This window comes from Antennarius striatus, chromosome 6 (genome assembly GCF_040054535.1).
Source record: "Antennarius striatus isolate MH-2024 chromosome 6, ASM4005453v1, whole genome shotgun sequence".
NCBI lineage: Eukaryota > Metazoa > Chordata > Actinopteri > Lophiiformes > Antennariidae > Antennarius > Antennarius striatus.
In genome coordinates this window covers 20,202,403-20,344,108 of record NC_090781.1, presented here as the reverse complement: position 1 = coordinate 20,344,108, position 141,706 = coordinate 20,202,403, and the positions used below count along the sequence as shown (strand labels likewise).

Genomic DNA, 141,706 nt, shown 5'->3' with positions numbered 1-141,706 from the left:
TGACCCGCAGGTCATGAAAAAAAAAAAAAATTATTGACCCGCCGGTCAATGGAAAAAAAAAATTACTTGACCCGCGGGTCAACAAAAAATAAAAATTATATTGACCCACCAATAACCACAAAAATGACTTTATTTCACCCCCCTTTCAACCAAAAGCACTTTTATTTGACCCGCGGGTCAACAAAAAATAAAAATTTTATTGAAATTCCAATAACAACAAAAATGACTTTATTTGACCCCCCTTTCAACCAAAAGCACTTTTATTTGACCCGCAGGTCATGAAAAAAAAATAAAAAATTAGTGACCCGCCGGTCAATGGAAAAAAAAATTTCTTGACCCGCGGGTCAACAAAAAATAAAAGTTTTATCGACCCACCAATAACCACAGAAATGACTTTATTTGACACCCCTTTAAACCAAAAGCACTTTTATTTGACCCGCAGGCCATGAAAAATAAAAAAAAATTAGTGACCCTTCGGTCAATGGACCTGCAGGTCAAATAAAAGTGCTTTTGGTTTAAAGGCTGGTCACATAAAGTCTTTTTTGTGGTTATTGGTGGGTCAATATAATTTTTAACTTTTGTTGACCCGCGGGTCAAGACATTTTTTTTTCCATTGACCGGCGGGTCAATAATTTTTTTTTAAATTTCATGAAGTGCGGGTCAAATAAAAGTACTGTTGGTTGTCAGGCTGGTCAAATAAAGACATTTTTGTGGTTATTGGTGGGTCAATATAATTTTTATTTTTTGTTGACCTGCGGGTCAAGTAATTTTTTTTTTCATTGACCGGTGGGTCAATAATTTTTTTTTTTTTTTCATGACCTGCGGGTCAAATAAAAGTACTTTTGGTTGTCAGGCTGGTCAAATAAAGTCATTTTTGTGGTTATTGGTGGGTCAATATAATTTTTATTTTTTGTTGACCCGCGGTTCAAGTAATTTTTTTTTCCATTGACCGGCGGGTCAATAATTTTTTTTTTTTTTCATGATCTGCAGTTCAAATAAAAGTGCTTTTGGCTGAAGGGGGGTGAAATATATTAATTTTTGTGGTTATTGGAAGGTCAATATAATTTTTCATTTTTGTTGATCCCCGGGTCAAGAAATCTTTTTTTTCCATTGACCGACGGGTCAGTAATTTTTTTTTTTTTTTTTCATGACCTGCGGGTCAAATAAAAGTGCTTTTGGTTTAAAGGGGGATGAAATAAAGTCATTTTTGTGGTTATTGGTGGATCAATATATTTTTAAATTTTTGTTGACCCTCGGGTCAAGACATTTTTTTTTCCATTGACCGGCGGGTCAATAATTTTTTTTTTTTTTTCATGACTTGCGGGTCAAATAAAAGTGCTTTTGGTTTAAAGGGGGGTCAAATAAAGTCATTTTTGTGGTTATTATTGGGTCAATATAATTTTTTAATTTTTGTTGACCCGCGGGTCAAGTAATTTTTTTTCCCATTGACCGGCGGGTCAATAATTTTTTTTTATATTTCATGAAGTGCGGGTCAAATAAAAGTACTTTTGGTTGTCAGGCTGGTCAAATAAAGTCATTTTTGTGGTTATTATTGGGTCAATATAACTTTTATTTTTTGTTGACCCGCGGGTCAAGTGATTTTTTTTTCCATTGACCGGCGGGTCAATAATTTTTTTTTTTTTTTCATGACCTGCGGGTCAAATCAAAATGCTTTTGGTTGAAAGGGGGTTGAAATAAAGTCATTTATATGGTTATTGGAAGGTCAACATAATATTTCATTTTTGTTGACCCGCGGGTCAAGTAATTTTCTTTTTCCATTGACCGGCGGGTCAATAATTTTTTTTTTTTTTTCATGACCTGCGGGTCAATTAAAAGTGCTTTTGTTTTAAAGGGGGGTCAAATAAAGTCATTTTTGTGGTTATTGCTGGGTCAATATAATTTTTAATTTTTGTTGACCCGCGCGTCAAGTAATTTTTTTTTCCCATTGACCGGCGGGTCAATAATTTTTTTTTATTTTTCATGACCTGCGGGTCAAATAAAAGTGCTTTTGGTTTAAAGGGGGGTCAAATAAAATCATTTTTGTGGTTATTGGTGGGTCAATATAATTTTTAATTTTTGTTGACCCGCGGGTCAAGTAATTTTTTTTTCCATTGACCGGCGGGTCAATAATTTATTTATTTTTTTCATGACCTGCGGGTCAAATAAAAGTGCTTTTGGTTGAAAGGGGGGTGAAATGAAGTCATTTTTGTGGTTATTGGAGGGTCAACATAATTTTTCATTTTTGTGTACCCGCGGGTCAAAAAATTTTCTTTTTCCATTGACCGGCGGGTCAATAATATTTTTTTATATTTCATGAAGTGCGGGTCAAAGAAAAGTACTTTTGGTTGTCAGGCTGGTCAAATAAAGTCATTTTTGTGGTTATTGGTGGGTCAATATAATTTTTATTTTTTGTTGACCCGCGGGTCAAGTAATTTTCTTTTTCCATGGACCGGCGGGTCAATAATTTTCTTTTTTTTCATGACCTGCGGGTCAAATCAAAGTGCTTTTGGTTGAAAGGGGGTTGAAATAAAGTCATTTATGTGGTTATTGGAAGGTCAACATAATATTTCATTTTTGTTTAATTTTCTTTTTCCATTGACCGGCGGGTCAATAATTTTTTTTTTTTTTCATGACCTGCAGGACAATTAAAAGTGCTTTTGGTTTAAAGGGGGGTCAAATAAAGTCATTTTTGTGGTTATTGGTGTGTCAATATAATTTTTATTTTTTGTTGACCCGCGGGTCAAGACATTGTTTTTTTCATTGACGGGCGGGTGAATAATTTTTTTTTTTTTCATGACCTGCAGGTCAAATAAAAGTGCTTTTGGTTGAAAGGGGGGTCAAATAAAGTCATTTTTGTGGTTATTGGAAGGTCAACATAACTTTTCATTTTTGTTGACCCGCGGGTCAAGTAATTTTTTTTTCCATTGACCGGCGGGTCAATAATTTTAAATTTTTTTTCATGATCTGCAGGTCAAATAAAAGTGCTTTTGGCTGAAAGGGGGGTGAAATAAATTCATTTTTGTGGTTATTGGAAGGTCAACATAATTTTTCATTTTTGTTGACCCGCGGGTCAAGTAATTTTCTTTTTCCATTGACCGGCGGGTCAATAATTTTTTATTTTTTTTTCATGACCTGCGGGTCAATTAAAAGTGCTTTTGGTTGAAAGGGGGGTGAAATAAAGTCATTTTTGTGGTTATTGGAAGGTCAACATAATATTTCATTTTTGTTGACCCGCGGGTCAAGTAATTTTCTTTTTCCATTGACCGGCGGGTCAATAATTTTTTTTTTTTTTTCATGACCTGCGGGTCAATTAAAAGTGCTTTTGTTTTAAAGGGGGGTCAAATAAAGTCATTTTTGTGGTTATTGGTGGGTCAATATAATTTTTAATTTTTGTTGACCCGCGCGTCAAGTAATTTTTTTTTCCCATTGACCGGCGGGTCAATAATTTTTTTTTATTTTTCATGACCTGCGGGTCAAATAAAAGTGCTTTTGGTTTAAAGGGGGGTCAAATAAAATCATTTTTGTGGTTATTGGAAGGTCAACATAATTTTTCATTTTTGTTGACCCGCGCGTCAAGTAATTTTTTTTTCCATTGACCGGCGGGTCAATAATTTTTTTTTATATTTCATGAAGTGCGGGTCAAAGAAAAGTACTTTTGGTTGTCAGGCTGGTCAAATAAAGTCATTTTTGTGGTTATTGGTGGGTCAATATAATTTTTATTTTTTGTTGACCCGCGGGTCAAGTAATTTTCTTTTTCCATGGACCGGCGGGTCAATAATTTTTTTTTTTTTCATGACCTGCGGGTCAAATCAAAGTGCTTTTGGTTGAAAGGGGGTTGAAATAAAGTCATTTATGTGGTTATTGGAAGGTCAACATAATATTTCATTTTTGTTTAATTTTCTTTTTCCATTGACCGGCGGGTCAATAATTTTATTTTTTTTTTCATGACCTGCAGGACAATTAAAAGTGCTTTTGGTTTAAAGGGGGGTCAAATAAAGTCATTTTTGTGGTTATTGGTGTGTCAATATAATTTTTATTTTTTGTTGACCCGCGGGTCAAGACATTGTTTTTTTCATTGACGGGCGGGTGAATAATTTTTTTTTTTTTCATGACCTGCAGGTCAAATAAAAGTGCTTTTGGTTGAAAGGGGGGTCAAATAAAGTCATTTTTGTGGTTATTGGAAGGTCAACATAACTTTTCATTTTTGTTGACCCCCGGGTCAAGTAATTTTTTTTTCCATTGACCGGCGGGTCAATAATTTTAAATTTTTTTTCATGATCTGCAGGTCAAATAAAAGTGCTTTTGGCTGAAAGGGGGGTGAAATAAATTCATTTTTGTGGTTATTGGTGGGTCAAAATCATTTTTATTTTTTGTTGACCCGCGGGTCAAGACATTGTTTTTTTCATTGACGAGCGGGTGAATAATTTTTTTTTTTTTCATGACCTGCAGGTCAAATAAAAGTGCTTTTGGTTGAAAGGGGGGTCAAATAAAGTCATTTTTGTGGTTATTGGAAAGTCAACATAACTTTTCATTTTTGTTGACCCGCGGGTCAAGAAATATTCTTTTTCCATTGACCGGCGGGTCAATAATTTTTTTTAATTTTTCATGACCTGTGGGTCAAATAAAAGTGCTTTTGGTTAAAAGGGGGGTCAAATAAAGTCATTTTTCTGGTCTTTGGTGGGTCAATATAATTTTTAATTTTTGTTGACCCGCAGGTCAAGTAATTTTTTTTCCATTGACCGGCGGGTCAATAATTTTTTTTTATATTTCATGAAGTGCTGGTCAAAGAAAAGTACTTTTGGTTGTCAGGCAGGTCAAATAAAGTCATTTTTGTGGTTATTGGTGGGTCAATATAATTTTTATTTTTTGTTGACCCGCGGGTCAAGTAATTTTCTTTTTCCATGGACCGGCGGGTCAATAATTTTTTTTTTTTTTCATGACCTGCGGGTCAAATCAAAGTGCTTTTGGTTGAAAGGGGGTTGAAATAAAGTCATTTATGTGGTTATTGGAAGGTCAACATAATATTTCATTTTTGTTTAATTTTCTTTTTCCATTGACCGGCGGGTCAATAATTTTTTTTTTTTTTTCATGACCTGCGGGTCAATTAAAAGTGCTTTTGGTTTAAAGGGGGGTCAAATAAAGTCATTTTTGTGGTTATTGGAGGGTCAACATAATTTTTCATTTTTGTGTACCCGCGGGTAAAGTAATTTTCTTTTTCCATTGACCGGCGGGTCAATAATTTTTTCTTATTTTTCATGACCTGCGGGTCAATTAAAAGTGCTTTTGGTTGAAAGGGGGGTGAAATAAAGGAATTTTTGTGGTTATTGGTGGGTCAATATAATTTTTAATTTTTTTTGAGCCGCGGGTCAAGAAATTTTTTTTTCCATTGACCGGCGGGTCAATAATTTTTTTTTTTTTTTCATGACCTGCGGGTCAAATAAAAGTGCTTTTGGTTGAAAGGGGGGTGAAATAAAAGTCATTTTTGTGGTTATTGGAAGGTCAACATAATTTTTCATTTTTGTTGATCCCCGGGTCAAGAAATCTTTTTTTTCCATTGACCGACGGGTCAGTAATTTTTTTTTTTTTTTCATGACCTGCGGGTCAAATAAAAGTGCTTTTGGTTGAAAGGGGGATGAAATAAAGTCATTTTTGTGGTTATTGGTGGATCAATATAATTTTTAATTTTTGTTGACCCTCGGGTCAAGACATTTTTTTTTCCATTGACCGGCGGGTCAATAATTTTTTTTTTTTTTTCATGACTTACGGGTCAAATAAAAGTGCTTTTGGTTTAAAGGGGGGTGAAATAAAGTCATTTTTGTGGTTATTGGTGGATCAATATAATTTTTAATTTTTTGTTGACCCGCGGGTCAAGACATTTTTTTTTTCCATTGACCGGCGGGTCAAATAAAAGTGGTTTTGGTTGAAAGGGGGGTGAAATAAAATCATTTTTGTGGTTATTGGAAGGTCAATAAAAGTTTTACTTTTTGTTGACCCGCGGGTCAAGTAATCTTTTTTATCCATTGACCGGCGGGTCAATAATTATTTTTTTTATTTTTCATGACCTGCGGGTCAAATAAAAGTGCTTTTGGTTTAAAGGGGGGTCAAATAAAGTCATTTTTCTGGTTATTGGTGGGTCAATACAATTTTTAATTTTTGTTGACCCGCGGGTCAAGAAATTTTCTTTTTCCATTGACCGGCGGGTCAATAATTTTTTTTTATATTTCATGACCTGCGGGTCAAACAAAAGTACTGTTGGTTGTCGGGCAGGTCAAATAAAGTCATTTTTGTGGTTATTGGTGGGTCAATATAATTTTTAATTTTTGTTGACCCGCGGGTCAAGACATTTTTTTTTCCATTGACCGGCGGGTCAATATATATATTTTTTTTTCATGACCTGCGGGTCAAATAAAAGTGCTTTTGGTTGAAAGGGGGGTCAAATAAAGTCATTTTTGTGGTTATTGGAAGGTCAATATAATTTTTATTTTTAATTGACCCGCGGGTCAAGTAATTTTTTTTCCATTGACGGGCGGGTGAATAATTTTCTTTTTTTTTCATGACCTGCAGGTCAAATAAAAGTGCTTTTGGTTTAAAGGGGGGTCAAATAAAGTCATTTTAGTGGTTATTGGTGGGTCAATATAATTTTAAATTTTTGTTGACCCGCGGGTCAAGACATTTTTTTTTCCATTGACCGGCGGGTCAATAATTTTTTTTTTTTTTTTCATGACCTGCGGGTCAAATAAAAGTACTGTTGGTTGTAAGGCTGGTCAAATAAAGTCATTTTTGTGGTTATTGGTGGATCAATATAATTTTTATTTTTAATTGACCCGCGGGTCAAGTAATTTTCTTTTTCCATTGACGGGTGGGTGAATAATTTTCTTTTTTTTTCATGACCTGCAGGTGAAATAAAAGTGCTTTTGGTTTAAAGGGGGGTCAAATAAAGTCATTTTTGTGGTTATTGGTGGATCAATATAATTTTTATTTTTTGTTGACCCGCGGGTCAAGACATTTTTTTTTCCATTGACCGGCGGGTCAATATATATATATTTTTTTCATGACCTGCGGGTCACATAAAAGTGCTTTTGGTTTAAAGGGGGGTCAAATAAAGTCATTTTTCTGGTTATTGGTGGGTCAATATAATTTTTAATTTTTTTTGACCCGCGGGTCAAGAAATCTTTTTTTTCCATTTACCGGCGGGTCAGTAATTTTTTTTTTTTTTTTCATGACGTGCGAGTCAAATAAAAGTGCTTTTGGTTGAAAGGGGGGTGAAATAAAGTCATTTTTGTGGTTATTGGAAGGTCAATAAAATTTTTTACTTTTTGTTGACCCGCGGATCAAGTAATTTTTTTTTTCCATTGACCGGCGGGTCAATAATTTTTTTTAATATTTCAATACCTGCGGGTCAAATAAAAGTACTGTTGGTTGAAAGGGGGGTGAAATAAAGTCATTTTTGTGGTTATTGGTGGATCAATATAATTTTTATTTTTTCTTGACCCGCGGGTCAAGACATTTTTTTTTCCATTGACCGGCGGGTCAATAATTTTTTTTTTTTTTTAATGACCTGCGGGTCAAATAAAAGTGCTTTTGGTTGAAATGGGGGTGAAATAAAGTCATTTTTGTGGTTATTGGAAGGTCAATAAAATTTTTACTTTTATTTGACCCGCGGATCAAGTAATTTTTTTTTTCCATTGACCGGCGGGTCAATAATTTTTTTTATATTTCATGACCTGCGGGTCAAACAAAAGTGCTTTTGGTTTAAAGGGGGGTCAAATAAAGTCATTTTTGTGGTTATTGGTGGGTCAATATAATTTTTTAATTTTTGTCGACCCGCGGGTCAAGAAATCTTTTTTATCCATTGACCGGCGGGTCAGTAATTTTTTTATTTTTTTTTCATGACCTGCGGGTCAAATAAAAGTGCTTTTGGTTGAAAGGGGGGTCAAACAAAGTGATTTTTGTGGTTGTTGGAAGGTCAATATAATTTTTATTTTTTGTTGACCCGCTGGTCAAGACATTTTTTTTTTCCATTGACCGGCGGGTCAATAATTATTTTTTTTATTTTTCATGACCTGCGGGTCAAATAAAAGTGCTTTTGGTTTAAAGGGGGGTCAAATAAAGTCATTTTTGTGGTTATTGGTGCGTCAATATAATTTTAAATTTTTGTTGATCCGCGGGTCAAGAAATTTTCTTTTTCCATTGACCGGCGGGTCAATAATTCATTTATTTTTTTCATGACCTGCGGGTCAAATAAAGTGCTTTTGGTTGAAAGGGGGGTCAAATAAAGTCATTTTTGTGGTTATTGGAAGGTCAATATAATTTTTATTTTTAATTGACCCGCGGGTCAAGTAATTTTTTTTCCATTGACGGGCGGGTGAATAATTTTCTTTTTTTTTTAATGACCTGCAGGTCAAATAAAAGTGCTTTTGGTTTAAAGGGGGGTCAAATAAAGTCATTTTAGTGGTTATTGGTGGGTCAATATAATTTTAAATTTTTGTTGACCCGCGGGTCAAGACATTTTTTTTTCCATTGACCGGCGGGTCAATAATTTATTTATTTTTTTTCATGACCTGCGGGTCAAATAAAAGTACTGTTGGTTGTAAGGCTGGTCAAATAAAGTCATTTTTGTGGTTATTGGTGGATCAATATAATTTTTATTTTTAATTGACCCGCGGGTCAAGTAATTTTTTTTTCCATTGACGGGTGGGTGAATAATTTTCTTTTTTTTTCATGACCTGCAGGTGAAATAGAAGTGCTTTTGGTTTAAAGGGGGGTCAAATAAAGTCATTTTTGTGGTTATTGGTGGATCAATATAATTTTTATTTTTTGTTGACCCGCGGGTCAAGACATTTTTTTTTCCATTGACCGGCGGGTCAATATATATATTTTTTTTTCATGACCTGCGGGTCACATAAAAGTGCTTTTGGTTTAAAGGGGGGTCAAATAAAGTCATTTTTCTGGTTATTGGTGGGTCAATATAATTTTTAATTTTTTTTGACCCGCGGGTCAAGAAATCTTTTTTTCCCATTTACCGGCGGGTCAGTAATTTTTTTTTTTTTTTTCATGACGTGCGGGTCAAATAAAAGTGCTTTTGGTTGAAAGGGGGGTCAAACAAAGTCATTTTTGTGGTTGTTGGAAGGTCAATATAATTTTTATTTTTTGTTGACCCGCTGGTCAAGACATTTTTTTTTTCCATTGACCGGCGGGTCAATAATTAATTTTTATTTTTCATGACCTGCGGGTCAAATAAAAGTGCTTTTGGTTTAAAGGGGGGTCAAATAAAGTCATTTTTGTGGTTATTGGTGCGTCAATATAATTTTAAATTTTTGTTGATCCGCGGGTCAAGAAATTTTCTTTTTCCATTGACCGGCGGGTCAATAATTCATTTATTTTTTTCATGACCTGCGGGTCAAATAAAGTGCTTTTGGTTGAAAGGGGGGTCAAATAAAGTCATTTTTGTGGTTATTGGAAGGTCAATATAATTTTTATTTTTAATTGACCCGCGGGTCAAGTAATTTTTTTTCCATTGACGGGCGGGTGAATAATTTTCTTTTTTTTTTAATGACCTGCAGGTCAAATAAAAGTGCTTTTGGTTTAAAGGGGGGTCAAATAAAGTCATTTTAGTGGTTATTGGTGGGTCAATATAATTTTAAATTTTTGTTGACCCGCGGGTCAAGACATTTTTTTTTCCATTGACCGGCGGGTCAATAATTTATTTTTTTTTTTTCATGACCTGCGGGTCAAATAAAAGTACTGTTGGTTGTAAGGCTGGTCAAATAAAGTCATTTTTGTGGTTATTGGTGGATCAATATAATTTTTATTTTTAATTGACCCGCGGGTCAAGTAATTTTTTTTTCCATTGACGGGTGGGTGAATAATTTTCTTTTTTTTTCATGACCTGCGGGTCAAATAAAAGTGCTTTTGGTTTTAAGGGGGGTCAAATAAAGTCATTTTTGTGGTTATTGGTGGGTCAATATAATTTTAAATTTTTGTCGACCCGCGGGTCAAGAAATTTTCTTTTTCCATTGACCGGCGGGTCAATAATTTATTTATTTTTTTCATGACGTGCAGGTCAAATAAAAGTGCTTTTGGTTGAAAGGGGGGTGAAATAAAGTCATTTTTGTGGTTATTGGAAGGTCAATAAAAGTCTTACTTTTTGTTGACCCGCGGGTCAAGTAATCTTTTTTATCCATTGACCGGCGGGTCAATAATTATTTTTTTTATTTTTCATGACCTGCGGGTCAAATAAAAATGCTTTTGGTTGAAAGGGGGGTCAAATAAAGTCATTTTTCTGGTTATTGGTGGGTCAATATAATTTTTTAATTTTTGTCGACCCGCGGGTCAAGAAATCTTTTTTATCCATTGACCGGCGGGTCAGTAATTTTTTTATTTTTTTTTCATGACCTGCGGGTCAAATAAAAGTGCTTTTGGTTGAAAGGGGGGTCAAACAAAGTGATTTTTGTGGTTGTTGGAAGGTCAATATAATTTTTATTTTTTGTTGACCCGCTGGTCAAGACATTTTTTTTTTCCATTGACCGGCGGGTCAATAATTATTTTTTTTATTTTTCATGACCTGCGGGTCAAATAAAAGTGCTTTTGGTTTAAAGGGGGGTCAAATAAAGTCATTTTTGTGGTTATTGGTGCGTCAATATAATTTTAAATTTTTGTTGATCCGCGGGTCAAGAAATTTTCTTTTTCCATTGACCGGCGGGTCAATAATTCATTTATTTTTTTCATGACCTGCGGGTCAAATAAAGTGCTTTTGGTTGAAAGGGGGGTCAAATAAAGTCATTTTTGTGGTTATTGGAAGGTCAATATAATTTTTATTTTTAATTGACCCGCGGGTCAAGTAATTTTTTTTCCATTGACGGGCGGGTGAATAATTTTCTTTTTTTTTTAATGACCTGCAGGTCAAATAAAAGTGCTTTTGGTTTAAAGGGGGGTCAAATAAAGTCATTTTAGTGGTTATTGGTGGGTCAATATAATTTTAAATTTTTGTTGACCCGCGGGTCAAGACATTTTTTTTTCCATTGACCGGCGGGTCAATAATTTATTTATTTTTTTTCATGACCTGCGGGTCAAATAAAAGTACTGTTGGTTGTAAGGCTGGTCAAATAAAGTCATTTTTGTGGTTATTGGTGGATCAATATAATTTTTATTTTTAATTGACCCGCGGGTCAAGTAATTTTTTTTTCCATTGACGGGTGGGTGAATAATTTTCTTTTTTTTTCATGACCTGCAGGTGAAATAGAAGTGCTTTTGGTTTAAAGGGGGGTCAAATAAAGTCATTTTTGTGGTTATTGGTGGATCAATATAATTTTTATTTTTTGTTGACCCGCGGGTCAAGACATTTTTTTTTCCATTGACCGGCGGGTCAATATATATATTTTTTTTTCATGACCTGCGGGTCACATAAAAGTGCTTTTGGTTTAAAGGGGGGTCAAATAAAGTCATTTTTCTGGTTATTGGTGGGTCAATATAATTTTTAATTTTTTTTGACCCGCGGGTCAAGAAATCTTTTTTTCCCATTTACCGGCGGGTCAGTAATTTTTTTTTTTTTTTTCATGACGTGCGGGTCAAATAAAAGTGCTTTTGGTTGAAAGGGGGGTCAAACAAAGTCATTTTTGTGGTTGTTGGAAGGTCAATATAATTTTTATTTTTTGTTGACCCGCTGGTCAAGACATTTTTTTTTTCCATTGACCGGCGGGTCAATAATTAATTTTTATTTTTCATGACCTGCGGGTCAAATAAAAGTGCTTTTGGTTTAAAGGGGTGTCAAATAAAGTCATTTTTGTGGTTATTGGTGCGTCAATATAATTTTAAATTTTTGTTGATCCGCGGGTCAAGAAATTTTCTTTTTCCATTGACCGGCGGGTCAATAATTCATTTATTTTTTTCATGACCTGCGGGTCAAATAAAGTGCTTTTGGTTGAAAGGGGGGTCAAATAAAGTCATTTTTGTGGTTATTGGAAGGTCAATATAATTTTTATTTTTAATTGACCCGCGGGTCAAGTAATTTTTTTTCCATTGACGGGCGGGTGAATAATTTTCTTTTTTTTTTAATGACCTGCAGGTCAAATAAAAGTGCTTTTGGTTTAAAGGGGGGTCAAATAAAGTCATTTTAGTGGTTATTGGTGGGTCAATATAATTTTAAATTTTTGTTGACCCGCGGGTCAAGACATTTTTTTTTCCATTGACCGGCGGGTCAATAATTTATTTTTTTTTTTTCATGACCTGCGGGTCAAATAAAAGTACTGTTGGTTGTAAGGCTGGTCAAATAAAGTCATTTTTGTGGTTATTGGTGGATCAATATAATTTTTATTTTTAATTGACCCGCGGGTCAAGTAATTTTTTTTTCCATTGACGGGTGGGTGAATAATTTTCTTTTTTTTTCATGACCTGCGGGTCAAATAAAAGTGCTTTTGGTTTTAAGGGGGGTCAAATAAAGTCATTTTTGTGGTTATTGGTGGGTCAATATAATTTTAAATTTTTGTCGACCCGCGGGTCAAGAAATTTTCTTTTTCCATTGACCGGCGGGTCAATAATTTATTTATTTTTTTCATGACGTGCAGGTCAAATAAAAGTGCTTTTGGTTGAAAGGGGGGTGAAATAAAGTCATTTTTGTGGTTATTGGAAGGTCAATAAAAGTCTTACTTTTTGTTGACCCGCGGGTCAAGTAATCTTTTTTATCCATTGACCGGCGGGTCAATAATTATTTTTTTTATTTTTCATGACCTGCGGGTCAAATAAAAATGCTTTTGGTTGAAAGGGGGGTCAAATAAAGTCATTTTTCTGGTTATTGGTGGATCAATATTATTTTTATTTTTTCTTGACCCGCGGGTCAAGACATTTTTTTTTCCATTGACCGGCGGGTCAATAATTATTTTTTTTTTTTTTAATGACCTGCGGGTCAAATAAAAGTGCTTTTGGTTGAAATGGGGGTGAAATAAAGTCATTTTTGTGGTTATTGGAAGGTCAATAAAATTTTTACTTTTATTTGACCCGCGGGTCAAGTAATTTTCTTTTTCCATTGACCGGCGGGTCAATAATTTTTTTTTATATTTCATGACCTGCGGGTCAAATAAAAGTACTGTTGGTTGTCGGGCAGGTCAAATAAAGTCATTTTTGTGGTTATTGGTGGGTCGATATAATTTTTATTTTTTGTTGACCCGCGGGTCAAGACATTTTTTTTTCCATTGACCGGCGGGTCAATAATTTTTTTTTATTTTTCATGACCTGCGGGTCAAATAAAAGTGCTTTTGGTTTAAAGGGGGGTCAAATAAAGTCATTTTTGTGGTTATTGGTGCGTCAATATAATTTTAAATTTTTGTTGATCCGCGGGTCAAGAAATTTTCTTTTTCCATTGACCGGCGGGTCAATAATTCATTTATTTTTTTCATGACCTGCGGGTCAAATAAAGTGCTTTTGGTTGAAAGGGGGGTCAAATAAAGTCATTTTTGTGGTTATTGGAAGGTCAATATAATTTTTATTTTTAATTGACCCGCGGGTCAAGTAATTTTTTTTCCATTGACGGGCGGGTGAATAATTTCCTTTTTTTTTCATGACCTGCAGGTCAAATAAAAGTGCTTTTGGTTTAAAGGGGGGTCAAATAAAGTCATTTTAGTGGTTATTGGTGGGTCAATATAATTTTAAATTTTTGTTGACCCGCGGGTCAAGACATTTTTTTTTCCATTGACCGGCGGGTCAATAATTTTTTTTTTTTTTTTCATGACCTGCGGGTCAAATAAAAGTACTGTTGGTTGTAAGGCTGGTCAAATAAAGTCATTTTTGTGGTTATTGGTGGATCAATATAATTTTTATTTTTAATTGACCCGCGGGTCAAGTAATTTTTTTTTCCATTGACGGGTGGGTGAATAATTTTCTTTTTTTTTCATGACCTGCAGGTGAAATAAAAGTGCTTTTGGTTTAAAGGGGGGTCAAATAAAGTCATTTTTGTGGTTATTGGTGGATCAATATAATTTTTATTTTTTGTTGACCCGCGGGTCAAGACATTTTTTTTTCCATTGACCGGCGGGTCAATATATATATATTTTTTTCATGACCTGCGGGTCACATAAAAGTGCTTTTGGTTTAAAGGGGGGTCAAATAAAGTCATTTTTCTGGTTATTGGTGGGTCAATATAATTTTTAATTTTTTTTGACCCGCGGGTCAAGAAATCTTTTTTTTCCATTTACCGGCGGGTCAGTAATTATTATTTTTTTTTTCATGACGTACGGGTCAAATAAAAGTGCTTTTGGTTGAAAGGGGGGTGAAATAAAGTCATTTTTGTGGTTATTGGAAGGTCAATAAAATTTTTTACTTTTTGTTGACCCGCGGATCAAGTAATTTTTTTTTTCCATTGACCGGCGGGTCAATAATTTTTTTAAATATTTCAATACCTGCGGGTCAAATAAAAGTACTGTTGGTTGAAAGGGGGGTGAAATAAAGTCATTTTTGTGGTTATTGGTGGATCAATATAATTTTTATTTTTTCTTGACCCGCGGGTCAAGACATTTTTTTTTCCATTGACCGGCGGGTCAATAATTTTTTTTTTTTTTTTAATGACCTGCGGGTCAAATAAAAGTGCTTTTGGTTGAAATGGGGGTGAAATAAAGTCATTTTTGTGGTTATTGGAAGGTCAATAAAATTTTTACTTTTATTTGACCCGCGGATCAAGTAATTTTTTTTTTCCATTGACCGGCGGGTCAATAATTTTTTTTATATTTCATGACCTGCGGGTCAAACAAAAGTGCTTTTGGTTTAAAGGGGGGTCAAATAAAGTCATTTTTGTGGTTATTGGTGGGTCAATATAATTTTTTAATTTTTGTCGACCCGCGGGTCAAGAAATCTTTTTTATCCATTGACCGGCGGGTCAGTAATTTTTTTATTTTTTTTTCATGACCTGCGGGTCAAATAAAAGTGCTTTTGGTTGAAAGGGGGGTCAAACAAAGTCATTTTTGTGGTTGTTGGAAGGTCAATATAATTTTTATTTTTTGTTGACCCGCTGGTCAAGACATTTTTTTTTTCCATTGACCGGCGGGTCAATAATTTTTTTTTATTTTTCATGACCTGCGGGTCAAATAAAAGTGCTTTTGGTTTAAAGGGGGGTCAAATAAAGTCATTTTTGTGGTTATTGGTGGGTCAATATAATTTTTTATTTTTTTTGACCCGCGGGTCAAGTAATTTTTTTTTCCATTGACCGGTGGGTCAATATATATATATTTTTTTCATGACCTGCGGGTCAAATAAAAGTGCTTTTGGTTTAAAGGGGGGTCAAATAAAGTCATTTTTCTGGTTATTGGTGGGTCAATACAATTTTTAATTTTTGTTGACCCGCGGGTCAAGTAATTTTTTTTACCATTGACCGGCGGGTCAATATATATATATTTTTTTCATGACGTGCGGGTCAAATAAAAGTGCTTTTGGTTGAAAGGGGGGTGAAATAAAGTCATTTTTGTGGTTATTGGAAGGTCAACAAAATTTTTTACTTTTTGTTGACCCGCGGATCAAGTAATTTTTTTTTTCCATTGACCGGCGGGTCAATAATTTTTTTTAATATTTCATGACCTGCGGGTCAAATAAAAGTACTGTTGGTTGAAAGGGGGGTGAAATAAAGTCATTTTTGTGGTCATGGTGGATCAATATAATTTTTATTTTTTCTTGACCCGCGGGTCAAGACATTTTTTTTTCCATTGACCGGCGGGTCAATAATTTTTTTTTTTTTTTAATGACCTGCGGGTCAAATAAAAGTGCTTTTGGTTTAAAGGGGGGTCAAATAAAGTCATTTTTGTGGTTATTCGTGGGTAAATATAATTTTAAATTTTTTTTGACCCGCGGGTCAAGAAATCTTTTTTTTCTATTGACCGGCGGGTCAGTAATTTTTTTTTTTTTTTCATGACGTGCGGGTCAAATAAAAGTGCTTTTGGTTGAAATGGGGGTGAAATAAAGTCATTTTTGTGGTTATTGGAAGGTCAATAAAATTTTTACTTTTATTTGACCCGCGGATCAAGTAATTTTTTTTTTCCATTGACCGGCGGGTCAATAATTTTTTTTTATATTTCATGACCTGCGGGTCAAATAAAAGTGCTTTTGGTTTAAAGGGGGGTCAAATAAAGTCATTTCTGTGGTTATTGGTGGGTCAATATAATTTTTTAATTTTTGTCGACCCGCGGGTCAAGAAATCTTTTTTATCCATTGACCGGCGGGTCAATAATTATTATTTTTTTTTAATGACCTGCGGGTCAAATAAAAGTGCTTTTGGTTGAAAGGGGGGTCAAACAAAGTCATTTTTGTGGTTGTTGGAAGGTCAATATAATTTTTATTTTTTGTTGACCCGCTGGTCAAGACATTTTTTTTTTCCATTGACCGGCGGGTCAATAATTATTTTTTTTATTTTTCATGACCTGCGGGTCAAATAAAAGTGCTTTTGGTTTAAAGGGGGGTCAAATAAAGTCATTTTTGTGGTTATTGGTGCGTCAATATAATTTTAAATTTTTGTTGATCCGCGGGTCAAGAAATTTTCTTTTTCCATTGACCGGCGGGTCAATAATTTATTTATTTTTTTCATGACCTGCGGGTCAAATAAAGTGCTTTTGGTTGAAAGGGGGGTGAAATAAAGTCATTTTTGTGGTTATTGGAAGGTCAATAAAATTTTTACTTTTTGTTGACCCGCGGGTCAAGTAATTTTATTTTTCCATTGACCGGCGGGTCAATAATTTTTTTTTATATTTCTTGATCTGCGGGTCAAATAAAAGTACTGTTGGTTGTCAGGCAGGTCAAATAAAGTCATTTTTGTGGTTATTGGTGGGTCAATATAATTTTTAATTTTTGTTGACCCGCGGGTCAAGTAATCTTTTTTATCCATTGACCGGCGGGTCAATAATTTTTCAAATAAAATTATTGCTTTGGCCTTTCGGCAGGTTGTAAAAATTTCTCCTTATTTTTTGTTGACCCGCAGGTCAATAAAAATGTTTTTTTTATTGACTGGCTGATCAATAATTTTTCTTATATTTATTGACCAGTGGATCACATAAGGGTATTTTTGGTTGACCGGCGGGTCAAATAAAGTTATTTCTTTAAGTTTTCGGCAGGTTTGTAAAAATTTCTTTTTTTTTTGTTGACCCGCGGGTCAAAAAAAACATTTTTTCATTGACTGGCTGATGAATAATTTTTTTTATTTTTGTTGACTGGCGGGTCAATAAAAGGTATTTTTGGTTGACCGGCGGGTGAAATATAATGATAGTTTTGGTTTTCGCCAGGTTGTAATAATTTTTTTATGTTTATTGACCGGCGGATCACATAAGGATATTTTTGGTTGACAGGCGGGTCAAATAAAATTATTGCTTTGGCTTTTCGGCAGGTTGTAAAAATTTCTCCTTTTTTTTTGTTGACCCGCGGGTCAATAAAAATGTTTTTTTTATTGACTGGCTGATCAATAATTTTTCTTATATTTATTGACCAGCGGATCACAAGGGTATTTTTGGTTGACCGGCGGGTCAAATAAAGTTATTGCTTTAAGTTTTCGGCAGGTTTGCAAAAATTTGTTTTTGTTTTGTTGACCCGCGGGTCAATAAAAAAATTTTTTTAATTGGCTGGCTGATGAATAATTTTTTTTAGTTTTGTTGATTGGCGGGTCAATAAAAGATATTTTTGGTTGACCGGCGGGTCAAATGTAATGATACTTTTGGTTTTCGCCAGGTTGTAATAATTTTTCTTATATTTATTGACCGGCGGATCACATAAGGGTATTTTTGGTTGATCGGCGGGTCAAATAAAATTATTGCTTTGGCTTTTCGGCAGGTTGTAAAAATTTCTCCTTTTTTTTTGTTGACCCACGGGTCAATAAAAATTTTTTTTTTATTGACTGGCTGATCAATAATTTTTCTTATATTTATTGACCGGCGGATCACATAAGGGTATTTTTGGTTGACCGGCGGGTCAATAAAATTATTTTTTTAACTTTTCGGCAGGGTGTAAAGATTTCTTTTTTTTTTTGTTGACCCGCGGGTCAATAAAAAATTTTTTTTCATCAACTGGGTGAAGAATAATTTTTTTTATTTTTGTTGACTGGCGGGTCAATAAAAGGTATTTTTGGTTGACCGGCAGGTGAAATATAATGATATTTTTGGTTTTTGCCAGGTTGTAATAATTTCTTTTATGTTTATTGACCGGCGGATCACATAAGGATATTTTTGGTTGACCGGCGGGTCAAATAAAATGATTGCCTTGGCTTTTCGGCGGGTTGTAAAAATTTCTCCTTTTTTTTTGTTGACCCGCGGGTCAATAAAAATGTTTTTTTTATTGACTGGCTGATCAATAATTTTTCTTATATTTATTGACCAGCGGATCACAAGGGTATTTTTGGTTGACCGGCGGGTCAAATAAAGTTATTGCTTTAAGTTTTCGGCAGGTTTGTAAAAATTTCTTTTTGTTTTGTTGACCCGCGGGTCAATAAAAAAATTTTTTTAATTGGCTGGCTGATGAATAATTTTTTTTATTTTTGTTGATTGGCGGGTCAATAAAACGTATTTTTGGTTGACCGGCGGGTCAAATGTAATGATGCTTTTGGTTTTCGCCAGGTTGTAATAATTTTTCTTATATTTATTGACCGGCGGATCACATAAGGGTATTTTTGGTTGATCGGCGGGTCAAATAAAATTATTGCTTTGGCTTATTTTCGTTGACTGGCTGATGAATAATTTTTTTTTTCGTTGACTGGCTGATGAATGATTTTTTTTATTTTTGTGGACCGGCGGGTCAAGTAAAAGTATTTGTCAGGTTACCAGCAGGTGAATAAAAATGTTTTTTTTTTTTTTTTTTACCAGCGGGTCAATAAATTTTTTTTTTTCGTTGATCGGCGGTTCAATGATTTTTTTTATGTTTGTTGACCGGCGGGTCAAGTAAAAGTGTTTTTGGTTCACCGGCGGGTCAAATTAAAATTTTTTTTTGGTTACCGGCAGGTCAATAAAATTTTTTTTTTTTTGTTGACTGGCGGGTCATTGAAATTTTTTTTGTTCACCTTTTGGGTCAATGAAATATTTTTTATTTTTTTTAATATATATATACTGGTTTGATCCCCGAAAGGAAATTAAGAACGCACACTCTAGCTAATGATTCAAACGCATGCATACATATATATTTGTGAGTACAGGCCCCTGTATAACACACACACACAAGGGGGCCTGTAGGCATGGAGGGGAGGTAGAGTGGCAGGCAGCTCCTTCTTGATGCGCCTGAAATGAGCAATTTTGTAAAGGGGACGGCCCTTACTCAAGGGTGCTTCGGCAGTGCTCCGTGTGTTCACGTCTCTCATCCATCGCTCCACAACACACGCAGCTTAACTTTAAAGGCTCTGTTTACACCGATGTCCAGCAGTTGAAGTTCTTTCGTTAATCCTCCAGGATGATCTCAAGCTCTGAATTCAGTCGCTTGACGTGGTTTTTGACAGAAGCGGTGGTGTGGGCATGCATAGAGTCACAGATCAAGAGAGATGGCGAAGCGTGAAAAATGCCCCCTGGTCTCTTTACGTGAACCGGAACAACCGGAACTGATAGCCTGGAGTTTACATGTTGCGTCGTAAGCGTGTGTCTTCGCTGACGTCATTGTCGGGGTTCTTTAGCCAAACAAATGTGGTTAACATCATACCTGCGGTACAGTACCGGTATATCCCCTATACCGGTACCTACCGGAGGTGTGCCGGACGCAGCCTCGCGTCATGTTCTCTAATTGGTCCATCGCTGCTGGCGTACGTAGTGACGTAACACGTCCGATGTTGGCGGACAATGGTCGATCTGGTGGATCGCTGACAAAAGTCACACAAAAGCATTTTTACAGATTTTGGAACTCAGTGTACACATAAGACGCTTAATGTTAAAAGGCGCGGTGTTGATTTTTGAGAAATTTTAAGGCTTTTAATCGCGTCTTATTGTGCGCAAAATACGGCACCTACATATTCATATTAAAAGGAACGTTATTAACCGGTTCAGGAACTTTATTTTTTTGTTTTAACCGGCTCAGGAACGTCAGTTTATGGGTGGAACGGAAAACCAGAAACGTTATAATTCTGTTTCTGTTTGGAACGAACCGATCGGCAAAAAATTCCGGTTCAAAGCTCTAGTCGCATCCATCTCTGCTGTCAGTCACCCTGCTTTTGACTAGTGGCGCAGGTACGAAGTGACGTCACTGCAGCCTACGGGTCCCTCAATGGGCCAAATTTAAACTTCTTGCGTATTGACTTGCCACTAACGATTAATTGCATTGATTTTTATAGCGCGTTAATTTGCAACCTAATTAATCTAATTAACGCGTTAAACTGACAGCCCTAAAACTTGACTGATGAAGAAAGAAACATACGAACAAATAGCCAACTGTCAAGCATGTTTATCAATGCGTCTTCGAGATGGAGCTGTTATATGTCAGAAAATAGCCGTCAAACTCCGTCCATTCTGTGTGTACATGTAAAGATGGGTCACACACACTGACGTCACAGCGGTTTTCGTCTCAGGTTAGATAATTTCCCCTGGCCTGGTAGCTGCAAGTAAAGGCTGTTCAGAATTTCTGTCAATCATAATTTACAAGGAGCGCTATTAACCGATTCAGGAACTATATTTTTTTGTTCTAACCGGTTCAGGAACGTCAATTCATGGGTGGAAAGTGAAACTGGAAACACTATAATACTGTTTCTGTTCGGAATGAACCGATTGGTAAAAAATTCTGGTTCAAAGCACAAGATAATAACACAAGATATTTGGCTCCTAAGCTGTTTGACCCATACATTTGACCAAAGTCAAAATATCATTAGCTGTATCTGGAATGGAATGTTTGTTTTTATCAGGATTAAGCTATTAATAATAAAAAAAAGTCTCAATAAAAAAAATGTCTATCAGTTAATGGGATAAGTGTGTAGACAGAGCCTTGGATCTAAAACCATAAATCCACATTTAACCTTTATTGCTGAAATAAAATAAAGTGCCACTTCGGCTGGCTTGAAAACTCAATTTCAATGCCACAAGCAATACATAACTGCGCTAATGTGTCTCCACATTAAAAAAATAAGTAGGCTGTTCTGCATTTTCCACAACATTAAATCAAGCATTAAAACTCATGTAAAAAAAAATTGGTAACTCAAAATTGTCAAAATACTGTAGGTTAAAAGTTGGACAGACCACATTTTTGAAATTTGTCTCCATTACTTAAAAACAACAGCAGACACAGTTTATTTAAGGGGAATTTATTGGGCCTTCCTTATGGCACGGTGCACATCGACATGTATTCTCCATGGTCTATTCCCACCCTTGGTTGAGTCACCTCAAGCTTAAAGTTTAATCAGACAGCAGGTATCAAGAAGCACATTGGACGTGATGTTTAAAAATGGCATTTGCAGAATATGGTCAGTATGTGTGTAGTCCTTTACATCAATAGTAAATTAAAATAATAAAAACACAAGTTCACTGCTGGTCTATGTTATGTAAACCAGAAGAGATAAAGTAGTCAAAAAGGTTTGATGGCAAAAGTAACATGTTAAAGATTGTGCCCAAATTATAGCAACTATACAGTATATGGCTCACTACTGTATCATTCTGTGCTTTAGAGAATTTCCCAACAGGCCATCATGGCAAAACAAATGACTTTTGAATGACTTGTTAAGGAAAGCTGAGCTACAGTCATAACACACATCTTGACAGCTGAGAGGACACATGATTATTCAGGTAAGGAAGCAAACCATTCACCAGCTGTTACAGTACGGAGCACAGACATTCAAAAGAGACATTAACCCATTTTTCTAAAGTAAAATAAAGGGTTTTCCATTCACAGTTGGATTCTCCCCACATTCTAGGGTGACAAAACACCACAAGTGCAAATGCATGTACTGTAATTTCCGGACTATTGAGTGCACCTGTCTATAAGCCACAGGTGTCAAGGTGTTGTAACATGCGATATCGACACAGACAGACTTTTAAACATGTTAATTAAGGCTTTTTTTCCTAACAAAGCATGTAACACTGCAGTAAAACATTGCTACCATGTCCAATGTCTCAATATCAATTCATTGATGCATGCAGCTGTCTTGCCACTGGACAGCCAGATCAATTGCCCTTAAAAGGTGCATCATATGGCTTCCATTGGATGTCTTCCATCATAAGGAGCGTGTGTGAGGCACAAAATATCTGTTCAAAACACAATCAAACTAAGGTATCATTATCTCTTCCTTATGTGTCTCGCATTTGTGTTAAAAAAGTAGCAACTTATAGTCCGGAGAATACGGTATATTACTTTCAGAAAAGTGCTTTACCCAAGAACAAATGACAGGCCACATGAGAGATACCTTTTATGGAAATGATATGACATCAACCAAAAACATACAAAAAACCAACAGCTTTTAAAAACAATAATTTCTAATTCCTTTGACTTGGAAATTGGAACACCTTGCATTACATGAATAGCAATATTTTAGATACAGAGACCATCAAATTCTCCATCCCACACATATCCCTTCAGTACATTCAACTTATTTCTTGCAAGTTTATGTATACATCTTCTTTTTCTAAAGATGTTTTTTTTAAAAAGTTGCTTATTTTTACAGTCAGAGCAAATTGTTCTCAATATGGGGACTTTGGTAAACAACGTATTGCTCAGGCATTTGTATGTACAGCATATTCAAATTTCTTTACACTTATTACAGCAAAATTATATTGACACAACTCAATACCTTATGGGAGCCATACATTTATTTATTATGCAGGGCCTACAGCACCTTCATCACATGTAGAAACTGCATATGTAACAAAAGCTGCCAGCTGGACACTTCTATTCTTCAATTCCAATTCAAAGTGACATACATGATCTGTATTGCACGCAACCACGAGTGTCCTCTGTTCCGCTGAGTATAATGCATACTGTAGTTTTACTGTCATCTGTCAGCAACAGTATTAAATTTTTTGCTGCACAAAGGTTTCAAGCTTTATGATAATCCGTGCGGTACATTCCATAACTCTCATTGCCACCTCAGATGTATATCTGTCATTGGGAATCTGTGGGAAAGGAAGAAGATCAGGATAGCGAGTTCTCAGGCTATCTACGCCATATCCTTCCAAGATCTGAACATCGCTGGCGAGGCCTGCTAATTGGGAGTGGTACTCCTCAACTTTTTGTGCAAGAGCAGTAGGTTTCACATCTTTGTCTGACTTTCCTCTAACTGAGTAGTCGGCAGCTATTAGTGCCAGCTTGGTGGCCAGGTAGCATTTGAAACAAACCCATTCATTTGCATTTTTATGAAGATCATTCCGAGCAGCAGAATAGTTTGCTCTTGCTTGTCTCAGCCATCTACGGGCTTCTACGGGATTTCCAACCGTCTTGAAAGTTGGAGGTACAAAGAATCGGTGAGAGTGTGATGAACCACCGTAACTTGTGTTATGTTCCCTGAAATGTTGCCTCTCTGACTTGTGATTGGTTGCTTCTTGGTTCCATGAAGAATAAAACCGTTGATATGAGAACTTCTCAGACTGGAATCGGGACGATGATGTGGAGTAAGATCTCCTTGAAGCTCTATCTGTATTTTGCTGGTCAGCAATAGATTGTTTCTCCATCCTGCTGATTTCTTTCTGTAAGTGCTTGAAGACTTCTGTGGCAATGTCTAGATTCTCTGCATTTTTGTCTGGATGCCATTTGAGATACAATCTGCGAATTATCTTCTTTCTCTCTACCTCCGAAAGCTTCCACGCTTGTTCGATGACTAAGGTCACTTCTTTTAGAATTTCAGGCAATGCATTAAGCTTGATCTTTTTAGGAGAATGTTTCTGAGTGGGGGGTCTGAGGTTTTCTTTCCTGGCAAACAGAGGAGGGATCATTTGTAGACCAGAGGAATGAGTGTTTGGACTCGTGGGCGTTGACGGAGCATTGGTGTCTCGAACATGAGAACTTTCATCTTGTCTTGAGAATTTGTACAAGTCAAGGGAACTGACTATTTTGTATTCACTGTAACCAATATCAATCTGGAAACATTTTCCAAGGAAATTTGTGTTTTCCTCTTCTTCTCTTCCTACTTCCTGAACAATGATAGCATATGTATAGGTAGGTTGATAGGACCCATACATATCTCCACCCTCCGAGTCTACAAGGTAACCCACATACTCCCCTGGATAAAATACATTCATTGGATCCATCAGGAGTGTGTGGTGTATCTCAGCTGGAATGGGGGTTCCAGGAAGGGGTAGTTCAAGTTTTGAAGGCTCAGTAGAGTCATACTTGACCCCAAGGTTGTCAAGTTTCTCTGTGATTCTGTAGATGTCATTACAGCCCAACATTGCAATTAGATAAGATGTGTCAGAAATCAAATTGTCTGTTGCAGACTTTAATGTCATTGCCAGTGCTAAGAGAAAATTAATGTCTTTGCTATCTGAATGCTGGATGTAGAGGTGAATCACAGCTGTCCCATACCTCTTGAGGAAGGCAAGCGTTTCACTGCGGCTGTTTGGGATTGGACTACATCCTTTAACTCTTAATGTAGTCTGGAGTTTCTCAAAACATGACACTTTCAGTCCTTCACAAAGTGCTTTGCAAAGACGTATTGCTTTTTCCTCATTCACAAGGTAAGCGTTGTCATTCTCATGCTTCATTATCCTGATCAGTCCAGTGATAAACTGCTCTGATGATAGCAACAGCTGAAGGCGACCTTGGAGAGAACAAAGAGCGCCAAACTGGCACATTTTTGGTGAATCCTCATCAAGTTGCTCTTCAAGAATACTACTCAATAGTCTTGGCCTTAGTTTCTGTGGAAGTAACATGATCAGTTTTGTGTGGAATGTGTAATCTTTGCCCAGATAACACTGACTCAGCTCAACAAGCATCTGAACTCCAACGTTACCTTGAATTCTGCTCTTGTAATGTGGAGCATCATCAAACACCAAGCCACTAGATTTTGCTAACCTGCCATCATGACTTGGCAGATAAAATATTAAATCTCTGAGGCTCTCGAGATCTTTGCGAATCTCCACCGGGTCGTTATGGAGAGCCTTGAACAGTCCTGAAACAACCCTTTTCACAGTTCTCATTTCATTTGGGTCAAGCTGCTTGCCTTCTGAAATTCTATAAATTCGCCAAAGTACTTCAATATACTGTTTGGTTGACACAACGTCTTCTGTACCAAGAAGTTTGAACAATTGATGGAAAGTACCAAGTTCTAAAGGTAATTTGTACAAGTAGGGTTTAAAGTCAGATTCATTGTCCAGATTGATGACAACCTCTTCTGGTTTCAGCAATTTCCAGCCATCATCAACCATGACAAATGCCACTCCACGCAGTTGGAAACGGAAATCTCTTTTATCTGCATTGAGGAACTCATATGTTGACCTTAAAACCTTGTTCCTGGTCTTTACCATGTCATCATCAGGAGCAGATATGTTGCAGATGTTCTTGCAGTTGCTTATGACTTTCTCCAGTGGTGGGTCTAAGTTGACACCTAACATGCTCAGCACATGGTCAAGTTGTTCCTGTCCAGACAATGTGCTACCCTCCTGGTCTGTTATGCTTGACGGTGTAGCTTTCTCAGGCAGAATTGGACAAGATGTCCAAAGCAAGTGAATGATATCTGTTTGCTTAAATTTTGGATTCACTTGAGAACCACTGAATCGAATCAGAGGTAGTGTTCCACTCATCTCTTGATACTGTGAATGAAGCTTGATGAGTTCTTTGGGCGCTCTCTCAGGACACAGGAATGTTATCATTGAGAGCTCCTTGAGAAAGGTACCCTGGAACAAGTCCACTCGCTCTTTGAAGACGTGATTCAAGAGAACATCGACAATGATTTGTACTTTTTCTTTGGTCCAGCTTTCTGTTTGGGATTTGATACTGACCTCTTTTGCAAACTGTAGAACTTGCTGCTGTGACACTTCATGCCTGAGACCAATATTTCTCAGAAAGGCTATCCAAGAGGTGTGTGACAATGTTCCATTCTTAGGCTTTGACACTTGCTCAACTTTCCTGAAAAAGTCCCTTGGTATAAATGACTTTGCATTTAGCATAACTTCAAACACTTTCTCTGTCTCATCATAGAAAAACTTGGTTGGCCTGAGCCTGTTTGAGTAGTCAAAGATGAACAAGAGATCTTCCAATTTCTCATAGAGCTGATCCTTCATCTGGCATGAGTCTTCTATTGACAAAAGCCTCTCCTTCAAGTAAACAATATGTTCAATTTTGGCAGTATAGGAAAGACTTTCAAACTTCGGCAGAATATGATGAAGGTAGATTTCTACATCATCAATAGGCATGCAGCCAAGGACTGTGTACAGCTCTTTCAGCTGTGGATTGTCAACAAGATAGGCAAAGGAGGTTGTGTGAGCCCATCTGTCAATGTCAGCAGTAGGAATACTTTTTGCAAGGACATAGTTCTCCCCACTGTTTGCAATGCTTATGTATCTCCCACTAACCGACTTAAAGCATGGAAGAACTTTTAAGCTCTGTGTATCCTGCTGAGAGAGGTTAACAAGGTTGCAGTTGAAATACAGCAAAAGAGCCTCACAGTCTTTGTCAGTCAGGTTTGCTACTTTAAATGCAGATGTCTGTATCATGTATTGTATAGCTTTCAGAACACTTGATGGACTTTCAATGTTTGCTGTGTGTTGTGCCAGAAAAGGCACGATGGGATTCTCTTTGAGACAGATTTTGTTCACGGCAAGCTGAATGCATCCTGCTTTCATCAGGATGGGAAACACTTTGTCATTTTGGCCATGTGGAAATATAATTATGCTCATCAAACTCAGAGGTACGAGCAAATCATGATCAGGAAGAACCATCTTTTCTCTGGCCATGAATTTGACTCCTGGTAGCAACGCCCAATCTTTCAAGATGTCCAGCACTGTGTCAAAACTAGGTTTCATGTGAACTTGATCCTCCTTAACAGCAATATTCTCACTGATGAAGCTCCATACATTCTTCAGCCAAGATTCACTTGCAAAGGTGTCTCTCCACTTTACAGGTATCCTTGTTCGACACTCTTTGGGGAGAACGGATCCCAGAAGGTCACCAAAGCAGCTTATGTCAAAGTTCTTTGCAATTCCTTCCTTGAAAAGGATACTGCTGTACCTCATGTACATTGTATTCATGAACATTTCCTTCCTTGATGAGATTAGCTCATGGTGCGATGTAAGGAACTTTTGTCTTTTGGAATCAAACACTTGCAGCATATTGTCCATTGTTATCAATAAAGGCAAGCCCTCAATTCTAATTTCATCCACTTCTATATCTTTGAAACAGTAGTCAACTAAAAGCTTCACATTGTGAAGTAGCTTGTAGTTTGACTGTTGGACACGGCAGGGGAGTTTCCCAACATGGCAAGACGTGTCCGGTGATGAGAAAGTGTGAAGAAAGTTGCGGACATCCTTTGGTGTGACATAACTGACTGGTATTCCTGCATTTTCCAAGCATAAGTAGAGATTTGCTGTCTCATCACAGCTGTGAATCAGGTTGAACCCAATATCCAGAAGCAAAGTTTTCAACCTGTAGATATTTTCAGCCACAGATTTCCTTGAGGTGATGTTGTACTCTGTGTTTTTCAAGTGCTGAAGCTCATCTTGTAGCAGATTATCAAAAAAGGCTCTGCCTTTGTTTGCTGTAGATGTATTCACCCATAAAATGTAAATGACAGAGTGGATTTCAGAGTTTTCATTGTGCACTGCTCTGACTACAGGAAGCAGGCGTTTCAGGTCAGCATGGATACAACTGTACACTGCTTTAACCAGGCAGTACCAATCTGGTTGTATGTCAATTCTGTTGACTGGGAAGAAGAACAAATATTTACGCAGTGTATCTTTAACAGCATGAAGTGGTGGTCCTTGTAAAACAGTCAAGGTGGGGTCAGGACCTGGGAAATATCTACGCTTCAGTTGAATCAGCAGCTCTACACAAGCAGGAGCTATCAGCGATGTCATCAAATTGTAATTCCAGTCACTCCTCACCCCAACCCCATTGTCATCTCTCCATAAATTTCTTCGAGCAGAGTCTAGGGCAAAATGTCCATTAACATGAAACGGCAAGCCTGTCTCAAGTGAAAGGGGTAAAAAGCAGAAGGCTCTGTGGGGCTTTTTATAGTTGTGGCTTACACATGCAGCTACCCCTCCACGTGGAAAGAGAGTTATGTCTTCATTTTTGTGAGCTGACACTACACTTTTTGAGACATTTTCAATGTTGGGGAAGCCTGATCGGTTGCAAATCATCCATGTGGTTAAATTTCCTTCAGTGTCTTCTATGTCCATTGAGTATGTTATCTGTTGGACTGGGATAGCAGTGAGCTGCTTTTTTTTGATCACACTATCAATGACCGAGGCATGAAACTGCTTGCGTTTTAGCCGATCACCATCTGTCAATTTGGCTGTCACAGAATAAAGCACTTTAAGTTCTCCAGATGCATGATCGATTTCACAGATTGAAATTTTCTCCATGTGGTTAAGGAACATTAGAAGTTCTGCTCCGTCAGTTTTGAGTTTCTCCAGCAGGTTGTGCACCATTCTATTCGATGCAGGGACTGAACTGATCTCTGATGTCTTTGCCATCTCCTTAGAGCGAATGGGAAATCTGAACATAGTGCTGCGTTCTAATTTAAAATGAACTCCTAAGTAAAGGTTTAGAACATCTGAAAACTGAGATCTGAAATCAGAATCTAAGTCTCTAAACATTCTCCCAGGGCTCATAGATGTAGCCCCTGGTGCATACTGTGCATGTGGATCAAAGATGCACAGAATATCATTGTTTGAGATGAACGATGGACAGTCAGTGATGTGATAGACGGAGTTAAATCCGATGCCATACTGCCCAGTTTTGCCTGGATTGGCCTCTTTTGTTCCTCTTCCAAGATTCTGTATGCCTCTGACATCATCCTCTGTAAAAGGCTGGTTGTTGTATACACAGAGGGCAGGGCCTTGAATTGGTATCCATTTATCATCAAATATTCTATCTGTGGGGTGTATCCTTGAGTCATACACAAAGGAAATTTCAGTGGCCTTGGCATCATCCGCATTTTGAAGCAACTCTTTGAGCATTTCTTTTTCTGATGGATAAGCATTGAGAATACTTTTTATCCTACTTGTGAGTTTTTCTTTCTGTCCAAACTCACTCCCAAGTGGTGTGAAGCAAACATTAGAGGCGTACCTTTCCAAAGCTTTGTGACGTTTTGGGACTGCTCCTAATTTCACAGCAACTTCTCTTGGAATATCCCCATGACAGTATTTAACAGAAGAGTCTCTGACTTTGATCCAAGGACAGTCGTTGTAGCACAATGATTTTGATGGCTGCAATGTTAGATTGGAGTCAGGTAACAGAATCCCACTGTAACTCACTTGGCAGGATTCTTGATTCTTGTCTCGTATTAAACCCCATATTCCTTCACTAATAACTCTGCGACACAACTGAAAGTTTTCCTCGGTGAGTGCCCTTCGCCCACAGTCTTGCTTCACTGTTTCAAGAATTGCTGAAAAATCTTCTACAGAGAAGCTGTGTTCTACTCCAACATTTTCAAACAGCTCACGACAGCTGTTTCTGTATTTGTTAGGCAGCTGATAGAGATGTGGAGTAGCATCAAAATTCAGATGGAAAGCAATTTTTGCGGGATTGACATAGGTGTTCTCCACCAGAATGGAATTGAAAGCTTTCAATTCCTCAGTTATTTGTCTTTTCGCATTTTCATCCTGCAGCATTTCCTCGTGAAGGAATTTGTAACAAGCATTTGTTATGTTTTCTTGGTACAGTGTGACTCCATCAAATGATTGAGACAGTTTTTTGAGTTGACTGATGACCAGTTCAAATGAGGGCTTTCTTATAAGACCAAGGCAGTCTTTCACCGCCAGTGACATTGAACCACAGCCTTTAAAAGATGGAGAGTTCTCATTCAGAATTGGTTTCATAAGACACACTGTGTCCTGATATTCAGTTGTGAAGAGTTCTCTTGCTGAGAACATTGTTGTCGGGGAAAAGTTGTTCCCATGCCATGGTAATGAGAAACCAGCAGGTCTTGTCAGGAATGGAAGGAATTTAATATCCTGCAGCTTTTGTAATAGCTCGGCTGGTCCTGGATCTGTCATCTTCAGTTTTTCATCGATAAGATTGAGTAGTATGCTGCTACGAAAACATGCAGCAGTGTGATCATTTACATTTAGATGAATAACTGATTGAACACGTTCAATCAGATCTTCCCATGACAGATCATCTTTAACCATGCCTAGTTGCACAAGCTTAACTAAGCACACAGGGTTTAGGTAGTCCTTAGAAGTCCCTTCGGGAAATCTCCCATCAACAGTGTTGTAGAGTTTAGCAACCCTTCCTTCCGGGTGAATGAGTCTGGAAGGTAAAACCAGTTCCTTATGTGGACCAGAGCATGGAATACAAGGGGTAACCCTCAGGATTGCAGCAAAATCTTCAAGTCTCTCATTCAAGACATAATGTATTAGAGGATCTCGAAGCTCTTTGTCAATTTCCTGGATGTGAGGGAAAAAGACGTCTGAAAAGAATTGCTTTTCTGTAAGAGTGTTCTCCATCAAATTCCCTTTACACCCAGCGTCATCAAATCCCTCCTTCACCCAGTCAGGTAGTTCAACGGCACAAAGATCTTCTGACCCACTCTTTCTGAGGTATTTCAAAAATATCTTGAAGGCAGCAGGACCAATGTCAGGCCTACAAAGCAAGGCATCATCAAGGAATCTGACACGATTGATTGACACCCATGTTTTGCCATCTGAGAAAACCTTTGAGTGGTCACTGTCACCTCCTTTGGCTATTTCTTGGTAGACACCCTGACTGATGAGCGCAAAGTCATCATGCACCTGACTTGGATCGGGCCATGCCGCGTAATAGTTGTAGTCAAGCAGTTCTCCACTTTCAGCCATTGAACGCAGCATTGTGAGTGCTGCTAAATAGCCCTGAACGATGACATGTCTCATGAAAACAGAATTCCACTGTCCTTTGGTGTCAGTCTTCCAGATCTCCTTCCGGTTGGATGTCACAGCAAAGCAACCATTAATATGGACTGGTAGGCCTGTTTTGATCCTGAGAGGTAAGTAACAGAAAACCTCTCCGATTGGTGTGGCATTCATCTTCACTGTCCATTTGTGATTCTCTTCCTCTGAGAGCAGAACAGCCACTCCTCCGCAAGGCACTAATCCAAGTCTTTTTCCGCTGTCACTCAGGGAAAACTTAAGTGCTTCACTTACATCCATACATGAGCAAATAAGCCAATTTGTGACCTCAACTGCCTTTTGGGGAATCTCATCTGTGAGTCTTCTTGTCTGAACACCTTTAGCAGCCATCTCAAAGTACTGGTTAGGATCTTCCTCTGAACCTCTGAACAGTGGTGAGTGGAGATCGACAATCCGTTTGAACACATTGTGAAATTCCTCCACCATAATTCGTATGATGCACCCAGACTTTGGAACATCAGCAGGTACTTTGTTACTACTTGCCACTTTCTTCATTTGCTTTGCAGCGGATTTCAAGATACTCAGTGGTCCATATGAGGCTTTGGATGACCACACACTTTTGTTGATGGTGACGACATCTTGCGCTCCAGCTGGATTTGGCTCCTCATATTTCAAATATTTTAAGACCATACTTCCAACATGCTGAGTAAACAGAATGAATCGATGGCCACATATGCTGAATTCATCAACGAGTGAATAGATGTCTGTGGTGTTGTAGTAAAGACTACTGATTTCACTTTGTGACGCTTCTTGCTCAGTTCTGAATGGAAGTCTGAACAGTGTACCGTTGTATTTATACGGGGAGTCCTGAGCTAGAGGAAGCTGACAATTAAACACATTAATGAAAGGTTTGAACTGGTTGGGAAACTTTCTCAGTCTTTTTTGTTGTTTGCTCCAATTGATTTTGATCCCTGGATTAGATCTGTCTCTGATGTGCTTGCTGATGTGATTGATGTTTGGATCAAACATGATCATGAACTCTCTGCTCATTATGATGGGAATGTCAGTGATGTGATAAACTGAGTTGAAGCCCAAGCCAAACTTTCCAACTTTGTCTGCTTCACATCTTTTCATTGAGCCACCTAATCTTGTTATGTTCAGAAAGTCTGTGTCTGAGAATACAGAGTTGTTGTACGACCACAAGGAGGGACCATGACAAGCGATCATTCCAGGGTCAAGGAGATTCTCTCGAATATCAGTGTTTTTTCTCATGTCAATGAGGAAACTGCACTCTATAGCACTTGCATCATCAGCATTCTGCAGGAGCTCTTTAAAAATGTCTGCAACAGATGGATATTCCTCCAAGATGTTCTTTATTCGCACTGTTAGAGGTTCTCGCTGGCCTGATTGTTCAAAACCAAGATTCTCTGGGTTTATCAACCTTGTACTCAAACATGGCACCTTCAGCCACTCCGCGGTTTTCATGGGTATGTCATCATGTATTAGTATAATGGGCTCTGATGCATCCTCAAGTAAGTCATTCAAATCATCAACCTTGATGTCACAGTAGGTGCATTCATGAATGGGCTTCATTGCTAATTTGGTGGGGTCCTTGTAGCAAAGAATAGGCACATAAATCTTGGTATCAACAGGTATCTGACTGTTGTACAGCCATCTCAGTATGTTAATCAAAAGTAGGATATCGTGTTTAGCATCCTCTTTAGTAATCTCTTCTTCACATCGTTGTCGGATGGTGTTGATGACTTCAAACACGTGGCTTGGGACAACCTCTTCTACTGCACCACAAAACTTGAAAAGCTTGTGAAATTTCCTAATTGTTTTTGGTAGAGAGTACAGGTAAGGCTGCAGGTCAAGATCAGGCAGGGGCTTTAGGACAGTCTGGCCAGGTGATGAGAATGTCTTGCCTGTCCACACCCAATCAAAAGGCAGTGATTTCATTGCTTCTCTAGCATCCTCAAGATGAACCTGCATGAAACCATAAATCTCAAATAAGATCTGCTGGAATTGATACCAATCCTCCGTGGTGAATGCCTGAGATTTATGCCAGTCGTTTACCGCTTTCAGGTGTTGTAATACTTGATCCACCTGTGGTGCAACAGCTAGTTTCAGTGCTTTCTTCATTCCTGCTGATGTGTGTTCAACCAATGCTACTGCAGATCCTACAAGCACTGCATGGGATATATCACACATGTCAGAAAAAGAGCTAATATTGACAGTATCCCCAACCCAAGCAAGAGATTTGGGGTAGGTTGGAGGTCTTTCTTTGCAGACGGGCACCCATTTGATTTTGAGCAATGATGTTTGAGCATCAGTTGATTTTACCAGCTTGGTTTGTCTGTTTAGTATTTGCAGAAGTGTTTTCGCCTTTCTGATAATGAACTCCCACTCAGGGTCCTTGTTGTTTTGCAACTCCTCTATTTTCTTTGCCACGTTGAGTGCATCCTTTTCAGTGAGCTGTACTTCATTTCTTAGTCCCAGCTGTCTGAGTGAATGAAGAATGTCAGGGGAAGATGTGAAAGTACTAGTGGGAAACTTGGTTTTCTCTTCCTTGTAGAAGAGATTCTGTAAAATCTCAAGCTCAGGATCAAAAAGATCAGAGGCTTTCACTGACTTTCCGCAAGGCAGCTGAATAAATTTAAGAGCAGAAAGCCACCCAATTACAGATGAGTTTTCATTTTTTAGAAATGCCAAATGTTTAAGTGCCCAAAACATGATTTGGGTTGTCTCATCTGTAGTGTAGAACCCTCTCTCAATATCCTGAATAATGATCTTCAAACATTCGGTAGTTTTCACTTGCTGTACTTTTAGAATCTTGATGAGGCGGATTGATTCTTCATCACAGCAGCCCACAAGATTTACAGATAATTTCACATCTGGTGGATACTTGGCTCTATGATGCAAAGCTCTAGCGCCTCTTAGTGATGTGAATGCTGAAACACCATCAGAGCAGGTCCCCACTTTCTCAAAAATGGAAAGCTCTAGCAGGGTATGCTTTTCTCTCTCTGTAGTATCAGACAGTCCAGCAAGAAAGTTTCTGAGCGTGATCTTCTCTTGTACCGAGAAAGAAGAGACTAGGCTGGACAGCCGTTGTGTTGGCAGTCTATCCATGATGTGCAGAAGCACCGCAGGAGAAATTGGGTGGATGTAATTCTTGAGCAGAGGGTGCCGCAAACATGAATCCATGTTTTTCATTACTACGCCTCCGATTTTTTCAATTATTTCAAGAAGGTTCTCAGAAAGCAGTGCTTCTTCTTTTTCCACAAGTACTATGGGGGATGGAGTTTTGAGACGCAGAAGGTTGACCATTTCCATGTTTTCCGCAAGTGGTACAAGAGGGATCAAAGGCATGTCTTCAAATGTATTTAGGTCATCAGCAAAATTTATGTAGAGATGTTTCCAAATCATCTTCATCCAAGGAACTGTAGGATGCTTTAACTCTCTATTTCCGGGTTCCCACTGAACAACGAAGTCTCTAGCTGGCCAGGCTGTTGTTAAGATATCCTTGATGAGCCGAGCTGATCTCTCAGGGTTCAGCAATTGGAGCTGAGTACAGGGTCTTCCTGTTGAAATAAATATCATAATAAAGGAAAGGGAGATTACATTATTTTTATAGAGCTCGCAACATGCTAATGATCAAACTTTGCTGTAAACAAATTTTCTTTACTTATTGAGATATGACAAAACACAAATTCTTGTTCAGAAGAGATGCAACACTAAGTTGAAAGTATAACACGCTACTAACATGTCTCCTTTTTTGGAAATCTGATGAAACATTGCTACTATTGCAGAAACTGTCAGTATTATTTTAGCAATCTAATCGTAACAATGTTAGATTCCCAAACAATTCTACATCTTTACTCAGTAATTCTCAGCTGATGGTGTATCCATCCACCAACTAGTGGTGATGTCCCGAAGCAGGGCTCATTTCTCAGATTTTGCTTGTATGTCGAACAAAACATGGACAGTGCGATGGGTTGTATCTCAAATAACTCGTATATCTAGTGACTCTAACCTCAAGGTACAACTGTACTTTGAATGTTAATGCTGAAAAAACATGACTTACAAATAATTAGTAAATGGACAATCAACATTTAGGATTTGCAACTATATATCAGCACAAGTAAGCACTGCAAAGGTAAACCATGCACAAACACTAGCAAAAAACATATTCTGTACACAGACACATACACACACACACACACACACACACACACACACACACACACACACACACACACACACACACACATTCTTGACACACTGAGTTAGGAAAACCATTTTTGAAAAAGATTAATAACTTCACACTCCATGTCATAAAGTTCATCATGAAATTCTGGAGAAAATCTCGACAAAATAAGCTGCTGATCAGTGAATCTGTTTCACTTAAAACTAAATCTGGGAGGTGCTTCTCCTGCAGTTTTCTGTCTTCAGCTACCACAGTCCTACTTACTGTCATGCATTTACTTACATTAAAGGCAATCAATATGTAACACACACTGAAATACCTACCAGAGTATCCCCACAGAAATTGTTGCACTGCAATTCAAGTGAAACATTTTTAGAGTTCTAATACCTAGAGGCACATCAGATTTTTAAATATTTGACGGATCAAATTTTACCCGCAGTAGCTGAACTGAGAGGAGGAGACTGGTTTAGAATAACACCGCAGTAATATGCTAACATCACCCACGGGGCCGAGGTCAGAACGAACAACAGAGTTAAGTGTTAAGAAATGTAATATTCTCTGAATCAATGGTTTGTCTATTACTCAGCATGTCTTCTGCAAAATTGACGTCACCCAGGGCCTGATCTTGACGATCACGTGGAACGTGCAGCACAAAACTACTCTTCTGTAAATCAATCTTTTTTCCTTTTACGCCCTTCGAAAGTATCAAAAAGCAGCACCACATTTAATGACCTGTTGGATTTGCAAGACAGTAAGGTGATCTAGTATTATTAACAACATGGCTGAACCACAGAATTCAGAAATGGACATTTTGTACTTGTCTAGGAATCATTATTTTCATGGGGCATGGTTCTCAAAAATCTGTGTATCTAAGCAAATACTTTTAGGGACAGTTTGTTCAAAATATTTTATAGAATAAAAATGTTCTGGTCTGTGCTTAGGATGAAAAGTATTTAAAAATAGATGTATTTTTTGTCAAAGTGATTACATGCATAATTTATGTGTTACATTACCTCTGCTTTTGGCTGCTTTTGTCAGACCATCCATTACTGAAGGTTTAATATTCTCCAGAACGAACCGACCCTCAAGCCCCGGGTACAGACACCTTAGGAAAAAGCAAAATGAAAAATGTTGAAGAGTTTGACAAAAATCCAATTCTACATGCACATGTGTTTTGATGCTGAATAATATCTATATGTAATTCTTGACAAACACATTGATCACGACATTTGACTCCATAAAACAAGATACATTAAGGACCACATTTATGTTCATGAAAATACTGCCAAATTAGCAAAATAACTTTTGCACAATGAGCATTTTATATTTACATGAAATTATGGTGTGATTATTCATAGGCAGACGTAATTATAGAAGAAGTGTCATCTTGGTGTGATGGAAATACACTTTTACAATTCATCTGTACCTGGGGTATTCATCAGATGCAATGTAAATGGCGTCTTTTTCATTGACAGAGGATGAAAATGCAGCAAATGTCTCATCTTGCAGTGGCAGGAGTTCTAGTCCAATCAGGTCGCTGTAATTGGCGTCACTGAGCACAAACTCTAACAGCAGCAGTTTCTCTCGTGAGGGACCTTTGTGTTTGTACTTCCTGATCACCTGCCGCAGCAAAGATGGAGTAACCTTCCTCATTTCCATGCCCTCTGTTGCATAGGTGGTCAACGCAAAGTCAATGGCGACAGGTACCTTTGCCACCTGCATCTCTGAGCTTTGGAGGTAGTTGATCACAGTCTCTGCAGTGTCTTTTTCTATGTCCAGCTCTGAGAAAACAGCCTGGTCCACATGGACCCAGCTCTCACTGAGGGCATAGATTATTTGCTGCTGCAGCAAGCCATGAAACAGTGGCTGAAGAATGGGTTTCCAGTGGGACTTGACCTGCTTATGGTCTGGCCAGGCCCGATAGGTATCTGTAGGGGACAGTGGAAAGTCTTGGTCCTTTTTTGTCTGTACCCTTTTTATAGCATCAGAGATAAGTGTAAAGTAAGCCCTCGGGATGACAGTGATTATAAGCAGCTCATTCCACAAGGCAGCTGGATCCCGCCACTGGTCCACTTCCCGCCATTTGATACTCCGACGATTGTCAGTGAGTCCAAAGAAGCCGCTGACATGAACCGGAAGCCCTGTCTCACTTTCCTCCCCAGGAGGAAGGGGAAGGAAGCAGAAAGCTCGTCCTGAGAAACCAGATGTGGCGCCATCATCTTCTGTGTTGGTCAGAGTGAGAGGCAAAGCAATGCCAATCATCGGCATGAACTTCAAATCATCTGCAAGGGAGTCCAACTCAGCACTCATTCCCCTCCCCCCTACTCCATTACAAATCAGCCAGGTCATCCTCTGAGACTCTTTAGCTGTTTCATCCAGAGTCTCTATGTTGACCTGGTAGGTGACACATGTGACAATGGAACTGGGTACACCATTACTGTAGTTGTCTATAGCTTGACCCAGTGTCTTCAGTGAATTCGGTCTTTCCAACTTATCAGCATTTTCTGTTGCTGTCACCTGGAATAACATACGTTCTGTTCCATCAGACTCACGGACATGCAAAGAGATCTTCTGGACACTCTTGAGGAAGAGAAGCACCGTATCTGCATCTGCCTTGAAAGATTCAAAGAGCTCCAGGACCTTTTCTTTGTTGTAAATGTTGCTACTGAGCTGGGAGGGTGTCAGCCTCAATGGGAAACGGAATAACGTTCCAGGAAAGTTACCGTCCTTCATGGTTTTTTCAGAGCTACCAAAAATTCCAATGTAGGGAGCAAACTGGTCGGTCATTTCTGTGATCTCCTTAATGTCTGTCTTCAAATTCCAACATTGTCCAGACTCATGTACTCCAAAGAGGGTCTGGTGGGGGTCCAGCATGGCAATCTGGTCTCCACTGAATATACTGGGAACATCTAACCATTGAGAAGAGAAAGCATACAAAAATTATGACTGTTGTCATTTGGTGATACAAAATACACAACCTTTCCCATTATCTTCTTTTTAAATGTGCTATTTTCCTGCATTTTATGCGTTTCATATCTGTATGAAGTAAATATCTTCCTGTTTTTCACTGCTTTTATACTAAACAATACATTTTAAAATGTCATACTTTCCTTTTTTGAAAATTGGAACGGGTGTTTTTTAAGAGCAAACAAATGTTGAAGTAATAATATTCCAAGATTTCTAATGACTGATTCTCCATGTGGCAATTCTTCATAGTGCAAATGAATATTCAATATAGTCATCAGCATTTTAGGACACCCCCCCACCTGTAACGTGGTACACAGAATTGAAGCCAATCCCAAATCGTCCAACTTTCAAAGGATCCTCTCTCTTCCTGCTTCTCGCAATTTCCTGAATTCCATTCCAGTCCTCCACAGTGAACACAGCATCATTGTAGACATAGAGAGCCGTACCTGGAATACGGTGAGTTAAAATAACAGCAGCACCAACTAGTTGAAAAACATAGATCCTCACAGACACGAGAAGCTGAACTATTATCCTCCAATGGAAATGTAGCATCTGTTTGCTAAGCTATCCTGGGATACTTTTATTTCTGTAACTGCTCACCCTGATGCTGAGCCATGTCAGGGGACCACAGCGACTCCACTCCATACTCCGTTTCATCGTACATGAACTTGACCTCCGAAGCTCCAGCATCCTCAGCATTTTGAATCAATTCCTTCAAAATATAACAAATGCATTCTTTTACAAAAGGACGTGGATTATCTTGGGTTTGAGAAATATAACTTCGACAATGACAAAAAAAAAGGCCAAGCTTCTTTTTTTTTGCAAGTTTAACAAATATTCAACCCCGATCCCATGACATCTGTGTTACTGATTATAGTCTTTGCCTGGGAGACATCTCAACAATAGTTTCTTGTTAATGCAGCAACAGATAGAGGGGGAATTGTACTCAGAATAAAAACCATGAAATCTGTGTCCAAGGACAGGGATGTCCTGGCTATCGGGGGGGAAAAAACAATTTGTGGTTTTTTTTTCTATTCTCTTTCCTTTTTGAGGGACAGATATCAAGCGAATATTCACAAGGTGGTGATGCAAGATGCATTTAATATCAACGATGAATGTCAACTGACAATATGGGTTCACTTTTACCTTCAGAATCTGTCCACCCTCAGGATACCTTCTCAGAATGTCTTTCAAAAATTCAACGAGGGGTGGTGTCGTCTGTCCAAACCTCCCTGTGAAAGCCACGCTGAATAATGAGCACAACTGGAGGAACTGTAACTGTCATTTTCCAGCAATGCAGTGGTTTCAATCCTACCTCCTCCTTTAAGGCCTCTGCCCTCCAGAGTTACGGACACCTCTGAGCTTCCATCGGCTACCAAGGTCCTCATCAGCTCGCCATCATCAAGCTAAGAGGGGTTGATTGTGCAGACAAAGCATAACTTGATATACGACCAAATTGTATAAGGAGGTGACATTAATTTGAAGGATCAGTCAGTTTTATTGAGAAAATAGTCTTGCAGAAATGTGCAAAAAAAAATCTTCAACAAATTATATCTCAACAAAAACAAATTTTGTTAGAAAATTCTTCAGTTATTGATGCCGTTTACGATGGACTGTAACTGTGTGGCAGAAGATGTTATTATGAAAGATTATGAATAATAAAAAACCATTGTCATAAACTGGATTTTATTACCCAGTGCATCCATAATGCTGCATTTAATACATGTACAACCGACTATAAATTTTATGACACCTATTAACATACTTCTAGTTCCTCCCATCAAGATTAATGCATCGTCAGTCCCTCACATCAGCAACTGCTAAATCTTTTGGGATGTTTTATTGCACCCATTATTATGGCATCTTTTCCTAGGGCACCTTTCAAAATTGATGTAGCAGGGAACAGGAGCTGATTCCAGTTCTGACTCTGCTGCCTTGCTGTTCGAGGCTTTTCAAGGTGACTGCAGCGGGTCGGCTGCACTCAGCAGTCTTTGTATATCATTGTGTTGCCTCACATACTGAGCTAAACCCTCAGCTTAAATGTTTTCCCCATTTGGCTTCAGAACTGAAAGCATCTATAAACAGATATTTACAAAAAAACTTTTCAATTAGCATCCAAAAAGTTAAACCTGCCTTTCACATTTTTCTACAGTGCCTAAAAACACTCTTGGTTCAGTACGGTGCCTCCTCCATCAGACTGAAATGTAGATTTACTACTGGAATATTGTTCAATTCAAGCAGGTATTTTTGCTCCTGTTATTTAAATCTGTTGTCTGAATTGTAGGCTTGACCTTGTGCATGCATCTGCTATCAGTTTGTGGGTGTTGGCTGCAGCTGATTTCTATGTATGAGCTCATGAAGCACTGCCAAGAGCTGACCATCACCTGGTGCTTTCCATCAGCTGAGCAAGAGACTGGGGTAAACTCCAGTCATGTTTAAACCTACACAGCTATCACCAATAACCACATAGAAACTGATAGATAAACCTGGGTTTTAAATAGACAGTTAAAGAGACAGATCGAAGTGGAATGATACTACTTCCACTGTTGTGCACGGCAACATTTTTGTGACTGAAAATAATTTCGGAAAGTCTATTTATGATGAAACTAGGCTGCACTCATGAGAGTGCATAGCTCCTCCAATGTCACTGTCATTAAAACCTGAACCATTGAAAGGTTAGAGGGATGAATGAACAAATCAGTCTTAAAAATGAGTGTCACACACAGGCAATAAATGAATATATAAAGATCTTTCATCTGCTATTGGCCAGATAATTAATATACACTACTGGTCAAAAGTTTAAGAACAGCCACATTTCCAGTTTTGTATTGAAGATCAAGTCCATTGAACAACTTGAAATTGTACAACACACTTTGGTATCATACCTTTTTGAGCATTACTTAAACAGTATTGTACTGCAGAAAGTACAGTATTTTCTGCACTATAAGGTGCACTGGATTATAAGGCGCACCTTTAATGAGTTGTGTATTTTAGAATTTATTTAATATTTAAGGTGCACCGGATTATAAGGCGCACTGTGTGTTTATGAGAAAATTATAGGCTTCTATGTGCGCCTCATAGTGTGGAAAATACTGTAGTGTGTTACCATAAAAATGGCAAAGAAATGGCAATTAATGATAGAAGAGAGACAGACTATCATAACACTTAATAATGAGGGTCTTTCCTAAAGATAAATAGCCAAGTAAGTCAAGGTGTCAGTAAGCACAGTGTCCTTCACCATCAAAAGGAACTCAGAAAGTGGGTGAATGCTGACAGGAAGAGGTCTGGCAGACCCACAGCCACAACAAAATCAGAAGTTTCTGAGAGTCAACAGCTTGCATGACAGGTTGCTCACAGGACAACAGCTTCAAGCACAGCTCAATAGTGATCGTGGTGAGCAAGTCTCAGTTTCAACTGTGAAGAGAAGACTTGCAGGTTTGATGGGTCGAGTTGCAGGAAGAAGGTCATTCCTGAGACTACAGAAAAAGAAAAAGAGGCTTGCCTGGGCCATGAACCACCGCTAGTAGACTGCTGAAAACTGAACAAAGTTTTTATGGGCTGATGAATCTAAATTTTACATCTTCAGTTTATCCTTGGATGTGCCTAGTTGGTCAGGGGTTCATCCTACAGCAAGATAATAACCCAAAACATTAGTCCAAGCTATACCAGAACTACCTTAAGAAAAAACAAGTGGGTATTCTTGAGAACATGGGGTGTCCAACTCTGTCTCCAGATTTAAACCCCATCGAGCTGATTTGCGGACAGAAGAACTGGACAGAAGAAGGAAAGCAAAACAACTTCCACTACAAGTGCTACACATTTATGGGAACTTCTGCAAACAGAGTTGGGAAGAACGTTCTGAAGAATATTTGATGTACATTGTACAAAGAATTTCACAAGTGTGTTCATTTGTTATCTCTGCCAAAGGTGGCAAATTTGATGAGTTGAAATTTTAAAATTGATTCCATTGTTTCTTTTTTAAGTGAAATTGTTTGTTTGATGCTTTAATTTCAGAGTACAATGAGACGTTAAACTGGATCATTTCCAATGAAATTCTGGAAAAATTGGGATGTTCTAAAACTTATGACTGGTTGTGTGCTTTGTTTTAACAATATAGATGTGACATCCTGACACCTGGGGAAACATAAAATTGCGTATTTTGCAGCTCTGCAGCAAACTGGAAAACATACCTCTTTCCCATTGTGGGTCAGTCGTTGCTCTTTGACAGGCAGGCTAGTCTCCTCGTACAGCAGCTGTTTGACATCTTGGACGGTCATGAAGTGAGAGATCTGATACGACCTTAAGCCAATGTACTCGTGACGAACTGTCACCCATGGCAACCTAAAAATTACATGTGCAAATTTAGTTTGAGGTTAAAGTTAACACTTTAACTGTGCGGGAGTAGGGTTATTGTAAAACGGTCATCATGGAAAAATTCCTTATAAGTCTGGATTTCCCAGTTCTCAAAATAAGATTGTTTTTTCATCACTTTTGGTGTAGCTCTGGGTGAAGGTTGGAATCCAGGGATATTGATCGTGCACATGGATTTGATTTCATGTAAAACAACATTTAGGCTTTGATTTGGAAGTACAATGTCTGCTGACTCCTTGCAAAGATCATTATAAGAGTGAATCACAAGGCGTCCATCCAGTCTTGCTTACAGCCATTATTGATCACAGTTTAGGTAAGGAAGAAACATGAGAATGGACACCTCAGCAGGTCCATCTGCTTCTGGTCCATTAGGGTCATTTAGACATGTTTGAGGTTCGACATTTTGGGATCAGTGTGCAAGATTGATTGATATCATCCTGAAGAGAGATGCTTTGTTTTGCATCATACCTGTCATTTTGCCCACCCCCGATTCAATTTCTGCTCAGGGCCCCTGCTCAGGCTTGAATCAGTTCTGTGATTCGCTGGAGCTACAGTGGGTGTGGCGGCCAGGAGGGGAACGTGGAAAAGCCCTGCAGCCCATTCTAAAGGGTGATTGGTTAATACATTGTTAATACAGTATTGAGAAACACACGCACTGCCAGGTGTTATTCCTGTGATGTGTTTGCTCCTCAGCCAATGAGCAAGCTGAAGCTGCGGTGGGTCCCAGGAGGGATCTATCAATATTAAGATCAATACTGTATTGGGCATTGATCTTACCACGGGTCCGGACAGCTGGTCATCTCGTTGTTGCTTTGTGTCCCAGCACATCCACATTCATCGGACTATCTTCCGCACTGAGCGCAGGGATACTCCACCCGGAGAACAGCTGTCGCAAGACGAGAAAACCGTTACATGGTTTTAAAAAAACAACAACACACCAGGCTGTTCTGCGTAACTGGGTGATAAACATTTATCAAACCATGCTTGGTGATTCCATGACACACAATAAATGGATATGTTATTGTGACTGTCGCTAAGAGGTTTTCTTTCAATCGTGTCTCGCCGGTGCCGGGTGATTTGTTCAGCCTCTTTGGGATGGTTATCTCGCTATACAAACAACTCACTTGATTTCCAGCGCACACCACTAACGGTCCCCCGATACATTTCTCTGCAGGATGTATTCCTGGAAATAATAACAACAACAATACTTATTTCCCTCCACCAACAAACACCGACTCCTTCAAAGGCGATGTTCTAATAATAAAAAATTACACCGCGCGGGTGCAAACCTCCGCAGACGGAGCGAGATGATTCCCTCCCATTCACTTCCGCATCGTCTTAAATTTCGTCAACTCCACTTGGCGGCCTCGATTACCTTTTAATTTTAGATCGAGGGACATCTGCGGAGTGCCATTAAAAACAAACTATATATATTTTCATCTACATGTCTTATTTTAATTTAATATGTCTCTGCTAAGTCTACAACACGGAAACAGACCGGTGAGGCGCAATGTTTCATTTGCGCATGCGTGTTATCGTACTTTCGCTCTTCTAATTCGCGTTGATTCTTTTGAGTATTAAAAAGCGCATCGTTGTCAAGTTTGCTAACTAGGTTTTAGTTGTGTTTAGTTAGTGTTATCGACTATGTGGTGTTTGTTTCTCAGTTGAGTCGTATGCTCTACAGAGACTACTTAGAATCCAAGAGCTTTCACTCTCGGGTATATTCTCCATTTAGCCCAGGGTTAGAGAAATAACTAACTGAACGGTTCTCATGTTATTCATCCTCTGTTTTCGTTATGTTTACTTTGTTTTAGTCGGATATATATATATATATATATATATATATATATATATATATATATATATATATATATATATAATTTATATAATTTATATATATATATTTATATATATATAAATAAAATCCCTTGATCGTATACAGCTGTGTTAATCGATTTTATGTCAGCTTGAGGTCAGAGTGTAACGCACACTGGCCTGTGGTTGATATTTAACATGTAGAAAGCATTCATATTTATACATGTATAGTAATACTAGAATTAAATAGAGTCGATTTTCCAGCTGCTTGATCCACATCCATTCCTTATGGCCTTATGTCTAACTTATTCAGGTTGACCTCCATTCTGCTCTGGCATATTACGATAATTTTTTCTTTTCTTTAATTTTTTATTTGCAAGGATTACAAAGTGATTAAGCCACATAAAAGGGTGAGTGTATGATGCAAATTCGGATTTCAAATTTAATTGGTGAAAATGATATAACAGGCAGACAAATTTGACTTTGTAGAATAAAAGTGAAATTTAAGTATTTATAAGGTTTGTTTAAACTGAATATCAATTTCTCATTCTCAGGATAAAGATATTGCATATTAATTCCGTAAAAGGATTACTTTTGTAAATTGTTCACACGGCGCTTTTATTTTGAGTTTTTTATGTTAATTTTTTAAATTTGTCATCTATTCATTGATCAGACTGCTTGTCGTGATGCCAAAATTTCTTTCATGGTAATTAGCTTTGTGCTGACTCCAAGCTGTTAAGTGTGATCGCAGTGATATAAAATATAAGCTGCTCTCACTAGTGACTTCTGGCAGCTACATTACATTGATTAGCTTGAACGACGTTATGCCACTGAATTCTGGGATTTGAAGTCAGAATTCAATCAGCAGCAGCTAAAGTGCGCACATCAACTCCTAGGCCTTAATTGGAGGCTTCATCTTCATAAAGCTCATTAGTTATAATTGTTCTCTTTAAGTATGATTTATATTACAGTGTAAAATTAATTCCGTTTAACTTGGTCATTAATATGAGATGCTAATACTGTGTAAACTGATTTATTCGGCGTGGCATGTTGGTTTTTTTTCTTGATCGAAACCGGCTGTATTACGTCGTAAAATGATATCATCATTGCTTCAAAGTCAAAGACTCCCAGCGCCTTAAATTACACTCAAACTCAGTCTGAAGAACATGGTCGTTTGCATAAAATAATTTACGACCCCATTAGATCTTCATGACTCAGAAGGCAGTAAAATCGGAAACAAATACATTCCCAACTTACCAGAACACAAGTTACATCTTCATGCCGCATTGACGAGTGGGATACTGAAGTCAGGAAAACTGCAGCCTCAGTGCAGCATCTCCGTCCCGTCCTCTGCACTGCAGCTGGACATGAACTCCGTTTCCCTTAATATGATGGCACAGATAGAAAGGAGGGCAGTTTGGACGCTTCGGACGTGGATGTTTGGGTGGAAAGGCCTTAAAATGACAAATGTAAGTCACGAACAGCTCCAGCTGGATGCTGCAGGGATGTACTCAGGTCTATTAAAGAGACAGTGACGGATAAATCTGGGATGAACGTTATCCAGTTACTGTCTCTTTAAGAGTTCAGAAGTCCGCTACCACAAGCCAGTGTAGGATGGGTGAATAGAATAGAATACAATACAATACAATACAATACAATACAATACAATACAATACAATACAATACAATACAATACAATACAATACAATACAATATTACGGTAGATCTCCGTGTAAAACAGCTTGCTTGTTGACCACCCATCCTCAGGGATGGGTCGAAAGCAGAACAACATTTCCCCTCTTGGTATCAGTACACAAATGAGTAAAAAAAAACAAGCAGACCAGGGCTGAACTTTCTGCAGGAACAGAGATCAGAAAATGAACAATTATAGGAATTTGTCAATAGATGGAGCCAAAAGCAAACCTTACATCTCTTTATGGACGCTGTCATGACATGTTCAGTATTAGCGTTGTAATGGTGTGCAATCCATTTGTGACCTCAGCAAAGAGGAAATAAAAATAATCAGAGAGATTATTTTTATTGTGAATGATACAAAGTTAAAATACTGTTCCATGAACAGGAACAATACCCACGCACATCATGAAAGTGTCACAACATAGACCAGCTGTATGTAAGGATAATAACAGATGTGTTAGTGTTAGATCCTGTAATAACATTAGTTATTAGGATTCCTCAATAGGCAAGTATTAAAAGCTAATTGCGTTTTAAAAGTAAACAGTGATTTCCTGGAATTCATATGCAACATGTCCAGACATGTACAGTAATTGGCCACATTTACTGCAGTGCTGAACTCTTGTCCTGTGTGTCTTTGCCTTGGTTCACACACACACACACACACACACACACACACACACACACACACACACACACACACACACACACACACACACACACACACACAAACGCACGCACGCACGCACGCACGCACACACACACACACACACACACACAAACACACAAGAGAGCGCGCACACAATTTTTTTTTTAGCTAGAGGTGGATATGATCGTGCCTTTGCAGAATCAAACTTGACAAATTATATATATATAAGAAACCTCTGGGCAAAAGGAAATGTTAAGCTTTAGACCAAATCAATTAGATTAAGATTAAAGATTAAATCTACTTTATTGTCCACACGAGGGGAAATTATCTTTACACTCTCTTCACTCTTTTTGCATGTGGTTACAGTCTTTTTGTTAGTCATGCATACACACAGTTTTTGAATACAGGCCCCTGAACACAACACACTGGGGGCCTGTAGGCATGCTATTAGTAACACATCACAAACAGTGGGGGGAGGCAGAGTGACGGGTTGCGCACAGGGGGTCGCGCCCCAAACGAGCAGCTTGTGGGGGGGACGACGCCTTGCTCAAGGGCGCCTCGGCAGTGACCAATAGGGATGTTGGATTTTTCACCATACTGTAATACCTTTCCCCTAAAAGTGGGTTACATTACATCCAAAATTCAAACTCATTACCACACTGATGATGCCCACAAGCAGATCAAGTCAGCTGAAGTTCAGCCAATACAAGAGCAGCACCATGAGGTCATGATGGCACATGGAGATGAAAACTCTCCCAATTAACTTCATGTAAACAGCCTCTAAATATAGTTCAGATCACAATCCAGTTTAGATTTATAGTGAAAGACACTCCGAGCTTCAACAGTCAAAGGAAGAATAATGCAGTACTGAAAAAATAAAATAAAATAGAAGTTTTACACTAAAAACAAAACATATTAGCACAAAAATATAATTAATTTACTTGAATATTTATGTCTGTGTGACATAAAAATAATGTATCGGCTGACCAGCTGATTCAAAAAGCAGTTAATAGCAATTAGCAGAAAGCTTGGAAACGAGAAAAAAAAACTAATTTGAAGATGAAAATTTGGAGAATCGCAGAATGAAGTCATAGTAGTATGAGACTAAAGCAACTCATTACGAGAAAAGAAAAAAATATGAGAATATTTGTAAAAAAAAATACATTAAGGAAAGAAGAATGAGAATTTATAAATATTGTGACTTTTAATCGTAATAAATGCAACTTTGTTCGTGTGGCAGTTTCTGTTCATAAAATTACAACTTCATTTTCGAGTTTTTTCTAATAAAACCAGATTCTTCTTTTAAAAAATTTCTTGTACACATTACAACTTTATTCTTGCAGCATATTTCCCTCATATTTTTTTTCCACTCATGTTTTAAGACATTAAAATATAAGTGTGGCCCTGGCCCTTGGTGTCGACCTGCGGCGTCCGCCGGCCTGTGTGGTCGCTCTGCGTTTGGACGGGGCTTTGATGTCGTGTGGACTGATCACAGATCAGATGTACGCGCTTCAGATCCATAAACCACCCCCACCTCTCCCTCCCTCCCTCCCTCCCTCCCTCCCTCTCTCTCCCCCTTTGATGTGAGCGCGTCCCGCTCCACTCCGCGGCCGCTCTGTGTTCAGCTGGGCTCCGGTGCTGACATGGTGAACGGACCGGTGCCGGGATCACTCCGCCACACCTCACCCCGGTCTGCCGTCGACTTTTAACGGACAACATTTCACAGCAAAGACTCCTTCAAGGAGGTGAGAGGGACTTTTTTTTTATTATCATTATTACATTTGCACAACTCGCGTTCACGGAACGAACCTTTGGTTAATGACGGAGTATAAAACCAAACCTCTAGTCTTTAAATGTCAATTACAAGTAACGTCATAAAATGACCGGGTCGTCACGCGCTGGTCTCGTTTTACGCGGATCCCGGTGCGGATCTGAGTCATTATAGAGAGGTGCGTCGGTTACGGGTGATTACATCTGAGACGTGTTTATGGGATGGTTTTATCTTCTACCTTCATGCAAAGGTATGAAAGACATTCCCTCGGCTTCAATCCGCACCTGGTTCTTTATAATCGTTCCCAAACTATACTTTAATTGTGTTTATTTTAGAGATTTAAAATGAACCATTTATTTCCTGCAGCTTCAGGATTGTTAATTCAGATTTGACAGAATACGACATGTTTTTGTATGTTCGTTATGATAAATCTTCCATCTTTACAGTATGTCTTTCACTTCAGGCCAAATCAAAAGTTTTTTCTTTATGGTAAATTGTGCATTATAGAGGAAATAACAGAATTAAACACAATCTTATATTTTTGCCCTACTTTTCTGTTTAAGGCTGCAGGCTGATCAAAATGGTCTGGATGCTTCAGAACACCATCTCACTTCTGTTAGTAGGGCAGGTTTTACATTCATCTCTGGTAAGTGCTTCAGATATTCCATTTTTAATACAGCCAGAATGAGAGCTTGTTCTGTTTGCCTTATAAACCGTTTGTATTAACTTGTTAGTTGAAATGGTTTAAACATTTATAAAGTTAGAGAGAAGAGCGTTTCTTTCTCTCGTGCTTAATCCTACCCTGTTTTATTTGAGTGTGAACGTTTGTTTTGTTGATGTAGAAAGTACATGTTGGACATAAAACCTTAGCCTGAGGTCCATTTATGAGTTTTTTTTCCAAAGCTTTTAATTGGTGTTTCAAAATAAAACCCCACACAACTTGTGAGGGGAGCTGACTGCAGAGCTCACAAACACACATGAACTTGAACTGCAACTCATGACGGTCATTTTAACCGTTACACAAAGTCCTGTCATGAACACATCGGCTATCTGGTCTTGATGAACCTCCGATTGTTATTTTTGACTCGCGGTTTTCCCACAAGACTCATTAAAGTTTCATCTCATGAAGAAGAGTCCAAGTCGGAGGAGGGGGAGTCAATCCCCATAAACTATTATAGATATCTGCTTTCCATGTGGTGATGAAATGCAGGAATCTCTAACATTCACCAAATGACCGTCCCGTTTCAGATTCCTGTGCGGGGTGAGGAGGAGACCCGGGAATGCCGAGAACAGGAGTACAAGGACCAGTTTGGGAACTGTAAGCCCTGCAAGCAGTGCGATGCAGGACAGGAGCTATCAAAGGTTGGAACAACAGACCATCAGATTTATTTTCACAAAACAACTTGTGGTACTCGTGGAGCTGTGTGCACTTGCAGTAATTTCATTCCACAGAAAGTAAAACGGCTGAGCGACGTATCTGTTTAGCGGGGAACCAACATTATTTATTACTTCCTCTCTTTCATGCAAAGAACAGCCAAGCCGCTATTAGCTTTTGTAGAACACCGACCTGTCTTTAATCAGTCACACCCCTACTTTTGACCTTCTGCAGCTGAATGGCTTCCATTGTTTTTCCCCATTGCACCCTGTCCAACATATTGTCCCCGCCGTTTGAAGCAAGCCATGCCTAAGCTTGCTGCTCTCTCGACTGGGAGCGTTGCTTTTTTCCACCGCTGTAGCCACAGGTTTTTGTGTGCTTTGTACAGACAGGCCTCTGTAGTGTCAGCAAAGGATTTCCTCTCTGGCAGGAGTGTATGCAAGTGTAGACAGTGATGTAAATATTAAATATCAAACATATGAAGAAGCTCAGTTCTGTGATTGATTCATAGTAAATAATCCTACATCTCAAAGCTGATAAATTACAGCCAGTTTTAATGTAGTCTTAGAAGTCCTCTAAAATATCACAGCGAAACGATTAGATCGTTCTGTCTCTGCGGGTTACTTTTGATTTTTTAATAAAGTACAGTAAAGAAAAAGGTGGAAATTTGTTATTTTTTGCCTTAACTGAAATTGATACCTTTGTTTGATCAAGCAGTTTGCGGTAGCAATGAGAGGAAAAAATGTCTTTTAACAGGGAGAAACCTTTGAGCAGGACCTGATTCTAGATGGGCAGACCTCTGCCTTGACCCTTTATTGAATGCACGTCCTTACAAACGGCATGCTTTACTTCCAAATGTCTTTAATGTCAACACTGAAACATACACAAGCGTTTCGTTAACAACAAAAAGGCGACGGTGGTGGATAGTGTGAGATAGAACCGAGAAAACAAGAAGCAATCGGCGGTAGCAGCATCCTCGGCAATGGTCTCAGAAGTAGCACGTATTTAACTTTTTATCCTCTTCATCGTGTCTGATGACGTTTGATGTCTGCAGACAACAAATGTTTTTATCTGTATGCATCCTCAACCTCCAGCACTACTGATCCCAAAGAGAGCAATGTAAGGCGACAATAACAACAACAGCCACGATAATAGAAGCCAAAGAAAGAGATATGATCTGTTATACTTGTTATACCTGTTATTTCTATTGTCAGAAAGCCCGAGAAAAGAAGGTAGGGCTAGAAGTTTTGGAGATTTTCACCCTTGTTACTTCAGTTTCAGTTTATTGTATTGGTTTTACATCATTAAAATTAACATCCACCTTTAGTAAACGCTGGTGAACTGACTTAAAGTGGGTTAATACTTCACTTCGACTCTGAATGCTGGTTAAAAAAAAAAGAAAAGAAACCCTCTTCACCCTTGACATCTGTTGCACACATGCATTTAAGCCCAGTTGCCTTTAATCCTAGTGCACACAGACATGCACTCTGTGGTTGGTGATACGCTTCAGTAGTCCTCGTGTTCCTCTGCCAGCCCAACAGGCATGAATGCTACCAGCCACCCTGGGGTCCTGGTTAATAATTGGCTGCCTCATTCTTTCTCTGAAGGTAGCGGGACGTCGGCTCGCAGTCGAATCCGAAAGGCTGCGCTGGGAGAAAGTTTCCCAGAGACACAACTCCTGATCTGAGCTTTGTGTAACCGAGACAATCTGTCCATGTCTCTGAAAGGCAGGACTGGCTGCTTGGGGAGGGTAGCAGACTTTTGGAGTCACTCTGTGCAGCTGCCATAGAGATCTTAGAGGAATGTGCCCCGGTTTGCTCTGGAAGTTTGCCGCTGGAAGCCTCTCTGAGGCGGCTGACAAACATCAATTAGCCTATTCGCACTAAATGTAGCTAAAAGAACCACCCACACAGAAGGAATGTCCATTAAAACCAGATATTCTCTTCAGACTTAATTCCAGGTTTCATTCATATTAAATCTCCATTGCTGCATTGACCACCGAGGGGTGAATTGCTTTTGTTTTTTTTGTTTTTTTGAGGCATGCTGGGAAAACCGCCAGTAGCCAAAAGGCAGGAGTCGCTTTGATGTTTCGACATCTCGTAGCGTGGAAGAGGTTAATGTTTCAGTCAGACGCATGCCGGGGTGAACGGCGAAGAGATGCGAAGGGATGCGAGACGTGCACAAGCGGCGAGAGTCGCCGTGGTCGCAGGCATTGTTTTCAGCATCGTTTCATTACCAGATCATCTGACTGCCCACCCCCACCCCCACCCCCACCACCCCTCCTGTGATTCCCTCCTAATCTCAGAAATATCTCTGTGTCTGAACACGCTGCACGTCCCAGCCAGCTCCCCCCTCAAACTGCTGTTATGCTTGGCAGTCTCAGACTAGATCGGGAGATGCGATATGGAAATGGGATGTAGAGCATGTGTTTGTTTTTTTTTTAACGTGGATTCACTTTAAAATACACTCTGGAAGAACTGGCACTGTCATTTTTCGAAACTACATCCGCTGTACTTTATTGAGCCCGTATGGATGGGAAGTAAACGCAACATCTAAGATCTCTTCTACCTGCAGAAGAACTTCAAATAAACTGTTAGTGTCTTGTTTTTTGTTTTTTTTTTGTCATGACATCAAATCAAGCAGTGCTACAGTGTCCACCTAAAGTTTATGATGACGATGACATCATCGTTGCGGAGGGATTACATCACATGCTGAGTTGGAAACATCAGCTTGTATCTGTGGCTCTGTGGTCCGGAGGAGCGATGTTTCTCATTAGTATGCAAATCATCCTCTCTCCTCCACGCCCCTTGAGCCTCTACTTGCGTTCTGCCTCCAGTGTCACAGGTTCCAGCTGACGTTGTTCCTTCTTTCAGCTGCTTAACCAGCTCTGTGCGGGTCGAGTTTCAGCTCCTTTGAGCTCTGTTAGCGGGGATAAAGGAACAAAGAGATCCCTTCTTGATGATCCGTGCAGCTCTGATCAGAGGGGAAGACGCTGGCTGCATCCTCCACGTGTCCCGGGACCCCTGACCCGCTCGTGTCTACGTGGCATCGGCTCCCGGCCTGCGATAAGGGGCCCCGTAGGTACAGCATCACTGGGTCTACAAGGGGCACCTCGTCGCTGGGTCCCTCTTAGTTCATGTGGAAGTGGGTCACAGAACCCACCACCCCCACCCCATGAGGTACCCTACCATGACTGGGCCTGCAGTTCTTTCTTTTTAGGGAGAGATTTGGGTTTTCCTGCCTCCTCTGGCGCGGTGGATCTTCATTCCCTCCAGATAGTCGGAGGCCAAGCCCTCGTCGTTATTCTGCCTTTCCCCTCTTTATCACTCATCACCCCCCCCGCCCCCCAACTCTGTTTCTCACTCTTTCTGTCTGTCTTCCCTTCCCTCCCTCTTTCCCACCCCATCTCCACTGTTCCCCGCTCTGCCCCCGTTGAAGGCCTTATATGGAGAGTTCATAACAACAGCTGCAGCGGTCCAGCCTTCGCCGGTCCGCCCCGGCCCAAAGGTTCAATGTCAGGCTCGCATGTGTTTGGCTGGACGGGCTGAAATCCTCATCTTACGCCCCGACTCTGTGGTGCCATCATACGATCACATCCTTGTCCCTAACCTCCCTTTTTCTGTCTCGCCAGCCTGCTTCCCCAAACCCAACCCCCTCCCCACTCATGTGCCCACATTCCAACAGGACTGCATGCCCGGGCAGTGAAATGGGACACGGGCGAGGAGAGAAGAGAGGAGAGACGGCCTGTTTGAAGCCGGCCTTCGCTTTAATGATATACGAGCACCCCCCCCCCATCTACCGTCCTGGCTTTGGATGGTGGTGTGGCAACACCGGACAACAGGAGGGCAGCTGAGAGATCTATGTATGATGTCATCCCGACGGACTCGGTTTTCTCAGTGTGGATGATGATACGGTGCGCCCGCGTTCCTCGTGGTTAATGCGTTCCAGGAACCATACGCAATTAACAAATTTACGGTAATTTAAACATTTATGAACCCTCCCCATACTGGTATTAAACCACCTTCTATTTGTATTACCTTTTCCCACACTCTTATAGACTGTTTAAAACAGTTTTGTGTCTCACGGAAGTCTGAGACTCATGGAACATAGTGCACTTGCCGTCATCCAATAGAATGTGCGTAGGGAATCACATGACTGCCTACCAAAAATTCGCAATGAGGTGAAGTCGCGAGCGTTGATGTGCAAATGCGCTGCAAAACCACCCGACAAAATCGATCTTGGGGAAGTGACAAAGAGACGATTAGGAAACAGACATACGGCTAACATTGGCCAAAGGATTTAAATAACCAGGATCGTGATTACAATAAATTATTTGAAGTGGAGATCAGATTCTTCTCATCAGAATCTTTCAGTCCGGTCCCTCGGAGACGCCTAATTGCTGTTTCCACGTTTGCCAGAAGTACAGACAACTTGAATGAGATTCATATTTCATCCTCAGTGTGAGGAAACCGTGCAGACGTCTTCTATTTCACGCTCTCCTGAAATAAATTTTCATGAGTTAGATCCGTTCGGTTCAGGTGGACAAATCCTCTAAATATGCCTCAGCATTAGATCAGTCACAGAAGTAGGAAGCTGTGCTTTTTCGTGGACTTTTCCATTGTTGGACACAAAGAGCATTCATCTTATTTTCTCGACATACCTCTTGGTAATCCTTGCCCCCTTCCTGAAGCGTTTCCTTTGCTTGCTTGGCCTCTCAATCAACAGGACACTCAGTGAGTCGGCTTGGAGAGACAAAGATGCAGCAATAAACTTGCAATAATACAACAGTGGGTGTCCCTCAGGGTCTTTGTTATTCAAATGCCTTGCCTTTTTGGGTCTTGCAGCGGAAGGCTGCTCATTCATACACAGAGAGTCAGGGAGATTATTGCCAGTGTAAGATGGACTCTCAAAAGAGGCGAGTCATTGTTCTCCTCTGATCCCATGAGCCAAGATCATTCTTTAATTCCAGACCCCCGTAGTCCACATTCAAGCCCTCTTTTCACCAGCTGCACATCTCCGCGAAATCACCAACCCCACCTCTTACCCGGTGTATTTTTCCTGTTAATCCCCCCAGGAATGTGGCTTTGGTTATGGAGAGAATGCCCGGTGTGTGCCCTGCCGGACCAGTCGCTTCAAAGAGGACCGGAGTCTGCAGAAGTGCAAGCCCTGCCTGGACTGTGGGCTCATCAACCGCTTCCAAAAGGGCAACTGCTCCACCACCAGCAACGCGGTGTGTGGCGACTGTCTGCCGGGGTGAGAGCTCGTCACAATCCTTCATTAATTCACAGTAACACCTTTAATATGTGAGTTTGTGCAGATTTTATGACGCGTGAAAACATGCAAACTGTGTGTGTCTTCGACAGGTATTACAGGAAGACGAAATTAAGCGGTTTCCAAGATATGGAGTGCATACCCTGCGGGGACCCTCCACCTCCTTATGAGCCTCACTGTAAGCATCTCTCATGCCTTTTGCCTCTTCTTCTTGGCCAGACATCAGTGAGGCATTCTGCTAAACGTTCCTTGAGTGAAGGTTATTCATCCCTGCCCACAATAGATGATGCTTTAAGATGAAACAATGGGGATACAAGAGTCAAAGCAAACATCACTAGCTGTAGCACACTATTGAACTCATAGCCAAATCTCACTGGAACCAAAAACTGGGGCTGCAACACCACAAAAAAGCTACACACTCAACATGCCAGCACAAGATCCGTGGAGTAACCAGAACCACAGCCTGTAGAAGGGTGGAGCGAGCTGGAGTTCATTCACTAAAGCTCCAGCAGCTTTGCTATACGTACAAAATAAATGCTTGGATTTACAAGAAAAGCCGAAATGGATACTGCTAACATAATAATGGATTTGGCCACGCTGGATTTTATTAGCTCAGAGCATGTCAATCATTTCCCAGCACTCAATATGGATTAAATGAACAAACTTCTACGAACAAAACTCCCATTGATTTTTCTAAACAAAGCGTTTTCAGGAAAAGAAAAAAGAAAAAAAAAACCCCGACGTGGAGCGGAGCAAACAGGGCAGAGCGTGCAGCGGTTCAACCTTTAATACACATCTATTATGCAAAAAGTGCATTCAAATATGTTCCCCCAAGCAGGGCTCGCGTTTCAGCGCAACACCGATCCCATTAATTTCCGTCTTCCGGCTTTTATAAGTTGTTAAGTACAACCTTATGATTTCAGGTTTTCCTCATGCAACCGAAAGGCGAGTGAATTTATACCTTCGGTAATTGAGTGTGACTTCCTGATGGCAGAGGAGGCTGCAGCTGTTTCAGAGGATTTTTTTTTTTTGGCAGCTCCAGCCAGAGTTAAGCATCACTGAAATTAAGACAAAAATTTCTTTCCTCGCAATCTCAAACGAAAGGAATCGTGTTTTGTTTGCTTTTTTTATCTGCCGCCGCAAATGAGCACAGAATTCAGGATGTAGAGATGTTTAATTTGTGCAGTATGACTTAAAAACTATTTTCTTCCTAAAATGTCGTCCGTGTCCGAAGTACTGAAGCAATTTCTTTGCTGTTTAGGGATTATTTATGCAGTTACAATTTGGATTCATGCTCATTCTGGGGGTCGATTTCGTTTCTCAAGCAGATCTCAAAGAGCTTTTAAAGTTTTCTCTCAAACATGTCAACAAACAACGACAACCAAGTATTATAAGCTGGTGCCTCTTTTTTTAATCCAGAACTTTAATCATCTGTGTTTTGTTTCTTAACTTCCATGGATACAAGTTGGACTCAAATGCGCTCTGGATGTGGAATTTGTCTCTTACTCTTACGAATATAAATATATGTTACTGTCAGTGAAACCAACGCCGGTCTGGGTCTGACCCGCCTCCGTCTGTCTGCTGGTTTGTCCGTCCGTCCAAACAGCTTTCCGTTTTGATACCAGAGGAGGCCTGAGAAACAAAATGTCCATTGTGTCTGACAGCATAGCTGGTAGTTTGCTTCCACAGGGACTCTCAGCAGAGCATTTCCAAATGTTTGAAAGTCCTGCTCCGTCTCTCTAGTGTTATCTGGAGGAGGGTGGTGAAAACTTAAAAGGCAGATCATTCTAATGGGCCACACTGGCCCGGGGCAACGGCGCAGCTGTGCAGGGGAGGCAGTCACCGTCTGGCCTGGACTGTAAATCTTAAAACACCCCTCCTTTCTCCTCCTCCTTTCCTCCGCTCCGGTGGCTTATTTTCAGGCCAAGTAAAAAAACGAGATGGTTTTTTTTTATGGATTCCTTCAGCCTCTTTAATGTGTTTCATCTGCTGGAGTTTTTCACCGTCACGGCCGACCTCATCGTAACAGACACACTTTCATGCACTCACACAAGTGGAAAGGCCGGTCCAGTTATCTTACGGATGTTCTGTTCTTGATAAGTAAATTTTTTTAAACATCATTTTGCTGAATTAAAGCAAGACAGTCCAAGTGCGTTCTCTCCTATGAAGAAAACTCTCTGACCGGCAAACCACAGGAAACAGACGCCTCCCCATAATTCAAACCAGATCCTTTCAACGCTCCAAGGCTCGTTCACAAAATAACACTCAGTCGCCACAACACGGAATCTAAGGTTTATCCTCACCGGCTTCTTAGTCAGGGTATGGTGTAATTATTAAACCAGGAGTTTACAGTAAAGGTGTTTGGTGTTGCCACATGACAGGAGGTGATGATTAGGGGATGTCGGATGTTGTAAATCATGCCATTTCATTTCATTTTTCAAAGATTTAATTTGGTGTCTGTTGCACTTCCTTAAACTCTAGTGGTTGTTGTTCAAAAACGGGTCACAAAAAGATGTTTTTGTGACGAAAATATTTGCACTTCCAGAAGCTTTTCTAGAGCAGGAAACTCAATTGATGACAAAATGTAAAGGAATCATCTTTGAACGATTAGCAACATCTTAAAAATCTCTCCTCTGAAATTTTTCTTGCACCACACCATCTTTTAAGACTTTAAACGTCTCTCAATTAGTTTATCAGATATCGGTTTGCAGAGCGGGATCTTTATACGTCCCTTATTGTCAGAAGAAAAAAGTCATTCTTGGGTTAAATAATACCAACTTGTCTTCATACCAACAACACTAAAGGAACCTGGTGAGCTGTAAAGTGTTTCTTTTATTTCAAGTATGTAGCTTTCCATTAAGTCAACAGGAGTCTGTGAAAGGCAGTGGTTTATGGTGCGGTTTGTGTGGAGATAATATCAGCAGGTGAGGTCTCTTCAATGGGCCAGTGTTCCTCTGTTTGCTGCAGCTGCTGGGCCTCTGATAACAGGCTGTCTTTGTGCGGCGGGGGGGGGGGTGATGCTCACCTCGGATGAGTCCAATCTGACTTTGACAATGAAGGCCAAATACATGACGGTCAGATACAGATCTGTGGATTGCCAAAGCAGTGAAGAGCATGTGAAGATAATTATGGTGATTCCTGTAACGCCATCTCACAAACAGACAACCGGATCGCTTACTGTTGCTCACGCAGAACAAAAATGTGACTTTATTCAGTCATTTAGACAAAAATGGAGACATGATAGTGAATAGAAACGGCAGCAGATCACCAGTTTTTAGATGCTGGGTGATTGAAAATAACAAAGAGGCAACATTTTTTGCAAAGAACTGTTTCTTTGCACTTTGAAAAAGCTCGATTTTCACAAGAAAATATATTTTTTTAAAAGAACTCTGCCAACATGTATCTGCAATAGATGGGTATAAAGATGTAATATGCATTCCGGGGCAGTAGTTAGCAGTCTAAGCTTTTAAAACCACCACAGAATAAGATCAGTGTCGGTGCAGCATAAATTTAACCTTAGCACAAAACAAAAACTGGAGAATTTGACATGGTTCAAGCCTCACCCGTGTATAATCAAAATGTGGCATCATTTTCAAAAAAAGTTACGTTTTGCTTTTTAATGAAGTTAAAAAAATTCCTTCAGAAGAGATTTTTTAAAAAATCGTTTATCTCCTATCAGCCTGAATTTTTTAAAAAAAAGCCCAAAGTAATGTTTACATTGCATAACAAAGAGCTCCTGGAAGTGAAAAGACCAAACCGGTACTCCTTATGATTAATGCTCTGAAAGGCAAACAGCAGCGCTAACTGAAAAAGATTTTCTCAAATAAAAAGACTTTCATTGTATTTAATATATTCATCAACAATCCCGCGTCGCACTGGCGTATTTAATATTTGCTTTGCAATAACCCCACACCCTTTCTGTTGTACCTTCATTGATCGGGAAAATTCTATTTGACTACTGATAATGATCAGAGGCAGCCATGTTCAGCTACATGTGTGTAGCCCCGCAGAGAAATACCAGTCGGTCTGAGGAGCCGAGCGTGCTACCGTTTCTCCCGCCTCCTTCTGACATCAGGTCAGGTGCTGACGTTCAACCCCGTTTCTCCACTTCTGAGGGGAACGCTGCGTCTTTGCGTGACGATCAAAGCGCCACACGGCAGGTGTAGCGTGTTCATAATGATCTTCAACGTCAACCTGCAGTCAGAAAAAACAGTCGGTGGTTATCTGTGCATCGCCAGAGGAGGGTTTTAAGGTGGAATTACACATCACCTCTTGGACACTTTAATTAGATGCACCGGTGGGTTCTCCTTCACGCTGACAGATGTCTCCTCAACTGGAATGCGAAGGATTCCTTTGATTAGTTGTTTTTTCTCCTCCTTTATTCTCCAGCTTCTCAGGGATCACCCTTTGATGGAGACCAAAAGCAGAGCTAAATGTCAGCACTTTAAATGTAATTGTCCAAAACGGTGGAAATAAATTTTAAATCTGGTGCTTTAACAAACCTGAACCTCATTTTATGGTTCATAAAAGTCTTTTAAGAAGCTTGAGTAATGCGGGCGTGGACGGACTTCTGTTCCGATGCACAACGACTCCAACGACGCTCCAGACGTCTGTCCGACACGTTTTCCTCCCCCAGTCTCCTACAAACTCCGATCCCACCTGTTTTATAAAAGTCTGACCAACATGTCTGCCTCCTTTTGTCAGGTCTTTGTGACTAATGCATGAGGGAGCCTGGGGGGAGGAGGGGGGTTGAACAGTCTGTAAATCATCTTCTGTGAGGAGCGAGACGGAGGCTGATGGAGAGAATCCACCACAGGCTGTTTCTCTTTGAACTCCTCTGCTTGTTTCATTACGCTTGAGCAGAGTCAAGGTGAAAAGGAATAAGTTATGCTGGCTTCTGATTGGCTGAGGGGTGTTGGGTAGCGTAAACTACCTGACCCTCGTCACGCATTGTCCTTTTCTTTGCTGTTATTCATGAGATACAAAGACGTAGGGGGAACAAAGGTGAAGTCATGCAGGTGAAGAACGGTCAGAATTTTAAACCTCCCTCCTGATTGGCTGCAGGTAGTGGGCGTGTGAACCTGGTGCCGCTGCCGTCGGTGGTGACCAGCCCGCGGGACATGGCCCTGGCCGCCGTCATCTGTAGCGCCCTGGCTACGGTGCTGCTAGCCCTGCTGGTCCTGTGTGTCATCTACTGCAAGAGGCAGCTGCTGGAGAAGAAGCCCAGCGGTGAGTCAGGTGAATCTTCCTCCTCCTCTTCCTCCTCTCCACACCCGTGCTTTGTCCTTCCAGCAAGTTCTATGGAAATCCATCCACTAGTTTTTGCACAATCCTGCACAGGTGACAAGAGCAACTCCCCGTGAGAAGGTGAAGGAAAAGCTTTGTTTGGACAAGCTATCCCAAATGTCTTTACTTGCCCGTGTGCAGCGTTTAACTTTTTTTTTCTGATTTCGAGGCTGCAAGACTGAACTTTTAAATCATCGTCACTGTGCAAGAGTTAAATAAGGTCAAACGCAAATCGCTTAAATAAGCAGTAGTCTCATTTGAACGCGCATCGTGTTTGATTACCCTCAGATTAAAAGCGTAGGTAGAGTTGGTCTGTCGGTTGTGATCTCACACCTCAGGACTAATTAAACCTTTGTGTCACATATTTGTGGCGGCTTGATTATCGAGCAGCATTCTTGAGGACAAACGGTTTTTGAGTGTGAGAAAATGTCCCGAGGTGACAAACGATTGACGTCACGTATCCTAGGAAGATCGTCTTCAACGAAGAGATTGGCAGACGTCCCCAGTTGGGTTCTTTTCCTCCAACCTCATTCACTTAGTGAAGGAGTGGCGTCGGGGCCTTAAAAGGGTCCGGTAGGTTTCTGCTACAGGGGCTGACGGGTCGCTGATCGTCTCGTTTGTGCTCCTCAGCCGCCTCCCTCAGGTCCGCTGACTGTCCCTTCAGTGGAGCGGAGCTGTCTTGTCTGGACCCCCGCTGGCTTCATGACTTCCCCCAGAGGCCTTGCTGCCAGTGCCACCTGGGCCCCGGACACACCTGTGGTAGGTCCTGCTGCACACATACCTAAGATCGAAGTGGGTGGGGGGGGGGCACATTTACAGTTGTGTAAAGTTGCTTTGTTGTTTGTAACCCTCAGGTCCGGTTCATCTGATCCCGTCGCTGTGCTGCGATGAGAGCTGCAGTTTAGGTCATAGCCATGACAACAGCCCCTTCCAGTCCCAGATGAGCCTCAGTGATAGGTGAGGATAACCATTTGACTTTAGTGTCGTCGTGATGCCGTCCCTGTTTCTGAAGACCAGCATTGCCTTACTACCGAACATCAAGACGGTGTTTTACCAACGCCATGACTGCAGACGTTTCACAGCCCAGAGGAGACCCGACCGTAAAACCCCCCCGCTGTGTTTGCATCAGTCTGCCGACCGCACTGAACGGCCGGATAAACTCGACGTCGACCTCTCGACAAACTAAATAAAATTAGCATTATGTACACATTGCATGCTTTTGCAATGCAAATAAGTTACAGTTAAGGCAAAGCAAACTTTATTTATATAACCGACAGCTGTTGAACTTGATTAAAACTAACAGACACCAGAAATACAATAAACACAACCATAATGAAGAAATGCAACAGATTTAAAATGGAGATAAAATCAAGATGTCAGCGCGGGTTAAAATCCGGTGAGAGGAGACGGGGCTTCCTGGACCAGCTGGTTGGTTGACCTCAGTTTATAAAAGCCAAAGAGATCTGATAAATAAAAGGAGCCGGCTCATTTATAACCTGGAAAAACAAGCAATAAAATCTTGAAATCAATCCTGAAACATACTGGAGGCCGGTGAAGGGAGACCAATTTCATCATGCTTTCTTTTTTCCAGTTTAAAAGACGAGAGCTGTGTTACAGCTAGCTGTAAATGACGCAGTGAAGATTGAGCTTAACCCACATGAAAGGAATGATAATCATGTCTAGAGGTGATAAAAGGAGGAATAACTCTCCACATCTTTGGAGAGAAAGATCTGATGAAAAGAAACCTTTGTGCAAAACACTCAGAAAATTCCAATCCAAGTTAACCACCTAATGTCAGCCAGCAGCTGAAAGACATTCTAACCGTCAGGTGGATCTCAACGGTTTTCTTTATCTGCTCCATAGAAATGCAAACGAGGACGACTCCTCGGTGCAGCTGGGAGGATGTCCCGAGTCCGTCTGCAGAGAAACCGGCAGAACGACATCCAGTCCAGAGACGACGGGGATTTCAGGGGCTCCGCAGAGCAACGCTATGGCGACAGTGAGGCTGACGTCAGAGGAGGAAGAGGACGGTGGGGAAGGGTTCAGGTCGAGGGAGAGGTCACCTGAGAGGAGCAGGCAGAGCTGCGGCGACGCAGCGACGGGCGCTCTTCTGTCCCAACAGCACTCGAGTCAGGAAGGTGAGGCGCTGCAGGAAACAAGTCGATCGCTCATCACAGATGTTTGTACGACTTCATGAAGTTTTGTGATTGTAGCGTCTTTAGTGACTTAATTCTCATAAAAACATTAGAATGACATTTCACCCCCAGCTCCTTTGGGTTCAGTTAAAACCCCAATGAAAGCCTAAATAGATGTGCACCACCAGGACTGCTGCCCTGGGGGTTACAGTGGTAGTAAAAACAGCTAAATCTGGACCGGATCCAGAATTAAATCATTCTCTCTTTGGCACACATCCAACTCTTTCTCAGAGTTCCATGAAAATCAATCAACTCGTTTTTGTGTCGTCCTGCATGAAGTCAAAGGAACACAGGGGAGAAAAATTTTAAAACCTCCTCAGTGGAGGAAAGTCATGTTTTATGAATTCTTTACAGAGTAAATCTGAGGAGTGTCGGGTGTGAATTTGTGCACCCATTGTTTCTCCTCCCGGGATGTCTCCTTGGTCGAGTCCATGACAAGCAGCTGGTATCAGAAACAGGAGACGCCGGGAGCTCTTTGAAGTAGACAAGACTATCCTGTTACGGGTTGGCCTGTGGTCGGCTCAGGGGAGATATGTTACTAATCACCGCGCGTCTATGTTCCTCTTCCTGCTCTCTTTTCAGGATGACACGGATTTCTCTGGCTCGTGTTCCAACCTTGAACCATCCCGAACTCAACAACAGCCGAGGCCAGATTCCGGATCAGATTACCCACCTACCACACACACACACACACACACACACACAGACAGGCAGCAGTCACTCTCAAGTGCGGCCAAGCCGCCTCTTTGAAATGTTCACCATTGACCTCAGAGCCCCCGGTCGGAGGGCCCAAACAGATACAAACACATTAGAAACAAACGCACTGCAGAGGAAACATAAAGCACAACAGCAAAGACACACGCACACCAGGGGCACACACACACACACACATGATGTGAACATGCTGGTCCAGAAGTCGAATCAAATGAAGTTGAAACGTAGTGGACTCGATGCTGTGGAGCAAAGTGAATCAAATCTCCTGCCGCCGATCCAGCAGCTGGTGTTATGAAGCTTTTATGTGTAAAATGTTTTTTAAAAAGGTGACAATTATGAAATTTGAGGTGATGAAAAGTGTCAAAAGTGATTATGTTGCACATTGAAGACAATCCTGATGACATGGAACAAGTGGAGGAATGCTTAAAGCGATAGATGTGATGTAGATACTGTAAAATATCAGATAGGTCAATATTTTTGTAACAGACATGAATGACGTCATGTTTGCTTTCCTCCAGTCAGTTCAAGTGTTTCTGGTTGTGATCGCTAACTTCCATGTCTTGTTCTTGTAAATAAACCACTTGAACGTGTTTTTTCATACTAATTTACATGTATATTTAGTGACTTCATTAAATAATTTTATGAATACATTTCCACAGGTGTGAGAATTCATGGCTTGCATTTAGAAAGATGGATTTAAAAATACACAGCTGTTTATTTTTAACTTGGTCATTTGCAATAACTAATTTCCTTAAAAAGCCGTCCCCCGACGTGATTATGAAATGCACCTGAGAAACCAAGGAAGTAATCTCATAGTGAGGGGTAAAAAAAAAAACCTTCAATTCAATCAGCTGACTTCCACTTCTGCATCTAACTTCTCCCTCCTCTTCCTCAAAAGCTCCTGACAGACAAAACAGAGGGATCACTGTTAATTGAAAGCTTAAATAATGACCACATGACAGGAAGAGCAGATTAAACGTCCTTCCTCGCCCTGATTTGATCAGGAAGAAAACAAAATGTTGTGCCGGCTTGAGTGCTGAGAACAGAGATGAGGAGGAGGAAAATGAAACGATGAAAAGCGCAAATATTTTGAACTTCAGTTTATACATACAATACAACCTTATCCACACACTTAAAATGGTCTTATGTTATTAAACAGTGCATTTAATTGACAGAGTAATTTTTAGATGCTGATAAATGTTTACAGGCCCTGGTATCAAGTCTTAAATTATTATTTTCCCATAAAAAGACAAAAATACACAAAACAAGTCATGTGACTTTACGAAGGACCAACATCACTTCAGTGCCTCGTCTCTGCCTCGTCTTTCACCTCAGCATCCTGAGTCTTCTTTGACGTACAGGTTTGGTTTCCGTGCCAACGCAGGGTGACGCTCAACTTTCAGAGTCCATGATGAACGTCTCAAAGTTTGGGTTGAGCTCAGAAACCAGCGCATCCACAAAGTCCTCGATGGTGGGTCGTCTCTGCAGCATCCCTTTTAGACAAAATGACAAAGCAGTTGGTTTTATGGACGTGTCCAGGCTGTGGGTGGGTGGAGGGGGGGGCACACTGGTCCTCTGATTTCTAACGACACAAATCACAGTTGTATCGGCTGACATTCTCACTTATTTATGACTTTGTTTTTGTTACCGATTAAATCCCACATGAGTTCATGTCATGGAAAACCTCTGTGAGGTTTTCAATATAGATGTTTTACAGTACTCCAGAGGTGGGGGGGTGGTGGGGGGCTTACACCGGATTGTGACCAGCACTCAAGAGCAAACACGACTGTACCACCAACGAGCAAACCCTGGGAATGTCTGCCTGTGTTTTCAGACCCCGTCTGCCAATTCATGCATGGAGGAGTCCCCTGCTCTCTTTACAATTCAGCTGCACGCCCGCTTTGAAGTCAGTTCATTTCCCCTTGTGTAGCTGCCAATGTAAATACCCCCCCCCCAACCCTCCCCTCTTTCCTGCACGGGTCACCTCCAGCGCGCTCTCACACACACGAACACTACGCAAGCATGTCTGCACAGGCACGCATGAATGTCGGCGTAAAGCGTTTTCGCACAATGATCGCCAACGTTTGTGGTGTGTTTCCTGAAAGCGCCTCTGCAGGTAGAAGGTGCAGATGTGACCCTGGTCTGCAGTGAATCGCCTCGCATGAGAACACCAGAGGAGGGATTATCATCTCCTCTTACCCAGCGGTTGCGCCCTGCCCCGCGGCTACAAGATGATCCGTACTGGAGTCCAAGGACTCTGGATCTCTGGGAACGACCCAGCAGCATTTAGAGCTTTTCCGAGCTGCAGTGACCACTGATGACGTCTGTGGCGGTCGTTGGCCCCTTTGACACGGCATCCAGAATGTATGAGCTCAAGGCGCATTAACAGAGAGGATGCTGCGGCTTCGGGTCATCAGGTTGCACTTAAATCCATCCTCAGAGAACTGGCAGCGTTTATTCCACTGTAATAGAAAAGAGCTTCAACTGACATTTAAATCCCCCAATTTCATTCCAAGATGACGACACAGGACTGATTTTTTGTTCATTTTGTAGGTCTAAAGATGGAGGATGTCACACATCCTAACAGGCAGTGAAGCCTCATGCTTTCTTTATGATACTGGACTACAGTATATAAATTAACGTTATTGACTAAAACTAAAAAATCCTCCTTACTTCATTCTAAGGTGGGATATAATAACAGGTAATAATGCTTCATAGAGCTGAGTCAGGTGATAAATGACTGCTTGACACCAAAAGACTAACGCTCATCCAACTTTTTGTTTAACGCATGAAAAGAAATTCTATTGTTGGTCACAACAGTTTTTACTGATATTCTATCAAACTGGGCCCAGAGGTCAGAGGTGAGGGCCGTTCACACAACGACAACCTTGACGCACAAAGTCCGGAGCCAAAGAGAAGGACTTGGCATTTACTTTGGTCATTTTTACAGTGAGTGAGCAGACAGAGCCGATCGCTCCAATCAGAACCCTGTTCAGCGTCAGCGCTGCTTTCTCCAATAGATGTCATTTCTTGATGGCGCATCTGGAGGAGGATGTGACATCCGGAGCCTCATCTTCTGCAGGGTGGTGCGTTAAATAAGCAAAGCTAACAGGATGAGAAATTGAGGGAGTGTAGCAGGAGGGGGGAGAGGTTTGTCAGGTAAACGATACAGGCCTCGCTGGCTTCTCGTCGCCAACAGCTCAGGGTGTTGACTCGCCAGGCGGGCAGACGGAGGAAGGAGTTTTCTCTCCACCCAGATCCCTGGGAGAGTTTGAGAGGAATGCACAGATAAAGTCAAAGTCATAACAACCCTGCGGAGGAGTATCTGATCGGAGAGTCTGCTTTTATAGACCAACACTGGGGAGGCGGAGCTAAGTCAGATGAAATTTTTAAAAAAACAAAGCAAAGTAAAAACACCTCTGACCAGCAGGGGACAATCAGCACGCTGTAAAACGAGAGGCTGAAGCTAAAGCTAAGCATGCTGAGAAGGGTACACTCACTCACTTGGCGAAGAACCAAGGAAAACTAGAGCCAAACTAAACATAGGCTGTGCTTTGTGTCTATTGTTAGGGAAGCCTTGGGACAGAATCTTTGCCATGTGAGCCATCTCGGATTTAAGAGTTTCCATTTCCATTCATAACGGACGCGGCCATTGAAGAATGGGACGTCTTCCCATTACAGTTACCTAAGCGCCTGGGGCGTCGGCTGACCGGGCCAATGGAGTTTGGAGGATTCAGAGTTAGGAGATACAGCATGAAGAATTAAAAAAACTGTAAACAGCCAACGGACAAGTATGTGTCCGTTGGCTTCCCCTACGGGATCAAAGAGTGTATAGAGATGTTTACCATCCCTTGTGTTTCATCTCATACTTCGTGCTGTACCGTCTGTTGTACTGTCTGTTGTACTGTCTGTTGTACTGTCTGTTGTACTGCCTGTTGTCCTGCCTGTTGTCCTGCCTGGGTTGTACTGCCTGTTGTACTGCCTGTTTACCATGGGTAAGAGAGGACTGCAATTTCATCTGTGCTGTATGTCGTGCATATATGCTACACTTGACAATACAGCCGAGTTTGACTTTGATGTGCATCTTAATGGTGCTTGTAAGAAGCCTGTCCTCAGAACACTAACATGAAGAGAAGAATTTATTTTAGTAAAGGGTGGTGGGCGATGGGTATCGGTCAAATGAAGACCTACGTGGTTCGCTAACAGCTCTGAGTCTCGCTGATGACGACTCTGGGGACAAGAATTCAGTGGAAATCGCTCCAAACTGCTGCAGTGAGCTGAGGCTGAATTTATCAGCCATCTGAAGGATGGCTTCTTCCACAGATGAATCAAGTGTTGGAAACACTTCTATTCTTCTAGCAGCAATCACAACAACTGGAAAGTGACTTTTACAAGTCAGAAGCATTGAAAGTATTTTTAACAGCTGGTGATCATGATCCCCATGAGCTTGGTTGGCACCGTTATAGAACCTTCACAACCATTTCCAAAATGGCGTGAGCAGCATGTGTCACCTCTGTAGTGACCAAGCAAACTAATTGTCTACGTCTATGTCAGGATTTACAATCACACATTTCAAAACACATATGTGGTTGTTAGAGAAGAAGTTTGAAACGTGTCAAACTGTGAGAAGCAGCTACCGATGTCAAACCAGGACCAAACATTCATGGCTTCAAATTAAAGCTCAGAAATCTTCATGAATTTTAGGCCCAGAAAACCAGCAGGAAAAGGATTATCTTATATTAAACACAAAAGAAACAAAACTGAAGTAAACCACGCCATGGTGATGAGAATGAACTCTTCAAATCTCAGTAAACAAATCTAGATGAAATGAAAAACAAAGAAATCTGTGAGATCTATTTTGCTTAATGTGACTTTAAAGTCAGTGCATGCAACCAGGAATTAGAAACGTTTATGTAAATATGATTGTTGAAATTTGAGATCCCCAAGGGATGAACACGTACTACCAACCTCTCCCATGACGACACCATAATGTTCCCTTTCGTGGTTTCAAATGAAAGAAATTATTATAATATATACTGTACATATTTTCTGGATTTTTCAAGTGCCTTCAACACCATCCAGCCCTGTATCCTACAGGAAAAACTCCTACAAATACGAGGGGACCCCGGCCTGGTTGCTTGGATCTAAGACTACCTCACTGACAGACCACAGTTCGTCAGGCTGAAGGACGCCACGTCTGATACTGTTGTCAGCTGCTCCACAGCAGACTGTCTTGTCCGCAATCCTCTTCTCCCTGTACACGGTGGATTTCTGCTACAACTCAGAACTGTGTCACATCCAGAAGTACGCAGATGACACAGCTATCGTGGGATGTATCAGGGAGAATGAGAAGGAGTAGTATAGATGCCTGGTGAACGGCTTTGTTGACTGGTGTCACAGCAACAGCCTGAAGCTCAACACCTCAAAAACTAAAGAGCTGGTCATTCACTTCACGAGGGACAGACACCAACCTAGACCAGTTCTGATAGGAACGGAGGAGGTGGAGGTTGCACAGACGTATAAATATCTTGGGCGGGGGATGGACAACAAGCTGGACTGGACCAGTAACACGAAGGCAGCTGTACAAGAAAGCACAGAATAAGATGTACTTTCTGAGGAGGCTGAGGGCATTCAACATCTGCAGGAAGCTCCTGTGGTTGTTCTATCAGTCTGTGGTCGCCAGCATCCTGTGGTACGCTTTGGTGTGTTGGGGAGGGAGCGTGACTAAGGCGGATCTCTCCAGGCTGGAGAAGCTGATCAGGTGGGCCAGCTCAGTGGTCTGTATGAAGCTGGACCCTCTGGCAACGATGGCAGAGAAGAGAACCTTGGACAAACAGCTGGACATCATGGACAATGTCAACCACCCTCTGCAAACCATTACCAACAACCAGAGAAGCCTGAGAAGCCTGACCAGCCAGAGGCTGCGCCTCCCAACATGCAGGACCAACAGACTGAAGAACTCCTTCATCCCCCGAGCCATTAAACTGCTCAACTCCTCTCTGGGGGAGATGAAGAAGAAGAGAGTCCACACGAGAGCTGAGGGATGACACAAACAATAGAGCAAAAACAATGCAAACACTATATACCATACTTAAGTAGGCCTGTTTATTTCTTGATTTCGATGCCTATTTATGATTTTCTATTTGTATATTATTGATGGGTTATTTATTAATCTTTCTATTTAGTGTTGTATTACTTTCTATGTGCTGGTGCTTTCTGTATGCTTTTTTCTGTGTTTTGTGTTCTCACTGCACTGTGTGCGAAGGAGAAATTAATTACCCTGACGGAACCTTCTTAAGGGATAAAGTTATACTCTACTCTCTACATATACAGTATTACATATTATAATTACTTGTTTTGAAATTGGAAATCAAAACTGTTCTTTGTCATGTTATAAAATGTTACTATGCTGCTGTCAGCAAGTACCCCAAAGTGCTGTATGTGCCAAAAAAGCTCATCCGTAGACGATTTGAGCAAACAAACCTTAAAACACAGAAATGCACCAGTTGGATTTTCATGACATGAAGACTAACAAAAGTTTTCGTCCATGCAATGATGACAAAAATTTCTTCAGATGTTGTCGAAGAGCTGCAGTAACAGAGTAACTATTACCGTGAAGTCGAGGATTTATTGAGGGCACCTGTGCCGTGTGGAATACTAAAAAAAATAAAAATAAAAATCATAAATCACCTGTGTCTCAGTGTCAGGGTTGTAAAATATATTCTTTAGTTTCATGTCTGATCTGTGGGGTTAGGGTGAGCCACGAAAGCGCTGAGGGACACCTTCTGGGTTTATTAATCATTGTTCAAGAATACGATCTATTCAGAAAAGCCTACAAAAAGAAAGCCCAACAGGGTCCTGGGATTCTACTACCGAGCCCGTGTAGATCCATTTCCTGCACTGGGCGGTCCGAGCAACGGAAACAATCCCGGCCATGAAAGCACTCTCTGTAGCCGGAGCCAAGGTTCAGTCCAGCCACTCGATCGCCTTTCAGGCTCTCCTTCCCTTTCTCCTCCTTCATACACTTACTTTTTTACCCCGACGGATGCTGTTGCCCTGAATTTAATGCCCTGGTTTACATTTCAACATCGTCTTTTACTGGGAAACATCTAGTAGCAGGCAGGGAGCCACGGAGATAAAGACTGGCCTCTGATTAGCCTTTCTTGGCCTGCTCCGGTTCCATGTGTGCCCCCTTCTACCACCTCACCAAAGGGGGTGGCAGGAAGTCTTACACACCTCCATAGACATTTTTCTTTAAAAGGACTATGTGTAACCGGGCAGGCTCTGGATTCTGTGTCTCTCCTCTCATCTTCTGCTCTGTTCTGGCCTAAATATGACTTTAGACACAAAACTCCACATCTTATTTGCTTCAAAATCATTTTTCCTTCCAGAAATAGGAATTCAAGATGGTCGCTATGAACTGCTCAACCCCATTGAGGACGGCGATGAAAAGCTAAATGGTTCGGCACATGCAGCGATGCATTTTTATAACGCTGGCTTTTACTTTCATGATGTTGAATTACGAGGACATACCCTGCCTTCAAAACGACAATACAGCCGGATGGGTCTCCTTCTAAGAAGCGGGAATGTTTTAGAGTATTTCTGCAGACATGGAATAGATTTAGTGATCACAAAAACAGATTTCCAATGATTATGAAAAACTCTGCAATGGAAAACTGACAAGAAATGTTGCGCAAGAATTATAATTCTGATATTTTTTCAGTCTTGAGGTTTGAATAGTGACTAACAAGTGGTAAACATGTATAATAAACTGATCCTACACACAGGATATAATTAGAGGACCATTCAAACGCAACCATTAAGCCAAACGCTGCCAGTTGAAAACCATTAATTGATCAGTAGATTAATACCAAGGACCTACTCTAGATAGGTGTACAGTAATTTAAGAGGTTGGGCGTAGCCTTGGTTGGAGGTGCAGAGGACAATCTGAAGGAGGAGGCAACCCTGAGGGGGAGATTTAAGGGACCCTCCCAAATGTTACCCGAGATTACACCTCCACCTCTGACTCTTTTCACCTTCTCTTCTGTTGTCCTGTCCAAACACGCCGCGGTGACTCTTTCACATTGAGGAGGAAGTGATGAAAGGATGAAAGGAAGAAGCAAACGGGGGAATTTTTTTTTTTAACATGTCTGTCAGACATGTTTAGATAATTTATTGCTAAAATGACGCGCGGTGATCAATAACTGCATAATGAGTAACAGGAAAACACAAAACTCACACCAGATATGGATCGGGGGGTCTGTTCCTAACCATGGCACTGCTCTGTGCTAAACGCTAATATTAGCACATTAACTTACACACCAAACAACACCATCTCTAGAGTCACATCAGTACTACGGCAGAAGGATTGAAACATTCTTCAAATCTGAAAGCTTCCAGGACTCATATCCAAAATCACACATCTGTCTTTAAGTGCTTCTGCATTTTATCTCACAAAACACATAATAATAGCATTTTAATGACTTTCCAGGCTCAATTGCCTCAGATTCAAGCACCTGACAAAGCATGGTTTGAAGCACAGATTAAAGTTAGTTGCTGTTGAGGACTAGCACTCTTTAGAGAAGCTCACAGACAGCAGGCAAATACTGGAATGTTCAAAATTCACTGCTGCTAAATTTTAATGTCAATATATATTTTTACACACAGTGTTTACATTCAAGAACTGTCAGTGATCTGGTCTGTTTACGTCTGTCGCAAAGAAAGTGAATTTCATCTGTTTCACCAACTCCAAAGAGTTCAGACCCGTGGGAACGCTTCATGTTGTTTAGAAAAGATGTTATTTAGAGCAGATTCAACATCTGAACCGATTGACAGCGCCTGCAGTCAAGGGTTGCCTGAAGGAGCTGACTCAGCAATTCACACCACAGGAGAACGCCTGTGTGACTGGATGCGTCCCTGGGTCGTAAAAAAAACCCAAAAAACTCTGTGCAGTGTGTGTTCGGCTGGTACGGTGGGAACTGAAGCACGGAATGAGATTTAAAAAAACCCCACAACATCAGTAGCAGCAGCTGTGAACACTTAAAGAACTCAGACTTGACTGATGGACTCAGCTGCTTCTGAAGCTCATTCTTAGGTGATCAGGTGGTATCAGCAACCCTTACAGGAGGATTTCACTGAGTTATCTCATAAAACCGGGCTTCTGTAGAAAGACATAAACAACACTTATTTACCTTCTCTGCTGAACAGAGGTGGAGGGAAAAACACTCTGAAAACTGTTTCCATGGATAGAAGACATTTTTGGATTGATTTTCTTTGCCTACGCATTAGCGGCTAGCTGCTACTATCTGCATTATCAGTCTCATGGTTGTGAGTTGCACATAATTTGTTGTCAAAACGTCAGACTCATCCTTCAACCTCACCGACTTGGTCCATTTAGAAAGATGTCGACAGATCAACCTTCAACAGGCGGTCCTTAGGGGGCTAAAAAACTCTTTCTGAAGCCTTCCCACCATGTTTGGCTCTTATTGTCTCTCTTTGGCATCGTCAACCCAGCATGTTCTTTATTTAATGATGTTGCCTTTATCTACATTTACTGTATGTGTGAATAATTCTGGATGTTTTTCTGTCTCACATGAGAACCGAGTCTCAAATTCCTGGCTATCAAGCACATCTCGATAGCCAGGAATTCCGCAACAGTACATGGGTACAAATTTTACTCGTGTCACTGCAGGTCATTAGACTGGCATTTTAATTTTTACTGAGGGAGATGAATTCTGGAGCAGCATAAATAGCAAAATGGAGGATGGATGTTAGAAATAGGACAATGTCTGCCTGCAGGCGGAGGGGTCAAAAAGCCATCTGGGAGTTAAAACATAGTTTAGGAGACCAGATGTGGCCATAAAATAGTGTTTCATTGACATTTATGGGTCAAGAAAAAAAAAAAAGAAAAAGAAAAAAGGTGGAGTTTGTGATTTACCTTCCACCATCAGCATGGGCTCCTTCGATCCTCCATGGGCCAGCATCTCACGACGGTAACGTTCACCCATATCCCTGACAAGGAGAAAGAAAGAGCCCACAAGAAAAGGAGGTTAGGTTACAGCCACCTGTATTCTTGCTGAACGGCTCCTGATAGGTTGTTAAGCCCGTTGCTACTGTGTTTGAAGCCCGGGGCCACGTCTTCTAACGCAGACAGGTGACAGGAAACAGATCTGGCAACTGCAGGTGGAACTAAACCAAACTCAGAGGGAATGGGAAGAGAGAGAGACAGCATAGGAAGTGAAAAGGAAAAGGCTGCAGGGGCTCGACGCCACAGAGATACGACCGACACGTCTGGAGCGAAGGCGAGAGATACGGCACACAAACCAGAGATTAAAACCCTCCAACTAGAATCACATTTAGAAATGTTAACATTGACTCACTTTGGTTCTCAGAAACATATTTTATTGTGCTTTCAAGCTGTTTACAGAAAGTGTGTGTGAACAGGAAGTAGTCGTCAAATTGTTTTCTGTACTGAGTAAAACAAAGCCTAAACAAGTCAAACAAGAGGTGGTGAATCCTGATCAGTTCACGGCAAAATTCTATCCCAAAGTATTCTGAGGGACTTTTTCAGTGCACCTCGTAAGTGGAGTATGACATCATCTGGATGAGACAGAACCGGGCATTGTCCAACTTCATGTGTTTTCCTGTGGGGCTCTGCTTCCTGGTTCTACTTTTTTTTAAATATATTTTGAACAAAACGGCAAAAACTGAGGCCTTTATCTGTTTCCACAAACATTCATGTCTTTACGCAGAGAGTCTAGTTCTATAAAAAAAAAAAACATCATTCCAGCAGTAAAATAACTAACCTCTCCAGAAATCATCAGCTAGAAATGTGGAGGTGGACGTGGTCTCACCTGTTCAGTGGATCCTGAACGAAGCACTGCTTCCACACCATCGAGGCCACGGCGCGGGACATGAGATACGAGTAGTACTTGGCTCCGTATCCAATCAGATGGCTGAATCGCAGCTGCCATGCCTGTAGTAGAAAAACATCATCATCTGATTGATGTTATTATACAGATGGAACAGAAAAGTTTACGTTAAATCACAACTTTCCTTCTTTAAAAGACAAAACGTGGAAATCCCTGAATGGTAGAAAGCCCCCTTCAGTCTCGTGTTCTCCCTGCAGTAGCCTGAGGGGGGGGCCCCATCTCCCTATCTATTAAGATGAACTCTTCACTGATCTCTTTAAACGTTTTGGGTGGGGGGTGAGCTGGCAGAACTACTCAAACATTCATCTATTTAAGAAGAGTCAGCAGCTGGTGGAGTTAACAATCTGTACCAGACGGTGAATGTCTCCCTCCACCTCTGCATAAAAAAACCCAAAATGTTAACTTTAAGCTTCAGGTGGAGGAGGAATGAGCGTCTGAATCAAAGCATGAACACATCTGTGGAAGAAAATCCTGCTTCTCAGTGACTGAAGTCTACGGGCTACAGTAGAACCGTTTAATAAGAAGGCCAGGGAAAACAGTCTATGATATTTTTCTGACACCCCGTGGCAGCAGAAACAAACAGTAAAGTTAACATTGACATATTATTGACTTGGAAATATTCTTTCAATGAATTTTTTAAATGTTGTTACTTAAAAAAATAATCAAGATTTCTCAGATTCAGTTTTTGTTCTTGGTAAAATCTCTCCTTCTCTTCATTCACCGTCTACCTCACTCGACCTGTGCTGCTTTCTCACGAGGAGAAGGTGCCAGACGGAAAACTAAATCCTGCTCATTCAAAATGTAAAGTAATTTATGTATCTTCAGATCCTCTTCCAGACTTTGTTGGCCTGTCCTTTCTCAAAGTTTCATCAACATTCAGGTGAGCAGTATTTACACAACAAACACTGTTAATTTAAAGATTATATCTGATAAACAGCTTCAAAACAAAGTTACTGGATGATAAAGGGTTCTATCAGTTTTGAAGATTATTTTTTTTCCCCAAGCATGATGGGAAAGACTTCTGTGGTCTGTTTAGGTCTGGATAATCGGACGGCATTGAAAACGCTGAAGCTGTTCTTTCTGGCCTGCGGTGGCTTTAATAAGAGCCCCAGAGCTCCAGAGAGGAGTCCTGGCTGAGAGTTGACTTGGTCAGCTGACTGCAGTCATGAGGGTTCTGGGTCTAGTTTAACTGTTTAGAGGTAATTCTGGGATGAAGGGAAACATCTACTGTTCTGATTTAATAGGAGTGAAAAAAACTGTAAAGATTCAGTTGTTTTGCTTAAATCTACAGCCTTTCAAAGATTCTGTATGTTGTTTTTTTAAAACGCTCACCACGTCCCACAAAAACTATTTTCTGTTTCTTCTCCGTCTCTGATTCCTCCGCCTCACATCTAATAATTGATGTTGACTTGGAGAGATGTCTTTTTGATCCTCGTGCACGATGGAGTCGGAGTTGGCGCAGGTATTCCACTGCAATCGTTTTGTAATTGATATTGCTTTTTTAAAACTGATCTTTTGTTCCCGGGGGTAAGGTGCAGCATGTGTTGCGGAATGAGGATTAGATGTGCTTGAGCGTGCATTAAAAAAAAAAAAAAACTGCTTAGTATTAAAAAAAAAAAGAACACTTGGATGAAAAAACATTTAGGCTGAGAATGGAGGATTAAAGAAATGTCAACACAGAGAGGAGAACATGTTTGTTTCTGACATATATTTCCAAATATTATCGCAGGCTTGAGGGTGAGCATGTGGTCCGTGTTCCTCACAGCTGATCCTCTTTCAGCGCTCAGCGGGAAACGATCGCCTCACTCTATAAACTACACACATGTCAGCATCACCTTAATGTTTAGAATCTGTGGCCCTCGGTAACCTATTAGCCACTCAGACGTTCACTTCACGGTGGAAACTTACACCCCCCCCCCGAGCACGGTTTCTACGGGGTTTCGGAGAAGGGAGCGAGAGGAAGAAGGCGAACTAAAAAAGAAAAACAAGGGAGAGCCTGTCATTGGAGGATCTAAACAAATCTGTTTTCACTTGCTCTGATCCAATTATGATCTAAGGCGAGGAACTTAAACGCTGCAATCATCCTCAGTTTCTGAGTTCATGTGAGGAAAAACGATCCTGCTGTGGGTTAAACTGCACACACAGCAGCAAAAAAATGGGGGTCTGTCAGACGCTTCGCTGTGACTTGTGATGTTGACAGGGAATGACGACGACGGTAGGAAACGATATAACTTAAACCCACGCGGGACAGGAGGGTGGGTGAACTCCAGCGAAGAGAAACGTCAACTTTTTGGGAGAATGTGCAGCAGTTCTGTAATCTCTATTCCTGATGGCACCCCCCCACATAATTATAGCCCAGAGTAAAATGCTATATGAGGGCCATTCCCTGCTCGATTATGCGTTCTTGATTCTCCTCTCCTTCCTCATCTGCAGCTGTAAAATTGGGGGAAATAGAGAACTTTTTTTTTTTAAATTAAATGACCGAGAAGAAGAGTTTCAAGTACTTCCCCCAGGGAGAGACCGTTCAAAGTGTATCACTGCTTTGTTATTTTACCAGGACTTCAAAAAAGGCTTTAATCCCATAAACACTGCTGTGCCTGGGTAGAGGATATAAAACTAGAGAAGAAGAGGAGGAGGAGAAGGAGGGAAGACCCCTCAGACAAGTTTGTGATGAGCTGAACGCAGAACTTTCCCCTAATTATCGTCAACTCCAAACTCTATAATTTGATCTGAAGGCACAATATTCAAGAAAATAAATCAAAGACCGTCTGGGATGTACCGTATTGGATGTGTACGGCAAGCCGTAGAATTTTTGCTGCATCTCTTTCAGGATGTCTGTGGTGGAGCGGTTCTGAGGTTTACCGTGGTAGACTTGATCCAAGACAGCGTAGAAAACCTGCACAAGAACAAATACAACACGTTAATCCTTCATTCCCGCACATGTGTGTACTGCGTTGCAGTGAGTTCTCCATAGAAATGTATTTAGAAGCACTTGAGCACGCATCTAATAGTTGTGTTCACTAAACCAGACAAAAATATATAATGAGTACAAAAACCAGCAGCATGAAAGAATGGGGAAAAGCAATTACTGGTATGTTTTAAACGTCCCTGCAGATTTGCTTTAAGATGTTTTGAATGATATTTAGAGTCTGATGTAGTTTTTCCACACACAAAAAAGTTGTCTTCTTAAAATCCTTAAACCACATCTTCTCAATCTACTCCATGAATTCCATCGATCTGTAAACACGTTATTATTTAAACTTTGGAAGCAGTGGTTTGATGTGGATTTTGTGTCCAACCTGTTACAAACGATCTGTTGCTTCAGAAATTCAGTTTCCAGTTTCACCCTTAAAAAAAAGATTATTCCCAAACTGTTGAAAGGAATAATAACTTAAGCAAAGGGGATTTTTTTTACTTTAATATTCTACATTTAACAAGCTAAGTACTCCAGACACCACACTGAAAACTTTGACTACGAGATGCTATCGCTATTGACAGTGATAATTATCAACCTTCTTCCTGTAAAGCACCGGAGTCTTTGTCGCTTCGATGACTTTCCTGCAGCTGTGTGTTCCTGTGAAGGTGAAGCTCATTCTCAGATGGAACTGTGGTGTTGTGTAACATGGTGGTTGTGGTGTTGTGGGTCGGTTCGGTTACTGCACCTGCAGCTGGGTGTCTGCAGCTCCGCACACCTTCTTCGACTCACACAGGCGAGACACCATACTCTCAGGAAGAGGCTGAGGTGACGACAGACAACAAATCATTGGCATGGAAATGGCTGATGAAGACAATCTTGGAAAGCATCTCTCTACAATCACTGATGAATGTTTTAGTGCCCATAGCCATCATACTGCTTACAATACCTGTCCGGTCTCATAATGGCGTGCAAACTGGCTGATGACTCTGTAGTCGGTGGCAAAATATTCCATGAGGATGGAAGGGACTTCAGCGAAGTCAGTTGCACATCTGGTTCCTGGAGGAGAGACGTCAAAGCTTTGAAATAAGGACAAAAAAAAATGTAAACACAGGATAAAGAGGCTTTGTTTATCCTTTCTGTGTCGGTCGACGCTCAATCCATAGGGGTGAATCTCATGAGGAGGTTGCTCAAGAACATGTCTCAAGTGATTTGTGTTGCGAATAAATAGAAAATTTGATAACATCCAGAAAGAAAAGTAAAAAAACCAGAAACAACCAGGATCCCTCGGTCACAATTGATGAATGAAAAGACAGGTTATTTATCTCCACTTCACAGGAGGTTTCATGACATAATATCAAAGGTTTCTTTCAGTTCTCACCAACATGAATCCTGTTCTTAGAATGAGCATAAGTTTAACTTCTAACTATAGAAATGAAAAAGAAAAACACAAATGACGGAAACTGTGCATTTTGTTCGTGTTGATTAGAACCGGACTAGAGCTACATTCTGATCCAACACACAAATCACCTGAGTGGCTGTTGTCTTCAGTTTGACCATTTCTGCATCCTCATAGAAAAAAAAGAGTGTAACAGACAAACAGGAGGATCTTTGTCTTTTGTCAGGCTTGAACAGGTGTAAACGCCGTGTCCACAAACAAATCTGCCTCCAGGTGAGTACTTGGATATCGTCTTACTATTACTACTGAAAAACAAATATTTTGAAGATCCTGAACTACTGGAGACGATATCCTTCAGCTTCATCTGACACGGAAGATGGTATCAAATGAAGGCATTCCTTGCCAAGGATAATCCAAGCGATTCCTCGGGGCTCCGCTTAATCAGACTTACTATAAGAATAAACCACAGCTCTGCATCTAATATAGTTTGGGACATCGATAACAACACAGTTGTGATGTTAAAGCTGCTGAGCTCATCCATACCGACTGTTACTACTGATTGAAGCACTCAATCCTGGACCGGTATCTGAATTTATTCACCAATCGGGCTCACACCTCACCCGTCACATGCTGGTAGCGAGTGCGTCCCAGCATAGAGTGCATGGCGTGTCCCATTTCATGGAAAAGGTTCTCCATCATGCCTGGGGACAGCAGGGTGGGGGCTCTGGTGGTGGGCTGGGGCAGACTCAGCATCAGGACCACGACTGGAAGCTGGTACTGACCCGTTTCCTGGCACCTGCGGCCTCCTCTGATGGTGAAGTGACAATCCTGTAGGGAGGAGGGAGATGGTGGGGGCGAGACGGTGGTGTCAAAAATGAAAATTTAATTTGCGGTGCGTTATCTTCTATTTAATTTACGTGATTATTGCTTGACTTAAAATTCACATCAGACAGGATATAGTGTTACACATTGATTGATGGTTTTGTTTTGCTGGTTTCAGATTTCTTTTTAGACTCCACTGCAATTACTTTAATACCGATATTATCTGATGGTGCTTTAAGATATACGTTCAACTGCTGTGACACATGCGTGTGTGTATCTGCATGTCCACACCTGATGAGGTTTATTCGACCGCTGGAAAAAGTCACAGTAGATATATCCTAATAATCCATCTGTTTCGTGTACCACGGCCTGGGAACATAAACACAAGTCACAACACACACCACAAAGAGGAATCCATGCAATCTAAGGAGTTTTTGCATCTTCACTGAGCTTTACCAGCTTGCGGACGTCCTCACACCAGACCTCGCCAGGACCGGGATGCTCAGACATGAGGGCCACACCGTACAGCTGAGAAAAGAGGTTGTTCAAACCCTCCATGCAGGCGCCCAAAGACAAATATGGACTGTACAGGCTGGGCTCTATGTTGTACCTACAAAAGGAACGTAAACCAGGACAAAGGAATGACAGAGACAACTTCTACTCATGCTCTTTAGAGAAATCTGCCTGGTTTGCACCTTTAGTTGTTAATTCTGAGACATGACAGATCATTATTTCTATAAATGTGGGACTGCAAGCTGCTCAGAAGTCTGTGAAATCCTCCTGACCAATGTCAACTGATAGGACAAATCCTGCAGAGCTCAGGGAGAGAGAAGGGTGGACTTTTGGCCCACTGATGTTTTAAATGAGTGCATTCATGCTGCTATGAAGCACTTCAGATTAGACCACCAAGTCAAAAGGCTTGTTTAGGTTGAACACCACACCGAGAGTGTTATCAGTGATGAATAACAGACTGCACTGTTACACTTTCCAGTTCAAACAGTTGCTGATGGCAGAGCAGAGATATGACCAAGTGAGTGATCTAGAGAAAAAGCACAACATAGGGACTAGTGTCTTTGAAAGCCATTAAAAAACCAGACTTAAACTGCTTGCTGAGCTTCTAACTAACAATCAGAACCCAGACCCACCAGCAGGAGACGACAGAGTCAGAGACAGGGACATATGGACTCTAGGAGCTCTGGGAACAGTCGGTACCAGACAGACATTTTTTGTTTATTGTTGAGTGAATCCAAAGGACAGAGAAGAATCTGCAGCGCATTAAGATGTGCTTAAAAAGTCCTTGGGAAAGTTTGACCTGTCCTGTTATTAGTCCCTGGTGAGTGCTGGGAAGAAGAAGTGCAGTTCATCAAGAACAAGCATTTCAACAGAGCTGGAAGCACTCGAAGAGCAAACGTTTGCATGGATGGAGTCAGTGGAGGAAGAAGCTGATCCCTGTTTAGGAGGATGAAATAGGCTGACGTTTAAATGGTTTGACTGAAATATTTTGAAGAAGGACGTCATGACCCAAGGAACGAAAGACATATCGAAGGAAAGGACAAGATGAGACTCACAAAGCTCAGGAAAGTTTTCCTTGCCCAAATCCAGTGGGTTTTATTTTTATTTGCGGAAATTAGGAGAACCGTTTTTGAATAATTAGGGAAACCGTTGAAAATCCCTCCTTGCAGTAATAGAAAAATGCATAATATTCCCTTCAATCTGGATTTGAACCTCAATGTATGAGACACCTTCCACTCACCTTTCAGCACGTAGAACTCCACTGAGGAATGGATGATCCCACGGCATGAGCTCCTGGACAGAAAAGTATTGAGATGTGATATCAAACAAATTTCCAGCAATTAAACTATTTCTCACTGATTAAGGGAAAGATGCAAACTATCAGGATGCAAGGATAATATTGTCATGTGTCATAGAAATCACTCACAGAATTATGAGGGTTGAGCTTTTTCTTCATGTCTCTCATCATCTGGAAGTCTTTGGCTGTTCTGTTGCACGGAAAGAAAAACATACAAATAGTGTGAACTGACTGGAAGCCTTCATTCCAGTCTATACTTACTTCTGTGTCTAGACAGGCTAATAGGAAGCAGGAATATTAAAGTCATTATATCGACCTTATATGTAATCAAAGGGAATATTCCATCCCTTAAGAGTTTCCACATCTTTGTCGATAACATTTAAGAGTGAACGGTACCTGTCTGACAGCTTGTCTGTTAACAGCTGGAGAAAGCTCACCACTGTCTCTGTAAAGTATGATAAAATTAAGCAGCAGAACATAAAACCAGAGATTACTTTCTATATTTCTATAACTTTCGACACTAATTTCAATTGCTTTATCTCATGACCCATTACAGTAAAAGAAACACAGAAATGCCTTTCACTCTGTAGTATACAACTAACTGCTGAAAGGGAGATGTCTTAACCTGGTGTTTTGGCCATTGTTCCCTTCAGCGCCCGGTGTCCATAGGACTCGTAGCCCACCAGTTTGGCCAGTTTGTATCTGCATTTCAGCAGCTCTTCCAGACACTCCATCAGATCTGCGTTTGGATAAAGGTAAACCCTGTAGGCAATTTCTCGCAGCTGCAAGAGGAAGAAAAGCAGACAGAAGGATGCTACAATTACAGAGGAATGTTAAAAAGAGGTGCAGAGCAAGAAAAAGACAAACTGATAGTGAACCAGGGGAATAACGAAGACAATAAGTATTAATTTTACCCTTCCCAGCATCATCACAGGGTTAGGCAAGCTGTAAGAGGAATAATTGGAGTGATAGCGACAACGTCTTATCCCTCAACAGAAGACTGCAGTCAATATTCTATTTACAAGAATATTTTCTATTTCAAAATAAAAACAAATTAAAAATATAATCTGATAAACAAATCAGAACAGAATCAACTTGAATCAGTTTCAACCCACTCTCACACCCAAATCTGTTATATGACAACAGCGCCACCTGCTGAGTAAAAGGCAGACATGTACCAGACCATTTTAAGGACATACTAAGTCATCGGGGGAATCTGCATGTAAGCCCGCCACTTGGATGAAGCTTCCTTCACTCCCGAACTGCTGGTGAAGATGATCAGGGATGACAGACCTAGCAATCCTGTTGGGCAAGTGAGAGCCGACCAGAAACTCGTTGTTTAGATCCAGCAGTTTCACATGAAGCGCCACAGCCTCTTTCCTCTGCAGGGAGAAGGGCAATATGTTTGGTATGAAAAAAAATTAAGAGACACTGTAGAGATAGAGATTAAATACATATTATTATTAACTTTATGAGTCATGGATGGACAAAATGTTTTGTCTTACCAATTTGTCATGCAGATGAATTCCACTGATTTCAAAGTCAAACATGAACAGTTCTGCTACCCGTCTGGAAAGGCAGAAAAACATTGATACCGAATCATCATTGAACAAGATGCCATCATAGTTATTTGCTAGATTTATGTAACGAGATATATTTCCACACAAAAAAGGAATCTGCACAGTGGGGATCATCACACAAACAAAATGAAACTACCTTGTGTCAGGGTCCAGCTGAGCCAGAATGTCTGGGTTGTCCAGCAGCTTCTTTAAGCTTTGGCATAGCTCGACATTTGTGTTCAACCTGAAACATACAATATGCAAATATGATCATTTGACCCAACACTTTTTGAGATCTGTCTTCACAGAAGTGGTGATCAACAGTAACAGTTGTCCAGTTACCCGTGGCAATGATTGTGGGAAGTTGGTTAGCAACCTGTTTTTAGAAAACTGCTAAAACAAAAGTGAAGTCAGGACAGTGGTCCCAAACTCCAACTGGTCAACTGGTACCGGGGCACACAGAAGGAATGCATAACCTTCATTATTTCCGTTTTATTTATTATCTGATTCTAAACAATGTTTTATTTTGGAAAATTACCAGATTTTCTCCTCCATATCTATGAGTCACTCTTGAAGCAAGATGCTTGCCTCGGTCACATGACTACTTTCTTGAAGGGACCGCTGTAGCCGCTAACACAGATTACAATACCAATGAATTCAAACCACCAGGTCAGCAAAACAAACAAAAAACATACATTGATGTGATGTTATGAGGACGCCGCTGATAAAGTAGTATTCATATTGGATTCATGTTTATCATTATATCTAACATACTATCATTTCATTTTATTTTATTTATCTGCTGGTCTGAGAAAATATTGTGACGTTAAACCGCTTCAGGAAACAATGGTGCACATGCAGACCAACATTTACTGTGAGTGGACAGGTGTGGACTTTGGACTGAAATGTTCCAGTAATGCATCAAAATAACAAAGGAATGTTTAGATTGATTCAGACAAATAAAAAATAAATAAAAAAACTGCTTCAAGCACTGGAGCAGAAAGCAACAAAAAACGACAGCAATCAGTTTCTGTAACCAAAAGACAATCCCTAGCTGTCAGTTTGGAATCCACTGATGAGGTTGCAGAAATATATGCCTTTAATGACCTGATGTTAGTCATATAATAAAATGTTTTCCTTGTGATGTTTTTATTTTAACTGTGAAGCTTTGAATAAAAATGTGAAACTAAGATTAATAGGCATTTCCTCTTACTTCTCAACAACTGTGCCAATCTCTATGCAGCTCTTCTCGGCTGCCTCACGGAACGCTGGATCTGGATGGGCTACTTTTATAAAGTCTGCCTGTTAAAGAAAGAAACAATAATTTATATAAGCTGTACATACTTCACAATGCATGGATCAAAAGGACCTGCACAGGTTCAGAAAACAATCTGTTGAATACTATGAACAGCAACGCATATGCTCTTCCTCACAGAAATGGAAACTCTATTTGATGAAGACAACCTGTCCATTCTGAGTCTAGTGGGCCTGAATATCTTCTAAACCCCCACTGTTGAAACACATAGAAATATACGGGATGGATTAAAAAAATAAACCACCTAAAAACGTAGATGTGCTGGGAGACTTTAAGTCTGTGTACATTTTGTACATTTTGTAGAGGCATTGTAATTTTGGTTGCATATTGTGTTTACTGTATGTTTTATAATTACTGATAACGCAAACACAACACAGTTCTACTATTTTATTTTATTCCAGCCTCAGATGAGGCTAATGCTCCATATCATCTTACTAATTATCACCTGGATGGTTTAGGAGTGTGGTACTCATGAAATACTGACATCTAATCCACTTATAATCATCAAATCAGGTCTTCTATCATTAAATCAATGGTAAAAGCTTCCATTACAGTTTGTTAAATCAGGAATAATGGGAATAACTCACCAAATCCGCCACTTTGCACAAACCATCTGAAAGCTGGTCAAAAGAGTCGATGGTCTCAACCCCTGGAGGACAAGAGCAGGCCTTTTCCAACAGGCGGTCCATGTCCCTGAGAGCTTTCTTGGTGGCTACTTGGAATCCAGCAGGACAGTTCAGCTCTGGGACTCCAAACAACCCCTAAAAGCAGAGGGTAAACACGGATCAGCTGGGCTGCGCTCAAAGTTAATAAACACATTTAAAGAAAGTACAAACCTTGTTTTTCTCGGAGAGATTGAACCTCCTTTGAGTTTTGGTGTTGAAGGCAGCTCCAACAGGAGACCACGTTGTGACGTTTCTCTGAACATGACTCCAAAAACCTCTGTGCTTCATTAAGTGAAGCAGCTTTTTACTCGCTGACATGTTGGACTCAATCTGCCTCAGGTCGCGTTGATGCCTACTGAAGATGGTAGTGTTGACAGTGGATGACAGAGGACATGCTAAACTGCAGCTTCAAACGCAAGGCTTTTCGCAAGTCTGGAAATAACTAATGCAAAAATGAAATAAATTCTAAATTTCTCTTTTTAAGGTAGTTAAATTCAATTTTTGATCACGTGAAAAGCACTGGATTACTCAACCTAAATTCGAGCTGTTCACATGTTAGCTAACCACGCTGTTATACCGAGTGGTACTTTCGCAAAAAAATAGGAACCTATATATGTGAATGAAATATGAATTATTTTATATCGGATATAGACTGTATATATCGCCAATAGTATTAGTTAATCATTAGAATGTTGCTGTTTTATATTAATAACGAAATACAAATAATATTTGTCGAAACTGCGATGGGCTAGCCAAAACTCTTAACGGAAACCGTCACAGAGGCAAGGGAAGTTGTTCTGAAGCCCTTTCAAAATGAAGGTAAGCTGCTATAAAATAAAGTACTGAATTCAAAATACTGTATCTCATGCACACTCTGCTTAAACAAATGATAACGGTAGCAAAACTTATTATTTCTACTTAGTAAGGAAAATGAAATGGTTAAGAGTGATTATGTTGTCAGAGAATAGAAACAAAGATTACAGCTGTGTCTCCATAAACACATGCAGCATTACCATCTATGGTTTTATTAATCTCATGGGAAAATTTTACACCCTTTCAACAAATGTCCCAGTATTTAAATCTTGGCATAAATTACCTGGAGTTAAGATATATTTTTTAGCATCATTTGGACTGTAGACTGTCAACCTGGAATCCTACCATACTAGTGTATCTATTGTAAATACAATTTAACGTTTGTTTATACTTGGAAACAAAGCAAACCAGATATGATCTATTTAGCACTACAGTACATGTAGTCCACACTAAAAGCTCAGCATGGAGCAAAAAGTAACACCTACTGAAATCTACCGATTAATGATTTGCCAAGTCTAAAAACGAAAGATACTCATATCAATGAATACGACTGAGTTGAACAGATAATTGAAATGACTTTATTAATAGGAGGAATAACTCATTCATTGCACTCCACAACCATGTCGCATCAATAGTTTTCCTGTGAACTCTGTATTAAAGGTGTAGTATGAAAAACATGGAGCAAAATGTCATAAAACGACTGTATTTAGAAACCTTCCCATAAACAAAACTAAACCATATGACTGGCAAACTCTGAAAAAGAATTTAATACTGAAAGTAAGAAACACAGAACAATAAAACGTCTTCCCAATATGAGAAAGCCTAGTATTTTTTGCAACAGGTACTTCTGGTAGCTAGTACTTGGCAAAAGTGTACCAATTTGTGACACATGGCAAGACAATGTAGTTAAATGTAAAAAAACAAAACAAAAAAACAACAACCCACAAACAAAAACAAAAAAGACATAAAAAAATCTCAAATTTAAATAAACATTTTGCTACGGACTGATCGCCTGTCATTCTCAAATCACATATTTACATCTATTCACTAGAATACAACAACAAAAAAACTAATTTTAGAAAATTAAACGGTATGGGGGAAAAGAAGTCATGTTCGTCCATTTGGCTCATTTCATTTTATAATACAGTCAAGCATGAAGTGTGTGGATTTACAAAGGAGTGCTGTAGTCCAACGTCTGAACATGGATTCATTCTGTCCTTGTGACTGTGCTTGGACTTCTGCCGACCTGGAATTGTTTCTCGTCCTCATCTTAGCACCACAAAAACCTCTGCATGTCTGAGACTACAGTAAACTTCGTTGACCCCTGAGTTTCTAATGCAAAACTAGTGTATGAAATACCTCTTTACAGTGTAACTTAGTGCAAGCCAGCAATATGCTTGATTAAACAGAGGTATATTTTATAGCACCCAAGCTGTCAAGACTCCCCAGAATGGATTCTCTGCTGACTGCATCCCAACCAGCCGGAGGGGAGATGATGTTTCGCTGTATCCTTGTGAAAACCAGCAGTTCAAATGCTTGAATTTGTATTACATCTATAAACATGTTTTTCATAGAAAATATAAATATCCCTGAATGAAACAGATTCACAGCATTTTCTCTTGAGGACTCCAGTGCTACTACCATAACGTGGCCATCAAGTGTCTATAAAGGTCTCCAGTTAACGTCCATCTCTTTTTCTCGTTCCAGCCGCTACTTCCTTCACTCGCTGTCATGATAGTTGACTGTCCGTTTCCCCCGGTTACGGGTGTTCACACGCGACTTTCGGTGCGGCTTTCTGTACAAGTCGTCGCTGTCGTCCTCTTCTGAGGTAGACCGTCGACGGCGCTGCCGTAATTGGCGGGTGGTAGTCCTTTCGTCAATCCCAGACCGTCTGTGACTTCTCTTTGGACTGCTGTGGGACCCTGAGCCGGCGAATGAGTTTTCAGAGGCCGAGGATGCCTGCTCGCTTTCTGAGTACGAACTGTGATTGCTGCTGTTGCTTTCCTTACGTTTACGTTTTGCCTGCCTAAAGTTCTTCTTCTTGCTTGCAAGACTGGCATCCTCCTCCTCCTCGCCCTCAGTGGAAGCAGGCTTGGAGGAAGAGATGTCTTCATCGTCGCTGTTTTCCTCTTGTGTGGATTCCTGTTTGGAACGCTTCACGGAGCCCAACCTGATATTTTTACTCTTCTTGGTCGCTGGCTCCTTCTCCTCACCCTCGTCTCCATCCTCAGAATCTGAGGTGTAAATGCGTTTTCTCTTGGAAGACTGCCAGTTCCTCACTTGATTGGAAGAGGTTCTGTTAGGTTCCGTCCCATCAATTCTGTCCTCCTTGGACAGTATGGCTGCTCTTTTACCGTTTCTCTGTTTACCTTGGGACTCGGGGGCAGAGTCGCCCTCGGAGAGAGAGTTGTCACTGATGTATTTCTTTTTTGGCAGCGCCCGGAGACTCAACCGCCTGTTTGAAGTTTTATCTGAAACACCTATGACTTTAACTGATAATCTAGTGGAGAATTTCTTCTTCGGCTTCTTAGTCTTATAGCCCTGCTGAGAACTCTCTGAAGCGGAGGTGTCGTCTTGAAGCCGTTTCAACTTCTTACCCTTGTTTTTAGTTAACCTCTTTAACTGGGTTTCAACGTCAGATTCTTCACTGGAGCGATTGCTTTCTTCATCACATTCTTCATTTTTTAGTTGTCTCGTTCGTGTGCAGGCTCTCTTTGGAGCATCATCGAGTTCCTCCGATTCTGCACCGTCTGTTTTATTAGTTGAGGCAGGCTTTTGTTTGTCTTGGCTTTTCGATGATGAAACTTTTATCTTTTTATTCGAGTCCTTGTGAATTGCTTCTTCCACATTCTTCCCATTTTGGTGTGGGCGTTTCTGAAACCTCCGATCATTTTCCTCTTCGTCTGAGCTTACAGGATATTTGAGACGAGTGGTCCTGTGTGCAGTTTCTATTTCCTCTTCCTCCTCCTCCTCACTTGTGATTCTCTTTTTCCTGGTTTGAATGGTTGCTGTGCTTCTCAATGTTTTCAGAGATACAACCAAATCTTTACGTTCTCTTGGTCTCTCTTCTGCAGCTTCCTCTTGCTCAGAGTCGCTGTCAGAACTGTGATGTTTTGCACTGTGTCCATTCACATGGGACAAAGTATCTACAAGAGAGAAAAAAAATCATCAAGAAGGCAAAGTAGGTGGAAACTACAAGTCAAAATTCAATTAACTTTCTCACCATTTTCCCTTTTCTTAGCAGTTTGTCTTGATGTCGTCTCTTTACTGGACCTCAGGTCTCCGTTCTGCCGATTCTGGCCAATCGATGATGCATCACTGTCACTGCAGTCCTCCTTGTCCTTCGACTCGTCGACAGATTCCTGTGTCTCTTGTGAAGCTGGAAACAGAAACAATAGAATGAAGTTTTACATTGCTACAAAAAGCCCCGTTCACAGGTCGTAGCCCAATGTGTGTATTCTGTTGGACATTCTTAATAATGTAATTACAGGACGGAATCAACAGTCATGTAACAGGAACGGCAAACCTGCTCAACCAGCTACATATTGACGACAAAACTTTGGCTCCTAGCATCAAACATAAGAGACAAACTGTTGTTAACACGAGTCACCTCCCTGGAAAAAAAAAAGCTCAGAAAAAATAAGGCTTGCAAGAAGAAAGTATGGAAAACACATCTGTCAAACCTCGTGCTGAAGACTCCTCCTCAGAGTCCGAGCTGCTGTGGATCACTGCGGAGCGTTTGCTGGACCGGACGGTGTGACGAAGACGGCTGCTGCTCCTTCTCGGCTGCTCCTCCTCGTCATCTTCATCTGACACTTCGAGTAGTTTGATCTTATTCACAGCCGCCCTTGCGGTCTTCCTCTTGAGCGGCCTGCGCACCGTGACGGTCTCCTCTCCATCCGAGCCCTGGGAGGTGGCTCTGTCTGACTCGCTGTGACAACGCTTCTCTCTGCGAGACGACCTGCCGCCGTGACCGTTCACCTCGGCTCTAACCTCTGAATATGTGAAGATATGAGAATGACCACTTAGTGTGATGTCTGGTAGGGTGTGTGTGACTCGCTTTCAGAGACTCTGTGGCCTTTACCTGTTCGCTTTCTGTCTGCGCCAGCTTTGTTTCTCGTCAGCCGTGTGCTCCTGCTGTTTTTATTCCTGCTGGGGTAACGGCGACCCGAAGACCGGGAGGAATTCTCAACATCCTCTCCATCTTCATCTTCCCCTTCACTGTCCAATTCCTCCTCCTCTTCCTCACTGTCACTCACTGCAATTGGCAACAACAACAAATCTTCAGTTGTTTATTCCTCTCCATGCTACAACTTAAGACAAATAGATTGAGACATGTTTAAAACACACACACACACCTTTATGTCTCTGCTTGGTACAGTTTCTTCTAGTAACTCTTGCATTCTGTCTGCGTTGGTGGTGCCTTGAGGATCCTGGACGTTTCTCCTCCTCAGACTCGCTCAGCTCACTCTCACTCTCAGAGGCTGTAAAAAAAACCATACCCACATCTATATGACAATACATTCATTTGCCTGACATGTGTGTTCAACCTGAAAAAAAAAAACAACAGAAAAAGATACCTAACCCTAACCCTCAAATATTAACTGAGAAAGCACTAAACTTTTCAGAGAAATCGCAGCGGGTCTGAAACCACCCGACTGTGAAACAGAGGTGAAACTCCTTAAATTTTACAAACGATTTCAGTGAAGGTCAGTTTTCGGTACCTTGGCTTGATGAAGCGGCTTTGGATTCTTCTTCGGAGGAGCTGTGACCTGAGCTGCTGCTTCGACTCCTCCTGGCTCTCTCAGGAACGGACACTTTGGCTGAGGTAGATTTGGTCACTGATGCCAACTCCACTTTTTCCTGAGTTTTTACAGCAGCTCTCTTTTGACTTGAGAGGAGAAGAATTTCATCAGACACAAATAAACGGACAGAACATGTGCCACCAAGTGCATCTGAAACCCCTAAAGGCTCTGGAGTGTTCAAACTACCTACTACTGTACTAGCAAATAAGGTTCCAATCTGGTGTGAACTGACTCAAGTGAGAATCTTGTTCCTCCGTTTCAAGCTTAAGAAAAGCCACTCACACAGACCTCGTCGTGGAGGAGGGATGATCTTGCTGCTGCTGCGTTTTCTTACGGAACCTCTGACTGCGACGAAGCCTGTCGCTGCTCTTGACAGCAGTTTTGTACTCGGATGTGATGGTTCTGATCTGTTCCTCGAAGAAGGCCGAAAGCCGCAAGGTCATACTGTAAATCTAAAACAAAGCAGAAAGGTACAGAAGATTAGCTCATGAGGTGAAATAAAACAACCTCAACACAGGTTCTGTTCCCAGAACTTTAACCATTGCGTTTACACGGTTATGCTTCGCATTGGACAGTGGTTATTTTGGAATTAATCAAATTTAATTAACCCTCCTTTACCTTGGAGCGTTTATTGGGTGTGTATGCTTTAGCATTTGCAAATATTAGCCGAGTGTCTTTGCACAGCTCTATAGGGTTTTCATATCCATCTTCCTCCAGAGTCCTTTTCACAGAACCAAAGTCCATTGGCGTGTTGATGATGTCATGGTAGTCCTGGACACACACACAAAAAACAACTTGCAAATCAGCTCCATCTTTTCCAAAAATGCTGGAATGCACACCTTAAATTCTGCTGATTTTGTCGACAGCCTTCCAGTAGGTTTATCGTATGAACTTACCGGATAATTCTGAGGATCCACTGGCTGCCTGAATGGCTCAGAATCCTCACACTCGAATATGTAGTTGATCAGATTCCTGCACTGCTCCTTCCACGCATCTCGATCAGGCACCACCTCCACAGAGCGCTACGATGAGGAGAAAGAGAGGAAGACTTCACATCACAATTCCGATCACCGTCTTCTATATCATCTAGTTTTCCTGTTTAGTTACCTGACGCAGTCTGTGTCCAGAAGATGTTCCCGGTGCCTCTGGATCTTCTTCCTGTGGGTAGTAATCAAACTAGTTATAATTACTTCATTACAACTTTCCCTTAATCTCTCTTAATGACTGAAACTAGCAAATATGTACATTCAACAAAACGTACCTCATCATCGTCATCCATTTCTTCAACGGCATTATAAATTTCCATGATATCTGTGCAAACTGGATTACTGAGAACAAATGGGGGGGGGGGTTAACTTAGGGTACGCGAAAAGTGATTTGGATTGTTGTATCATCACATTCTTTGAGAAAAAAGTCTAAACAAACGAGGGAGACTTACTTGACAAATTTCTGGAGGACGTTTGTGATGATTTTTGCAGAGTGGGCAATTTTGCTCCTTGGTTCGTTGAAAGTGCGAGCATTATGTGCAATATACCTGGCATCCCATATTAATGCTGATAGGCGCCTGTGAATCAGCAGGAAAAGCAAAAGGTGACTAAAAACACAGCCAAGAGTCCAATGATGCTTCGACCTGCTCGTGTCATCAAATAGAAGGACGGAGGACAGCAGGGTGGGGGATGGGGGGGGCTGACCTGTAGAATCTGTGGATGAGCCGCAGTCTGATGGTGCCCAGGTCGGTGGGATAGGCGATCACAGTGCAGTAAGTGGGATACTGGACTAAGTCCACGGGACCGGAGAAGGGAGCAGCGATCTCTGTGGGGAAGACACAAGGGAAGGCAGGTTAGCATAGCAGGAAGTGTTTTACGTGACACTATGGTTGTCAGACAAGAGATATCAACGACTTCTGCACATGCACTAACCAACAGTGATGAGCTGGTTGATCCCCGTCACGACCCGGTCGCACTCTTCCTCCCTGCTCCTCACCCCCCACTCCCCTTGCAGGGGCTTGTACATTAGCTCACTCATTTCTTCCGCCGTCACAGGGATGCCGCCTCCTTCCGTCTCCGGCTGCTGGGCTGCACAGCAATGACAGGCTTGTTCAATTTGAACTTAAAGCCCAAAAAAAGTACTCAAACTACACGACACAAGCCAAAGAGGGTTACCATCATCTGGAATAGGTTCCACATCCCAAGGACTCAGCTTCTCAGTTTCTCCATTGTCCCATCTGGTGAGAACACAATTAAAGGTCTGGTAAATCCAACAGTCACACTTCAGTTGAAACAGGCAGAGGTAAGACGGTGTAATGTCTATTAACAGCCACTAGGGGACAGACATAATAATGACTGTTTAGATACACAACAGACATTCAAGTACATCAAATATACAAAAAATTGATCGATATCTAACAACAAATGATTCAGTGTTTGAGCACACAGCGCAGGCAGTATATTATGGAAAGGAATGGTATTTTGTAACTGCGCTAAACAACTACAGTATCTTAAGTTGTGTTGTTCCCCACCGGACTTTGAAGCACTGGAAGAGGCTGTCGGGGTATTCGAGCTGGTACGGCTCCTGACAGACGATGGTCCCGAACCACCAGGCGTCATCGATCACTGAGCGGAACCTGTCGTCTTCATAAGGGGAGACATCAACAGATTTAGTGAGAAGCAAAAACAGTGATTAACTGTAAATAGCTATTTTTTTACATGGATAAAATTGATGCAACATCACAAAATGATAGCGGGTTTGCAGTTTTTCTACTGCTGATTTTTTTTTAACAAAGATTCTACATTGGATGTCTCTTTTATGCTACATAAAGTAACAGCTTTAAAAGTTAACATCAACAAAGAGGTACACAAAAACTTACTAGGTTGCCAGTTTCTGCGGAGCGCCTCATCGTAACTTTGCCTCAATACGAGGAAATCGATCACATCTGGCATGTCGTGATACCTGGAGAATAAACGCAACTACATTAACAGGGAAGTACGATGAAAACGAACAGAAGTTCTTGCTGTCCAAAGAATTAGTTTGGAGATGTGATCTAAAGATACTGCCTGGATCCTCATAGGACTCAGCCACATACCAAGAGTATTAAATGCAACAAAACTTCATGTTTTTAATGGAGAGAGAGACACTGAGCTGCTCACTTGACATAAAACGACTTGTCTGTGATTTTGCCGGTGCCGTGATCAATAAGTGTCAGCTTCAGACAGCAAAGTGTTGGAGGGCAGACTTCATATTTTATCCCCGTGATCTTCACAAACTCTTGATCCTAGGAAACACACGTTTACTCAGAGTTGGATCGCCTTGACAAACACCTTGGGTGTTTTTCACATCACTTATGATTTTGCACCTTCTTCTTCAGAATTAAAGGTGTCCATGTTGACAGTTCAAGTCTTACCCGTAGCTCCATTTTCTTCCAAGGCTGTTTTTCTAGGTTGATGGGGTACAGCTCGCTCCTGCTCACCGCCTCCACATATGCCTCATGTCCCTGCCGAAAGTAGATGACCTGAAAGACACCGAGAAAAATTACAGAGGAGCCCACATATGAAGGGCACGAGGTCTGGACGAACCATCAAGGGAAAATGTTTTATGGCATGACTGCTGTGCCTCGTTACGTTTGACATACCTCATCACCCATTTGGGGAACAAACGGAGACTTTCTGGGAATGACATCCGTGATCCATGGTGAGGGTCTGAACTCATTGGAGACTTCTCTGTTGATGGATGGTCTGGGTTTGGGACGCTGAATGGTGTCCACAGATGTAAACATGAAGTTAACACAGGGGAACTAACTATAATAAATTATAATAAATGCAATGAACTGGCGGCTTGTCCAGGGTGTACCCCGCCTCTCACCCGTTGTCAGCTAGCTCCAGTAAACTCTCGACAGATTAAACTGAACCGTCTTCAACTCACCCTGGGCGACTTGTTCTTTGCTTTCTTGGCCTTTCCTTTGCTTTTTTTCACAGGTTTTTCCTCCTCATCGCTCTGTTGTTTCTCCTCCTCTTCCTCATTCTCTTCCTCCTCCTCTTCGGAGCTGCTGAGTTTGCGATGCACTCGCTTACGGGACGACACGGGGGTGGACGGCTGCAGGTTGATACCGGCGTCTGCTGTCCAGTCGGAGTACTCGCTGGAGGTGTGGCTGTCCAATTAAAAGCAGGTATGACTACCGACTTTAAATACATGAACAGAGGTAACACTAAACCTTCATCAAACAACTTGTCGTACTATGCATCAGTTAACACATGGATATTTCCCCCAGAGGCAAAACAAAGGAATAACACTGAAGTTATTATTACTTTTCTGTATTGAGTCACTATTCAAGAAAACCTGTTGATCTGGTTCTTTAAGAAGATCAAATTAGTTTTGAAGAATGAGTCCCCACCAACTTCTACAACTCCATACCTTGAACTGTCACTATTCCACTCTTCCTCATCATTGGATGAATCCAGGTCACTGCCATCCAATTCATTGTCCTTAACAGAAGACAACAGAAGAAGAAATTATTCGGAATCCGTCCCCTTGATACTCCAGCTGCTTCCAAAGGACAACTGAAATAACGTCCCAGCGTTGTGATACCTCGCTGTGTGCTGAACTTGCAGTTTCCTCCCCCTCCTCACAGGACAGGTCCATGTACTCCAGTGCGTCGCTATGGCTGTGGGCACGTTTGGCAGTAGGACTCTCCTCATCTGAGTCATCCTGAAGCGACAGACGAGACTGACTCAACACCAGAGTGAAAGATGGCCACACAGATTATTGTGAACGTAGAAAAAAAAGATCTACACCCACGTGAACATTCAGGACAAGGAAGGAAGAAACCTACCCGACAGCTGCTGTAGATGATGCGTCTTTTCTTTGCGTTGTACAATGCCACCTCCTCGTCACCTTTGGCTGTTCGAATGTCCTCCTGGTTTCTGAGAATACAAATTCACATACTGCCTCAACTACAGCAGACAAAAAAGAAAACTGCACTCTAAATCTTCAGCTGTAAAGATGCTAAAGCCAATGTTGGTAGCTCTACCTGTAGCAGCTGGCAGCCAGTTCGGGCACCACCACCCTGCGTCTCCACGCCTGCAGGTCTCTCTCTGTGGCCATTTGGCTGCGTGGAGCGTTCTGATGCATCTGGCGAACGCCTTCCACCTGTCCGCTGCGGCGCAGACCCACGTTAGGGGGAGACTGTACTTCTGCCCGCTCATTCACAGACACTGCAATCAAGGGAAAATAACAAATGCTGACTGCCAGTAAAAGAGACATCCACATTTATGATAATTTAACACCAATCAACAATCGATCTAATCTATCAAAGATACCTCTTCGTGGGGTGCTTGGTGCTGGCATCAAGGCTGGGCCCTGTGCCTCAGCCTGCACCTGCGGTCCTGCTCCAGGCACCGGCGCTGCCTCCGTCCCAACCTGGTTCTGTCGGTCCTGCTGCTGCTGGAGATTTCGGATGGCCTCATCCAAAAGACTGCTGCGCCTTACCCCAACCTCCTCGTGCTCGGCCGTCTGCTGGCTGATCACCTGCTCTACCACCTCACCATCACCTGAAAAGGTCATTGAACGAGGATAAAAAGAACATAGCAAGATGACAGCGAGTCAAACACACAGTTGGACCTTTAAAAATGTTTGAAGTCTATCTTTGAAGCAGGAAATATAAGGTTCAAATGTTCTGGTTAGTTGATAAAGGCAAAAGAGGATTTGTGATTTATATATAAAAATTGTATTTTCTTTGGTAAACATCACAGGACTTATTTGGTCAAATCAAGGGCTGCATTAGGTTGGTTCCGTTCTTACTGGTGGCTACATATCCCAGCTGTGGAACCAGATGTTCAGCAGCAATGTTCTCTCGCCCCGGGACAAGACGCTGGAACCTGAAAACCAAGTAAACAGATGTAAAAAAAATGCAGAATTTAATCAAGGAATGCATTATGAACACAGCAGACTGGACTGCAATAGTTTTAAGTTGACCAAAATCAACCCAAGCATAAACAAACAAAAGTCAAAATGAAGGTATTTAATCATATTCATAGTCCATGGGGTTTCACATACTCCTCCTGACTGAAGGTTGAAATATCTGAAACCCGAGCGACTTGAAATCACTTTGAAGATGTGTTACAGAAAGAAAGTGCTGTCCACCTTGGAGGATGGGGGTTTCCGTCCACGTCCACTAAGAAGGGTGGAGGCATGAGATGAGGCGCTTGCTGCGTCTGTTCATCCAGGACAAACCCGTTGGTGTCCCGAATCAATGGCCGGTAGTCCGTGTGGAAGAACACCTGATCCGGAAGCTGCACGGATACCAGGAAGAAGATACAAGTTGACTACTGGTTGCATTTTTGTTCTGTACAGTTCAAGGGCTTTAGTGGTTTCTTAGTCTCTACAATGCAGTGAGTTATTTAAATGTTGTGAACATGCATGAGAGATTCATGCTTGCCTTCTCGTACAGCTTGGAACTGCCAAAGCCAAAGATGAGCAGATGGCCATGGGAGTCTGTGCAGGCGAAGCGCTGGCCATCCGGAGTGAATTTGCAGTCGAACACAGCTCCGTGACCCTGGCCCTCAATCTGAATGAGAAATGACCAGCAAACAAATAGATGAAATGTGAGAAATAATCCTACGAATACAGTGGTTCGTGATAGAACGACACCATCACTGCTGGTGCTGATTGTCCACCCACCATGTTGAAGTAGTGCTGTGTGTTTGTCCCTCGCATCAGATCCCATATGAAGACGTTCCCATCGTGGCCGGCAGACAGGATGATCCTGGGGTCAAACGGGTGCGGCTCCAGGACAAACACCTCAGCCTCATGGCCCTAACGACACCCGATCAGGTTATTGTTTGGGTTTTTAAATAAGTCCATGTGTGAATATTTATGTTTTTGTGATAGACTACAATCCTTTTTATCAAGAGAAACAAAAGGCTGTAAACAATTACTTTGAGGATATGTAGCAGCTGTCCTGTGTAGGAGTTCCACACTTTGAGGAGATGATTGTTAACAGCCGTGATTACTGTATTATCATGGCGATCCCACGCTACCATGGTAACTTTGGGTTTGAAGTAGCTTTCATCTTCACTGGTCGGCCCGGAACTGAGAAGAAAAAGATAAGAAAATTTACATGTTACTCAATACAAAGATTATAAAATAACTGGAATTTCTTCTTTGTCTCCTCATGCAGAATGCAGTTTCTACCTTTTCGGCCTTGCAGCATTTTTATTTTACTGGACATAATTTTACTTACAATCCAAACAAACAGCGACACCCCTCTCATTTTGCACCATAAAGAAATTCATACCTTAATCTGAATCTGTTAAGTTTTTGAAAATAAACATAACATTTAGGAATAAAAACGTAAAAGTGACTGATAGTAAATCTTACTGTTCAAACACTGTAACAAGCAGAAAGCCTTTGGTGGATGAGATGGTTATAGAAGCTACAGACACAGCTCCCTTAAAGCTCCTCTGAGGGGAGATGGACCTGTTCCCACTTGATATTGGTACAAGCCCCCCCCCCCCCCCCCCCCAACCTTCTAGTTGAGCCGTCAGTACGGCGGTACCTCTTACCCCGGAAGAGTGGCGGACATGTTGAGCAAGATGCACCTCCACTGCTGTCGCTGATGGAGCTTCCAGATCCGTGCCGTTCCGTCCCGACTTCCACTCACAAACCTGAGACAACAAGCAACCCCATAACTGTAAAGGCTGCTGCTTTGATGTAATTTAATTCAGTACAGCTCCTGTGAGATATTATGGACTAGAAGAGGAAGTGATTTCACTGTACCTTTCGCTTGAGTGGCAAAACTGGATGCTGTCAACTTTGTCCTGCAAAAAAAAGTGTGATTACAAAACTGAATGTTAATGAACCTTTATGTCAGCGTGTTCTTTGTAGAGGGTTCTCACCGTGTGCTCATGGAGCTCCGATATCTTCTCTGGACTCCCGCTTCCCATGTAATATATTCTGATAACATCATCAGTGCTTCCTGTTGCTAAGAAAATCCCACCTGGAAAAAAATATACTTGCAATAAATTCAGAGCAGTCAACTGTAATGTCTGTGACAAAATGCAAGCTATAAGCTAATTCTCATAATATATGGTAACACACAATGTGTGAAGAGGCTAACTGTATGAATGATTACCTGGACTGAACGAGGAGCACACCGTCTGAATTCCTGGCCTTGGACGCTCTGTAAATTTGTGAGGTCGATCGCTTTAATGACAGGAGGGAAAAGTTCATTATTTTACACAAAGGAGGATAAGAAGCTACATTTTATAAAAAGGAAAAGAATCTAGCTGGGCTTGTGTATCAATGTTGCGTTCTGTGTTTTTTCAAAAATCTCTTATTCAGTTTACTTTTTTAGTTCAAAAAATAATTCTTATTTCCATGTCAAGAACATCTTATCAATATTTTTTCACTTATTTGCCTGCAAGTGTGTTTCCCGTCTGGCCAGACCCCAAGTTAACTTTCTTAGGTAAAACTTGTCTACAGCCTTTTTTGAGTCCATTCAGCTCAAGTCTCTCTTCACGTCAGATAGGTTTAACAGTTTATACCAGTTGTTTTACCCTGTTGATGTAGGAGATGAAAGTTCACCATATCATGTTCTTTGAATGGGGCTGCACTGTGTGACCAACATGGAAGTACGTTAACAGAAAAAAACCTGTCAAACCCAGTTTGGTTGGTCTTCACTGTGTACTGTAGCCTCACTGTTGATTTCCATAAGAGATTACATTTACATAACTGCCTACAGGTTAACATGTTTAACTCGTCATCCCAAACTAACTGATACACCAACAAGGCAAAGGAGCCACAGAAAGCAAAATGTTATTGTACGATAAAAACCAGTGTTTCACAAATGCTGGTATAAAAGTTTTTGGTGCAAATACCAAACTTAAAGGTTTTAAAAAACAAAAGGTGTAAAGATGGGGGTAGCATTCACCTAAAGTTGATGTTGTTGACGTCCCACTGCCAGAAGCAGACGGTGGCATCGGTCCCAGTGGACAGCATGTAACGCTTGGAGCCCTTGGCAAATGGTGAGAACTGGAAAAACAAGAAGTCCAAATAATCAAGCAACTAGTAACAAAATATGTGAAAAAGAGCTACAAAGAGGACTGGTGCAAATAGATTTATAAAAAACCTAAGCGGCTAGCACCTCCACTTCTCAACTTGATGACATAAGTTCATAAGGATATACAATCCTGTTTCTAAAATGCCAGTGTATTATCAAGCGATGAATGACCCCTGTACCTGTAGGGAGGTAATGGATCCACTGTGTCCCTGCAGCACAGCCACTGGGGCACAAGTACGAAGGCACCACACACGGATGGTCTTGTCACAGCTTCCTGCAGCTATTAGCGTATTCTCATAATTAACCGCCAGGTCTGTGATCTCTGCAGAGTGACCTCGTAACGTTGAGTGAAGCCTTCCATCGAAAGAGGACCAAATCTTCACCAAACAGTCGTCTGAGCCCTGAGAGGAAAAATGACAACCTCGACTTAAATATTCATTCGGAGAGGTATTTGAGGCATTAAATAGAAGATGGAGAGCTTTTATGTTTAACGGCATTGTAACTGGTTTAAAAAAAAAAAAAAAGTTACTAGCACAATTACAGTCAGCTGACTGTCAAATTCATGAATATCCTTTGTTAAATCATTGTAATCTTTGTTTTTAAAAACCCAAAAGACAATTAAAATCCCTCTGATCACAGCACATTAAATAGGGGGTTATTTTAGGGTAAGCACATATGTCAAGTCATTCCATCTTACTGTGAAGATCCTGAGACCGGTGCGATCAAATGCAATACAGTACACTGCAGACAGATGCCCCAGGATCCGTCTGTGTAGTCGCATGCGCTCATAGTTGCTGACTGGATTGATGGAGCTGAAGCGCTGCACCCCCGTCAGCTCTCTCCCTCTGAGAACCTTCACTGTTGACGGTGAGATGTCAATTATCAGAACAGAGTGTAATTATAACGCTGCAGTAACAGGATCAACACAATTACAGCAAAAAGAGATCATCTTATGCAACTATCGGCAGGAAGGGAAAACATTTTTATCACATGATGAATGTGATATGAATACAGGAGAATATAAGAGCTGAACGAGCAGCCAATAATCTGTATTCATCTGAACTCAGCAGGAAGTTAGTTCAGCTTGTCACCTCTCAAACTGGCCTTATCTCTCTTCCAATCCTACTGCTAAATGCATTGAACCATATTAAACAGAAAAAAAGGATTTCCCCAATTTGAATGATCCATTAACAAGGGTAATGTCACTGTTACTCTGAAGTCGGCTGCATCTGGTTAACATCTGTTGCTATTGGAAACAGCCAAATATCAAAAAAACAAGAGCAACATTCATCAGGTTTTTATCAGCTTTAAATATTCCCTCACCCCACAATGAAGTTGTTTAAAGTATTTAATGAGGCCTATTTGTAGTGTAATGTCTTCTTCTAAAATATAGCTTTCTCCAAATTGCGCAACTTAACTAGCACGTCTTTAAGTAAATAAATATTCCAAACAGTCCTCCATGTGCATCGATGATGGCAAGGAAGTCAAAGGAACAGATTAATTGAAAACATCACTACAAAGCAGACAAGAATGTAGCAGCGTTTACGAGATAATTTCTCCAAATACAATCGACAAATGAGTACCAGTACTGTAAAATTGGCAGCAGAAGCAAAAAAAAGTCTATAATTAATGTTGAAACTGAATTTAAAGCGTTATATTTATAAAACCTAACACTGCAACATGCAAGACTGCATCAAGCAACAGATTAAACCAAGTGATGGTGGGACAAACTGAAAATTCTCTACAAGGATTTGACAAAAACTTCCCTATGATAGAAAAGAAACACCATGAATTTCACCACGCGCATCAGTTTTAGACTGATTAAAGTGCACATTACCCAATGACAAGATATCACACACATAACTGCATAAAAAGTGAAGAGATGCATTTGAAAACACTGGCAAGCAAATATCATTCTATGGGTTAAACAGCTATTTACCAGGATGTGGGTCCCAAAAATCTAAAGTTACAGGAAGACCAGACGAGGTCCAGAAAAAATATGTATTTAATGATTACTTTGTGTAATAATGTTTGTAACTGGTTGAATGTGGACAAGGCATTATCAAAAAAAGATTCATGGTAGAACTTTGATAAGTAAATACAAGTTTGTTCACATTTATTTGTGTCTATCCTAGTGATGATGATGTTCATGGTAAATGACAAAATCTCTGCTGTGGAGGCCATAACGGTGCTGATTAAACCAAGGACACGGGTAGTCATGGATATATTATTATTATTAAAATTAGTCATGCATTAAGGCTTTACACCTATTTATTTAAATACCAATAAACCTACTCTAAACCTAAATACAGTTTCAAACTCTCATTGCCAGCATGAGAGTCAACCTCTGCAACCACTACCTCATATTACTTGGATCATGACACAATATTTTATATTATGCGACCCTGTGTGCAGTCCCTGCTCTGGGTAAAGCACAAACGATCTGAAGAATACCATGCTTGTCATTTTTCATGCATGAATTTTCCAATCAGATTTATTTATCAAATATTCTGGACAATTCAAACCCTGATGCTAAGTCCATGTGCCAATTTTGGGCACGTACACTTACAGTCTCACACATAACAGAGGACTATTGACTGAGCAAAGACATACCTAGGTTTAGGGGTTTCTTGCAGTTCAAAGGCCTCTCTGGTGGTCTGCCCCGATGAAGGGCTGCATATGATGAAGCTTGTAACCACACATTTTCGCAGTCTAAAAACAACAAACACAAAGTTCATAGAATGATTCAGATGAATACCAACTGGGTATAAGAAAACCATAGAATTAGTTAAGGCAACTGTATAGACCAACAAATTATACAAACCTTTATCTATTTAGAATTAAACACCAATGGGAGAAGCCCCTTCATTCATCAAAAATATTTTACTGCCACCATTACGTGTTGTACCTTTTGCAGTCCTAAGCATTGACTGCTTTCCGGAGCCCAGGAGAGAGTGAACACCTGGGACACATGATGGCACCTCTTTGTCAAGAATTGGTCCAATTTGCTTACATATCCGTAGCAAATGGTCTGGTGCAATATGTTTGTTGGCTGCAACCTATGAAACACAAATAGCAATACAATGAATATCTATCTATCATCTATCTATCATTACTGAAAGAATTGGTCAAATCAGAACAGATCTGATTCATCAAGACTAAAATGTCCTAAAGCATCCTGAAGTGTAAAGATTATTTAGTTTATAGACAGCTGCTCAAAAAGATGCGGAGTTTAAAGATGTCAAGTTGGTCAGTAAAAACTTGTTATCATCAAATAATATTCAAATAAATAACAACTGAGGAAGGCAATTAAAAGATAACAAAATTACTTATTTCCTGCCTTAGTTAAATTATGGTATATATGGTAGATAACGTCTGTTTTTTGTACATGTCTGACAGGTTGAGAGGTTTCAGTGTTTCTCCAAACCTACAGTATTTCAAAAGGCGTGGCCTCTTATGCAAAACTTTTCCCTTTTACGGACCAATCACAGCTCGGGTCACATGCAAAATGACGCAGAGACAGCGTAACTCGGCATCTGATTGGTCAGGGTGGGCCGTCGCGACGAAAGCCAGCGGCCGAACTACCCACCCAATATGCAGTAGAACAGACGGGGCTAAATAATATTAAGCCATCTAAACAAACACCCTTTTAAGCAACCGAACACGAATTCATTCTGAAAAGATAAGCCAGGGGCAGCAAGTAAACACAGCAATCATCCTCACTCAACGTATCCAACCAACAGTCCGACACGAAAACAGAACAAAGACCATAAATAAGAAGAGAGCATGGACACAGGGTCCCCCCTGTCACAAGACAATAACATCCGACGACAAGGAGCAGATATTCAATTTAATCTTACCACATCTTCATATGTTCTCGGGTGCTCGTTTCCTAGCCAGTCCAATCTCCCCGGTAAAAGCTGTCGAAAATAGAGTTCGGTAAAGTGGGGGTCACCAGAGAAAAAACCACGAGGTGTACATTAAGCTAGTAAAAAAACGGTGATGTCAAACAAGTGAGACGTCCAGATGTATTAAAAAGTCGACCGAGTCATGCAAGTTTTATGCCTCAGTCGGGTCTAGACGAATCGATAGCTGTTAGCAGTTAAGCAGCAAAGGAGGTGGAAATACTCACTTGATATTCCTCTAGTTCACCAGCCAGGACCTGCAGTTGATTAAAGAAAGCGATTAGATGATCTGTATTAACTCTATTACCAACTAGCTAGTGAACTATTTTGAAATTCACAGTGTTTGTGTCAGCCGATGCACGCCAGCTCACCTCAGCCGCTCTCCGACACGGACCCGTTGTTAGAAAACGAGAAATCAAGTAATAGAGCTCTGAAATGGAACAAGTGAGGACATTTAAGTGTGAGAAAAACCTTTGGGATACCAATTAGCACGCACGACATCGGGCTAAATTAAGCTATCATTTGGGTTTACTTCTGAAGCTTACCCGACTCAAGGAGCGAAATGTTCCGATTTTTGGCCATTGATTCGGCCGTGATTTAGTAAGGTGAAACAAATTTCAGGCTAACTTTATGACTACACAGAATATGATATATTTATTTAATTTCAGTAGCACCGCTCTGACCCCCTCCACGGTTGCTCCCGCTTTCTATTCAGCCTGTTTGCAGTCGCCATTGGAAGGATGAGGCCTGAGCAATACGACTTACTTCCGCCACAGCGGAGTAACACAGGAAAAAGGGGGTGGGGAGGAGCGCGTGCAACAAAAGACACACGCGAGCGTTAGCATGGCGGCTAGCGACGTTAGCTCGATGTTAGCCTAGCCTAACGACGTTGACAATTCTAACGCCATATGTCTCAACAAACACAAGTGTGGTATTACAAATTCCACGACATTAACGTACAGACGAACACCCCTATTTAATGACCACGTTCGTGAGTTCTACACGTTTAACTTAATGGTGCTTTGAATACTTTGATGCTTTGTAGAGACCATTAAAGAGGTGGCTTCATGTAGCCAAAATGTCTGATGGATAAAACCGTACACTACATTGGTCGTTATTCCTATTACTAACTTTCCGCCACCCCAATTCCGTTATTTTCTAATTCGCATTGGTCCTTTTTTTATGCTAATTCTTATTTTATTCTTATTACTATTGTATAGTTATTGGGGCAGGTGGCTATAATAATACTATTATCTTTTTCTCGGTTTCTTTCTCTGCCTACTTAGTTTTATTGTCTGTTTAGACGTTTCTGCCTTTAAATTGGCGTTTTTTTTTATTTTATTTTATTATTTCTTGCCATTGCTGCCAAGCGTTTGCTCACTGAAGAATATTGGATCTCCAGTACCTGTATGTGGTCAGGACCTGCTCCTTTGCCTTAAGGTAACTTATGATTTAGTGTTGTATGAACAAAAATGACTTGTTTACTGGACAGAACAGCAGTTTTCAAACCACATTTGGAAATTAGTTACATCCTAAAAAACAGAAATGTCAGCCTGTGTACTGTATGCAGAATCATCTATTTCAGTGTTTTTGTGTACATCTACCATGTACTAAACCATATAGGATCAACCTTAATCTTTTTTATACTGCACCATATCTGCGCGTATGCTGTTTTAATGGAACAAAGTAGTCTAACCAGGTATCATCTATCCATTCATTCATCTAGTTTACCTTTGACAAGGTCAGAGGTGGTGCGGTCTGTCCTGACATTGGGCGAGATGCATCTTGGTCGAGTCTCTTGAATATTCTCTTGAATATTCCAAAATTGCCGATCTGAGAGACCAACAAGGAAAATTGGTCACTGCCAAGTGCACCAAAAGACTCTACGTTCAGTGCATCAGTTGATTCTTCCTTAATTTGAATAGTTGCACATTTGTTTAGGACTTCTTGAACTACATTATAATTTGTTTGACCTATTTTAGTTTTTTCATAGAACACCTTTGTTTTATTGTATTACCACAACTGAAATGTTATAGTTAGTATTGGTGTGTAGTCGTCTCATCTACATGCCAATGTGCCTTGTTGACTACAAAAAAACTGAGGCAAGAGCATGCTGCCTTCAAAATCTGTTACACAAAATTATGTTTGGAATTGAATACATGCTTGACATGAGATTCTGAAATCAAAGTTCACCTCAGGCACTAGAAAGAAATTAGGTGAGATACAGTTGAAAGCTCTCAGACAGGCTCTTGACTCGACAGGTCACAACTACTTGCGCACAGGTGCACTAAAAAGATTAATATGTCACCTAAGTTTTTTTTCTGCTTTAGATTTAATAAAATGTGGCATAGCTAGAACCTCCCCCAAATGACCTGATCATCAGGGACACCATTACTAAACATGTGGAAGGCATTCTTTTCAAATGATAGCATAATTTATGATCAAATCTTGGATATAACTAGGTATTTAAAGTTAATGGCAAAACATTTGAAAAACCTGATTTTGTACAATTTATCAGAAAATCTTGTGACAATTCTTAAGAATGTCACACCTTTGTTATGAATACAGTAATACCAAAACATGGCTCCTGTATCTTCTAATAGTAAAATAAAACAAGTCAGTCCATTTATTTTCATTTAATGTTAAGATCTGAAAACATTTCTCAATTTTACTGTGAAGCACGTTGATACAAAACCATTATTAAAATACAACTTTTAGTTTCATTTGCAGCCTGATTTTGCCACTTTTGCAATCAAATTCTTATTTCAGTGGTTAAAGATTACATTAAAATTACTCAATCACTATATGAAGCAGTAAAATACATATTACTGATGAGAAACAATTGATCGCTTAAGAAATTCCCACTTTAATTGGCATTTTACAATCACAAAGAAATTTTTTTACTTTCTTAGAAAAAAAAAAAAAAAGGACACTGTACATCAATAGGGAAACATCCAAAACCCTACTGGTTACAGCCACAAATTTGTGGCACGCCCATGTTGTTAACTGCAGTGAGAGTAGGAAAAGTCTGATTAAATTCACAATGTATTTTGTTTTGAATACAGCTTAGAATACAAATCATTTAACAGTCTTTAAATGTACCAACTGCATCGAGAAAAGAAAAAAATCAACCCGACCAATTCCAGTAATAGCAAACACAATTAAAGTCAAACACGACTGAACACAGACCACGCTCTGCACAACTCTCCAAATTTGTCAATTATCCTATACCATTATCAAACACACAGTATTACGATGTATTCAATTCCAAAACATGACGGGTTACAAAAAAAACTGTTAAGACGGGAATGTTTTGGCTAAACTCCCCCAGAGTTGAGCATCAAACTCCTGACACAGGCACAACAGCATATCTCGTAGAAAACAGCTGAAAAGGCAAAAAGTAAGAAGCCAGAGAGAGAAAGAATGACAAAAGTAAAATAAAATAAAAACAAAACGAGAAAAAAACAACAACAATGCTATGACTGAAACCTTCCCTTCACAGAAGCCATGAAAAATGGTTGTATCTTTAAAATGCACTTCTGCAGTCATGCCCCTAAAAACATGCCATCTTATGAAAATAGTTGATAAAAAATAATCTCTGCATTGTACAAGAAACAAGGTACACGGAGCATTGGCGAGCGACTTGAACCGTGTCACTGTTACTCTGATTTCTCGTCCTGTGTAGTCTGCTCCTCTTTCTCGTTTGCCTCCTCTGCTGCTGCAGCCGGCTGTAGGACGGAGAACACACGGTGGTCAATGATCCTTGACATTACAGTGCAAACAAACACATTTCCCACTGCAAGATGATGCATAGTTACAATGAAAAGTGTGGTAATACCTCATCAGCTTTGGCCTCGCCATTTTCTGCAGGAACTTCTTCTTTCTCTACCTGAGGTTCTTCTTTCTTCGGCTCCTCTGCCTTGACCTTTGCCTTTTTGGCCTTAGTGGGTTGCTGTCATGTCAAAAATAATGGCATGTTGCATCAGATGCACCACTTGATTTAATTTAGAATAGAATGGTGAATTGAAAATACACTGCAGAGCTACAATCTCCATTGACACGCTCCTTTACCTTATCTTCTGATGGACTCTGATCTTGTGTCTTGTTCTTTAATATAAAAAGATTACATAAATTTATATCTGAAACACCACACCAACAGAATGTGCATATAATTATCCAATGGGAACAGGTGTTATGTACAACAGCACTTTTCTTAAAGCACTTACACTCAGATTCCTCTTGGACCTTCTTAGCTGTTGAAGAAATACAACATTGTCAGTTCAGTCATCTGAAAGTACTGATAAACACTTTTACTACAATAGAACAGGGCTAACATGTGATGTATTTTAATACGAAGTCGGTGTGCATCTTACAAGTAGCTTTGACACACACACACACACACACACACACACACAAAAACAAATGGTTATCTTTTCAACTCTATCAAAGGCATAAACATTTAATGACAGACTATAGCCAGATGTGAGGCTTTGCATACAGATTTCTCCTTATCAAATTGACAATTTCTTAACTTTGTATGCATGAATTTTACTAGTTATTGCCCAAAGTGAAATTGCAACATCTTTGACAGGGGAAATGGATGTTGGAAACTGAAACCAAGACTTAAACAGAAAGATCTTTAATAATTCAGATTTAAAAAATAGACTGGCTGACTGATATGCTGCATGTGAACCATTCCCACTCTAAACTCATTACCTTGCAATAAGCGCTCATTATGAGATTCATAAGAATACCACCAGGTGTTCATGCTATTAACTCCATGTCAATAGCTGTCATTTCTGAAGCACCAACTCTACTAGTCATTTCCTCCGATTGCTATAACCAAACTGGGACGGCCCCTACTAACCAGCGCCCCCTATAGGCCACACAGCTCATCTCCATAATTAATACTGTAATAATAAAATATTCTTTAAAATCAAATATAATCAGTCTTGACTTAATCAAAACTGAATGGCACAAATTCATTATCTTTTTGAAACGCATCACACTGTCTAAAGCAGGATCTTCTCCTAACCTAAATTAATATAGAACAAAATGTTCATTTGTGTGTCGGATCTGGTGTTCAGGTGCATTTGGGTTAGTTTGGAAACCAAAACTCGAACACCAACCCCTTCTTTTTCAGACCCTTCCTTTTCAACCTTAACTTCTTCAGCGGGCTCAGCAGCAGCAGCGGTTGCCTACAGAGGAGCAGAGAGAAAATGAATTAGTGAAGTCGGAACAAGGATTCGGGAGTGCTTCACGAGTGAAAGTGGGTGTGTAGCGCAAAGGGGGGATGGGCACCTATCCCTCCCCCTTAAGTCACAAAGAACTTATGCAATCTTAATGTAGGAGGGAAATCAGACACGTTTCTAAATTGAAAAGGATTCAATAAGTCCCTGCGCATTCCCGCCATGCAAGATAAAACGTCGTGCACGATGCACAAAAGGTGGAGCGGAATGGCGCTGTGGCTGCTTAAAACGCGTAATGACGCTCAGCCTCCGCATGCATGGCCACACACCGAATTCCTTCCGATTCCAAAACGTGACTTTAAGTAATCTGAGCCATATCACACGGACTGAACGTTGTACTTAAACTAAACATGTGTCGCGATCGTCTCGAAGATGGTTGGGCTGCCATGACGCTGCGAAAGAAAAAAAATATCTACTCCTCGAAGGTGACGCTTGATGGCTTGAAATTACGCACAGGCATAGGTCAAAATCGCAATAACGTGGACCGTAAATACGCAAAACGTCGACATCATGAGGCCAAATTATTGCCCGGACAATAAAAAAAAGTACAGCGGATTACGTTCGAAAACGCAGATGCATGTCGGCTTCCTAGAAATGCCAACATGTCCTTCGACGATGGTTACACCTCTTTTGTTTTTAACCTGAGTACACAATTAAGGGAGTTGTTGTTCAACCCGGCCCAGACAGCCATTTTAATCGGAAACACATTTTTTACTGACTTGCTAAGAAAATGCGTGTTGCGCTGTTTTTTATTAAGTAAAAAAAGGCGCCACTTCCCTGAATCAACAGGGTGGACTCGACAGACCTGAGCGCAGCCAAGGTGGACTTCATCTACGCACATGGAGCAAGTTTTTGACGTTCCAGTTCATGCAATGCGGGGAAACAACGTGACGCCATAAAACTAAAACCACTGCAAACTAATGCTACAAGATAGACTATATGTAGCCTCTATCTCGTATTTTATCCGTTTTAACTCACCTTTTTCCTTCCCATTTTTGTTTTTTTTTTTCCTGTAAGGGCCGATACAAGAAATGTTTCAGGAAACTACTTTGCAGTTCGCGTCTCTGTCTAGACCTTAAGAACAGTCTGTAACTTAACATAAAAGTCCGACCAGTACTAGAACCAGCTAAAACCGGATTGGATCCCCCTCTCATTACATTTTATCCCTTATCCTACCAACCAACCAGGAAGTATTAAAGCCCGCCTCTCGCCTTCAGTGATTGGCTGTGACATGGAGGGTACATATTTTTGAACCATAACACCTTACCTGTGTGGGCAGGAATGAATGCCAATCAGTCACCAAGAACAACATTTATTGTTTAATGACCAGCAGGTCCCAGGGTGGCTGCGAGTAACAGTAGACTGAAAAGTCTATGGCGACCATGAAAATGTTCTGAGGTACAGAAAAAGAACATGTCTACACAAAATGAAGTACAAAAAGCGTGTCTGCTTTGAAGTTCTCCACTTTTTTCCTGTGCTAATTTGTTGAGGTCGACCTTCACATTTGCTGACATTGACAAAGCTTTGACACAACTTGTCTTAATTATCTGCAAAAGCTCCAAAAATCACGCCACATTGAGTCATGTTCTTCTCCGGCGCAAAGGCGACTGTGCTTTAAGTATAAATGTAATTGTCGACGCCGACAAAACCAAAGTGGAGTAATAATTGTGAGTGAACGGTGTTTCCCATCTGCTCCGCAGCTGCAACAACTCGAAGGCTGAGGAGGAGAAACAAACATGGCGACCGGCTATGTGTGGTTCCTTGTGCTGGGGTCTGTTTCGCTCTGCAACCTCATGAAAACGCTGCTGCCGACCATTTCCTCTTTCGTAAGTGTTTTTTATTGGTTAGATATATAACGTGAGTGTCTTTAACGTTTATACTAATGGTGGCGTTTTGTGTTTAATGTTAATTTCTGGAGCTACAGTCGCTACGGTTTGCGATCTTAGCTTACTGTAAACAAAAGTTAATGGCGATGCTACGTAGCTCGCCTGCTAGCTTGGAAAATCGGTGGCTGTTCCTCCAGAGGGTGGGGTTTTCCCCCCCCCCGACATCCTGGCATAGTGGCTGCTGCACGCAGGGAGGAAACATTTCAGTGTTGCACCGCTGTGAACATGTTTGGAGACCATAGTACGTCAAACGATAAGTGTTTACAATTTAGCTTTCCTGCTAAATTTAGCTTTCCAAAATGGGATCTAGAGTCAGTAAAGCATAACATGCCAGATTATGGTCTTACAGAATCACTTCACAATCTACAGTGTATGACTGCATTTCTGCAAACATTAACCCAAGTTAGAACTGGAAAGAAAAAATGCATATACTTCAGTATATGTAGGTTTATAGGCAAACTATTCTATTAATCAGTTGTTTGTTAGACTATTACTAAATGTCTAGTATCATGTAGACTGGAGCACCCTGAGGCAGCTATGGCCTCAAGTGTAAATGTGATGCATATCAAGACGGAAGCATTCCGGCTTGATGTTATTATTCCATTGCTCACAAGCAAAGGAAGGCCTCCAGATACATAAAGTTCCTGGTTTTTTGTGCTGCAGCCACCTTTTGAAATCTCACAAGGGGATTTCTATTGGTTTTAATTTACTGCAGTAGACCATGCCAGGATGACTTCTAAAACTGCAGCTTAATGGCTGATGAGATCATTTTCCTTTTGGAATGTTCAGTGACACCCAAGCCTCAGCTTTTACACAGATGTCAAGATGTTTTCTTCTAGAATTTCCTGATCTAGATGCTGCAGGTTTGCAGTATTTGAGAAAGCAAAGGAGCCCCAGAGCATCATGGCCTCACTGCTAGAAATGTGCTTCTTTTTTAATTCCTCATAGAATTTGGGCCTAACAGGAAACACATCAGTGTATGAAGGTTGGCACAATAGTTTGACATCTGATTTGTAGTAGTACTTCAGCCAAAGGATTATCTTTAGGTTGTTGAATCCTGAGAATTTGAGTCATTACAATTAGATTTCGAGCAAAATTTTTGGGAGGAAAGTAGCATCGAATAACTATAACTGCTTGTTTGGTTATTGCAATCAGTTGATCACCATGATTGTTTTTCTCCTTTGGCCAACAATGGGGGAATAATTTTTCATCCAGCTGCAGGTCAGTTTCACCTGAAGACATTTTGTAATTAATTATCTTTTTCCATCTTTCAAGCTCTCCAAGATGGTGCAGAAAGATGCTGAGCAGGAGAGCGAAATGAGGACCGAAATCCAGGAGATGAAGAAGGAGCAGGCCTCAATTAGCATGATGGATGAGTTTGCTAGATATGCCAGACTGGAGCGCAAAATCAACAAGATGACAGACAAACTGAAAACACATGGTGAGAGACGGAAGTAGTTATTGTGACCATTATAAATAAGATAGATTTTGTGACAGGAAAATTAACTTAATTACAGCATCCAACTGAAAGAGATGCAATTCAGCTCAATTCACAACATTAGGGGAATCTGGTAACAATTTGCAGCATCACTATTAATTATCTAGATACAATATTTTTCTTTGGCAGTTTCAACAAAAACGACCATAAATTTTACAAAGGAAACGTTTTTTACAGAACTGTTCTTATTTGTCCAGCCCTATAATTTTCTCTTTGTGCTCTGTCACTTTTCCTTCAAATGGCACATAGTGTCTTCCACATCTGTTGGTGTATATTACAGAAGATCCATGCAGTCAAAGCACCAACTGCAGGTTGCTTAGAACATTGTTCATTGGGAACAGCTGCTGCCTGTTGCTGTCTTTCCTCGTCACCCCCAGGATTGTCCAGTTATCATCATAATACACGCAACCAGCAGAGCAAAGACTATTATAGACCATGACAGAGTTGGTGTCAAACTGTAGTACCAAGTTATTGAATCTGATTAATGGCTTAAAAAGGCAGGGTTGGGATTTGGTAGCTTCAAAAATCCTTGGATGAAGTCTAAAATGTATTTTCTCACCCCTGCAGTGAAATCAAGAACAGCACAACAAGCCAAAATGAAATGGGTTGTGAACATTGTCTTCTATATATTGCAGGTAGGTTGAAATCACAAAAGAATTGTATTTTTAATGCTATTCATGCACTTCAAATAAAAATAGTTCTAACCTGTAAAAGGCAAGCCTACAAATAAGTGTTACATATTTTTATTTGATAGGCTGCTCTGATGATCTCCTTGATATGGAAGTATTATCCTGATCCGGTGACCGTGGTCCCCAGTAAATGGATCGCCCCAGTGGAACGCCTTGTAGCCTTCCCAACAGGAGTTGCAGGTACTTGAATTATCTTCATATTTTATTTATGAATTGAGTCGTCAATGCTCATTCAGCTGTTGCCTCCCTTCAGGTGGAGTGGGGATCACATGCTGGTTGGTGGTCTGCAACAAAGTAGTTACTCTGGGACTCCATGCCATCCGCTAGACTCCAGCTGAGTTATTTGGACTGCTTTTCTAAATTATGAATATTTTGAGGATTAAAAGTCTTTTTTTTTTTAAATGCTCCTGGTGTTTGAGGCCAACCCAACAGGAGTTGGCCTAAAAATGCTAATTTTGTAAAAATGCTAAGTAATTTGGTGTTGATAGTGTCGTGTTGCAATATGGTCTTATTTTTTTATATTTTGTTCACTTTGACCAAGTTTGACTGTATATTATTTCAAAACATTGATTTTGGAATGTAAAAGTGTCTGTAAGGGGGGAAAATGTCTCCCAGTATCATTAAATGGGACTGGAGCAAAAACATGTGGCGTTTTTTCATGAAGTAAAATTACAATAAAACTAAAACAATGGATACTGGTGGGTCTCGTGTCACTCTTGGGTTTAAAACAGTTATTCAGACCACAATGTGTTCTGTTTCTGTTAGATCTGCCCTATACTTTATAAAATACTATATCATACCATACAATAAACTTATACCGGTATCATATTTTAGAAAATACTGTGTTCTCAGGGCTGCCTTCACCTCTTATTTCCCATTTGGTTAAGCAGGTTCATAAATACAACACTACCTCCGTAGATATCTACTCATCAGTGCAGGTTCTGAATACTTTGAAGGTGTATCCTGTCGGAGGTTCAGGTGTATACATTGGGAATGTAGAATACGGAATGTAGAATACTTTGCTTCCATATTGCTCTGTTCTGACACTTTAAAACACAAAATGATCTGAGTACAAAACTTATTAAACTCCCTCTTAAAAACCCAAGTTTTCCCCCGCAGTTCATGGTATATAACAAGTTTGTTTATCCTGGAAATAATTGTTAGTGGTATCTTTTGTCTTTCTGACGTGTATTTTCAGACAGCAATTTTATTGTGACACACAACAGCTCACCTTCATGCGTCACAGTATCCTCTTGGTGATACTCTTCAAATGTGCCATTTATAGATGTCTCTTCTGAGTTCCTAGTACCAAACATTGCAGTCATTTATAACAGCACTGAAATTATAAACAGAATTTATCCTTCAGATACAAATCTATACTATCTGAATTTCATGAACAACTGCAGAGGTGTGGACACATCTTCAAATGTCCTGTGGAATCAGCATAAATTAAGACCTTAACCTAACCTGGGCAAGTAAAATACTCAACATAATACTTGAATGATATAATGTGTCCAGTAAACTCTCCTGTTCTTACGACCATTCTTCTATTTTCCAACTCCAAAAGATTCCTGGCCTCAGCGTGGACAAGGATGAACTTGTCTGTTTGAGACATCTCACTTTCTAGCCCTGTCTACCAGAAAAGCCTCTCATGCATTCACTCATGCATAACACATCAGATACAGTACAGACAAATTGAGCTTGAGCCCCCTGTTGTGCTTCCACATCTTTTTTGGTAAATCCTTTTAGGAATCTTTGGGAGTAAATATTGTGTCTTTGCAGCTCTATGTCCATCCATTATGGTTTCTACCCGTCAACCCTTTTTTTTTCTTTTCGGATGTTGTTGTTGATGTTGTTGACCTTGTCCAGTTTGTCTATCAGGCCAAGGTTGGAGTTAACGACGCTGTCTTGTACCTCCTCCACTGCATGCTCTCCTACCTGGATGTCGGGGGCTGTGCCATCAGGGTGCTCTTCTTTGACTTTTTGAGTGCCTTCAACACCACTCAGCCAAGGCTCCTGCAGCATAAACTGACCTCCATGGCTGTGGACCCCTATCTTGTGAGCTGGATCACAGACTACCTAACGGACAGGCCCCAGTACATCCGTATGGGGGACTGTTTGTCTTCTACGGTGACCAGCAGCACGGGGGCGCCAAAGGGGACCGTTCTCTCCCCCATTCTCTTCACACCAGACTTCAAGCACAACTCGGATACATGCCACATACAGAAGTACTCTGATGACACTGCGATTGTGGCATGTATCTGGGAGGGTGATGAGGGGGGGTACAGGGCATTGGTGGCTGACTTTGTGGGCTGGTGCCAACAGGACCAGCTCCAGCTCAACATCTCCAAGACGAAGGAGATGGTAATGGATTTCCTGCGGGCACCTCCTTCTCCACAGCCAGTGATCATCGAGGGCAGTGAGGTGGAGGTGGTAGAAAACTATAAGTACCAGGATCTGCAGCTAGACAGCAGACTGGACTGGTCACTCAACTCCAACTGTGTGTACAAGAAGGGGCAGAGCAGGATGTACTTCCTGAGGAGGCTGGCCTCCTTCAACATCTGTCCTGAGCTCCTTCTCATGTTCTATCAGTCCGTAGTCTCCAGTGTGCTGTCATACACCATTGTGTGTTGGGGTGGTGGGGCCAGGAAAAGAGATATGGATCGTCTTAACAGACTCATCCGCAGAGCTGGCTCAGTGGTTGGTCTGAGCCTGGACTCTGTGGATACGCTTCTGGAGAGCAGGACCATGTCCAGGGCTATCATGAACAACACCAGCCACCCCCTACACACCACCTTCTACCAGCTGAGAAGCACCTCCAGCAGCAGACTGCTGTCACACATCACCTCCATAGAGAGACTGAGGTCCTCCCTCGTGCCCCGTGCCATCAGGGGTACAATGACTCTGTCAGGAGGAGCGGGGGGGGGGGGTGTCAGCACATGGTTGAACAGATTTAATTTAATGTTATACTGTTTATATTTTAATTCTATACTGTTTATATTTTAAATTAATTTAAACTGTTTATATTTTAGTTATAGTTTAGTATATAAGTCCTGTTAATCCTGCATGTGTCTGTTAGTGTAGTGTTTGTCTTGTGTTATGTCCTGTGATGTCAGTGTTTCTTTTTGTCCTGGTGTTTTTCCAGTATTTATTCGTTATGTAATGCCTGAGCAGTGGTTATATACAATTTCCGTCGGGATTATTAAAATATCTATCTATCTATCTATCTATCTATCTATCTATCTATCTATCTATCTATCTATCTATCTATCTATCTATCTATCTATCTATCTATCTATCTATCAACACTGATGTTTCATGTAATTAGCCTTGAACAGCATCGACAGTCTGTGTACCTTTTGATAATTCTGTTTTGGATGATCTCAAAAAAATTAATGACAAGTACTTATTTTGTGTTTCATTTAAATATGTTGCATATTCAGTGTAATAAAAAACGATTCCATTATTACCTTTTGTTTTTTATATATTTAAAAAAATGAAAATACAAAAGCGAAACTGGATCACTTTTTGGCTTCTCGATCATATTTTGTTTTCTGGGACCGGAAGTGGTCACCTGGCTTACAAAACAAGAGCGCCAAAATGGGTGGCACAGGGTCCCGGCAGGCTAATTGTGGCTCAGAATAGTCTACAATAAGAAGAACACTGAACCTTCTATCGTAGGAACACCAGTACCAACACGTCACCGAACAATGTCTTCTACACCGGCAGTCCAAAGTTAGCATTAGGTGCTTTTGTTTTGTAGCCAGACGACCACATCCGGTCTCTGGGAACGGAAAAGAACATTAAAACATTCTGTGCTGGAGGGGTTGGTTGTTCTTATTCAAGATAGAAAAAGAAAAAAAAGTTTTGAAATTTCACTCCTCAATTTTGGCCTACAAAAGCACCTTGTATTCCAATTTTGCCTTTTAAACCTAAAAAATAAAACTGGCTTACTAATTATTATTCGTGTTTTAAATATCCATGTCTGAGAGGAAAATCCAAACGGACCATTTCACCAGCACGCTGCTGCTTCCTCATACTCCTCCTCTTCCTCTCCTCCCGGAGCTTTGCAGGGGCCTCGGTTAACCATGGGGCGGACTTCCTCCCTCCTCCACGGGCTGTGATCGTGGCTGAGCAGCTGCAGGTGTTGGAGCTCGTCCTTCATGCTGAGCAGCTCGTTTCCTGTGTGGCTTAGAGCTGCCTTGCTAAATGGTCACAGCAGGAACATATGCCACCATGCATTGTGTGCAGGACTGATGTTGCCAGCTCCCAGAGGATCTGGACAGAATAAGGCCGGTGGTACAAATGTAAGAAAATAACTGCCTGCTGTTATGAATTCTGGGCAATTATGCAATTATCTGGTAATTTGGGGAAATATTAAGGCAAGACTTTCAAATAAATCACGTTTGCTCCTTGGAGAAATGAAGGAGCTAATATATTGAATAAAAGTTTCCAGTAGATGAAAGAATGAGTACCAATATAACAGCCTCGACTCTTTGGAACTGATTGGAATCCGATCAGTGAGCATGACAGACATCTAACGGACAAACTGAACCCAACTCATCTGTGGAAGATTGATTAGTCTTGGAAGTCTTGCAGCGCCGCCGTGTGGCGATAGAGGGAATCTTCAGCTTGGTCCTAGTCCTGATCCATCGGCTGAGGCTGCGGGTCCGACACCTGATTGCAGCTTCCTGATGTAGTTTTAGGAGGCGAACTGATGTCCTTGGCTCGAAACGTGAAAGAGTTGTCCTAAGATTTAATTTTAAAAAAATTCACCTCAGGCATTTTATTTAAAAGGCCTGTCTTAAAACAAGGACACACTCAGAAATTTCATGCGTCACATTTGGAATAATTTCTATTCTTAGTAGATTTTGGGTTGTCAAAAAATATGATTTTCCACCTAAATATATTTAAATATAACCTTTTCCATTTTATAGGTTAAAATTGAAATTGACATTGAGAGATGCACTGACAGGGAAAAAACGATAAGCAATTATTTAGGGCACCAAAACATTCTGGAAAAGGGGGCAGGAAGGTGTTTAGGAACATACCAACATGGATGAGATTTAATTTTTCACACAAGAATTATTTAAATGTGGAAAACTCATCTGCTCTCGGGCAGTCCATGCACGGTATACAATTTTTTTTAATTTAATCTGACTCTGGCAAAAGAGTTTGAAGATGTCTCTCTCATAACGCTGAAGAACTCTAATGAACACTGCTCTTATTTTAGTTGTGGGGCAAATAAACATTTCCAATTTTCTGCTTTTGGACAACAAAGACTTAAAGCCTACACAGCGGTCCTCTACTATTTCTGTCCATATAAGCACGCAGTGGCAGCTGGACGCGACACCAACGGACAGCTGAAGTTGCCAATCAGGTCGTGTGGCGCTGCGACCCTCGGGGACACCCGCCAATCAGCCCACTAATGGAGCCCCAAGACAAAAATAGCCCCTGCCTGTGTGTGTGTGTGTGTGTGTGTGTGTGTGTGTGTGTGTGTGTGTGTGTGTGTGTGTGTGTGTGTGTGTGTGTGTGTGTGTGTGTGTGATCGCGGTGCTATGTCTCCGTCCCGGTTGAGCTCTAATAATAGGGGAGGCTGCCTGCTCCTTTAAGGGCCTACTTGTTGCATAGACGCTACAAAAAACAGATTTTAACAACATGGTTATCAAAGTATTTCTCGCCTCTTCATCCGGATCCACCGCGGTAAGCATTCAACCAGCGACCCTGAGACTGAGAACTTTGTGGATGTGAAGTTAGAACCTGAGCCGAACTTTCAGTCACTGTCAAAAGTGTCGGAATCAAAGTCACCGAATTTTACATTTTGCGCGCTTAATGTCATTGGGAGTGCTTAAGACTCGACCCGCACTGTAGATTCATTTTACAACGGTGTTTCTATGCTGATTTAATATATCCTAAGCCGATGTGATTTAAATGCAGAGATTTCTAGAAGAGGGGGGGTCCCAAAGCCGTCCATGTCACCGACACTTGGACCGCCCCACAAATGTTTGGGAGTGCATTTCCACAAATAAACAACCTCTTTGTGATATTTGTCACCAGATCTAACCTTAACTTGATGTTCCTGTGCGCAAGGTGGATTCTACCTCTGGATCCACTTAAGGCACAGCTATTTAGGCATCCGAACCCCTCCATGAGGGGGCATGGGGGGGCTCAGGGTTACGTCACAGCAAGAAGGACTTGGATTGTCCAGTCTGTTTGTGCGACGTTTGCTTTTCCCACATTTGTGTTTCTTCCACCCAGAGGTTATTCTGGAAAAATGTGCAAAAACTCTGTCAAGTGTGAGGATGATTGGTCTTGCTTCACCTATTTGGTGTTTGTGTCAGAGCAGGAAACATTTTTATTCATTTTTAGTAAAAAAAAAAAAAATCTGAAATATATTCAATTCCCCCTAATCATATAATATTTTCCATTAAAGTAATGGGTAAAAAAACACCAAGACATCCAAGTCACTCTGATTCAACACAAATAAGGAGCGGCATTCTCTGCATGTGATAATGTTTGATAAATAATTTGATAAAGAACATCAACACCTTACCGATAATCAGTTATCAATCGCTAGAAATCTAGTTTACGTCTTTATTCTAAACAACAGAAGACTAAAAACACACCATGTACCAGATTTTAAAATGTAAATCACTTACGACTGTTATCCTAAAATAAATTATCTTATTTCTAGAAGAATATTTATTATTTCTGCACCGCTGTTGTTCAATTTGTCCATATTCCTGCTTCCCAGATCAAGAAGAAGCAGCAAGATGTGGTGGGTTTCTTGGAGGCTCTTAAAGTGGACTACACCCAGCTGGACATCGCCTGCAATGAAGAGAACCGCATGTGGATGAGGCAAAACGTCCCCGTGGACAAGAAGCCCACCAACGGCATCCCCTTGCCCCCCCAAATCTTCAATGAAGACAGCTACTGTGGGGTAACAAGCATTTTTATAGGCAGACTTCCTGTCCGGCTTGTGACCCCGTGTGGATTAAGTGTTGAATTATCACAGACTGTTTTCTTTTCTTTTTTCTCAGGACTACGACACATTCTTTGATGCTAAGGAGGATAACTCGGTGTACGCCTTTCTGGGGCTGCCCCCACCTCCAGGGTCAAAGGTTAGCAGCGTTTTCTGCTTCTTACTCCGGTTAAACCAACACCTAAACAGAATAGTTATGTTTTAGGTATGAGGGAATAATATCTGATTGTTAACAATTGCTGAAATGGACAAACTTGACGTTTATTTCAGGAGAAGCTTTTTGTTTGACAGAATTCAGACGTTTGAACATCTCGTGTCTGTGCTGCCGTCATGATTTCGTCCAAACAGGAAGCAGAGCAGGCCGCCAAGGTGCTCGGTGTAGAAAACGGAACCCCCGCAGAGGAACCTAAAGCAGATGGAAGCGTTGATGACTCAGCAGTAATGCCATCGTTACTTTTCACCCCCCCTTCATCTGTTTTGTTTCGCCTTTCCATCCAGTGTAATCGAACGAATTCCCTTCCGTCCGCCCCTTCCCTTCTGACCTCGCCACATTCTTGGCGTCCTGTCCGGTCGTCACGTCGACTAATGTTTTGTCTGTTTCACCAGTGAGACATTTAAATTCATAACAATATGCTGAGTAATCATCATAACAACATGACTTTGCATCATTTTATTCAGACTGACACCGTCTCCATTGGTTTCAGGGAATTTCTAACATAATCTGGTCCTCGAGGACTTTTCTGCATTCCTCCATTTTTGCAGCGGATTGATGTGTGAAGCTTCAGGTGTGGGATATGAGCAGTCATCCTTCCTGAGTTCATTTCATTATCTTCATCTTCATTTCAGTTGCATGATATTTCCAGTTCAGTTGTGTTTTTGATTTTCCTGTTTAGTGTTTTCTGCTATGAGTGAAGAGAGGAGGGCGATAAAGGACCGGCCTTCATCTGCCTGTTACTGCATCGTAACACAAAACCTATGCAATATTTTTTCACAAAGCCTTATAGGAACATCAGTCATAACAGGAAGTTGAGCTATTTACTATTTTGGAATTTAAATGTTTTTAATATTTTTTTGTTTTTGATATTTAGATATTGAAATATGCCTCATTTGGTGGAATTTCTCTCAGATGTTTTCAACAAAATATATAAAGAAATGTACACTTTTGTCACAAAACTCATCTCGTATGTACCAGGTGCCTTTTGAGAATTTCAAGCATTTAGATTTTTTTGCAATCTTGAAAATTGAAGTTTTTTTTTTAAATGCTATTAGCAGTGGAGTGAGGGCTCTTACCTTCATTCTTGTTTAATATATTTTTATTATATTTTTGGTCTTTTAGTAGCATTTTATGAACCGCAGTCACATTTGTATGCTAAATGTGCTGTTTGTACCCTTGAATTTTTTAATGTTTTAATTTGACTTAATGTGTTTTAATTACCCAAGTGAAACAAGTGCTGGTGGGTGATCATGGGTACCTGTGTGCAGAGAGCTCTGTTTTCTGTCATTGTGCTACGATAAGCTAAGTTAAATGACCGCTGGCTGTGGCTTTACGTCATTGTTCAAACGTGAGACTATTGTTAACCATCTAATCAAACTTAAATCCTCCATAAAATATGTTCCTTTATCAAAATACATTGTCGTTAATTTGTGATGCAACATAATATTTCCATCCAAAGCGCTGTCCAAAGTCTCAGTCATTTAAATATTGATTCCTCTTCATCTTCCCTCCCTCAGTTCATTCTCAGGATTGATTAATACCCAACACAACTGATGATCTGATTGTTTTAGTGCTGGGGAGGTCCCATCTGAAAGGAGTCTGTGTGCAGTTCACCTTTTCACTTCATTATCACTTTCTTTGATGACTAGTTGTTGTTTCCAACTCCCAAAAAAAGGAGGTTCCGGTGGAGGAGCGTAATGGGGATGCGCACGGAGAGGAGGAGCAGGCAGCCGATGAGGAGGAGGAAGGTGAAGGTGAGGGTGGTGAGGATGAAGACGTAGCAGATGAAGAAACGGCGGGAGACGAGGCCCTCGCAGAAGAGGAGGAGGAGGCAGTGGAAGAAACAGATGAGGTCACAGAGGTCGCAGTAACTAACTTGAATCCGCCCTCCCTTAGTTTTGTCTCCCCCTCCATTTCTCGAATGCTTTGGATTGAATGCTTTTTCCTCCAACTTCCCATCATTCCTGTTTTTCCTCCACTCAGCTTCCCCTCTTTCTCTTTAATGTCATCCTTTTCTTCCACTTGAAGGGTTTGCCTCCTTTTTCTTAGTTCCTGTTGTCTCTGTTCTGCATCTTCTCATCCAGTCTCTCTTTGAGTTATTTATTAACCAGAAATGCGAAATTTGTGACATTTAACCTCTTTTCTGTGGGATTTCTGCATCTCCTTTATTGGTTATACCTTTTTAAAAAATTTTTACTTGTTTGTGTCTACTTATTACGTGGATGTCTTGGTGGTCCTCCCTGCACTTCATCGTTCATTATTAACTGTCTCTTTGTCCGGTTCAAGGAGCCCGAGGCTTTGATATAAATATACAGTTGGAAGTAAAATGATTAAACCCTCATTGTTATTGATGTTTTCTAGAAAAAAGTTATTTATCAGATAAGAACAGTTTAAATAGATCGAAACAACTCTGTCGCTCCATTGGATGTTGGAAATCAGGATATGACAGTGCCCAAAAATGAGGCATTGTCATCTTTGGGCATTCCACCAAAGTTTGGTTGCTCGACTTGAATCCCGTAGAAAATCTTTGGGCCATTATCTGTTAAATCGATATTTTTAAACAGTTTTTGTTTCATTTATCCACTTTATTATTAATACGTTTGCAGTTAAACCTGATATACAATGGGTGGAATGATTTTGCATCCATCTGAACTGTATTTGTGTCTCTAACATGATCTGTTCTCTGTTAGCAGGCTAACGCACAGGAGGAAGACGAGCAGGTAGGTTTGTCAAAGATTCATCAGCACACTTGAACAAACATTTAAAGGCCAAAAGTTGAAGTGTTGCTTTTTTCCGTCCTTCCCCCAACAGGAAGAAGCTGATGAAGACAGGGTAAGAAAAGGATCTTGATGCTAAATCGTAAAAGGGGTTATTAATACAATAAAAATATAACAGACCATAGCAACAATAGCAGTTAATGCCTATGTCAGATTGACTGTCACAGATGTGTCATTATCATGGGTTCCAGCCTGTATAAGACATTTTAAATACATGCCTTGAAAGCATGTGAAGTACTTGAAGTGGATCTTCAGTAGGTCTGTCCTTTCAAATCGGTGCTCTGTTCAGCCTTCCCTACTTCACAGCCTCATCTGTCCACAGCGATATGTTTGAATACATTTTTTATAGAATGGGTTGGGTTCTTCCGCTCCGACAGAGAAATTAATTTGCTCTGCAGAAGAGGTTAGGTTTTTGCGCATCCCTTTGTTTTTTGGATTGTCTGTGAATTTCTTTCTGTGAAACTTATTGGGGGTGGACTCCCAAGCCAGAATAGATCTCATTACATTCTATGGTGTATCTGGAAAGGTTTATATTTTTTTTCATGGTAAGTTTTCTGAGGCAATAATATATGGATAGTGATGATGAAATATCAGACATATTTACAGTGTCTGCAGTTTGGTGCAGATCCAAATAAAAATCCCTATCGTCCACATTTTAAATGGCTGACACATACAAATCCAATAACTTTAAATTATGGTTGAAGGGCCTGTGAGCTTGACTTAAGGTTATTTTATCAATGTCTCTGAAAGATTTGTTGAAACATCCAATTTGGTATATTAGATAGGCTTCCTGCCTGTAAATGACTTTCGCTGTCATATGCAACATGGAGGTTTTAGTATTACGTCTCTCACGCTGTGTTCAAGGTCAGTGGGAGTTTTTTTTAAATCCTGCATCCCTTTGACTGTGTGTAAGCAAACGCTTGAGCTGAAGTGTGACTTTTTCCCCAGTCATACACCAGTTTTGATAGCAGTTACACAACAACACATTCCAGCCTGTTTAAAGCACTGGACTCAGATCGATCCGATTCAGCGGTCCTCCTGCTGGTCTTGTTCTTCGTGCCATTTGACCCCTCCTCTGCCCTTTCCTTCTATCCATCTCTTGGTTTGCTCCCCGCAGGAGGAAGAGGATTTGCAGTCAGAGGTAACTGTGCATTTATGATCGACCCTTTACCACGGTTCACCCATGTTGCTGTCAGCGGTGTGGTTTTGGTGGTGTTTGGGGGTGGGGGTGGGGTGCTGTGATTGAGTTGGGTTGGGTCTTGGTCTGCTTTTCCCACTCATCTATATTGATTTGCTCACTTCAAGACTTCACCGTTTCTCTCCATCTTTCCTTTCATCACCACTCACCTTGTTTTTCTCTCCATTCGCTAACATCCTGTTCTTCATTTCTTCCCAGCTGCCTCCTGACAACTTCCACCATCCCCATAGCTTCCATTTTAAACTAGAAGACTTTCCTCAAGTGCATGTCTGTGGTGCTTTTTTGCTCCCCCGTCAGCCTGTTGACCTGCTATCTGTTATTCTTTCTAGGAGGAAGAAGAGCTGCGACAACTTGAGGTAGATTCATGTGATATATATACATACTGTATATACATGTGTATTTTTTTTTACCTACCAGTAGCCTTGTGTTTTTTAATCACACATCATTTTGTCATTGTTATGTTTTCTTTACTACCTCATTCACTACTTGGTGTGAACTTTCATCCATGGAGCGTATTCCTTAGCTCTGAGGTCATACGGACCAATCCCATCCCTGGATGAGAAGCGCTTTGAACATAATAAAGACTCATAGAGTAAAGACTCTGGCGGCCATATCCAGTGGTTTTACTTGTAACCTCAAATATATGTTGTCTCCAACCACTCGCATATACACCGATACAGAGATTAAGTTTCACCCCCAGTGGATTTTGTTAGGAAATTGCAAATCATATAACATCTTGGAGAAGCATTAAAGTCACATTAATTTAATACCGCATTTAATTATGTGCAATGTGTGAGAGTTTTGTACAAGTCAGGACCAGGAACAAAAGAATCCCATCTCACAAAGCATTTCCCTGCTGTGTGAAAAGGGCTCTGCTTGTCTGAGACATTCCAGCCTCTGCCTGATCTCCATCTGCCCTCTGTTGCTTCGCTTTGCCTCCTTTCCGCACTACCTTTCCAAATCTTTTGTCGTTGTCCGACTTTTATTTGCAGGAGCGAGTCAAGTCTCTGCGGTTTGTCATGTCTGGTGTTTTTCACACTTCCTTCTCAGTCCTTCTTCTTTCCTGTTTTCTTCTCTGTGCTGCACGAACTTCCTTTCCACGCCTGCTTGAGTTCTGCTTGACAAACATTTTGCTTATACCTCAGGTGGCTTTAGTGTGGTAACAAAAGGAACAGCACACACATAGTGAATTACCTTTGTCTTTGTCTTGCTGGTGACATTCACACCACTTAACACCACATGATTTCATCTTCCTTAGGATGAAGAGGCTGAAGTACAAGAGGTATACACCTGAATTGTTGATTCTTTGCCCGTGTTTTTGCATGGCGTGGATCACATTGGGATTTTCATGCATGATTGCATACAAGGACTCAACGTACGCGTTAATGCAAACATATCCCAGTTGGCAGCGACGTGTTATGCACAACGTGTGAAGGTCTCTCAGGTTTACTGATGAGCGTCACCTTAGAGTTGATATTTGCCGCTGTGAGTGTTACACAGCCACTCTGGCATTTTCTCCCATCTTTGTTCTGATGCCTTGAGTGCAGGTAGAAAGTTCTGTTCTCGTCCAGTGTGCACATGAGCTTTGCTTGGATATGTTTTCAGTTCACCTGTGTTTTTGCACAGATGAGAGACACTCTGACTTGACAGGGGAGGGGAGAGGGGGCACACAAATATGTCTTTGTCTTCTTTTTTTTAAGAAGTCATGGCTTTTGCTTTTTTTTTTTACCAAGAAACAAAGAGGATGTGACAAGTTTCAAAGAAGATCGAAGAGATGGAGAACTTCTTTTTAATACTGGGAGGAAAAAACACAGAGATAGACGTGTTCCCCTAAATTTGTGTGATAGTTCATGACAGGACTATAGCTCCTACTTACAGGTAATGACATCAATGGCTTTTTTGCACCGGATGAGTAAGGGCAGTTAAAACAACTGCACTACTTAAATATTGCACATGGTGTGTTGTCTTAAGCACCACTCTTTGTTCATAGTTATCAACCTGTAGGTCATTAATTCCATCATTCCCACTGACTTTTCCCAGGTTGCTTCCTCTCCATTTTTAAACCACCCTAATTCCGAACACTAACATGTGACATCCTCCCGCCCGCTTGCCGTTTGGACCGTGGCCTCACACAACACCCGTCTTTGTTTTTCTTTTTTACTGGGTGAAAGGATGAAGAAGAAGAAGAGGAGGAAGAGGAAGAAGAAGACATGGAAGAAACACAGGTAGTATTTGGCAGCAAGTGGCGTCTCGTTCTGAAGGGCGTCTGAATCTTTTCTCCTAATAAGAGGATGCCTCTACTTGGGGATGCAAACTCACACTAACAGAATGTCTTGATGATTCAGAATAAGATTGATTGATTTATTGTATTTGGGAGTCACACATGTCTGAAAAAAGGAAAACATCTAAATGCTTTAGATAAAATAAATAAAATCGCTTAAGTCATATTTTTTTTGGTCTTGTCATTCAACTGCTTCCCTCTCTTGGTTTATCTTATTATAATTCATCATTCTTTATTTTAACAGGAGGAAGAGGCTGAATAGTTAAAGTCTGGCCTGCAACATTGACCGCTACCCAGGTAAAACTGCACTCCACTATGTAGATTCAGTGTCCTCCCTGCGCCACTAGGGGGCAGTAACACATTGAGTGAATTGGTAGCAGGTATTTCCACAACATAAATAAATCTTCACGCTTTTATTATTTGGTATTTGTGTAACAGGATTATTAAAAAAGATTAACCTGCAAGCAGAATAGTGTTTTATTCCATTTACCTGCCTGATCTTGGTCTTAAATCAAAAGCTAACGAATGATAAGAGAAAATTCATCAGCCTCACTGACTCATCTGAGCACAAACAGTGTTTTAGTATTCACTGGAGTGCTGTAGCCTTTACAAATGGGATGCATGAGTCTCACACATCAGCGTTGATAGTCTCTACACCTGCTTGTTGGTGTGGAGCTAGTGTACTGTTGCTATGCCATCTGAGGTGATCGATCAGCGGAAAAGAAATAAAGCAGCCAGCCTATTTGAAGGGGTTTTCCACTGCTTTCTCAATTTCCAAACAGCTTCAGTGAACACTCAAAGAGCCTGAGGGTCAGATGGAGCCATAAGACAAAAACATCCAAAATAAGCCCCCTTTGGGGCAGTGATGATGATACTAATCACAATAACAATCTCAATCTTCAAAGGCCGTCCCTCCTCTTTTGCATGCCAGGCATCCGTGATCCACTGTAGGAACAGCCACAAAGTTGGCTTTGAAGGGATGCCTCCCTCCGCTATCAACTGCCTTCCAACCCCTGCGAGCCCCTGTCACGCCTCGTTAAGAGGAAGCTGCTAAGTGAGCTTCAGATGCGCCTCCGGAGGAGCGGGCGAGCTGGGTGGCACAGGCGCAGCGGCGGTGGCGGTGGATGCCCCCGCCGTCAGAGACAACTGTGGGAATGTGCGACCTTGTTTGATTTTTTTCTTCTGTGTTTCAGCCTGAAGGAGCCTCTTGTTCCATCTCCCCCCGACCCCTGATGCTTGACCCCCCCCCCAACCTCGTCAAACCACCCAGTCACCCACCTCTCCCCACCCTCCCCAGGCCGTACCTGACTCCTCATCGTTTGTGTGCTGAAGGCGCCGTTCAAACTGGATTCTTCTTCTGCATCTGGCCACAGTTCTTTCCCTTTTGACTGCAACGTTGACTTAATTTTTATATTTTGTGACTAGAGACATGCTGGAATGAAACTGTGCAGAGTAGCCTAGTGGTGTCATTTTACTTTAAAGAGTAGCTTTTGTAAAATACAGAACAGATATTTTGTTTGACTCAAACTTATTTCTCATGTTTTACTTTCAGGAATTCTAGTTTCTTAACACAATGAGGCAGCGACCTTTTCGGAAACACATTACCTTGGCATACTTTCACTTTTGGCATTTACTTCAGATTCATAACTCATTCTGCAGTTAGCGCTCTGTCCTTTTATCGCAGCAGAGCCTTGAAGACTCCGTCTATCAACCAACTGTATAAATGCAAACTAAGACTTCTAACGGCCACATGAGAAAAAAAAAAATGCACATATTGCAAGACTGCAAACTACTTCACCACCACTACGATTACTCCTGCCAATACTGCTGTCTAATCAATGCACTTTGTTGAATGAAGAGTGAAACATGTGACTAAGACTTAGATGCAGTGGAAAATGCAATAAAGTAGGCTGTTTAAAAAAACCCTCAGAGGTTTGACTTTGTTATATTTTGAAGCCTTTTGTCCATGTATTTATAGATTAATGATTGTTGTGCGGTCTGAGCTGTATGGTGGGGGGGCAAAACAAGAAAGAAAATGTCCCGAGAGATTCCGGTAATGATGAGACACAACATACTGTATTTTGGAGGCATTTTAGAGCATGATGTGAGAGTTTATCAGTGTCAGGTATTCACAGTACCATTAGAATTAAGGAACTTTGATGATGAAACTTAGTCAAATGACATTAAATGACAAAATATTGATAACATTTATTTTTCTCTAATGAGACAAAGCCTGGAAATGAAGCTAAAAGTCTACAACCATGCAGGACACTGCAGCAGCCGATTCACAATGATGCTGTTAAGATGCTAAAATGTAGTAGATGATGCCCTCATGAAGCATGTTGTCATAGTAACATGCTAGTTAGCACCGAACATAAAATAGCTCACAGAAAAGTCTTTAAATTTGATTATTTGTTCATTTTTACTAGTTCAAAGTTATATGAATCTGCTTTGTTGAGCTCAAGCCAGGGGAGAATAACACAAAAAAGAGTTAAAAATAGCAGTAATGGACTTGATCAATCCATCCCAACGTTAAAGAGATATTTTTGCAGACTGACGTTACCATCCAGAGCCACCATACATCTGACATGTTTACACGTTGACCTTCATCCGGTGTGGCCACATCCATTTATTTGAAGAAGGTGGAGGGAAACACACCAGACATTGTTGGAGTTTGAGTCCCTCTCTATATTTACATCTGTGTGTAGCACAGGACAAAGTTCCCACCGAGTTTGGTAATATTTAACAGGACAGTTTTGGGTGAGATGGCTGTTCACCAAGCATGAGGAAGAAGAGGCTCTGCTGACATGCATCCGCTGCTGATCCACAGAGACAACAGCCCGAGGTGAGTCACTCAAACACAACGTTACAGGATTTATCGTCATTTACTCTTCATTTAACTTGAAATTCAACTTTATTTTGGAGGTACTTTCAGCTGTGTGTGAAAGAAAAAGACCAAAAGCAGGTGTTGGACGTGGTGTGCACGATCTGAGTGATCTGATTGGGTAGCAGGGAGTAATTATACACTGACCTGAATTAAATAGTGGCTAACACTTCAAATCAGTGGTGCATCTTGGGAAGAAGAGTTGATTCAACTGTCAAGTGGATATGAAAGTAAGAAGTTACATCTAGGCAATGAGACGAGGCAAACCTCCTGGTTTGAGCCACATTGCTCATTAAGCACTTTTGTCATCCACCATAGAGAATAATTCAATTCTATATGTTTCAGGTCGATTCAGCGCCGAGCAATGGATTGACCACATTGGCTGATTAACCATGGGCATCTATTATTTGTGTCTGTTCCTGCTTTCATACAGGTTGGGAGGTAAGAATTCAGCTCCCAACAAACGAGGCTCATTTGATTGTAGAGTTGTTCGGGAATTTGGTTTGTGGTTTGCTTTACAGCTGCATCCTTCAGTTTAAACCAGGAATCCAATTAGAGGGGAAAATTATCTATTTCCACCAAAAGATTAATTTGATTCAGTGAAGAGGGAGATGCAGCCAGTGGCCAGTCGACTTCAGAGTCAGTGCTTCACGGACCCGATAGATAGTTTGCACAATTTATGCTCAATAATCTACAAGTCTCTGATTGTAATGGGAAGAAACGGCTGTATAGCTTGGCCTAGATATTTCTCAGACCTCATTTCCTCAAAGGATGCATAATTTACGATTCTGCATGCCGGCTGTAGAAGGTAACACCACCTCACCACCAACATGTTATACATCACCCTGAGTATCGTGGTGTAAATTGCTTATTTCATATTTCACGCTTTGCTGTTAATTAAATTTCTTCCCTCTTTTATTTGTCAGCGACAGAAAGCCACAGATCTGCTGGCAGTCAGCTGGGGACGTGAGCCTCAATGTGCTTCTGTGATGTTCACATAGTAACTGTAGAGGAGAGTGGTTTCCCTGTATAGCCCTCTGTTTTAGTTCTCGTGTAATCATTAGTGCTTTATTGAATCCTGCAGGTTACTGTTAAAGTGTTAAGTCTGCAGGAGGATGCTGCAGCCTATTGCTGACAGCTGCAGATTAATTTAGACTATTTCTTGTTAATCTGTATATTTGTCCTCATTTATGCACACAACCAAATCACTAACCGCCATTGGGATGACCAGAGCCAAAGGAGAACACACCTTATTTTCCTGTCTCTTTAAGGTTGACTTCATTTCGCTCTCTTTCTTCACCATTTTCTTTTTATCTTCAGCTTCAATTTGTCCCTCTAGATGCTTTCAAATATTAAAATACACTTCTTTGCTTGAAATGTCTCATGCTAAGCTAAGCTAACTAACGCCTTACTCTATTGGTTCATACATACTTGACATTAGAATGGAATCCATCTATTTCATCAGTACCATATTAGAGAGTGGTTTCTTGATTTTGGATTTGTTTTCATATCCTAATCAGATTTAAAGACTAAAATGTTTCTGCATCCATCTCTCTTTGGACTTTTAGCGGCTGGAGGTCAGCTGACGCTTTCACCTCAAACACTAACTGTCCTGCGTGGAGAGGAGGCCAGATTTACGTGCAGCGCCTTCAACACCCAGTGGACAGTGATGGTGTGGCTGCTGGACAGTAAAGCCGTTCTCACCATCTCCAAGGAGAACGGCGCCCTGCCCTCCATCTACCCCAATGTCACGGCTGAGGAAAGCCCCGCCTCACGGGGAGACAGCTGGGTGTTCGTACTGAAGAAAACAGAGAGGCGCGACCAAGGTCGTGTGACCTGTGACCTCCAGGGCATCGATAGAAAGACAGCAGTCCTCTTTGTACAAGGTCTGTATGTTCACAAGCAGGAGGATGTTGCTCTGATTCACTGCAGGAGGGAGGGAGCAAAGAAGTGTTTATTACTGTTTCTATCATACAGAACCCCTGAAGGGACGTGGGCGAAAAAGCAATCTGTAAGATTCTGGTCCCCACTGAAAACTACTGAATGGGATCATTTGGTTGATACAATCAGGTGTTTCTGATCCAACTCTCCAGTCTGAGGAACATAGCGGTCTTTTGCAAAATATGGAACCTGAAGCTACCTGCACGTGCAAAATGTTTTGCAAATGTTTTCCAAAATATTAGCATTTGTGAGCACTTGAAACTTTATAGATTTCTGACTTTTCCCATGTCCCTCTTAGGTCTCTGGAAAATTGTGACATTGCTCCACAAGACAGTACAAGGCATTAAACACGGCAATTACCAAAGAATACTCGCAGCTACTCCCTATTTAAAACGGCATCTCACCACACATTGTTTGCCTGATAAACTTTGAGTATCAAATTAAATTAACACAATTCTTCATTTATAGGAAAAAAAGAAAGAAAGAAATCCCTGAGTGATCACCCCCAGAGTTTACCAAGAGCTGTAAATCATTTGAAACTGTGTGGTGGACAAAAGTTCTCCTGGCATGTTTGATGGTCTTCATGACGTTGTTGATGACAGTGTGGATGGTGTCGGGGAGAGGAATTGATTGACCCTGGGATATAAATACGAGGTGGAAGGAGCTGGACTCCACGCCAGTCACACCAGGCAGTGGGGCAGGATTTACAGCCAATATCTTTATGCTGATGTGGTGCCAGAGGCAGCACGCCGCGTGAGAACCGGGTGGCACATATGCTGGAGAGTTAAGAGTTAGGATTTGATTAGAATCAGTAGTTCTCAGCAGTTCTGGTGGTGCCATTGTCTCAAACTGGAGAAAGACTGCAGTGTGCAGTATTTTAAGTAGTGGAGCTTCCTTGAGTCATAACTTTAGAAACTTGGAGGAATTTTCGTGCATCTAACTTTCCTAAACAATTTCATTCCTACACAAAATAGAGAATGTGCAAACAATATTTGCAATGGAGGGGAGGTCAGAAAAGGGTTACACATGCTCATGTCCTTTTTACTGAAGGGAGAGTAATCTGATTTCTTTTTTTGGGAGAGCAAAGAAGGATGTCTGGAATTATTTTTATTCATTGACAATGAATGATAAAAATGAAAAACCAAACCTTAAAATATTTAGTATGCCCCCCTGTTTATAAATGCGCCGATGGCAACAACTGACATACAGTATGCATCTGTGGGGAGTTAAGTTCCACCAAAACTTGTTTTCATCTTCTTGGATTTGATGTAATTAAACTATTTAACAGCAGTAATATTCAAACATTTTCCTAATGGTTTATTTACATCTGTAGTCCATCTGGTGGGGACATCTCCTTTGCAAAAAGCAAAAAGAAACAAACCAACAATCCATCGTCTCTCATATATCACGGACAGCCATAAATTCCCACTGACATATGCAACCGTTAGCACTGGTGTATGGCGAATCAGGCTCTCTGGTCTTGATGCAGATGAACACTATGGCCCGACACAACCTTTGAATTAATTGTGCGTGCTGGCACACCCGGTTAACAGTCAGCAACTCTGGCTGTGATTTGTGTACTGCAGCTCCAAATATGCTGTTGGAATGGGGCCACAAATCTGCAGCGGACCGGCTGAATCTGTACGCCATCAGCCGCAGCCTCTACTTTAATTGTGCTTTGTGAAGATGAGGTAAGACCCCCACATGGTCTCGCTCCTCTTTCTCAGACACACCTTAAACAATATGGTTTACGCTGACAACCACTCGCTATTTGATATAAATCAGAGATGAGCAAACATGCAATGAATCGACTGACATCTCATCTCTGGGAATCAGTTTACACCCATGCATAAAGTGAACATTTCATATACCATTCATGCAACTCTAATCCTGCAACAAAAACTTATGCAAGTCTTAAATTCTGCCCTCAAAGCACCACTTTTGTTCAAAAAAAAAATAAAAAAATACCGTCACCTGCATCAAGAGCCAGATGTCTTCAAAAATTCCTTAGTGTTTAAAAACCATATAAATCTTTATTTCAGGGATCATGGAGTACTGATGTTCTTCCTTTCTCTGTTCAAATATCAGCCCCTCGTTAGTCAAACTAAATGAGGCTGCTAGTTCTTCTCCTAACCTCGACTGGTGTTGACATTCTCTCAGAGTTCACCATAGAGCCTGAGCCTTTTAAAACGGGATGGTACAATGTTTACGACACCCAATCAGGCACTGAATAGAACCCCCTGGAATAAAGGATAGCCAATAACGTGTACAGAACACCTGAGGATTTGTACCTAAATCAACACAGACATGTCATTCGGTTAGATAAAGCACAGAAGCCTGTCTAATTATCTTTCTGTCTATAGCAATTGTCTGTTGCATCCACCGCCTTTCACTCTGCTAGACAATAGACTCGGATATGAAATACTGCATCTCCCTGTGCCCTAAGTGGCTTATTTGGCAGGCAGGGAAGGAGATGAAAAAGGATAAAAAGCAGCGTTCATCAGGCAATTGAGACTTAGAGACACGGGATCAATCAGACACCATGAATAAAATCCATCTTTTGTAAGTTAGTGGGGTTAGCTGAAATGGAAATGCTCATTTGTGGGTAAAGATATGAGAATGTGAAGTTCTAAAGAAGCCTCTTATGAAATTCACAGGTTCTACTTCTGTAGGTTTCATTAACAGTGTGCATATATATATATATATATATATATATATATATATATATATATATATATATATATATATATATATATATATATATATATATATATATATACACACACACACACACACACATACACACACACACACACACACACCATATATATATATATATTGTATATACTGTATATACTGTATATATATGTGTGTGAGTATACATGCACATATAAGACAAGTCTGCTTTCATCTGATTTCAGAAAAGGGCAATGTGAAAGTCTTTGGGGAAGACAAGATGGAATTTAAGGGGCAGGCAGTCCTGTTTGAATGCCAAGCTGCAGGATGGTTCCCTCAACCCACTTTGGAATGGCAGGTGAATGGGAAAAAGGTCAGTTTTCATTGTCACTATTGTCTTCAGGTAGTATTTGTAAATAAGGTGTGTTCACAGAATTGACTAGTAAAAAGATTTTTTTAGTGTAATATTTTGAACTAATTCTTCAGACCTTCTCACGATTGGATTGAGCAGCAGCTGCCAGTCTTCCCAAATGTCACCAATTTGGCAAATCGGGAACTTTATTTGCAGTTTGTAAACACAAGATTACCAGAGACGCAAACCGCCATTATTTGAGATCATCATCAACTCATGAACACAATAGTACAGTATATAAAGAATACTCTCTCTGATTGTTGTGCAGGTGAGACAGGATGAGTACAACGTCAGCAGTGAACAATCTGGCCCGAACCTCTTCAATGTGATCAGCATCCTCCGTGTCAAGGCAGAGAAAAGTTCCCCCGTGGATTGCCTGGCCTCTGTGCCCGCCCTCGCCACACCGCTGGAAAGCAGCGTCCGCCTGACCGTGGGTGAGAGAACACAAAATATGCATACAAGCACATAAATGCACAGAGGGAGAGTTTCAATAAATCTGTCCTACTTTAGCTCTCTGTCTCTGCATGTTTCTCTCTTTTTTAATCTCTCTGTGTGTTTTATATTTTTCTTTGAACTTCTGTCACGTCGTCCTTTGAGAGCCCATGACTCATCTTTGAGCTTTTTTTTACAGGGAAAGGGGCCGCCAGATTCGCCTTGGCAAAAAAGGCCGACAGCTTCCAAACACAAAAGCAGTTTTTAAAATATTTTCTTAAAAATCCACTCAGAACAGCATCCCTCAGCAAGCGCCCTCCCGTCGGCGACTGAGAATTAAAATGGGAAATTAAGACACACTTTTCTTTGCAAATCTGTAATTGAATTACAACAACCCTGCTTCAGCATTTCCTCAGCAAAAATACTGGCGTGACCTTCTCCTCTCAGTTGCAGAGGTGCTGGAGGAAGGAGATGACTGCACGCTCCCTCTGGTGGTAACCGCCTCCCTCTCTGCGCTTCTGCTGCTCCTCCTGCTCCTCCTGCTCAGCATCAGTGCTGTTTTCTGGTACCGACAACGGAGACACGCGAGTAGGCACTTTTTTACCTCTTTAAATTGCTCTAAGAGAAATAAAAAAAAGTCACCTTCCCCTATGCATCCCCAGCACAGACTGTGTGATTAAAATATAATAAGGAGGATAGGTGATTACATGCTGTGACTTGGCAGTATCCCGCAATGGCCTTCATCAAGGTCACGCAATATTTTTTTTTCTCACTGACATCAGTCGTCAGCAGAAAGGTTTTCTTGGGAAACAGCCCCACTGCAAATTATAGAGATGTCTGTCTACAAGGAGATGGTTAGAGGTTTAAATCCCAGAGCAACGGAGCAGTTGCTCTGGGAAACGGACATTAATCTTCATCCTCACATTTCCTGCTGAGGCGCCCACAACCAAGACCCTCCATTTCATTTGTAAAATGTAGTCAGTTGCCAACATTTCACTGTCTCTCCACTGATGCCTTCCATTAAATAGTCAAGAACAACGAGCAGGAAATGGACTGGTAGTATCCAACACCTGTAAGTTACAGCGGTGGTTTGGTCCGAAAAGACTTTGGTGTTGACTTTGGACGACCCTGTGTGCTAAAAGGGTCACGGCTGACAGAAGTGGCATCTTTGGGAACAGGAGTTTTGACTCATGCCTGGTTCCTGTCGGATGTCTCAGTCTGTTTGTCCAATCAGACACAAGAGTATTAAACATTATTCTGGACACAGCATTTTCACCTGTGTCTCTATTTGTGGTTGGTTTCTTAAAGGTTTCATTCTGAGCTCTGGGCTTCTTATACGAAATTTCTCAAGTTTAAAAGTCCCACAATGCTCGTCACCTCTGCAGACGTAGAGGTCAATACCTCGGTCGGTAAAGAGGTGCAATAGTGAGGTGTCTCTTGAGTACACTATACTGTTATTCTACAGTGCAAGGAGGCAAAGGAGGCCTGTTTGGGAGCGATAACAAAAAGTAGCCCCGTGTCACACGTTTTAGAAGTCACCCTAATCCCTGTGACCGTTACGCATCACAGCTATGGTTTAGAGCAAAGGGATTACCATTGAACAGGTGTGAACTTTCTCCTCTGGCTGATTCTACACCTGAGAGGTCCGGTACCTCCTTCGTGATTATCCTGACGCCTTTCATGCAGCGTCCTAGAGTGTGAAACTGGCAGCACAATGATGTTTAACATGGGAGGGTGCGGCATGCTTTCAGAATCCTGCGTGTTAGCTGAAGACACGGGCCTCTGTGAAAGTTTTGATTTTAAAATGAAACCACAAAAAGCAATCCCTCTATCTGTAATAGAGACTGTTTATATCTCTCCAGAGGGAAGCACCATCTGCATCGCTGCTGTATTGTATTTTTTTGTCGTGGCCAGGAGGACCTCTGGCAAACATAACCAACAAGCTGTGTTACAAAACACATTAAAAGCTCCAGCTTTCACAAACCCACTGGAGGCTATGTTATCAGCACAGATCCCAGAGCTCATAAATGGGAACGCATTCACTCCTTTAACGCCGCCTTGGATGCAGCAGTAAAATCAGCCCATAGCAGATCTGTAAACTTTTTTTTTTCTTCTACCTTTCAGAGCTGAAGGCTCAGGAGGTCATGAGGTAAGAGATTTTTTCTATTTGGTTTCATTTTTAAAAATAAAATTGAACAATCAAATTGTGTAGGTAGAGGAGAAAGTATTTATATTTTATGGTAATGTGAAGGTTTAGCATGAATCTGAGTTAATAGAGAACTTATTACTGAGAATGAACGAATGGAATTTTTATTGCTCCTCATTATGAAGCAAGGTTGGAGCTATTAATCTGAAATGGCATTCATTAAATAGTCGTTATATTTTGGTGCGACTTCATTAAGATTCTAATTGTTGTCGGCTCAATTAAGAATTCAATATTTTATCATTCCATTTATCAGCATTTTGCAGCTGAAAAAGATTTCATTGCTTCTCCATTGACCACATTGAGCTCTTTATTTGTGTTGGATAAAATGCAGTGAAGAGTAATCACAACATTTATTTTTAATCTGTCAAAGCTCTCCTTTGAGGAGCTCAGATGCGCTGTTGCTGTGTGATAAAAGAAAATGGTCACAGCAGCGCAGCCTCTGACAAAGCGGCTCAGCTAAAGGTCATCTTTTCCGTCGGTCCATCCATTTGCAGATTCGATCAATCAGGGGTGGGAGGAGGCTCGGTTGCTGAGGCGACAAGGGGGCGGGTCAACCTCGCATACATCAGTGATGTCCGTGCAGGTGAGAAAGTCGCATTCACGTCATTCCTGAACATTATATAGAAACATTTCATCACAAAACAGCAGAGGAATATTTCACTTCCATTTGAGCTAAGATCCAACCTAAAATAGGAAAAGTTACTAATCTTCCACCTGCACAGGTAAGTCATGTTCTTACATTTCATGTTTTTTCATATTGTGTCAGGATTGCATACAGAATGATTTTATGCTGTGCAAATTTTGCATGATTTGAAATAAATGTTGCAAAAAAACATGCAAAAATACAAGTATGGCCTTTTCACCTGCTGATTTATCAGAATGAGTACAGTATATTTCTACTGCAATTGCTAAACTAGCATGTTAGCAAAGATCAGTGAAGACAACAGCTAGGCCAACATTTTTGCTTCATGGCTTCCTGAGCAGCTGGGAAACAGATGCAACAAAACATTTTATTTATCTATAAAAAAATTATATTCCGAATAGTGTGTTTACTGAAGTGTACTGTATTTCTGAATCACTGACATCCTTACATCTTGGTCTGCTTTACGTCCGAACAGAGATGGAGGTCAGTTGTGCTGTGAGGTTAGATCAGGCTAAATGATTGTTTTTCGCCCTGCAGATGCAGTTTACAATGAGCTAATCGCGGAAACTGGTAGAAAAATGGACTTTGTCAGCTTTCTCAAGGTAAGAAAGAGAAAGTTGGGGGAAATAGAGAGATAGCTGGGTAATATATTAATTCTGCAGGGAATTCTTAGTAGTAGGTTTCATCTGTTAACTTATATGAAAGGAAAGGAAAGGAAAGGAAAGGAAAGGAAAGGAAAGGAAAGGAAAGGAAAGGAAAGGAAAGGAAAGGAAAGGAAAGGAAAGGAAAGGAAGATCAGTGGGCGTTACGACTGTCTCTTTGCGCTGACCCTACGATTAGCCACACCTCCATAGGCACTTACATGTAACATGTTTAGCAGTGTGACACAGTGGAAAATAAAAAGTCACTCTGAAAGCCACTCTGGTTTTCAAACTCTACTTTCAGATGCATGAAATACAAGTTAAAAATACTAGACTAGCTGTTATCCTACCAGAATGAGGTGTGAGAAGCAGATGGTTGGTATCTGTTTCATCCGTATCATAACATCACTGTTATAATTTAAATACTGAGATGATCTTCATCCCACTAAATTTAAAAAAATCATAATAAAATTAGGATCTTACTGAGAACCAAACTGTGGAAAAATAGATATATTCCTTCTGTGGGTTCTGAATACCGTCATCGCACTAATAAACGACTCAAGCCTGTCCTCGAATTGATTGACAGATTGCCATATTGATTCTGGATCACATGCTGTATTGATATCATGTGCAATATGCTAACGGTGTCTTACTAATGAACAGAAGGACTCTTCTGCACGTCGATTTCTGGCTAAGAGTGCATTTGGTTTGATTGGGGATTGTGGTGCTACAATTGGAAGGTATAATCTGGGGTTTCATCATCAGGTCCAGCAGTGATCATACCCAGAATGGTCTGTTTGTGATTCTTGTTGCTGCAGACTTTGACCTTTATTCCCATTCAAACCTATGACTGTCGACTGTGTCTCAGGTCCCTGATGTCGTGACCTCCAGCAGCCTGTCTCTGCACAGCGAGAGCCAAGCCCAGGCGTGTCTATCAGAGGACAGCTACCAGAACATTAGGAGAATCACCACAGTGTAAACATGTCCATTATGACCTTATTTATCATATATGAGTGAAAACTATATGTTACAGGATTTACAGGTAGTCACTAGTGTTTGCATGGTTTCACATTTTGAATGTGACACATTTATTTTTAAACGGCCAACATGTTCTTAAAAGATCGACTGCTTTTTTTTTTTTTAAATGAACACACCGCCTTTTAATTTTCAATAAATGTCATTTTCTATAATTATAATGAAATTGTTTATGCAATTCACAGTAATGGATAGAAATGATTAAAAAAATACCTGTGGTATGTTCTTGGACTGAGAAACTGTCATTTAAGTTGGGCGTTGTTGCACAAGCTGTCAGAATGATCTCATCTGTCAACATTTACCTGAATCTGTTGTGATTTGCTACCGACTGTACTGCAGTTTGTGGCTCCAGTTTATGACTCTTCAAGTCTTTTCACGCTGCCCACAGCACAGATGACTGACGGATAGCGTAGCCGTGGCTTCACAAGCGTTGCTAATGCAGAGCTAACCTCAGCCAGGGGCCGTAAGATTCATCAGGAATGAGTAAAACCTTAGTATGCGTGCTTTTACATGCTGGATAAGGACAACCTTGTGGTTACAGTTGGCTTTTGTTTAGTGTCCTCTTCAGAACAGAAATAAAGACTGGTGTTTGTTTTGCACAAAATGTACAGGGAAAACAACAATTTCCTGTTACCTGTATCTCTGCTGTCTACTCATTGTCTCTCAAAGACCGAAAAGGACAAACATCAAGATCTCCTGAATAAAGAAAGACTTTCCTCTCCCAACTGCACCGCATATCCTACACCAACCCAACGTTACCCCGTTCCATCAGTTCTAATCCTGTTTTCAAGGAAGCTGTAATAATGCATGTGCCTGTTTTTCTGTTTCACAAATAGCATAATCTCAACCTCAGTTATTTCAAGTCAGGGAGAGGACATGGATATAAAATGCAGTGTATTAGCCATAAGGGCTGGAGAGAAAATTAATTCTGTCTGAGGCTCCAAAAAGAACAATGCGTCGTTGAGGCTCTCAGCAGAATGCACAGAATAACAGATTTATCTCTGTGTGAAGTGGGTGACATATCATTTGCATTCTATAATAGTAAAGGACGGAGGGGAGCTGGATGAGGCGGGGGCCCATGAATCCTTCAGGTGTTTTATAATTTCATCAGCACAACAGTTCATAAAAGAGATGAGGTGCATTAAAATCACAACAGCCAGTTGTCTGGGAGAAAAATATTTCCCAAGAAATAAACTCTGCTGCCGATGCAATTCCTTTTGGAAACTTATTTATGATACTTTTCATATTTCAGAAAACGGTTTGAAAATGAAATGTAAATCAAGTTATTATAATTTTTTGAGGATGTAAAAATATCTTTATAAACAAAAACAAACTTGAGCATCTAAACTCATGAGGAAACAATCCAGCTATCTTTGGGTGATATTTTAACTTTTTTTTATGTTTATGCATTATTTATTTCTACTCTCACAAGGGAATAGGTCTAGAAAAAGATTGTGAATAATGCACTTATATTTTGTTGAACAGGAAACCAATCATGTCACTGAAGGCTGATGCACGTTCTGTTTGGAGCTTTTAGCTTTGGATTTGATTTATCCCTGATGGCAAACCTTGATTAGCTGAATATGACTGCAAGCCTGTAAGAGAATGTTGTGACGGACGAATCGCTGCAAATTCAAATGATGCTGAAAGCAAGTCATTTGAGGGGAGCTGTTAGAGGGACTGTTAACCCCAGCCCTCAGGAGTCTTCTTTTGTCAATCCAATATCTACTGACACATTTCTCTCAAAGGAAAGGAGGAAATATCCAGTGATCACCAAAGCCTGTGGGTTTCATCCTTTGGGTACCATGCATGCCTGAAAAGTTTTACATAAGCTTGAGTTTTGCACGTTGTACCATTAAAGGTACCAGGTTCTGCAACATTTTGCAAATGCATCCGTGCAAGCGTGCAGACAACAGCCACAGCTGTCAGGCAAAACACGAAGGAAATGCCAAGTTAAACCTCAAACCTTCACCCTGGTGACACTTTTGACAGTCATTTACCACAAATAAATTACCATACCAACCTTCACATGTGTGGTTTTCTGCGTCGGAGGATGGATACAAAAACGGATGTATAGATTTATTGGAACTGAAAGCAGACTGTATGGAAAATGTATGGAAAAGTCGATATTTCGCCCCTTGAATTTTGTCTGCTTTGTAGTGACAGCATGCACACTTGCATTATTGAAAATAGCATGCTGACATAGTTTCCTGCAATCATCATCACAGATGGCTGACACAGATCTTAGCAGGAAGTCACATCTCACCAGCGAATGTGAAGAAAATGTTTCCCCCATCTCTCTCTCTCTCTCTTTTGCTATGCTTCGGTTGTTGCCGCCGTCTGTTTTTCGCACCAAATGTTTGGCATTGGAGCGGCAAGCTATTAAATAAATTAGTTTTCCTCTTGTGAGCATGACAAAGACAGGGCGTAAAATGAGAGGCCTATTACATGACCCGCTTCGGTGTTGTGTTTTCCAGCTTAACCTTACCCTTCCCTGGGGCTTACTGTGGGTGCTGCATCAGTGTCAGTTACGCTCCACAGAACGGCGAGTTTACATCGTCTGAAAGCGGCCAGGCCCGCTCAGTTTCTGCAATCAAGCTGTAACAACATCCTTCACTTTCGCCCTTTGTGATTCGTCATTCGTTTACTGTCTGTTCTCTTGCTTCCCGCCCGCCACAAGCTAATCTGCTCCTCACGTCATTGCGTGACACTAAAGTCACACCAGTCAGTGCCTCCAGTCTCCGGCTGCAACCCTGACTCTTAGGTAATCATGCAAACCTGTACAGTGAGGACAGAAGGTATCTCCTTCCTCTCTGCATGCATCACAGAAAATTACCGAGTGGAACAGAACCTTCAGGGACGAAGGGAG

The 141,706-nt window shown here is 40.9% G+C and overlaps 7 protein-coding genes and 1 long non-coding RNA gene across 16 annotated transcripts; 3 read left to right on the top strand and 5 right to left on the bottom strand.

The window, feature by feature from the left end:
* Positions 1–21,221: 21,221 nt before the first annotated feature.
* sacs (sacsin molecular chaperone) lies at positions 21,222–43,265 on the bottom strand. The gene is made up of 10 exons (XM_068318324.1): positions 43,213–43,265; positions 42,255–42,405; positions 39,380–39,470; positions 39,211–39,296; positions 38,665–38,776; positions 38,364–38,510; positions 36,524–38,006; positions 36,111–36,202; positions 35,421–35,447; positions 21,222–34,471 (listed from the first exon to the last, which is right to left on the bottom strand). The coding sequence occupies exons 1-10, from the start codon at positions 43,233–43,235 to the stop codon at positions 22,920–22,922; spliced, it is 13,764 nt and encodes a 4,587-aa protein (XP_068174425.1). The 5' UTR covers positions 43,236–43,265; the 3' UTR covers positions 21,222–22,919.
* Positions 43,266–48,182: 4,917 nt separating this feature from the next.
* Positions 48,183–63,853, top strand: tnfrsf19 (tumor necrosis factor receptor superfamily, member 19). 2 transcript variants are annotated; one of them, XM_068317268.1, is made up of 10 exons: positions 48,183–48,336; positions 48,926–49,008; positions 49,611–49,724; positions 54,812–54,990; positions 55,101–55,186; positions 60,073–60,237; positions 60,925–61,053; positions 61,149–61,251; positions 62,158–62,432; positions 63,072–63,853. In XM_068317268.1, the coding sequence occupies exons 2-10, from the start codon at positions 48,943–48,945 to the stop codon at positions 63,074–63,076; spliced, it is 1,122 nt and encodes a 373-aa protein (XP_068173369.1). In that variant the 5' UTR covers positions 48,183–48,336; positions 48,926–48,942; the 3' UTR covers positions 63,077–63,853. The 2 variants fall into 2 exon arrangements, with proteins under 2 accessions (XP_068173369.1, XP_068173367.1); XM_068317266.1 differs by having other exon boundaries at positions 60,073–60,246.
* Positions 56,496–60,062, bottom strand: LOC137596599 (uncharacterized). Its single transcript, XR_011035559.1, has 3 exons — positions 59,511–60,062; positions 58,936–59,413; positions 56,496–58,095 (listed from the first exon to the last, which is right to left on the bottom strand). It is a non-coding gene; the product is annotated as an uncharacterized lncRNA (long non-coding RNA).
* Positions 63,854–64,288: 435 nt separating the features above from the next.
* On the bottom strand, positions 64,289–85,181 carry LOC137596597 (mitochondrial intermediate peptidase-like). Its single transcript, XM_068317265.1, has 19 exons — positions 84,790–85,181; positions 84,541–84,714; positions 83,852–83,940; positions 82,796–82,882; positions 82,585–82,648; positions 82,279–82,461; positions 81,705–81,861; positions 81,476–81,524; positions 81,209–81,269; positions 81,023–81,075; positions 79,726–79,879; positions 79,561–79,638; positions 79,068–79,275; positions 77,998–78,107; positions 77,797–77,871; positions 76,914–77,030; positions 74,057–74,178; positions 73,141–73,214; positions 64,289–64,696 (listed from the first exon to the last, which is right to left on the bottom strand). Exons 1-19 carry the CDS (start codon positions 84,934–84,936, stop codon positions 64,596–64,598), a joined length of 2,103 nt encoding a protein of 700 aa, XP_068173366.1. The 5' UTR covers positions 84,937–85,181; the 3' UTR covers positions 64,289–64,595.
* An 818-nt stretch (positions 85,182–85,999) lies between these two features.
* On the bottom strand, positions 86,000–104,277 carry brwd1 (bromodomain and WD repeat domain containing 1). Its single transcript, XM_068317009.1, has 44 exons — positions 103,739–104,277; positions 103,565–103,623; positions 103,421–103,450; positions 103,149–103,208; positions 102,197–102,347; positions 101,902–102,000; positions 99,986–100,146; positions 99,468–99,689; positions 99,160–99,260; positions 98,362–98,432; positions 98,126–98,226; positions 98,007–98,047; positions 97,793–97,894; positions 97,166–97,319; positions 96,909–97,043; positions 96,667–96,795; positions 96,372–96,520; positions 96,030–96,106; positions 95,549–95,779; positions 95,260–95,443; positions 95,062–95,152; positions 94,818–94,937; positions 94,644–94,714; positions 94,155–94,380; positions 93,865–93,981; positions 93,637–93,744; positions 93,383–93,507; positions 93,103–93,185; positions 92,755–92,866; positions 92,399–92,460; positions 92,156–92,311; positions 91,928–92,048; positions 91,675–91,800; positions 91,498–91,564; positions 91,344–91,394; positions 91,133–91,258; positions 90,855–91,007; positions 90,519–90,688; positions 90,156–90,322; positions 89,790–89,915; positions 89,516–89,689; positions 89,115–89,426; positions 88,655–88,810; positions 86,000–88,577 (listed from the first exon to the last, which is right to left on the bottom strand). Exons 1-44 carry the CDS (start codon positions 103,773–103,775, stop codon positions 87,151–87,153), a joined length of 6,741 nt encoding a protein of 2,246 aa, XP_068173110.1. The 5' UTR covers positions 103,776–104,277; the 3' UTR covers positions 86,000–87,150.
* Positions 104,278–105,814: 1,537 nt separating this feature from the next.
* Positions 105,815–109,573, bottom strand: LOC137596311 (uncharacterized). The gene is made up of 6 exons (XM_068316701.1): positions 109,421–109,573; positions 108,323–108,391; positions 107,420–107,446; positions 107,265–107,300; positions 107,032–107,145; positions 105,815–106,921 (listed from the first exon to the last, which is right to left on the bottom strand). Exons 1-6 carry the CDS (start codon positions 109,433–109,435, stop codon positions 106,853–106,855), a joined length of 330 nt encoding a protein of 109 aa, XP_068172802.1. The 5' UTR covers positions 109,436–109,573; the 3' UTR covers positions 105,815–106,852.
* Positions 109,574–109,717: 144 nt separating this feature from the next.
* Positions 109,718–127,914, top strand: LOC137596309 (SH3 domain-binding glutamic acid-rich protein-like). 5 transcript variants are annotated; one of them, XM_068316700.1, is made up of 16 exons: positions 109,718–109,840; positions 110,143–110,268; positions 111,604–111,769; positions 112,394–112,461; positions 119,270–119,455; positions 119,556–119,636; positions 119,846–119,935; positions 121,387–121,572; positions 122,402–122,431; positions 122,523–122,543; positions 123,606–123,629; positions 124,016–124,042; positions 124,945–124,968; positions 125,858–125,911; positions 126,212–126,264; positions 127,161–127,914. In XM_068316700.1, exons 2-15 carry the CDS (start codon positions 110,179–110,181, stop codon positions 126,227–126,229), a joined length of 1,065 nt encoding a protein of 354 aa, XP_068172801.1. In that variant the 5' UTR covers positions 109,718–109,840; positions 110,143–110,178; the 3' UTR covers positions 126,230–126,264; positions 127,161–127,914. The 5 variants fall into 5 exon arrangements, with proteins under 5 accessions (XP_068172801.1, XP_068172800.1, XP_068172798.1 ...); XM_068316699.1 differs by lacking the exons at positions 109,718–109,840; positions 110,143–110,268; positions 111,604–111,769; positions 112,394–112,461 and adding an exon at positions 118,066–118,218 and having other exon boundaries at positions 121,387–121,563; positions 122,405–122,431; XM_068316697.1 differs by lacking the exons at positions 109,718–109,840; positions 110,143–110,268; positions 111,604–111,769; positions 112,394–112,461 and adding an exon at positions 118,066–118,218 and having other exon boundaries at positions 121,387–121,563.
* An 804-nt stretch (positions 127,915–128,718) lies between these two features.
* Positions 128,719–140,853, top strand: LOC137596879 (immunoglobulin superfamily member 5-like). Of its 4 annotated transcripts, none has more exons than XM_068317664.1 (10): positions 128,719–128,812; positions 129,197–129,292; positions 130,420–130,737; positions 133,714–133,841; positions 134,149–134,314; positions 134,760–134,900; positions 136,437–136,461; positions 137,013–137,101; positions 137,699–137,763; positions 138,671–140,853. In XM_068317664.1, exons 2-10 carry the CDS (start codon positions 129,244–129,246, stop codon positions 138,779–138,781), a joined length of 1,092 nt encoding a protein of 363 aa, XP_068173765.1. In that variant the 5' UTR covers positions 128,719–128,812; positions 129,197–129,243; the 3' UTR covers positions 138,782–140,853. The 4 variants fall into 4 exon arrangements, with proteins under 4 accessions (XP_068173765.1, XP_068173768.1, XP_068173766.1 ...); XM_068317665.1 differs by lacking the exon at positions 128,719–128,812 and adding an exon at positions 129,005–129,081; XM_068317667.1 differs by lacking the exon at positions 137,699–137,763.
* The last annotated feature ends 853 nt before the right edge of the window (positions 140,854–141,706 follow it).

Coding starts and splice junctions, on each gene's coding strand:
- sacs (XM_068318324.1), bottom strand. CDS start 43,235: ATGACCAGCTGTCCGGACCCGTG. Junction 38,777..39,210: donor AGGGTGGACAGATTCTGAAG/GTAAAAGTGAAC, acceptor TATATTTTGAAG/GAATTGATTCAAAATGCTGA. Junction 34,472..35,420: donor ATTTCTGTGGGGATACTCTG/GTAGGTATTTCA, acceptor TTATTTCAACAG/GAAGACCCTGTACTCAGCTC.
- tnfrsf19 (XM_068317266.1), top strand. CDS start 48,943: ATGGTCTGGATGCTTCAGAACACCATCTCACTTCTGTTAGTAGGGCAG. Junction 54,991..55,100: donor TGTGGCGACTGTCTGCCGGG/GTGAGAGCTCGT, acceptor TGTCTTCGACAG/GTATTACAGGAAGACGAAAT. Junction 60,247..60,924: donor GAAGCCCAGCGGTGAGTCAG/GTGAATCTTCCT, acceptor TGTGCTCCTCAG/CCGCCTCCCTCAGGTCCGCT.
- LOC137596597 (XM_068317265.1), bottom strand. CDS start 84,936: ATGTCAGCGAGTAAAAAGCTGCTTCACTTAATGAAGCACAGAGGTTTT. Junction 81,525..81,704: donor AACAATGGCCAAAACACCAG/GTTAAGACATCT, acceptor CATACTTTACAG/AGACAGTGGTGAGCTTTCTC. Junction 79,276..79,560: donor GGTCGAATAAACCTCATCAG/GTGTGGACATGC, acceptor TCCTCCCTACAG/GATTGTCACTTCACCATCAG.
- brwd1 (XM_068317009.1), bottom strand. CDS start 103,775: ATGGCCAAAAATCGGAACATTTCGCTCCTTGAGTCGG. Junction 102,348..103,148: donor CGAGAACATATGAAGATGTG/GTAAGATTAAAT, acceptor TGTGTTTCATAG/GTTGCAGCCAACAAACATAT. Junction 98,048..98,125: donor CGGAGCTCCATGAGCACACG/GTGAGAACCCTC, acceptor TTTTTTTTGCAG/GACAAAGTTGACAGCATCCA.
- LOC137596311 (XM_068316701.1), bottom strand. Junction 107,301..107,419: donor GGTCCAAGAGGAATCTGAGT/GTAAGTGCTTTA, acceptor TTTATATTAAAG/AACAAGACACAAGATCAGAG. Junction 107,146..107,264: donor AGAGTCCATCAGAAGATAAG/GTAAAGGAGCGT, acceptor TTGACATGACAG/CAACCCACTAAGGCCAAAAA.
- LOC137596309 (XM_068316700.1), top strand. CDS start 110,179: ATGGCGACCGGCTATGTGTGGTTCCTTGTGCTGGGGTCTGTTTCGCTC. Junction 110,269..111,603: donor TGCCGACCATTTCCTCTTTC/GTAAGTGTTTTT, acceptor CCATCTTTCAAG/CTCTCCAAGATGGTGCAGAA. Junction 112,462..119,269: donor TTGTCTTCTATATATTGCAG/GTAGGTTGAAAT, acceptor CCTGCTTCCCAG/ATCAAGAAGAAGCAGCAAGA.
- LOC137596879 (XM_068317664.1), top strand. CDS start 129,244: ATGGGCATCTATTATTTGTGTCTGTTCCTGCTTTCATACAGGTTGGGA. Junction 129,293..130,419: donor GCTTTCATACAGGTTGGGAG/GTAAGAATTCAG, acceptor TTGGACTTTTAG/CGGCTGGAGGTCAGCTGACG. Junction 130,738..133,713: donor AGCAGTCCTCTTTGTACAAG/GTCTGTATGTTC, acceptor ATCTGATTTCAG/AAAAGGGCAATGTGAAAGTC.